The sequence below is a fragment of the Odontesthes bonariensis genome, chromosome 6 (genome assembly GCF_027942865.1).
Source record: "Odontesthes bonariensis isolate fOdoBon6 chromosome 6, fOdoBon6.hap1, whole genome shotgun sequence".
In the NCBI taxonomy this organism is placed as follows: Eukaryota; Metazoa; Chordata; class Actinopteri; order Atheriniformes; family Atherinopsidae; genus Odontesthes; species Odontesthes bonariensis.
Window position 1 is genome coordinate 6,414,390 of NC_134511.1, and position 124,226 is coordinate 6,538,615.

A 124,226-nucleotide genomic window follows, 5' to 3' on the forward strand; every position below is an offset into this window, starting at 1 on the left:
GCACCCAAACACTGTGGCTTCTGTCTTACTGTCATTTAGGTTTAGGAAGCTGAGGCTCATCCAAGTCTTGATGTCGGTTATACAGGCGAGCAGAGTTTGAACAGTTCATTTGTAAGGGGAGATAAATCTGAACATCATCAGCGTAGCAATGAAAAGACACATTATGTTTGCGGAGAATGGATCCAAGGGGCAACATGTACAATGAGAATAATAAAGGGCCTAAGATAGATAAGAACTTACACAAAGGCTTGCCTACAATAAGCTGTGCTGAGCACATCTTTAGCCTTTAGCCCAAGGTGAGGCATTCATTGAGCTTCTTGTCTTCAAATATCCCCCCAAAGATGTTCAGATTTCTCTGATGTCTCAGGAAAGAGCTTGAAGACGCTGCACATGCTCCCACACGGGTGTCTGTTGTGACGCTTTGGTTTACATGATGAGCTCATGTACTATTTTTTCATCTGAAATGAGTCATACTGCTAAAAAAAAAGGCGTGCTTACACTTTTTTGAGTAAATCTGCAAGCGTTGAGATAGAGTTCTGTCACAGGTTTTTCTTTTGTAACAGTGGAACAGCTGCTTAAGTAAATGATCTGAGCATCTAATCGAGTATATTTACTCAGTGCTGCACTACTGTAACTCAGCCAGGTCTGGAGTACTACAAAATCAAGCAGAATTCCCCCAAAATGTGACCAACTGGTCCAGTTTTACCTAAAACTGCTCAGAAATTACTCTAAATTAAAAAATATGAACAATTTAGACGACTGAAGGCCGTCTGTCTCTGCTGTGTGAAGACTTTAGCTGCCACCTAGTGGTCCAAACCAACAATACATATAATCAGTCAGGAGAAATGTGGTATTTTAAAGGCTTCGTGCTCCAGAAAAACAGTTTTGATTGCTTCTCTGACACCCTGACCTACTTTGACTCTGCTCCTCTCTGCACCGTGACCTTAACTCACCGCAGCTCATTAAACACTTCCTATAGGCTATGACTATCACCACATTTTATGCAGTAGCTCAGTAACACGACCTACTTGGTACAGCCTTCATTCATCAGTGTTTACTCCCTGTTCAGACCACACAGCAGCTGTTATGTGATGCAGACAGTAAGTCAGTCACTGCTGCCAGCTGAGTCACAACACAGTTCGACACCAATAAAGTCAGTCAGTGTGCAAAAACAACTCCGAAGGAGGTTTTTTTTCTTTCTATCTCACACAATCAGCTCGCTACTCAAACCTCAGCCGGAAATCTGCTTCAGTGATCAAATGTACATTCAATCAGCTGCTTTACTTGTATATATATGATTTATTTGTATTATATTTGAGGGTTATTTTCATGCTATGAGTTTTTTCTGCCTCAAATAATGTAAATGCTACTAAGAATCTAAGAATATCAGAGTCAGATTTAAAAAAAAGAAGAAGAATAAAGGTCAGTAGAGCTGCAGGAACTAAAAGAAAAATGCCGGTAAACACTAAAAAAACTCAAACCTGAGCCGGAAATCTGCTTCAGTGATCAAATGTACATTCAATCAGCTGCTTTACTTGTATATATATGATTTATTTGTATTATATTTGAGGGTTATTTTCATGCTATGAGTTTTTTCTGCCTCAAATAATGTGAATGCTACTAAGAATCTAAGAATATCAGAGTCAGATTTTTAAAAAAGAAGATGAATAAAGGTCAGTAGAGCTGCAGGAACTAAAAGAAAATGCCGGTAAACACTAAAAAAACTCAAACCTCAGCCGGAAATCTGCTTCAGTGATCAAATGTACATTCAATCAGCTGCTTTACTTGTATATATATGATTTATTTGCATTATATTTGAGGGTTATTGAGTTTTTTCTGCGCTGCTCTGTCTTTCGTGACATCTTTTATACTTAAAAAAACTTTTTTGTTTGGCCCATAACTCAAAGTCGGGGTCCACTGCGTCTGCAGAACTCAGATTTATAAGGAGGAAGCTCCACAGCTCGTGGGTCACGACTTCAAACGCTCCGTCACCTTTAGTTTCCGGCCTTCGGGCCAAAAAGTCCTGATCCGAGGAGTCCTTCTGGAGACGGGGGGCTGTAAAAGTTTACATGAAGAAGGTCGTGCACCAGCCACCATATGATGCAGAGAAAGCCCCTCTGTGCTAAAAACCTGAAAAATCCTCTTTTTACATGAAAATCTGACAGATTTTTTTATGAATCGTGTTACAAATCTTTTCTGCCAGGAAACAGTGAAAAAGAAAAGATTTCGATGATGTTGACAGCTCTGTGACATCTTCTTCTGGTTTATTTCCCCATAAATCTGCAGTCCATTCCTTTAACAGCTGGTAAACACGTTGTCTCCCTTCATTAAATCTTTTGGTTTTGTATTTTCTTATAAAATCAGTGTTTTTAATGCAGTTTCCTTTAAAAAAAAAAGCTCATTATTTAAGAAAATCAGTAGCTTTAATTACCTTAAAAACCAACAGATTCAAACTTTTATCTTTAGAAAGTACACCTTAACATTTGCCAGTTTGAGATAAAGTCCTGAGTTTTTTTACAGTCCCATCAGAGAAATGGTTTCTCAACAGGTTTTACTTCTGTGTTATTTACAGATCAGATTGTTTTGGATCAAACACGTCTTTATGCTTCAGTTTTAAGGTCACGAGGACTCCTGTTTGGGAGCAGTTTGTCTTAAAGCTGAGCTCCACCCAGTGAGTTATTCAACTGAAAGAGGAAGTCAAATTCCTCTTGTGTGTAGTTTCAGATCATAATTCTTTTGAACTGGTTTATAAGTGGCTTGTTTTTTTCCCCTTCTCTTCTGTGAATGATATATTGAGCCGTGCATATCGCACACGTGCACAAGCCGATGCTGATGTCAGACAGTAAGAACTGAGCATACCAAATGTCACACAACTTCTGGAAGTTTTTGTGAGAAAACGTTGACTCAGAAGCATAGAATCAGACTTACTGAAACAAAACTTTCTGCCTGCGTATCTGTCTGCAGACCAGTTATGGTCGAATGTAAGATGACCAGAAAACCTGCTGAAAAACTATCAGAATAACAGCTGTTTCAGGCCTGCACCAAACCAGGTACAACATCCATATAATATGGAAATTACTTGCGTTATTATTATTATTAGGGCAGGGCAACGATTAACATTTTCAATCTAATTAATCACATGATTTCCCTGATTAATCACGATTAATCGCATTTGTACGCAGAATCCAAAAATGAATTAAAAAGTAGTGTACAGCTTTTAGCATTTAGTTTTATTTTAAATGTTCTGCCATATGAATGAAAGTGCCATAACATTTGTTGTGCAAACACACTTTTAACATCAGCATCTTTCTGTAGTTTTTATGTAGAAGCCTCGCTCCACTGTCTGTTTCCTTGAATGACTTGCTGCTATCAGTTGTGTGTTTTGCCTTTAAGTGATATTTTAGACTGGAACTACTACGCTGAGAAGACAATTCAACTTGGCAGTGTTTACAGATGACTTTGGTTCTGTCGACTCCGCCGTCTGGAAAAACTTTAAAATGAAAATGGCCGAGTAAAAGTTCCGTACCCTTCTCCATGTTTGGTGGATCCGCCGATTACTTTCTTTTCCTGTTCCACAGCAGACAGCAACAGACTTTTACAAAATAAAAGCCTGTGAGCAACAGACTTTTACAATAATAAAATAGATAATAAAACCTGCGCTAATGTGCAATAAAATATTTGTCTTCGTTAAATAATTAACGAGTTAACGTGATAATAACAAGTTAACTCGCCCAGCCCGAATTATTATCATCGATGAATTCCATCCATCCATGTCCCACCTGCTTCATCAGGTTCATCCCAGCTTCAATATCCTTCAAACTAAAAACTAATGTTCCTTAATGCGCATTAATTTGCTGTAACTACTCAGAGACTCATCTAGAATAGAATTGTGTCTTATTATTTGTGCAGGAGATTAATTTTCTAAAGTTTCATTTAAAGATGAATTAAACAAAAACTCAGAGGAAGCGGATGTGAAGGCAGCTAAAGATCAGGATGAAACATTCACATATCTGTCAGAGGGAAAACTTTATGTTGTACACAAACGGTCTCTTCCTCTGAACCCAGAGCCATCAATTATACATGTGTATATATATATATATATATAAAAATATATAAATATATACATAAGTATAACTGTTTTTATCTGTTTTCAAGCTTCTCAGGGTGCATTAATTTCATTACAAAAAGAACAAAAAGGTTTAAATCACGATGTGCGTAACTCAGATCTACTTAAACAATCAGTTAACAGAACACGTTAAATAAGAAACATCTAAATAATGCACATGCATTTGTGCTTTTTATTTCTAAGATCAGACTTCTGATGTCACAGCACTGAAAAAGCGTTCAAATTTAGGTCGGTTTCAGTTTTGAACGCGTTTGCAAACTTTCTTTCTTTTGCCCTCAAAGGGAAACCTGAGACATTAACTCCTGCAGATACATTTCCAGAGTGGCGCAAGAAAGTTTTGTCACCCTGATTGCATCAACTTGAGATGAAACTGTTCTGAAACGTTAACCCCACAACACTTCCGCTGAGTCCAGAAGACAGGAAGCAGTTTCGATCTGAGCAGAGAGCATGCGGCTCATTATCACACAGCAGGACAAAGTGGAGGACGTTGTCTTTAAGTCCGTTTTACATGTGCAAACACAGCAGGATACCAGGATATTCCACCTGTGAGCCATGAACAAAAAGCTAAGTAAGTTCTGCTTATTTCTCCTTCATGTAAAACGACAGACGGACTTCATTTTTGTGTTTGTGTCACCTGAACCAAGTCATACTTTAAGCTTCAAGCTGTAGAAGAAGAAGCCTGAAAACAAAAAATGTAAGCTTTTTCATCCTTCAAACGATGAATCTGTGAGATGATAAAACAAGTTCATATGATTAGTAGTTTCTAAAATTAAACATAAACACACTGAAGGCAGATTGTTGCAAAACCCCTGAATCAAGGAATTGGAAAAACTTTAAAAGGCAGACGATGAATGAATGGATGAGCAAACGGAAATTTATAAAAATGTGAAATATCAAGAAACAGCCAAACACACCAGGAAATGCAGGAGCGAGCCAACAGAACCAAGAAACAGGGCAGTAAAGTTAAACAGAGGCTCACAATGGAGGTTTAAACTGTCAGATAGAAACAGGACAGACACTCGGGACTAGGGTTAAGCAATTTTATCCATACTGCGATATATATATTGATATTTTGTTTCCCAATAAAGTATTGATTTCTCGGCCACGAGTATCGATTTTTAATTAAAAAAAAAAAATTATTTTAAAGCAAACTTTGTTGAAAAGTCAGACGTTCCAATTAGTGAAAACACAGAACATTAATATAATACAATACAATGCCAGGGGGTCTACAAAACAGGGATAAATTAGTTCATAACAATGTTATATAAAAGCCTTGTTTCCACTATGCAGTCCGGTACGGGTCGGTTCAGAACAGTTCGCTTATTTCAGTGTTTCCACTACTATGAAAGCGTACCGGTCCCATGGTACCCGTTACCATGGTACCCGTTACCATTCTTGTAACCCTTCTGCTTGGGGTACCGAGCACACAGGACCGGTTCCAGGTTCTGCTGTCTGTTGTTGGTGAGGAGGCTGTGCAGCGGGAGCTCAATGGCGGCTGAGCCAAACCAAAAAGTTTTCCAGCTGATTGCAGCAAAAATGGCAGAGAGTGGTTTCAACCGGACCGCGAGCCGGTGTCGCATTAAACTGAAGAAGCTTGGAGGTGGTTCGAAATTATGGATGTTATTTGTTATTTGCTGTTGTTTGCTATTTACGCTTCGGCACGCACTCCGCCCACCCCTGAGGGTCCCCTTTGTACAGTGGGAACGCAAGCTGACCCCACAGCAACCCGACCCGTACCGTTCCGGACTGCATAGTGGAAACGAGGCTAAAGTGCATAGCTTTCACGTTTGTTTCTGTTTGTCTGCTAGTTGGCTGGGGCCACAAAAATAAAGCGTTTTGCTTCTCAAAACAATATGCGTTCAAAAGAGTAATACATTTGCATCACAAAATCGTTCTCCAGGAAAAAGTCAGACCTCACATCGCATGGCACTATTTTCTCTCCCTTCGTATCACTGCCTGCTGCCGCCTGCCGACAGTCGCGCCTGTTACGGTGTTTGCTGCTCGGTCTACACAGCAGGCAGTGATATGAAGGGAGAGAAAATAGGGCCAAGCAATTGTGAGGTCTGACCTTTTCCTGGAGAACGATTTTGTGATGCAAATGTATTACTCTTTTGAACGCATATTGTTTTGCGAAGAAAAACGCTTTATTTTTGTGGCCCCGGCCAACTAGCCAGACTACTTTCGTCAACACCAAAACGAGGCTGGAACTCTGCTCACAGGACGCAGCAGGGGGTAAGAAAATGTTCAAAAATGATGTTTCTAATATGGGATGTCATACAGCTTCATGTCAAAAGAGGCGAACTATCCCTTTAAAGTCCAGCATTTGGTGTTGAGCTGTAGTGGGTTGGAACTTTGAGGTATTTTAACTGAAACTTGAGCTATTATAGCTCATAAAGGCAAGGCATCTTTATTTATATAGCGCATTTCATACCACAGGCAACTCACTGTGCTTTACATAAAGACAAGGCATTTAAAAGAACAGAAAAACAAGCAATTTGAAGAGAATAAAAAAATAGAATAAAAATTATATTATATTATAATAAAAACACAGTTAAAAGTAATCAAAGAAGAGGGGAAAAAGAAAAATATAAACTCAACCATAAGCACCCCGAAAGAGAAACGTTTTTAACCTGGATGTAAAAGTGCTTACAGTTGGGGCTGATTTCAGTTCTGCTGGTAGTTTGTTCCAGTTGTGTGCAGCATAACAGCTAAAAGCTGCTTCACCGTTCATAAAGTCTTTCCCACCACTGTCACCTTTGTGTCTGATGGCTGTTTTGAGTAAATAACTTGATAACAAGTCATCTGCTCTCAGGCTTGGGTCCTGCTGAGACTTCCTGGAAAGATCCACACTTGATTTTACTCACAATCATCTGTCACTGCTGCTCACAACCCACATACAACATGCATTAGTGGTTAGCAGCCCTACAGTAATATATCATAAAATTAAATGAGTGTATTTAAAAAGCAGTTAAGCACTTGAACCACATTCTGGTACAAACCAAGCTGTGGTCTCTGATAAGTCAGAGAATAGAGGCTGATGCAAAGTGTATTTGTGTCCTCCCATAAAAGAACGTGATGCATTGACACTCGTCGCCCTACGTCCACTGCTTCTTTGTCCACTGTTCCACTCCACAAACATCCTTTTGGTTAATTGTAAACGAAGAATAGACGCGTCTTTGTGCGGCCTGAAGTGACGGCGGCTCGCCCTGAGCGCAGAGTTGACCACCGAGTTCAGCTGAGAAAAGACGGCGAGTGTCTGCAAAAGGACAAAAGCGCACTGTGTGTCTCTTCTTCTGCTGTTTGAGTCCGTAGCTGTGCAGCGATCGAAAATAAGATGCAGCTGAAGGCTGTTTTTATTAGTGTCAAAACAGTTTGTTTTGGACAGATGTTTGATGAAATATTTAAATTTTACAGAAAGAGTGAGTCTCTGGGTCACCTTTAACGACTCAAAATGAAGCACATTTCACACAATTTTGTTAAAATATGTGTTTATTTGTCTTCTGAAGAAGCAGTTGAGTGAATTTTCGTGTTTTATTTTTCAGTTTTGTGAAAGCTTTTATAAACTGAGATGAAATTATGGGACTCTGCTTCAAATTTCAAATCCTTGAAAAGATGCATAAATTAAAGCTAAAGCTAAAGCTCTTATTTTAATTCTCATCCAGCTAATTTGGCTCTATGGATGCAGCCGGAGGATTGATTGATTGCCTGATAGTGAGAGTAGTCTGAACAAGAATATGAAGGTAAAATGGGCACAAAGTTAAAACCATGGCTGTGCTCGAAACCGCATACTTCTCCTACTACTCCTACTACTCCTACTACTCCTACTAACTTTTTTAAGTTCCCGGATGTATACTAGATGCATACTAGATTAGCCGAAATGTTGGGTATTCATCATGAGGTTACTTGTCATACTCAAACTACCCAAGATGCAACGTAACGTGACGTCGCCGATCGTCATTTCCTGTCAAAACGTTTCAAGCTAGCTACAACGAGGGTAGGTTCACTTCCTGTTTTCAAAACAAAAGCACCAATTGTATCGTAATGGCTTTCCCTATGATAAAATGCAATGGGTATTTTATTTTGTGAAAATAACAGGAAGTGCGTTGCTCACTGTGGCTAGCTTTAGTAGCACCGAATTCGTGGGAACAAAATTGTAAATAGCCGGTATTTTGGCAGGTTTTCAACACGTTGGGGATCTAAACGACTACTTTCTCGCCTGAAAATGTTTCAAATGTTGCTAAAGTTATATATTTACAGAGTTTATAGCCCGAACCGAAATCAGCTTCAGGCCGACTGATTTCGGCTCGGGCAGGAGCGAAATGCATTGTGGGTAAACGCGCTGCATACTGTCTGATCGATCAGTATGGAGTATGTAGTAGGCGGTTTCGAACACAGCCCATGATCAGCATTCAGAAGATTAAAGAGCTAGCTTAAAGTGCTAGTTAAATCTGGTTGGATGGGAAGCATCCTAATTGCTATATGCAGGTATGTCCACGGATGTTGGACAGCTGGAGGACAGTTAGATATTCATCCTGAAGCCTCTCAAGCAATGTGTTGACTGTCCACATCAGTCTCAGTCAACCCCTTTGTATTCGACTGTGGTCATCCTCCCTCAGTTCGAACCAGTTTCTGAGTTCCTGCGGCTCAGAAGCACCTTTACAGCATGATGCCACCACCATCACAGCTCATAAGATAAGTGTTACTTCCTGTGAACGAACTGCGCCCAATAAACCACTATCCTGATTTTAAATACTGACTGCAACTAAGCACATGACAAGTTCTGGACACACAAACTAGACGATATATCCAAATACATTTCTTTGAAATCGATGTGAGATCAGGCTCGGTTTTTCAATGCATTCATAAAGTTTCTACGTGCTTTATTTCCTGTTGACCAGGCAGCTATTTACAAGCCTGGGTGCCAGCCGAACTTAGCCCCGCCCATCAAATTTTTGGTCGGTAAGTTCGGTCTGGCTCTGCTCAGTTGGGAAATCTCTATGCTTGACATCAAAACAGTCGACCCAATCAGATTGCCATGGCGGGCTTTATACGATGATGGACAGATGATCAACAGGGACATTATCGACTACATCACTAAAGAGCGCTTGGTTTGAATTCGTTTGAAACAAACATGGCTGCCGCTGGAGAGCTAGGGTGTGTAGATTCTGCCATCGAGTCTGTTCTACAGGATCTCCACATTGCATTCATTTTGAAAGACAAACAGAGGAACGCGATAAAGGCTTTTATCGTGCGTGCAGCTGAGTTCCTTGGACAACAAGTGTGTGTTGCTTAATCTACGTCACATACTACGTTGCTCTGATTGGTTGTAGGTCTATCCAATTGAGCGAAGAGGAATTTTTTCTCCTGGTTCGGTTGAAACACGCCCCATACTCAAATCTCTATTGAGCGGTATCAGACTCACATTCTGACTAGTATCGTGAGTATGACGTAGTCAGGCTAGCTATTTACCACCAAATCATGTATTTTTGATGAGCCCAAACCAGGAAGTTCTTCCTTCCCCAGACTAAACTAAACCAAGTGGATTTGGGGTGTACATGAAACCAAATCAAATGTCAAAATATGAAGAAAAAGATTAGTTGAGATAAAACAAGAGAATAACAAATTCCTGCTGGATTCTGTCCACTGGAAACCTTATTATATCTTATTTTCCACTGATTTGGCCCCGTTTGTTGGCTGATAAATCTAATATTTGTATTTGACCTCAGATTTGATGGTGCATGCTTCCTGAAAGTAAAAACTTTCCTAATTACTTATGACTTCACATTGTTCTCCGTGTTGAATGTTGGATGAACAATAAGGAATAGGTTAAATGCAATACAAAGTACATGGAAATCCTCTGTGATGCTATCAGAAACCCACAGAATCACCAAGCACACTGTGTAAGTGAAGTCTGAAGGTTTGTTTGTGCACGTCCACCATCTTCCTCTGACTGGCTCAGAATCTTAAGTCCATATTCAGCTGAGGAAACAAACATCCATCAGTGTTTTTGGAGCCTAATAAGTCCTCAGGGCAGAAATATAACCAAACAAAGCTGAAAGCTTGAGGGGGACGAGGACTCGACAACATTCCTAAGATGGCTCCAACATAAAGAAAATATTTCTGTTTTTTCACAACATTGAGAGAAAATTATACGTTCGCAGCTGCCGGTCCCGGTGGGGACTTAAAGGCCCCAGGGATTTAATCGTCAGGTCCAACCACGTCTTACTGAGAGTCAGATCTCTGAGCTGAATGAAGATGTGACTTTCAGCAGTGCATCAACAGATAACCGGCCAGATAAGAAGGAATTAAAACGTTTTTTATTCTGATTTTTTCACTTCTGAACCCAAGATGACAAGGCTAACACTCGGTATCTTTTTTAAATCAGTCAGTCATTTCCTCTCAGTTTGTGAGACGCGAGTGTTTCAGAACGAATGTTAGATCCTGATTATGTACGGCTGATGCACTCTCAGAAAATAAAGTACAGAATTGTACCTTTAGGGGTACGATGGCTTGTCCCTGGGGCAGTACCCTCAGAAGGTATAGTTTTGTACCCTTGTGGTTTGTACCTTACAGAGACCAATCTTGTACCTCTGGTGGCAATTTTGTACCCTTATCAAACTTTATTATATAGCCTTTTAACACAGCCGTAGCTGAAACAAAGTGCTGTACAACACAAAAAAAAACAAGGCTTAAAACACAAGAACAATGTAAAAACAACAACAATATTAAAATAATAAAAACAATAAAACAATACTAGAAACAGAGTCTCATGCTGGGTTAAAAGCCAGGGAATAAAAATGGGTCTTAAGACGGGTTTTAAAAATGGGCAGTGAAGGGGCCTGTCTAATGTGAAGCGGGAGGTCGTTCCACAGTTTCGGACCGGCAACAGAAAAGGCTCTGTCTCCTCTGAGCTTCCGCTTGGCCCTCGGTACCTCCAGGAGCAACTGATCAGCTGACCTGAGGCACCGGGCAGGGGCATAAGGGTGGAGCAGCTCAGAGAGGTAAGGCGGGGCGAGTCCATTTAAAGATTTAAAAACAAATAAAAGAATCTTAAAATGGACTCTAAAATGCACAGGCAGCCAGTGGAGGGAGGCTAAAATGGGAGTGATGTGCTCCCTCTTACGTGTTCCAGTCAGGAGGCGAGCGGCAGCGTTTTGAACCAACTGGAGACGTGTGAGGGAGGACTGGCTGACTCCAACATAAAGTGCATTGCAGTAATCCAGCCGTGATGTGATGAAGGCGTGGATTACTGTCTCAAAGTACGAGCGTGCGAGGAATGGCTTCACCTTTGCCAGCTGCCTGAGATAAAAAAAGCTGGACTTCACAACTGCACAAATTTGCCGGTCCAATTTAAAATCACTGTCCATCTTAAAACCCAAGTTTGTGACTGTTGGCTTCCTGTATTGCACCAAGGGGCCCAAGTCAACAGGAGGAGATTCACAGGAGCCACTGGGACCAAACACCATCACTTCTGTCTTCTTCTCGTTAAATTTTAAAAAGTTTAAGGACATCCAGACTTTAATGTCTTCAAGACATAACAGAAGTGGTTTCAGAGAGAAAGCATTTTTCTTCTTTAGGGGCACATAGATCTGGCTGTCATCAGCATAGCAATGGAAAGAGATACCATGCTTTCTCAGGATGGAACCCAGGGGCAGCAAGTACAGAGAAAAAAGCAGGGGCCCTAAAATTGAACCCTGCGGAACCCCATATGACAGCGGAGCAGAGCGGGACTCTGAAGCACCAAGGCTCACGCACATGGTTCTGTCTGTCAGGTAGGACTTGAACCAGTCCAGGGCGATACCAGAGATGCCCACTAGGTGCTGCAACCAAAGCACCAAAATGTTGTGGTCCACCGTATCGAAGGCCGCAGTTAAGTCCAGGAGGATAAGAGTCACATAGTCTCCAGAGTCATTCGCCAGGAGGATATCATTAAAAACTCTTAATAAAGCTGACTCTGTGCAATGCAGTGTTTTAAAACCGGACTGGAAGACCTCTTGGACATCATGCTCATCCAGGAATGATTTCAGTTGAGTATAAACAACTTTTTCCAAAATCTTTGAAATAAAAGGAAGCTTGGAGATGGGTCTAAAATTGTCAAGCACACCAGGATCAAGGCTGGGTTTCTTAAGCAGGGGTTGCACCACAGCATGTTTAAAACTTTGGGGGACAACACCAGAAGACAGACTGCTGTTAATAATGTCCAGAACCGACTGCCCGATACTAGGGAAGACCTCTTTAAAAAAGTGAGGCGGGACAGTGTCACAGGGAGAACCTGATGGCTTAATCTGGCCAACCACATCCTCTAAGGCCTTCAGAGACACAGGCTCAAACAAGTCAAACACAGCCGAGCAAGGAGCAGGGTCAGAGGGGTCAGATGCAGGAGTGGAGATGAGAGACCTTGCAATAGTAACCTTATCCATAAAAAAGTGCAGGAAGCTAGTGCACATTTCAGGGGATACCTCTGTGCACCCAGGCTGGGGGGGGTTAAGAACAGATTCAATTGTTTCAAATAGTACACGGGGGTTGTGACGATTAGAGTCGATAAGGTCAGAAAGGTATTCCCTTCTGGCCTCTTTTACAGTGCTCTGGTAGCAGCGCCAACAGTCCTTTAGGATTTGGTGGGAAATCTGCAGCTTGTCCTTCTTCCACCTGCGTTCAGCTTTTCGGCACTCCTGTCTAGCTGCGCGACTTATCCCATTAAACCAGGGCTCAGATTTAGCTTTGGGCTGCACAGTCTTAAATGGCGCCACAGAGTCCAGTATGGTCCGACAGTAGGAGTGAAACCGAGAACTGAGCTCCTCCGTATTTGCAGATATACTGAAGTAGCCTAACACAGACTGTCTATTGTACCCCAGCATGTAGAAAAAAGGTACATATAGGTACCTTTTACCACTTGAGTACATATATGTACCTTTTGGACCATCAAAAAGGTACATATATGTACACATATATGTACCTTTTACATTTATTTTTGTACATATATGTACCTTTTACCACTTGAGTACATAAATGTACCTTTTGGACCCTCAAAAAGGTACATATAGGTACCTTTAGGTCCAATAATTAACCCTAGGGGGTACATTAGTATAGATTGTACCTCAGGGGACAAAAAAGGACTCGTACTGTACCCCTATTTCTGAGAGTGTGTAATATAGATATAATAAAGTCTTATTTTGAATTTGATGAGTGATATACTGTGTTCTGACCCTCTGTGTTTTAGCAGAAACAGTAAAACACAGAATTTCGTGCTCAGGAAGTTTGAGAAATGGCCGAAACATCTCAATAACACTGCAGAGTCAGTGACTGATCAAAAGTTTTACCATCCTCATTCAAGTTAAGACGCTGTTTGAATTGTAAATAAAAAAATTCGATGAATTCGATGGCAGCAACACGTCTCAAAAGGTTGTGACAGGGACAAAAGTCTGGAAAGGGAACTGAAAAGAAACAGCTGGAGGAACATGTTGATACTAAATAGGTTTATAAGCAACAGGTCAGTTAGATGAGTGGGTGTAAAAGGAGGACCTAAGAGAAGCAGAGTCTCTGAGAGGACTAAAGAGGAGAGGGACCATTCGTGCATCAACCTGCACATCTGGAAAGGCTCCATCAATGCTGAAAGGCTTTTAGAGCAACATCTGCTCCCATATAGACGACGTATTTTTGTTTTTTATATATATGTTCAATTGTGAACGACATATTGGTTTATTGGATTAGCAAATCATTGCATTAATTTTTTTATTAAGTTATTGAGTTAATCGGCATTGAATAATTTAGTCAGGCTGCTGTTCAGAATGTTTATATTTGGCACTTCATGTTTATTCTCCAAAACAACTGTTACAAGGGCGAGTTAAAAGCTAGCTAGCCTTATATGCCTGGTTCCATAGCTCCAGAAGTCAGACCTCAGAGCTGGGAATGACTATAAATCAATAAGTGACAGTGCCTCACGTTGGAAAACCAGTAGGATTTGCTCATTTTGTGCTTAAAGACCAGGCTAGCTCTTATTAGCAATGCAAGCTAATAGCAACATTAGCTTCCATTGTACACACAGTATTTTGTGCGTACAATGCAAGCTAATAGCAACATTAGCTTCCATTGTACGCACAGTATTTTGTGCGCACAAGCACCAAAGCAATATGTTGACTAACAGAGGTAGGACATCAATATATGAGCAACTGATTTAGTTGGAAACAAACTGCCAGAAGTCGTAATAAACAGCATTTTTATTTATGAGTGGGAGAGCCACATTGGATTATGAGTTCAGGGCAGGTTTGGTTCCTCTAACTGTCTGACTCAGAAATTCTACTTTGGTGGTATTTCAGATGACACTTTGCAGCTGGGAAATTCTGACTATTATGTTTGAATCAGATGTGTTAATACTTTTATGTCTACACAAATTCTCAACACCCACCGCTGCCACTTCACCTAATTCTATATCATTCAATGCAAATTGCTGTCTGCTTACATCGGTGTACACAGCCATGCTGAAGTTATTATTTGGGAACCATGAATATCTTGTATTTTCATTCCCCAGCAGACTGTTAAGGTTCAACTCGTACATCACAACAAATAAGCGCAGACACACGGGAATTACTTGAAATAGAAAAACTTAACAAAAAATGTTGAGCGACCAAAAGAAGCTATTAAACATAATTAAACTAAAAGAAAACAGAGGAATGAAACAGGACGCGGGATGGCCTGGGTGGCAGAAGGAGTCGGGGCTCCCAGAAAAAGGTGGCTCTCATATAACTGGCTAACTGCCTCCAGTTTCCATCGCCACACACCACCTATGGACATGCAACACAAACACACATACCACAGGAACCCAAGGAGAAAGCCTGGGGCCATCACAAGATCCACTCATTGATTGGCTGAATATCAGTAAAGAATTTAAAGGGATAGTTCGCCTCTTTTGACATGAAGTTGTATGACATCCCATATTAGCAATATCATTTATGAACATTTTCTTACCCCCTGCTGCGTCCTGTGAGCCGAGTTCCAGCCTCGTTTTGGTGTTGATGAAAGTAGTCCCGGCTAGTTGGCTGGGGCTTAAAAAATAAAGCATTTTGCTTCTTAAAAGAATATGCGTTCAAAAGAGTAATACATTTGCATCACAAAATCATTCTCCAGGAAAAAGTCAGACCTCACAATCGCTTGGCTCTATTTTCTCTCCCTTCGTATCACTGCGTGCTGCCGCCTGCCGACAGCCGCACCTGTTACGGTGTTTGCTGCTCGGTCTGCACTTCGGTCTGCACGGTCTACACAGCAGGCAGTGATCCGAAGGGAGAGAAAATAGCGCCAAGCAATTGTGAGGTCTGACTTTTTCTGGAGAACGATTTTGTGATGCAAATGTATTACTCTTTTGAACGCATATTGTTTTGAGAAGCAAAATGCTTTATTTTTGTGGCCCCAGCCAACTAGCCGGACTACTTTCATCAACACCAAAACGAGGCTGGAACTCTGCTCACAGGAAGCAGCAGGGGGTAAGAAAATATTCATAAATGATATTGCTAATATGGGATGTCATACAGCTTCATGTCAAAAGAGGCGAACTATTCCTTTAAGATAGGCCACAAAAAAAAAAGGAACAGGAATTAATTTGCTTCATGTTTAGCAGCAACTCTGTAAATACAGATTAATTGTTGAAAAAGAGCCTTAATATATGCTGCTTCCTCCTCTGCAGGTTTTAAATGGTTCGGGAGCCTCACTAATCTCTCCTCCCGCCGCTCGTCAGAGAAGTCCAAAGACAAAGCAGCTCCAGAGCGTGATGGGAGTCAAAGCGGCCTCTGTGGAGCCGGAGCGGCGCCGGTGCAGGACCAGTCAGTATACGACATGGAGCCCTGCCTCCGCAGCTACGCCTGCTCCAAGGACATGTACACGCATGTTGGCACCGTGCCCCGCAGTGAGAGGCAGAAGAAGAGCTGCAGGGGGCCGACGGAGAAGAAGAAGAAGAAGGCGGAGGAGGAGGTGGAGGGGGTGGGTCAGAACAAGTGGAAGGTGGGGGAACATGTCAGAGACTCTCCCCTGCTCGCAGCCATGTCCAGCCTCAGTTTGACCAGCATGGAGTCGCCTCAGCCGGCTTCGGCCCGGCCGCTGCCCGCCACGCCGACCCCCGGCCGAGCCTCACCTTTGACCTCAGCACCTGACGGCTGCCTGAAAAAGCTGCCGGATGACCCTGTGACCCGCCGTGAGGCGTCAGGGAGCAGCAAGGCTCCAGAAACTGACAGAAAACCTCTAATCGTGGCGGTTTCAAAGCAGGATGTGTATGTGCCGATGGACCCGATATCTGATGCGGCTCGCAGCCACATCGACCCCCAAATCAAGAGGCAGCGAGGCGTCACATGTGCACAGGAAAACAACCAAACTGGGACCAGCTCACAGGAAGTGGGGAGTCCTGAAAGGTGAGAGAGATTATTTATTACACGTTCAGAGGCTTTTTATAGATCCGTGCAATGAGACGTTTGATACGCAGAAACATCAATAATCCTTAGTGTATTTTTTACTGTATTTGTCATCACTTTGCTTTACTAAAGACTAATTTAAGGGGTCTTCAGGAATAGTTCTCCAGGCTTCTTGAAGGACATCCCAAAGCTCTTCTTTGGATGTGGGCTGCCTTTTGTTGCGTTCTCTGCCAACATGATCCCACACTGCTTCAGTAATGTTGAGCTCCGGGCTCTGGGGAGGATTCATCCCTCCATCAGACCTGCTGCCACTGATTTTCAACCCACTTCTTGAGTCCTTTGGCACAGCTCAGCCTTTTCTCCCTGTTTCCCTTCCTTAAGAACGGCTTCCTGACAGCCACCCTTCCATGGAGCCCATTTCTGATGAGGCTTGGGCCAACAGCAGATGGATCAGCTGAAGGTCCAGAGGCATCTCTCAGCTCCTGTGTCAGGTCTTTGCTGGATGTTTTCCTCTTTCTTAAGGACATCACTTTCAGATCCTGTTCATCTGCTGGAGATAGTTCTTTAGGCCTGACACTTCTTCTTTTGTCCTCCACTTGTCCAGTTTCCTCAAATGTTTTAAGGACACACTGCACACCATGCTGAGATATGCCAAGTTTTCAGCTAACAGCTCTTTGGGAATCACCTTGTTGCTGCAGAAATCCTGTTTTCTGTCTGTCAAACTGTGTTATCTTTGCTGTTTTTCACACATGCAGCTAAAGAAATGGGAACAAATGATGCGCCTCTGGTAACAAAGTGCCTAAAGATCCAATTTAAAATGGCTTCTTTGCTAAATTGTTTGTTATGTGTGGACACAACACTGGTTCATCCCTTGAGTTAGGAGCCTTTTTAATGCCTGAATGGTTCACAGGTAATGTAATATTGTAGAATATTTAGAGATGTTGCTTGCATTTAAAAAAAAAAAAAAACGTCTTTGATTTTATGTGAGAAGTCATAACAATGAGAGAAAACAGTTGAAATATATAATGTAATCATATGTGTAAAAAGATTATAAATATTCTGACAGAGAATTAAAGAACAAGTCATTTACTCTAATATGAAAAAAAGTTAAAATTCAAATTTTATTCGATTATTTCATGTTAAGGTGTTGTAAATATTATAAGAAATGTTTCTTAATAAAAAAGAAACAAGAATAACTTTAATAAAATCGCTTTTATTGGAAATAAATCACTATAATCGCAGCATTTACTCAAAACACCTTCGAAAGCAGCAAATCTGAGAATAACTGAACATATCCAAGTAAATATAACATTTAAAAAAAAAGACTTATTATACTATCATAGGCTGTTGAAATGTGGGCCCAGCATTTGGTCAAATTACAGCAATAAATCCTAAAAGCTGTAAAGTAAGTGGTAGCGGACATGCGCAGTGGCTCCCAGGCTGCTCCGGCTGGGCTCCCCTCAGCAGCGGTGCGTGTGTGTCGGACTGTGCGGGAAAACATGAGCGAAGCTGGGGACGGCAGCTGCCGGTCAGTCCGCTGCGGGGAGGAAGACACGGCGGAAAGGTGAGCAAACATCAGGTTCTGGTTGAATTTTATGCGAATTAACGAGAATCAGAACCAGAGCAGAAAAGTTGGGCACGTCAGAGTCATCTGGCATCTGCGGACCGTCACACACCTCACAGACCATCCGCAGCTCTGAAGATTTCACATTTCAGCTTTCATTCATATTTGCTGCTCGCTTTTTTTTTTTTACTTCTTGAAAGCGGAAACAGACACGTGTTTTTTTTTTTAAGTAGTTTGGTGTCATAAAGCACGAAGCCGCCAATAAAACTGTGAAAACTGTGAAAACTTGTGGTGGACTTTGAGGACTTTGCGCGTTTTGCGGGACCCAGAGGAGGCGCGCAGGCTGAGTGTGGACCGGGCTGAACGTTACATAAGAAGAGGAATCTTCTTTGATAAGGTTGCAGAGCTTTCAGTCTGATCTCATCAACACCTGTCAAACATCTGGATGTTTCACACCAGCTTGTTCAGGCTTTACTGGGTCACATCTGCTCCTTAAAACTGCATTTTAAAGGAGAATGTGAAGTAAAACAATCGGATTTTTACGGTAGAAAATAGAAAACGTGATATTAGGAAAATGTTGCTGATGAAAGTATCAGAAGTAGAAGGTAATCATTACTTTAAAACCGTGTAAAGTGAGTCAAAACTGTCCAGAAATCAAATGACATCAGTCGCAATGCAGCGAAAAGTTATTTGTTTTGATTGCGAATAGAAAAAGTAAGATTTGTATTATTTATTTGCATTATTTACATTATTGCCCTTTAGTGGATACTTCTAAAATGCGCTTTAACTGCAGCATTCTAACATGTTCATAAACATTAGCTTGACATGTTGGCCATAATTAAAATTCTCTGCTGTAAACCATGGAATCTGATATGGAAACGTCTTCTTTGGTCGCACAGTTTTGCAGATACTCACACAGCATCCTCTGTAAAATCAGTGTTCTCTGGATTAAACGGTGTGAAGCAGCTCTGTTAGAATGTGAAAACAAAGGTATAAAGTCTGCTCTAAGAGATCTTATTCATCCGCTTTGTCTGGGTTGTGCTTGCTCATACATCAGCAGATTCAGCGCTTTAATTCGGACTTTGTTTGGAGTTCTTCTGCCACTATAGAAAGAATTTGATTTCCCTCCCGCTCATGGAGGACACTGTGATCTTTGGCCGGGAATGCTTTGTTTCCCTCATACAACTTCAGCTCTCAGTGGAAAAAGGCGAGATCTCCAATAGTGAGATCTTAGGTGGATCATTCATTTTTGGAAATGACAGATTTGAACTGAGCAATTTTTACTTTTATCTTTCCATAAAACACTAATCGTGCTGTTTGCATTAATTGCCTCAATAAAGACACATCCTGCAGTTAAAGTTGAGCCTGCGGACAGTCACTCCAGGAGTCTTTATAAAATCTTATAACGTAGAGCTCTTAAAGCATGTGAACAGAGCTGAGCGGGGAGAATTTCTGCTCCTGGCTCACAAAGGTGTTCCCTCCCCCCGCTCAAAGTCACACCAAAGCGCTCCGCTCAGTTCCTCTCCCCAAAAACATGTATTCAGCTCCGGTGAAATCGCTCAACTTTTAAAGAAGGAGGCATTCATGCGTGACACAATGAACGAATTTTGAAGTGTAGGCTGGGTTTTGGTAATTGTTAAAGGCACAGGTGAATTCTGGGTGGATTAGCGCATGCCCAAGACTCGCGGTGTGAGCAAAAACTCGCTCCACTGTCCGCTCCGTTCACGAGCTCTGGTTCCAGCCAATCATTTAAAGGGATAGTTCGCCTCTTTTGACATGAAGCTGCATGACATCCCATATTAGCAATATCATTTATGAACATTTTCTTACCCCCTGCTGCGTCCTGTGAGCAGAGTTCCAGCCTCGTTTTGGTGTTGACGAAAGTAGTCCCGGCTAGTTGGCTGGGGCTTAAAAAATAAAGAGTTTTGCTTCTCAAAACAATATGCGTTCAACAGAGTAATACACTTGCATCACAAAATGGTTCTCCAGGAAAATGTCAGACCTCACAATCGCTTGGCCCTATTTTCTCTCCCTTCGTATCAAAAGAGACGAACTATCCCTTTAAGAATAGATCGTTGGGGGCCTCCATCTTGGTCACAAAAGGTATTTCCTGACAACCAACAAGTGAACAGATCAGCAGGACAGCTGCTGTAAACGGGTGTGTACACCTGCACAGGTGGACCTGGGATCTTACACCTTTCTACCGACGACACATGCAACTAGTTTCTGTTATGGTGCATCATATGACAACATTAATCTTAAAAGCGACAGCGTAGAGTTAAAATAAATGGATCTGAAATAAACATGAGCTCAGAACAGCTTGTAATTATTCAGTCACGAAGAGGAATGCTTCTCATTTTCCAATCTATGCATAATTAAAATGAGTCAAAATGATTTATTCTGCCATCAAACCGTTGATAAAAACAATGAACTTCTTACTTATTATTCGGATTTGTACCATCATCAGTAACATTACGTAACAGAAACGTAGTTCAGGCGAATGTCATTAAAAAAGCTGCCTCTGACTTGTTGTATTTTATTAAAGCGATACTCCGGAGTAGATTCAACCTGGGGTCATTTGAACCGTGATATCCAGCCAAGTAGCCCACCCGCAGTTTTTTCGATATTGGCTGAACATCAGCTGAGTTACTGAGTTATCCCGAATAGCTTCGTACAAGGGTTAATGGATCCTGGTCCGTATCTCCAAAATTACCACACTAAAATCACATGCCATGACACCAAACTTCTACAGTAGTACAAATATGATCTGTACTCACAAAACGATGCATTTGGAAGTTTGAAAATAGTCCAGGAGTTTATTATTATCATCACAAGCCTGATAGCTTTTCTGCTGCTAAAGCTGCATCAACGTCACTTCTGGGAGCTGGGAGCTTCAAAATAAGATGAGGGTTGATCTACTACTGTAGACAACAAAGCAAGGCTGCTCAATTTCTCCATTGATAAAATAATTTCACAACTCTACAACATAAAAATTAATAAAAAACCATGTAGAATATAGCATATACTTTGTTGTCTACAGTAGTAGATCAAGCCTCATCTTACTTTGAAGCTCCCAGCTCCCTGAAGTGACGTGACGCAGCTTTAGCAGCAGAAAAGCTATCAGGCTTGTGTTGATAATAATAAACTCCTGGACTATTTTCAAACTTCCAAATGCATCGTTTTGTGAGTACAGACCATATTTGTACTACTGTAGAAGTTTGGTGTCATGGCATGTGATTTTAGTGTGGTAATTTTGGAGATACGGACCAGGATCCATTAACCCTTGTACGAAGCTATTCGGGATAACTCAGTAACTCGGCTGATGTTCAGCCAATATCGAAAAAACTGCGGGTGGGCTACTTGGCTGGATATCACGGTTCAAATGACCCTAGGGTGAATCTACTCCGGAGTATCACTTTAAGTTAAAGAAAGATTTTTAACGGGACAGTTGTGAAAACTAGGCGTCTTGAATATAACAGGACATATAATAACATATAATATGAATATTTTTGGGTCAACAATGTGATTTTTAAATCTATTTAGTTTGAATTAATTTAGTCTTTTTAGAAATATTAAAATGTAAAGGCATAAGATGCGTTCATTTGTCACATTCGGCCTCCTTAATTAAACAGTTAGAGGTGAAATTGGCTCAGTCAGGTTTTTGACGATGATAAATGATAAAGATGTAGTGATTAAAATGTGCTCCACCAAATCGTTGAACTGTCCATTACTGCTGTGAAAGTGAAGCTTGGAAACATTTCGTGGTTTTGCTTGAAAAACGCCTGAATTGTTAAAATAGTTGGCGATTAACTTCCTGTCCTGAATGTTGCCTCAGATGCAGCTGAAACATCACGAGGTTGAGTCCAGCTTCGCCTGCCAGAATCATAAAATCCGAGCTGATAATTTATTATCTCACTCGACTCAACTTCACTTCATTTATGTAACACCTTTTTAGCAGAAGTGCAACCCAAAGTACTTTACAGAACAAAGGAAAACACATGGTGGGACAGAAAACAAAACGTATTTAAACTATTTACAAAAAGCAGTGACCTGTAAAAGTGCAAATAGAGTCATTAAGTAAAGTAAAGAGACACGTTTTAAGCTTGAAGCAGAGAGGGCGTCTGGAAGCTGGTCCCACAGGAGAGAAGCCTGAAAACTAAAGGCTTTGCCTCCCATTCTGCTCCTGGAAATAACAAGCATGCCCGCATAATTGTGATATCCCTCCATTTTACATTGAATTAAACTGTCACAAAAACAGTTTTAATGAGGCAGGAAGCGACTGCTGGTGGCTTTACTGCAGACCTGAGCTTTAGGCCCGTCCAAACCAGTCATTCACATTTCTGCTTCGCCGTCGCACATCGTCACGTTCAGGTATTAAAAATACACAATTAGAGTTAGAAAGTGGAAAAATCCATGGCTGGGGTTTGCCGTCACGTCATGTGAACGCTTCCCTATGCAGTACAAAACAATAAGCAAAACACGGTTCTTTTCACACTTCTGCATTGTTCTCCTGTGGAAATATGCAGCTGTTAGATGTTGTGTAGTGAGGCTGGGCCGGTCTTACGAGTTAACTGTGGATTTCTGCTGATTTTAAGGTGTCATTAGAAGCATTATGATATGTAAATCAGAAAAATATTAAACATTAAAGCAACAGTGTGCAACAATCGTTGACATCTAGTGTTCAAGTTGTAGATGGCAACTAGTTAAATGCTGCCATCCACTATCAAACAGAAAAAATTGCATCCATATTAGTTTAGGATCAGATTTGTATGCATTGTCACTATGGAGAAAGGAGGTTCCCTCCTTGGCAGTTCACCAATCTTTGAGTGGGAATTGAACCTCCAACCTTGCGGTTATTGGACAACCCACTCCAACAACTGAGCCACGGCCACCATGAGCAAGTAATATTTCTTCTGTTAACAGAAGAAACCTGGCATTAGGTTGGAATACAGGCGATTGTGAGGTATGGAGGTTGTCTGCATTAAGAAGGCTAAATTACCTCCAGAGGAGAAAAGAACTTCAGTGTAACGCAGCGGTCTCAAACTGATCCGTGAAAGGGCTGCAGGTTTTTGTTCCAAACCTGCAGCAGCACAGCTGACTTGTTTCATTGAATCAGCTGAACTGTCTTCACTGAAGGTCTTAACCAGTTCAGTTGATTGAGCGCTTGTTTCTGTTTGTCTGCTGGTGTTGTCCTTCCGGGTCAAAGGTCGGACCACCAGCCCAGTCAGCGACGATTCATGTCAAATCACACTGTCTTACAAAGGATGTAAGTGTATCGAATCAAATTGAATCGTAACGAATCGTATCGAATCGTATCGTATCGTATCGTATCGTATCGTATCGTGAGATTAGTGTATCGCTACAGCCGTACTGCATCTCAACGGACTCTACTCACCCCGGTCATTTTTTGTTTTCCACCCTTCCCCCTAAGATGAGGTTCAGACCATTAAAAACAAAGCCTAACAGACTGGGACACAGCTTTTATCCTCAGGCTGTGAAAGCTATTAAACCTTCTCCCCAACCTTGACAAACCCTTCCATAAGCAGGTATTGATACATCTTGACGGTCAATCACAGCTCAAATTGCACACATCACTTTAACAGTGTACATATTCTTATTTATTTAGCGGTTAATGTTTTTAATTTATTGGGTGTTTTAATTTACTGGATAAAATAACACCCAACGCACATTTTTTATTATTATTTATTTATTTTATTAATTATTTTTTATTTATTTATTTTATTTTATTTAGATTTATTTATTTATTTTTTAACTACTGCCTAAGGGAGAGGATGCTAAACCCGTTTCACTGTTTAACACTGTTTTTAACATTGTTTTATCAGGGACAATAAAGATATTCTATTCTATTCTGTTCTATTCAACAGGACGTCGGGATGTTTGGCTGAATGAATAATAACTTTTTCAACTCGTTTCTGACCAGCAGTCCTACCCGGTGTCTATTTTAATCGCCTAAACTGAGCTCGACTGTAAGCACTGTCCCCAGAGCTCAACAGATTCAGATTTACAGCTCGGGATTTCTACACCTGATAACAGAGAGGCAGTTCTAGTCAAAGCAGAAGTGGTTATTGAGGCCAACCTGACCCTCATTTAAAAAGTCAAACACTCAGTGACTCCTTCTTTTTCCTGCTTGTAATAGCTGTCAACAGTCGCCGCTCTTTGTCTGCAGGACATGTCACAGTTGTTGGGAGTTTTTATGGGAAGATCTGAGACACAGGGTGTTTCTTTGTGTGTGTGGAAGTTGTTTCGTGGTGTAAGAGCTGCTTGCTCCAGCAGCAGGAAGCGGTGTAAAATTTGATGGTTGTTTGGGGAACGCAGCCTCGGGGTGGAGGGGATGTCTCCCTCCCAGAGAGGCTCTGAGTATCTGTGGACCACAATAACTCTTCTGAATTTCGCTGTAGTTCCCTGTCAGTGCCTCAGTGTTAAAGGTGTTCCTCATGAAACTGAGAGGAAAAGATCAGAGAGGAAGGATACTGAGTGAAACTGTCTTAAACATTGAACTTTTTAAAGAATCCTTTCTACTGTGAGGATGGGTTAGTACTCTGTGGCCTCAGTCACTCCTTTCCCATGGCTGTGTTCGAAACCGCATACTACATACTACATACTACATACTTCCATACTGCATACTCATCGATCAGACAGTATTCAGAGCGTTTACCCACAATGCATTTCGCTCTTGCCCGAGCCAAAATCAGCCGGCCTGAAACTGATTTCCCTTAAGCTCTAAACTCTGTAAACTTTAGCAACATGTCCGCTACCACTTACTTTACAGCTTTTAGGATTTATTGCTGTCATTTGACCAAATGCTGGGCCCACATTTCAACAGCCTGTCATAGTATAATAAGTCTTTTTTTATAAATGTTATATTTACTTGCATTAAAAGTAGGATATGTTCAGTAATTCTCAGATTTGCTGCTTTTGAAGGTGTTCTGAGTAAATGCTGCGATTATAGTGATTTATTTCCACTAAAAACTGGGATTTTCTTAGTTATTCTTATTTCTTTTTTATTAAGAAACATTTCTTATAATATTTACAACACCTTAACATAAAATGATCGAATAAAATTAAACTTTTTTTTCATATTGGAGTTAATGACTTGTTCTTTAATCTTTAAAGAAAAACTCTGTCAGAATATTTAGAAACTTTTTACACATTATTATATGATCACATTAAATATTTCAACTGTTTTCTCTCATTGTTATGACTTCTTACATAAAATCAAAGACATTTAAAAAAAAAAATGCTAGCAACATCTCTAAATATTCTACAATATTACATTACCTGTGAACCATTCAGGCAGGAAAAAGGCTCCTAACTCAAGGGATGAACCAGTGTTGTGTCCACACAGAACAGACAACTGAGCAAAGAAGCCATTTTAAACTGGATCTTTAGGCACTTTGTTCCCAGCAGCCTGTCACACAGACACATCATTTGTTCCCATTTCTTTAGCTGCATGTGTGAAAAACAGCAACACCAATTTAAAAGTTGGTGTTATCCACAAAACAAAGGCTATAAGACTCGTGCTTTACAGTATTTCCTCCTCCAAACACACGAAGACGATAAGGAGCCAACAGTTTTAAACCTTTAAAGTTGATCCATCTTGTACAACAATCCTCCTCACTGCAGGTATTCAATTCAATTCAATTCATTTTTATTTATATACACTGAAAAAAATAACTCATAAGATTTACTTAAAAAACCCTTTGTAAGTATTTGCACTCAGATGATTTAAGTAATATTTAATGCTGCAATATCAAGTAAATTTTACTTACCATAAAACATAACAGTTTTGAAGATATTAAGTAACGTTCACTTAATTACATCTAAGTTTTAAGTTATATTTATTTAAACAAATTAAGTAAACTCTACTTGTTTTTCATAGGCAGGAACATTATTTTACTCAAAATTTTATATATCTGTAGTATTTGCTGTTATAAAGTAATTTGGTAGATTTTAACGATACACTTTCAGAGTAAAGTTTATGTAGTATTTCTAGTTTTATGTACATACAACTATTAAACATTTAAATTGTACGAGGAAACCTAATATACAACCTACTCTTCCCCCATAATTCATGTATTACGTTAATAAAATGTTTAATTTTACTTAAGAGGCTCTAGTTCTTACTGAATCTTAAAAATACAAGGTAGAAATGATGACAGTTACTCCACAGTTTACTTCACCAAAAAGCCAAATACAACAAATGTTATCTCAAGGCACTTAAATAATAAAGTCTAATTCAAGCCAATTGGAATTCAATTCATTGTAATCATAATAATTTGTATCCATTTTGATTCAGGATGTTACATCAGTGTGAGTGAGTTATTGATCATTGATGACTGTTACAGCTCTACAGCCTCACGCTGGTTCCTGTTACTTTAACAGTGTTGTAACTTCGGTGAATTTACTTTTGTGAAAGATTGAGCCTGTTTGCTGCCTGCTTGTTGCAGCTTCTTACTGTCACAGAGTCACATGCAAATCGAATATATCTGAGAGTGATCTGCAGGTCAGTGGTCACGGCTGATCAGGCTGGAAACAGCTGATCGGTGGCTGTGTCTCCGGTGGTGAACGTATGACCAAAAAGTGGATTTTAATCTACACGTGTGGAGGATTTGCAGTGCAACGCTGTATCTTTGCTAAAGTGCAGGAGACATTGTGCACTTTTCTTGTGCTTGATCAGAATTATAGGCCCTACAGAGAGTCGTACATGCAAAGAACACTTTCTGAAGTGTTTCACAGTCAGCTGAACGAATACAGACTGGATGGCCAAAGTTTAAACTTAACACAATCTGAACTGAACTGCTGAGGCTTTCTCACGGGGATATCAGCTCAAATGCCAGAGGTGGTGTTACTGCCAGAATATTAAGGGTGCAACATCTCGCAGTTCTGAATGTTGTGTACCTGTTCTGGTGAGGGGTAAAGGGATAATTCACCTCTTTTGACATGAAGCTGTATGACATCCCATACTAGCAACATCATTTATGAACATTTTCTTACCCCCTGCTGCGTCCTGTGAGCAGAGTTCCAGCCTCGTTTTGGTGTTGATGAAAGTAGTCCGGCTAGTTGGCTGGGGCTTAAAAAATAAAGCGTTTTGCTTCTCAAAACAATATGCGCTTAAAAGAGTAATACATTTGCATCACAAAATCGTTCAACCAGAAAAAGTCAGACCTCACAATCTCTTGGCCCTATTTTCTCTCCCTTCGTATCACTGCCTGCTGTGTAGACCGAGCAGACCGAAGTGCAGACCGAGCAGTCCCCTGATTCCGAGCAGCAAACTGTCAGGTAGGGTGGGTGCGAGGAAGGATGCGGATGCAGATTCTTTCAAGGAACAAAACTTGGTTTATTTCAAAAAAAGGTTTTAACAAAAAGCGCGGCTGAGCTAGATCTCAAAAACTAAACTGTGGCAAAAATAAAACATGACTATGGCTATGAATGCAAGAACGATACTTAACTTTGGAGTGCCGATTGACAAGTGGCGAGTGGGATGACGAGTGAGGATCTGGCTAAGAGCATGGACAAACCTGGAGACTAAATACTGTGGAGGGTGATTGGTGAAGGAAGTGAAGCTGATGGCAGGGCAGGAGAAACACTGAGGGAAAAGGTGGCATAGCAAAACTAAATACGACAACCTGAACCTAAAACTTAACAAAACTAAGACATGGTAAAAATGAAAAAGAACTTAAACAGAAACTAAAAACGTGGCAAAAACCCACAGACATGACAGAAACACCATAACAGACGCGGCTGTCAGCAGGCGGCAGCACGCAGTGATACGAAGGGAGAGAAAATAGGGCCAAGCGATTGTGAGGTCTGACTTTTTCCTGGAGAACGATTTTGTGATGCAAATGTATTACTCTTTTGAACGCATATTGTTTTGAGAAGCAAAACGCTTTATTTTTTAAACCCCAGCCAACTAGCCGGACTACCTTCATCAACACTAAAACGAGGCTGGAACTCTGCTCACAGGACGCAGCAGGGGGTAAGAAAATGTTCATAAATGATATTGCTAATATGGGATGTCATACAGCTTCATGTCAAAAGAGGCGAACTATCCCTTTAAGGTTGTATGTACCATTTTTTAAGATTATTTTTATTTTCACAAAGACACGTATCTGCGGTGCTTTTTCCCCTCGTTTAGCACATCGAAGGGTTCAGCTATCACACGAGTTCAGAGACCGTCCTCATTCTGCAGGATTTTTCCAGTTTGGGGATCTTACATAGTTTGCACCTTCGGTGTTTTGTTGGCATTCATAGTAGAAAAACCCCATTTTAAGCATCTCTTTTCTGGCTTAAAACCATCCCGTCACAGAGCTTCAAATGGCGTCGTCTGCTCTCGAAGGAGCGTTCCACATTCTAATAAAAAACGAGCATTTGTTGGGTAAAGAGGAAGATAAACACGCGGTTGCAGCATGTATGCAGTTTTCACACCTTCGAAGAATGAATCACAGAAAACAGGATGTGTATCCTGTCCATCCTTTCTTAGAATATCCGAGGCTTTAGTCCAGTCTTGGAATTATCTGAATGATTAATGCTTTAATCGTTTCCACCCTGTGGGGCTTCACTGATAATCTGAAACCACAAGCTTAAAATCATCAACATGAGGTCGGTGAACGAGCCTTTTGGATGCATGGGATTTTCTCATGCAGCGTTTCACTCGTGCGCTCACATCTGTGTGTGCGTGTGTGCCGTCTGTTCTCAGAGTTTGTGTTTGGGAACAAAAGGTCACCTCCCTTGACTCATGAAAATATGCAGCGAGTTGAGGAGGGACAGAATGACAGAAAAAAGAAGTTTCACTCTGCCGATGTGCATTGTTTCACCGACGCGACGCAGTGAGAAGCTGCTGCAGTTTGGGTGTTTTTCCTCTTTATTCTGTCAGTTAGAAAAGCGGTCCTCCGAGTCCCGAAGCTTTCAGACTTGATGAGGAGCCAGCTGGTGTGATTACTGGATGGACAACAGGGAGAAAACTGTTTTTTTCCCCCTGCGTCAGGCCCTGAAAAACAGACAGTTTGCAAGATGTGAGGTTTTTTTTTCTCGGCAGCAGAAACTTTCTTCATCCCCCCCTGGAGAAGTTTGTTGTGTTGCAAGTTGTTGCTGGGTGGTGTCGAATGAACTCACTGCTTCTCTCAGAGAGTTGTGCAAGAGGACATAACCAAGAGAGAAAAAAACACGTATGGATGCTACTGCTACGGAAACACCCAAAGGGGTTGTAGTGGCAGCAGCTTGTCGGGGGAGTTCTGATTATCTGTTCCTACCAAAATACTTCCAGTTGACATTAAAGGGATAGTTCGCCTCTTTTGACATGAAGCTGTATGACATCCCATATTAGCAACATCATTTATGAACATCTTCTTACCCCCTGCTGCGTCCTGTGAGCAGAGTTCCAGCCGAGTTTTGGTGTTGATGAAAGTAGTCCGGCTAGTTGGCTGGGGCCACAAAAATAAAGCGTCTTGCTTCTCAAAACAATATGCGTTCAAGAGAGTAATACATTTGCATCACAAAATCTTTCTCCAGGAAAAAGTCAGACCTCACAATCGCTTGGTGCTATTTCTCTCTCCCTTTGTATCACTGCCTGCTGTTCAGACCAAGCAGTAAACACAGTAACAGGCGCGGCTGTCGGCAGCAGGCAGTGATATGAAGGGAGAGAAAATAGCGGCAGGCAAGCGATTGTGAGGTCTGACTTTTTCCTGGAGAACGATTTTGTGATACAAATGTATTACTCTTTTGAACGCATATTGTTCCAAACTGGGCGAGTTAACTCGTTATTATCGTGTTAAATTGTTTATTTTATTATTGTCTGTCGCTCACAGGCTTTTATTTTGTATAAGTCTCTTGCTCACAGGCTTTTATTTTGTAAAAGTCTGTTGCTGTCTGCTGTGGAACCGGAAAAGAAAGTAATCGGCGGATCCACCAAACATGGAGAAGGGTACGGAACTTTTACTCGGCCATTTTCATTTTAAAGTTCTTCCAGACGGCGGAGTCGACAGAACCAAAGTCATCTGTAAACACTGCCAAGTTGAATTGTCTTCTCAGCGTAGTAGTTCCAGTCTAAAATATCACTTAAAGGCAAAACACACAACTGATAGCAGCAAGTCATTCAAGGAAACAGACAGTGGAGCGAGGCTTCTACATAAAAACTACAGAAAGATGCTGATGTTAAAAGTGTGTTTGCACAACAAATGTTATGGCACTTTCATTCATATGGCAGCACATTTAAAATAAAACTAAATGCTAAAAGCTATACACTACTTTTGGATTCATTTTTGGATTTTGCGTACAAATGCGATTAATTGTGATTAATCAGGGAAATCATGTGATTAATTAGATTAAACATTTTCCAATCTGGAAGAACTTTAAAATGAAAATGGCCGAGCAAAAGTTCCGTACCCTTCTCCATGTTTGGTGGATCCGCCGATTACTTTCTTTTCCGGTTCCACAGCAGACAGCAACAGACTTTTACAAAATAAAAGCTTTTGAGCGACAGACTTTTACAAAATAAAAGCCTGTGAGCAACAGACTTTTACAATAATAAAATAAATAAAACAATTAAAAAATAAAAAATAAATAAAATAAAAAACTGCGTTAATGCGCGATAAAATATTTATCGCACATTAAATAATTAACGCATTAACGCGATAATAACGAGTTAACTCGCCCAGCCCTAATAAAAATCAAGGTAAATGTATGACTCCCGTGGCTTTCTCATCCTGCTCATGCTGTTTTCTGTCAGAAACATTTGCCTTTGGATAAGAACACGTTTTAAACCGCTGTGAGAGTGAAGGCGTACAGAAAAGTCAGCTGAGTATTAATTTGGGTTGAAATTCAGCTCTTCTCTGATGGTTCTTTCTGTTTTCAGGTGCGTGACAGACAGCAGCGGAGAATATGTGAAAGTAAGTTTCTTTCTTTTTTTAAATTTTCTTTAAAATCTGCAGCATTTTTATCTTCCTCTCTCATCTTATAAGTTATTTGCGGTCGCACCTTTTTCCGTGTTGTGTCTGTTTCTCGCTTCCTGTTATCGAACTCGACGCTCTTGGTTTCCTGCTGTGCCACTTCTCTGAGTAAAGTCTAAAATTAAAACAGGTGTACGTCTGCATTTGTATTATTTTATTATATATAACTTTAAATACAAAAAGGTACAAAAAGATACCACATGTAGCTTACAAAATGCCATGTCAATGTATATTAGAAGTTATTTAATTTAGCATATAGCTCATAACAATAAAAAAAATCCACAGTCAGGACTTCTTGTTGTGTTGCAAACACAAACCAGACCAGGTTGCCTTTGGGTGAAATTAGTTGCATGACATGATGCCTCAGTTCTAATTTTAGTTCAGCAAAACTAAAAATCAAATACAGTCGTGGCTAATAGCAACATATTAGCAAGAGGCTAACAGATAGCCTATAGCCTACATCTCTCATTTGCACAAATATCATCATAGTACAATATAATGTAAATTATCCATATACCCTATATATCTTATTGGTTCAGTCTGCTCAGTTAAATTTATTTTTACCTTTATTGTTAAATGTATAAATCTGTTTTTATTTAGTTTACTGATGTTTATTATTATTACTATTATTATTATTTACCCTCCTCTTCATACTGTAGATTTGTTTATAGCTGATGTTTACTCTCTATTTTTATTCTATTCTATTTGCTTGTTTTTCCTTTAATTGTCTACATATCTTTTATACTGTACGCTGCTGCAACACAATAATTTCCCAAATTGGGATGAATAAAGTATTTATCTATCTATCTATCATAGAAATCTGCATCCCTTTATCTTTTGCCCGTTTCTCCTCTTCTTCTCTTCTTCTCTTTCTAAACTGGGCACCTGATGGCTTCTTTGGTCTTTCACCATGATGATGATCCATGATGACTCCACATTATTACCTTTGCTTTTCCCATTAACACCGTCCATTCACCCGTCAATCAACCGGAGTCACGTGACGTCACGTTTTTTTTTTTACATTTTTCACATAACCCATATATATATATTACATATATATATATGGGTCTATGTTCATTTTAGGAATGAAATACAGTTTATTTGGATTGGAATGTGGCCTGGGATCACATAGAGTGCGCCCTGGGCGGTCGCCCACATTGCCCACAGCAAAAAAACCGGCCCTGTTGGCGACAGAAAAGATTCGGGGAATGCGACATGCTTTGATGCCACCTCGGTTACCGCCGGCGACCGGACTGGCCTGAGTGCAGCCAGCAGCTCTGACGAGAAAAGCGCGATTTCTTTCAGTTCACCGACTCATAATTGGAGACTTGACAAACACACTTGCCTAAATGGGACAGTCTGTAAATGAATGATAATGCTAATGAAATTAAAGCTTTTCATTAGCACCTCACAACACACACCCTCCCATTTTGTTCTGAAGTGGTCCTGGCATGACGCCCAGCTTTTGGCTCACCGTAGGACAAACCATTCTGTCAGAACAAGAAGGGGTAGAGGGGACACAACATGTCACCTAAACAGCAGTAACTGTAACTGTGTCCCAACACAAAAGCATTCCCAGCCCGTCCTCAGCACCAACCCACTGATATACAGGAGCTTCATCTTTTTTTGTTTAGTTTGTAGAAAGACACGACAGACAAAAGGCCCGCTGAGTGATGACCCCGTCTCACAATGACGTTACCAGGGCGACGAGGCCAAGACTCCAGCATGGGTCTGGTTTCTGGGCCCCTGGTGCTGCCAGCGTGGATGCCCAGTGTGGGAATGCTTCCCTCCCCTCTCGCCCACCTCTGTCCTCTTTCTGACACCCGATCACACCGAAGCAGAGCAGAGAAGTCTGCGGTTTGGTCCAGATTCTGGTGCGAACAGGAAGGTGTAAAGAAGCAGGAGGAGATGCAGCAGGCAGCTCCACTCTGCTGGGATCTGACCCGAGACGCCGGCAGGGAGCGCACGCCGGTCCTAACTCATGTCGTCTCTGTTGTGTTTGCACGTGGGGGTCGTCTCTGACCCTGTGATGTCTTTGAAGTTCTCCAAAGAGAAGTTCTGGCTGGAGCCGCCGTCGGAGAAGGCGAGGAAGCAGCTGGAGGAGGAGCTGAAGCTGAGCAGCGCCGACCCGAAGAGCCACGCCTGGTACCACGGACGGATCCCCTGGGAGGTCGGTCTCACCAACACAGTTTGAGTTGCACTGATATCAGTTTTATATCTCTTTTTTTACTTCAGCGTGAGACAAACAGAGACTTTCTAATGTCTCCTCTAGTGTACGAATGTTTTTAGCTAGAAAGTCAACCATCTGTTAAACCACAAACCAACAAAAAAAATTGGTTACTGAGCTGTTTTAGCTGGGTTTTTTTAACTGTGGGGGAAAGCAGGAAACGGGCAAAATTCCCCCGAAAGTATCGATGTAAGGCAAGGCAAGGCATCTTTATTTATACAGCGCATTTCATACCACAGGTAACTCAATGTGCTTTACATACAGACAAGGCATTTAAAAGAGCAGCATAAAAACAAGCAATTTAAAGAGAATAAAATGATAGAATAAAAATTAAAACACACAGTTAAAAGCAAACAAAGAAGGGGGAAATATATATATACATATATAAAACAATTAAGAGGATTTATAGCAAATGCAATTAATCGTGATTATTCAGGGAAATCATGTGATTAATTAGATTAAAAATGTTAATCGTTGCCCAGCCCTAATTAAAATATCTCCTCAGGTGTCAGAGAGCCTGGTGGTGAACCACGGGGATTTCCTCATCAGGGACTCTCAGTCCAGTCAGGGCGACTTTGTCCTCACCAGCCACTGGGAGCAGAAAACGCTTCACTTCCTCATCAGGAGGACGGGGGATCAGTCCTGTGAGACGTACAACCGGGTCCAGTACAGCCTGGAGGGTGAGGCCTTCGACTCCTTACCGGCTCTGGTTCACTTCTACGTGGGCAGCCGGGCGGCTCTGACCCAGTGGAGCGAGGCTCAGATCCACCGGCCGGTGAACAGGACGCTGCCGCTCAGATGCCTGGAGACGGCGTTCTGCACGGCTGTCGGCCAGGAAGGGCTGAAGATCAGCGGCGTGGGAGGAGAGGAGGGGGTCTGTCTGAAAAGGTGGGCTTTGACTCTTTACCCCAAATCTGCACAGTTTTGTTTTACTTTTCACTGGGGCTGGGCGAGTTAACTCGTTATTATCGCGTTAACTCGTCAATTATTTAACGCCGATAAATATTTTATCGCGCATTAACGCATTTTTTTAAATTAATTTTTTAAATTTTGTTTTTCTTTTTAATTATTTTTTGGGGCTTTTGTGTCTTTAATGGATAGGAAAGTTCAGAAAGACGGACCACCCCTGTTTTATTATTTATTGTATTTTGTAAAAGTCTGTCGCTCACAGGCTTTTATTTTGTAAAAGTCTGTTGCTGTCTGCTGCGGAACCGGAAAAGAAAGTAATCGGCGGATCCACCAAACATGGAGAAGGGTACGGAACTATTTTCATTTTAAAGTTCTTCCAGACGGCGGAGTCGACAGAACCAGAGTCATCTGTAAACACTGCCAAGTTGAATTGTCTTCTCAGCGTAGTAGTTCCAGTCTAAAATATCACTTAAAGGCAAAACACACAACTGATAGCAGCAAGTCATTCAAGGAAACAGACAGTGGAGCGAGGCTTCTACATAAAAACTACAGAAAGATGCTGATGTTAAAAGTGTGTTTGCACAACAAATGTTATGGCACTTTCATTCATATGGCAGCACATTTAAAATAAAACTAAATGCTAAAAGCTATACGCTACTTTTGGATTCATTTTTGGATTTTGCGTACAAATGCGATTAATCGTGATTAATCAGGGAAATAATGCAATTAATTTGATAAAAGATTTTAATCGTTGCCCAGCCCTACTTTTCACACAAAATCTCTGCAGCTGAGATGAGGAGCACAAAGTTAGCGGGAACCCGAGAGCCACAGAGGCCACGAGGCCGCCAGAACAATGTGGCTCAGTCACGTGACTTCGTGTGAATCTAAGGATGGAAATAAAAAGAGCTGCATGATAAATGTGGCATTAGACCAAAGTACCCTGAAATAAGTCGAAGTTCTTTAAAAAATAATTAAATTACTGCCTTTATTGAACGATGTGAACACATATATATTAATTGTATTAATTTAATTCATTAATAATTAATTAATATTTATTTATGCAGTGATTTGTTTATTTAATGCCAACTGAAATGGCATTTTATAGCAGTGGATATTGTCTAAAAATGACTATTTCTAGTTATGCTACTGTTGAAGTGAGATTTTATTTCTTTATTTTGTTGCTAAAGTCTAGATTTATATATTTCTTAGTTGTGAAGACACTGAAAACAGACTTAGGATCCTTTAATTAATGATCAATTTTCTAGATTAACTGTTTTAAACCATTTTAAAAAGCTTCTTTTGTTCAATTCCAAACAATTTATCTCTTATCAGATTAATTAGCAATTAATTTAAGTTAATTCATTTAAAGAAGACACATTTTAAACTGCAATTTTATTGGACTTGTTAATTGAAAACAGACTTTACTGTAACTGTGAGTTATGGCAGCATGAAAAACTCACAAAGTGAGTCGTTAGTCGTTAAAAAAGTAGAAAATAAACAGATGAGCGCACAGATGAGCGCTCTAAGATTGGGAGACACGTGTTTTAGATTTAAACATTTTTAGTATTTAGGTCACAGAAATGACTCAAATTCAACTCCAGTGTTATAGAGTTGTTTTTTTCAAGTTGCATTCAAGGACCAGAGTGTCACCTGGAATCAGACTGAAGACACTGAGGTGGGTCTGATTCGTGGGGTTATTCCTGTTTTTATGTTTTTACTTCACCTTTTCTGATGAAGTGACATTCAGTCAGCGACAGCATGTCGCAGCAGCGATGATGTCCTTCCGGTAGATGAAGAATGAAGGACGCAGCACGTCCTTTCGGTTGTTTTTCTGCAAACACCTGAAAATACTTTCACTGAAGTTGTGAATGGACTGAACTGATGATTTTAATGGAAACATACAACGAAATAACAACTTAGCATCTTTCCGCACTCGTGAAACTTTACTCTCATGTTGCTTTGTTTGAATGTTGAGCTCCTTTTCTGTTTCTCTGTGCAGCGTGATGCAAAAACCCGACTTCCTTTTTTTCTGTTCTTTTACACGTTAGACAGAAAGAAAAACAGGACATGTAAAAGCTCAACATGAGACAGTTTCCTGTGATCTGATAACCATCTGTCACCTCTCTGTCTCCATGCAGTCCTTCCTGTCTCCCCCACAAGGGGGCAGAAGTTGACAGGCGACAGGAGAGCCAGTCTCTGATGACTCCTGGAGAAACTTCCCACTCCACTCCCCACAGCCACAGTGAGTTTAACTCTTTCTCATCTACAGAAACAAATATAAGGATTTGAATTTGCCTTTAATGATGCACTGAGCGAGTCTTAAACTTGATATCCTGTTCCTCTCTGAGGCGAGGGGCTCCTCAGGTCCAGTCTCCCAGAGGTTTTTAAGCTAAAGTTAGGAAATGATAACAGACCCAGGCTGCACTCAGGCTCAGCAGATCTTATCATCTTGATAGTGTGCTGGTGTTCCCTTTAAAAATAGCTCCATAAATAAACCTCAAACGGAGGCACTTTGACCACCTTTTGTCCAAATATGCTTTTAAGTTTATTTGTTGAGCACAATTCAACAACAAGATGATTCAAAGTGCTTTACAGATACATTAAAGCAGTAGAAATAAAAAGCATGATTTAAATTTTAATAAAAAAATAAAAGAAATAAAAACAACAGATAAAATCAGGAGTTAAAATGTGATTAAGTTCTGAAACTCAAGCTTCAGATTTGGAGCTTTATTCAGCTGAAAATAGGTGTGTCTTCAGCCTGGACTTAAACACACTGAGTGTTTCAGCTGATCTGAGGCTTTCTGGGAGTTTGTTCCAGACATGTGGAGCATAGAAGCTGAATGCAGCTCCTCCATGTCTGGTTCTGACTCTGGGAACTGATAGAAGACCGGATCCAGATGAGCTGAGGGGTCTGGAAGGTTCATACTGGGTCAGGAGGTCACTGATGCATCCTGGACCATTCAGAGCTTAAGATGGCACCTGTCAAAAGCCAAACTTCTTCCTCCGCCTCTAAACGTGACTGCATGGTCTATATATATAGATAAATAAAAGTAAAGATTCGCATTTTAAAAACAGGAGTAAGGAGAGTTAAAGTAATCTGAACGACATGAAGTAATGTGAAGATTTATTATCTTTGTTATTAAAAAGAATTGAGCAACAGTCATCACATGATAATAACAAAGCTCTGATGGGGGAGGACAGATCAGATATGGGTTATATGGGTCTGAGTCAGCCTGGATCTGAGATAAAAACATCTTATTTTCACTGTAGTTTGCTTTTAAGACCCAACAAGACAAAATAAACCCTAAAAACTGAAAATGCAACTGAAAATAATCCAAAAGTTTTTGAAAATCCTTGTGAAATTCTTAAACGAATCTGTGGTAAGTTCCAGCCTGAGGGGAGAGGGAGGAAAGAGTTCCTGAGGAAATGTAACGCCCTCGGGTTGATTCCCGTGTGGAATAAAGGCCTCGTGGGCAAGAACAAACGCGTCCTCCTCTGATGCACATCGCCGCCCCAAACTGCACCGCAACCAAACTGGAAGTCTGACAGTAAAATGTAAATATATGCATTTTTGTGGTCAGCCTCTGACATGTTAGTGCTTGTGCAGTGTGTTCTGTGGAAGAAAGTGTGAACAGCCCGGTGTGTTAAGTGTAACTCCTGGGATTTCTGTGCACAATCACTTGTTATCCGAACAGGTTTCTGTTGAATTCTGCCGGTTTTCTTTCTCCCACCTGCAACCAGGCTGTGGCTATGAAAGAATTTTAATTATCCTTTCTATAACTGATTTCTTTTCAGATAGACCAGAGTTTAGCAAGTTCTTATATCCTATATTTTTGATCTGCTTTTCATTTAAAAAATAAAGCAAAAACAACCTAATTTCTCATTTCATCTTTATTTATATAGCGCATTTCATACCACAGGCGACTCAATGTGCTTTACATAAAGACAAGACATTTAAAAGAACAGCATAAAGCAGCATAAAAACAAGAAATTTAAAGAGGAAAAAAAATAGAATAAAAATTAAAACACAGTTAAAAGCAATCAAAGAAGAGGGGAAAAAGAAAAATATAAACTGGCATTAACATCGTTGTGTTGCAAACACAAACTAGACTAGGTTTTTGAATGTAATGGAAGCTGTTGCACCGATAAGAATCAAGAGCACCTTGATCAAACAGAAAACCCCATGGAGAAACACCACAACAGTCAAAAACCTGAAAAGAGAATGCAGGAAAGCTGAACGTAAATGGAGGACAACAAAGCTTCAGATTCACTATGAGCTGTACAAACAAAGCCTGCGTAGTTATAACAATGAGCTGTGCAAGGCCAGACAGCTGCATTTATCTGAAATGATTAACCCATTTAGGCCTAAAACGCCTGGAAAAGAATGCCTGTAAAACCTATGGGCGATTTCAGAAAGACCCCCTAAAACCTGAAGTTTTTCTGGAAATTCAGCAATTGTGTCAACGCCTACTAAATGATTGATTTCTCAGCCTCTGTAGCAGATAGAAACAAAATTCAAAAAGTATTGAGTAATTGAGTTTACACCTTCACGAAAATAGAAAATGTAAAAAGTAAAGTGCAGGAACAGCACTATTTTCAATAAAAAAAACAAAACAGTAATAAAATAAAATAAAATTTAATTTTATATTTAAATTATTTATTTATCTATTTATTTTATCGCCAGTAATCTCTTCGTACTGGCAGCACAAGGAGCCCATACACATTCCAATAAATGTTTTCATCTCCGGCACAGTTACGTGTGACCACCTTGCCATCTTTGCCATCTGGATTCTGAAGTACCTGCTCACTGTATCTATTCGTCTCGGAAACGAGATGCGCCCAAAGCTCCTCAGTAAAAATATGATTAAATGCCTGCAACGGTGTGGCATCTGCAGGTAAATCGACTTTCACCTCTGGTGTGCGGTTGAAACCTCTCCATCGATTACGGTGGTAATTGTCAGTCTTCCACTCACATTCAAACCCTTCAAAATCATCCTCATCGTTATCATCATCTTCAAACATATGTGCTAGCCATAAATCTCGACCAATTGGGTCAGCACAGCACGTTCATCAGCATCATCAAAGCCAAGAAACTCCTCAAAATCGCTACCGTCTGAAATGTCTTCCCACTGAAAGTCCTCCATGCTTGTTCAATATAACTTAACTTCAAAACAATGACACGAGGAACATGACGACACTCTCACATGTCTATTATAATGCATTTAATTGGCGCAGAGGTCAATAATTGGTGCAAAACAACCTTATACATGAAAAAAGACGTGTACGCTTTCCCGGCCTTAAAGGTAGAATAACGCAACAGCGCTCCCGGCTTTAAAGGTAGAAATGCGGCAACGCTTTCCCGGCCTCAATGGGTTAATAAGAATGTCAACAATTCTCGAACTCTGTTTGCTATGGTTGAAAAACTCACAAATCCTCCTAAACAGTCAAACCCAGACCTCCTCTCCACTGAGAAATGCAACGAATTTGCCAACTTTTTTAGCCAAAAAATCAAAACAATTAGACAAAACATTCATGCAACACAGACAAACAAGAAAACTAATCTGTGTCTGAAACCTAAAAATAACTCTGACGTTATGTCACAATTTAATATTGTAGATTTAAAAATCCTAGATCACTTAAATCAACCACTTGCACTCTGGACATAATACCATCCGACTTTTTAAAAACTGTTTTTACCTCAGTAGAAAGTGATCTCCTACGAATAGTTAACAGCTCACTGGCATCAGGCATTTTTCCCAAGTCACTAAAGGCAGCTGCCATTAAGCCACTCCTAAAGAAGAGAACTCTAGATGCCTCTATGATGAACAACTACAGACCTGTCTCTAACCTCTCTTTTATATCCAAGATTATTGAGAAAGTTGTATTTAACCAGCTCAACGACTTTCTGAATGAAAGTGGAAGTCTTGATAAGTTTCAATCAGGCTTCAGACGTCATCACAGCACTGAAACAGCTCTGGTCAAAGTGTTAAACGACATCAGGTTGAATACTGATTCTGGTAATGTTTCAGTCCTGGTTCTGTTGGACCTCAGCGCTGCGTTTGATACTGTAGATCACAGAATCCTGTTGCACAGGCTGGAAAACCGGGTTGGACTTTCTGGAGCGGTCCTTAACTGGTTCAGGTCCTACTTAGAAGGCCGGAGTTATTTTGTTACTATTGGCAGCTATGAATCTGAGCGAGTGGCCATGACTTGTGGAGTCCCCCAGGGGTCAATTCTTGGACCTCTTCTGTTTAACTTGTATATGCTCCCTTTGGGTCAGATATTGCAGAATTTTAACATCAATTATCACAGTTATGCAGACGATACACAACTTTATGTGTCTCTGTCACCGGACGACTGCAGCCCAGCAGACGTACTGTGTCAGTGTCTGGAGGAAGTAAACACCTGAATGAGAGAGAATTTTCTACAATTAAATGAAGACAAAACTGAGATCATTCTGTTTGGTAGCAAAGAGAAGAGGGTCAGCGTTGGTAAATATCTTGAGACTCGGGCCCTTACAATCACTGACCAAGTTGGTAACCTCGGAGTGTTGATAGACTCAGATCTGACTTTCAGCAGCCACATCAAAGCTGTCACCAAGGCAGCTTTTTACCACCTCAGAAACATCAACAGAATTAAAGGTTTCCTCTCCCAAAAAGACCAGGAGAAACTCATCCATGCATTCATCTCCAGCAGACTCCATTAGGCCTAAAAAAAAAAAAAAAAAGTTTGGTTCCTGTTGGTTGTCAGTTGATGTCATGGGTAGGTAGGGAATTTATTTAATTTTTTTATTTATTTATTTTTTCCAGTGGCAGCGAGTAATAGGTAGATTTTTTTTTTTTTTTTTTATTACAGCAGCAATGGATACTCCCAGCATGTTACACACACACACATTTTTATATGAACAAAATATGTAGTACAACCTGGACCATTGGCATTGAAGACATCTCAAGCAATATTTCATAAATAAATGTAATAGTTTAGTTAAAGTGTCACTCTGGTGTTCTGCGACTCATGGCCCTGTTGTCCAACATTACTGCCTGCTTCTACTATTCTGCCTAACACAAAACAATTGAAATATTTATTTTTATATATTATGTAGCCTATATATATTCATAAAAATGATAATGATAGTATGATATATGATATGAAACAATATCTTATTTTTTGCAAAACATTATGGGCGTGAAAACGAAACTTAGAAAATCGGCTCGGCGCATGCACAAAACCACAAAGTAGCAATTCTCGACAAGTAGGAGAAATCAACTGAACACCGGCTGCCGACACAAATGAACAAGTGCACTGCTTGACTTCTTCAAGGACATTTTCAAAAGATTTCCTACCCAATCTTACAATTTTGTTTGTCACGCTATTGCATGGACAAACAATGGAGACCACGCATATATCCATCTTTCTCCCGCAACCATATAACACGCGCTACCGACCCAGTCTGCATGCAGATCTCACGTGAAGTCGTTGTTTTCACGAGAGCATGCGCTCATCCTTGTACAGGATGAAGAGGTGCTGTACAAAAACGGAATTATAGTTTGCATAAATAAAAATGTATTTGTGTTCTTTTTTTTTTTTTTTTTTCTTCCCCAAGCTCATAAAATAATTTGGGTCGCACGTAAATTGACAGGGTCGGTCGGAAACCGGAACCAAAATAAAAAAATTTTTAGGCCTTACTGTAACGCTCTTTTAACTGGACTTCCCAAAAAGAGCATTAAACATCTGCAGCTCATCCAGAACGCTGCTGCAATACAGCAATACAGTTTATTTGGATTGGCAGCAGTTTGTGTTGTGTGGCCTGGGATCAGTCAAGTGGAAACCACCTCCTCGATGTTCCTAAAACGCATTATATCTCATGTTTACCCGCTACTCGTGCTGGTCATCCAGTCGGCACAACCAGTGAGCCTCTTCCCTGTGGGCAAAACAAGTTGGCACATCTGGATATTTGCAGTGTTCTTGTCCTAAAGTGTAGTTTTAACAGTGCTTTGGCTGCAACTAACAAGTACACGAGAAAACAAATATCCAGATAAGAACACATGCTGAGAGTCCCCCCAGGTAAACACTGGCAGGATGACGCCATGCTGAACTGAACTGCTGTTCACTGATCTTTCACCTGATTTGGCCTATTTGATCCCACTTACACTGTGTTTATGTCGAGTTTTGACCCAAAAGGACCAGAACTTTGTCAGTGCCACATGTTATGTTAATCAGAAATGTTGCTTTAACAAGGAACAACGTTAATACCGCGTATAATAAGTGTGGAATAAGTTGTTTACCTAAGGTAGTGTGATAGAGGGAGCCCCTTCAGGTGATCATCATACCCGGTATGACATCATCATACCTGTGTCATCTGAAGTATCTTAAATAATACGAAAATGAAAATATGAAACTGAATTTTTATGGTAAAATCTTTATATTTTGAATACATTGAAACAGAAGAACAGAACAACTGAATAAGTAATCCGAATGTGAGAAGCAAACAAAAACTGTACAAACAAACAGCATTGTCCCTCAAGCGTCTCATCACGAGAACAAAAGGACAACCAACAAGTAGCTGTAATTTCAGAAGCTGTTTCTCACGTGAACCCTTGTTTCAAGTAGCAAAACAGTCATTTAATATAACATGATTTATTTCATTCATTTCTCATTTTACACAGGTCCTTATTATGTACTTCATTAATGTCCTTCTTGTATACATACACTTAAAGGCGGGGTAGGGGATCTTTTTCTGGAACATTTTTTTACATATTGCTTGAAATACTCTTCACACCCCCATCGCAACCAATTAATTAAAAGTTTTGACACAAATATGAAAAGTTTTAGTGGCCTCTAGAACGTACAATCCAGGAAAAACAGTATCCAATCATTGTGAACGGACCGTTCACAATGATTGGATACTGATGCCGTCTATCAAACTGCAACCTGCTCCTCCCTCCCCCTCCTTCCCCCTGTGTGCGTACCCTGCTCCGTGAACGTCCAGAAGCTTGGCAGGAAGCTAAACTAGAGCCAGCTTGGCTAGCACCTAGCATTATTAAACGTATAGTTAGCATAAACTAAATACTAAATACTAAATACGGCAACGATCGATGCTTGCTGTCAGAACAGCGCTCGTGCACCTTCGTGCTCGTGCGTGTTCATGTACTCTAGAGGCGTGCCTTCGGGGGGAAAGTGAAGAAAAGGGTTGGGACTTTTTACCTGTGTATTTTCAAAATGCAGCTTCGCTGGACTCAAAATCCAGGATCTCCTACCCTACCTTTAAAATCAACACTAAAACAGTCATTACGATCAACAAACTTCAACAAACGATTGCATTTCCTAAATAGCTGATTTTGTAAAAGTGTATTTAAAGTGACTGAGTCTGGATATGTTGCTGTATCGACCTCTGTACGTACAGTTTACTGTGTGAGGAGCGTTTTGGATGCGATGCTACAAACAAATGATCATTCGTCAATTCCCTGGAAAAAAATCAGATATAAAATGATGAGAACTGCTCCAGTATCGTGCAGTACGATACAGGTTTATGTGCTTTGACACAGAAATGTATGGACCTTCAACAGTTCCTCTTCATTACCTGCTTAATCGATGTGCAGTTACGAGATACATTTGCCAGTTCGTTTTAAATTGAAGCTACTTCATTTAAGAGTGATTTGGCAGTGATTTATAAAACTTCAAGTTTAACTTCAACATTTATATAGAATCTAACAATAACGAGAAACAAATATTCAAAATTAGTTGTTTTTCCCATCCTATGAAATAAAACCAAAATAAGCAAAGTCATCAGTAATATGATTGAGGTTACAGGAAACTATGAGGTTCGTGGGTGCATTTAGCATTACTGACTGTTTCAGGACATCATTCTTTTTTAACTTTACTCCCATAAAAAACCTTCCGACAAAGAAATTTCACCGCTGAAATAAAAACAGTAAATATTATTAATATAATTGCCAGCAGAAACGCCATCACATCAATAGAGTGGTACTGAATCATGGACATCTTGTAAGACTCTGTCCTCAGATGCGCCGCTCCTTTGTGCCTCATGACAAACTCGATCCAGAACATGGCGCGATCCAGTGGTTTCATGGGCTGGTCTCTGTGCAGGCTGGACAGCTTCTTCATCTTCTCCTGGTAGGATGGTTCATAGAGAACCTCCTTCAACGCCTCCAGGAAGAGGTCTTTATTCACAGTTTCAAAGTTCAGGACTTTGGCCACTCCCCTTGCTTCCATCCTGAAGAAGTTGTCAGGCTGGTCGAACATGAGGGGGAGGCCAACCAGGGGGATGCCATGGTAGATGGCCTCCTGGACTCCATTGGTGCCTCCATGGGCCACAAACACTCTGGTCTTGGGGTGGCCCAGGAGATCGTTTTGGGGCAACCAGTCCAAAATTAAGGTATTGTTGCCAAGAGTGGATGGCTTCTTGCCTTTGTGCCGCCAGATCACCTTTTGAGGAAGTTGGGCAAAAGCAGCAGCAATTTCCTCTGCAAGTTCCTCAGGAAGGTGTTCCACCAGGGTTCCCAACGTCATCACGATGACACCATGTTCACCAGAACTCTGAACAAAATCCTCTAGTTCCTTAGGCAGAGGCTTGGAAGGTTTGCATTGAAATCCTGACATGTAGACAACATTTGGCATCGTAGGTCGTGGAAACTCAAAGGTGAAATCGTTTCTCATCAACCAGATGTCGGCCGCCTGAAACAGCTCCATGTAATGCACATCACTGCCGAAGTGACGATGGACAAATGGTTTGTAGCTTGGTTCTGTAACGTACAAAATTTGCATCCAAGTGAAGGCATAGTACAGGATGTTCTTAATCCGCTGGGTAAATGTCATCTTATCAGTCATTTCTGACCCTGGTATAGGGACATAGGACAGTGGGGAAGGTGCAATTGCATGATGCCCGTCACCTTGGATAGTCCATCTGACATTAAAGACAAGTGGAAGACCCAGACGGTGACCCAGCATCACACCACCACCTGTAGCAGGGTCTGTAAGAACCAAATCGTATTTGGCGTCATGAAGGCTCTGCATCAGTTTGGCATCCTCAAATATCTCTTCCACCATCTGAAGCACCATTTTGTTCATCTGGTAGAAGTTTTTTACTAGATCATATTCCAGAGACATGCGAGTCCAAAATGAAGAACCTTGGCGCCGCGTTTTTAGTATTTTCATTACATATGACCCAAAGTTTTCTCTATCAAAACCAGCAGAGGAGTTAATAGTGATGGCCTTGTAGTGAGGGGAGTCCGGCTTGATGTACCAGGAGTCTGATGGGCGCAGTACTGTGACTTCGTGGCCTCTGGCGTTAAGCTCCTCGATGATGACGTTCATGTTGATCCAGTGGCTTCCATCCACAGGAAACACCAAGACTTTCCCTCCATTTACCAAGGCTGATGAGCTCAGCAACACTGCAAGTGTGAACACAGCCAGTCGGTACATCTCTGAAAAAAATATGATAGGAGATATAAAGATGTTAGCTTTGGGTATCCATCTGCAGCCTACTGAGAAGCATAGACATGGATTAGCATTGATACAAAGCATGGATACAAGGTACCATTTGAACTTCAAATGGTTTGTATTGAGGCAAAGGAAATATTACAATTATTTATCTATTTGAATTTTTATAAATCATTAGTAAGGGGTGTATGTACTTAAACATAAAGCCTTGAAACGCAAGACAAAAGCCGTATTGAATGCAAACAACTCGAAGCAGGAATTCCCTCATTGTCGTGTAACTGGGAAACTGTTGTTGAGCAGCAGAGAATCAGGGTGGTGAATTTAATTGAATGATAATTTATTGATCCCAGAATGGAAATTATATTATAGATTTTTTTTTTTTTCGGAAAAATAATTAAATAGATCATTTAAAAAAAAAAAACAAGATTAAAAATAAATTAAAATCAGTTGTCAGATTGTTAGAAAGTTGAAGTGCAGAAGACAGGAGTGTTTTAAATATCCACTGACTGCCATGAATGCATCGAGGTGCTATGTTTTGTAGCTCGGCAGCAACTTTGCTAATAAAGTTGAATGCAGCATCAGCAGGTAAAACAGGTGAACTCTGTCAGCAGACAACATGGGTGGAAACCCACAAACAAACAGCCCAAAATCTGGGGTGAAGCAACGCTCACCAACTGTAACACGTCCAGGATCCCACCGCAGAGATGGGGACTCGAGTCGCACTTAAGTCCCACAAGCAAAGACTCGGGACTTGACTTGGACTCGAACACAAAGACTCGAGACTTGACTTGGACTCGAACACAAAGACTCGAGACTTGACTTGGACTCGAACACAAAGACTCGAGACTTGACTTGGACTCGAACGAAAATACTTTAAACTTGACTTGGACTCGAACGAAAAGACTCGAGACTTGACTTGGACTCTAACACAAAGACTCGAGACTTGACTTGGACTCGAACACAAAGACTCGAGACTTGACGGACTCAAACACAATGACTCGAGACTTGACTTGGACTCTAACACAATGACTCGAGACTTGACTTGGACTCGAACACAAAGACTCGAGACTTGACTTGGACTCGAACACAAAGACTCGAGACTTGACTTGGACTCGAACACAAAGACTCGAGACTTGACGGACTCAAACACAAAGACTCGAGACATGACTTGGACTCAAACACAATGACTCGAGACTTGACTTGGACTCGAACACAAAGACTCGAGACTTGACTTGGACTCGAACACAAAGACTCGAGACTTGACTTGGACTCGAACACAAAGACTCGAGACTTGACTTGGACTCGAACGAAAATACTTTAAACTTGACTTGGACTCGAACGAAAAGACTCGAGACTTGACTTGGACTCTAACACAAAGACTCGAGACTTGACTTGGACTCGAACACAAAGACTCGAGACTTGACGGACTCAAACACAATGACTCGAGACTTGACTTGGACTCAAACACAATGACTCGAGACTTGACTTGGACTCGAACACAAAGACTCGAGACTTGACTTGGACTCGAACACAAAGACTCGAGACTTGACTTGGACTTGAATACAAAGACTTGAGACTTGACTTGGACTCGAACACAAAGACTCAAGACTTGACTTGGACTTGGAAAAAAATTACTTGTGAACATGTCTGTCACACCGTCTACAATCCAACCTCCTGTTCTCTTGGGACTTGTTCTGCAGTCTTTGTCTGCCCGTACATTTTTTAAGGACTTGCAAAACCAATGCACCAAATGAATGCAGGATACAGGAGGCAGCCATGATAAACACATGTACGTGTAGTTAACAGCAACTGTATTTGAACAATTAGAGTCTGGAACCTGTATCCGCGGTCGTGTCTCAGTGAAACAAATAATATTGCGTTTCCAAAATTCCCCACCAAGTCCTTGTTTGTGCCGCAGGCTTATCCATTATCCATTAATCTCACATTCCCAGTGATATTTAAGGGAAGAAACGGTTTAAACTTCCTCCTCATTTGTTTCCCTTCCACTTCTGCCATACGTCCCAGATGTGTCCTCTAAAACTCGTCTCGATTTGCAGTCTTGCTCAGGGTATTACTTCGACTTTAAAAACCTCAGTCAGCTGTTGCCACCTTGGCATGGTTGTGCAACAGTTGTTAAAAACTGAAAGAAATTTCAACAGCCCAGAATATGAACCAGCCTTAAAATAATGGTCAAAAATCTGTGTTATCACGGAAATAAAGCTAGGTAGAAAATCTCAAGGAGAAGAAAATAAATGCACAAAATGTCCAGAGCTACAGTTTGCCACTAGAGTGGCACCATTTTGGATCATACTAAATAGCATAATTGTACAAACAGTGATAAATATAGAATGGAAAAAAAAACCTCCATTGTTTTTCATTCTTGAGCCTATTCACGATATTTTGCTTCTGTCGTATCTTCACCAATGAGTTTTATGGCTTAAAAGACGCAAATATAATTTTTTATTAAATCAGTTTTATTTAATTTCAGAAAGAGCAGTAATTTATGATACACCACACAAAGAAAAATTAGCAAAAGAAGAACAGGAAATGTAATAAAAACATCTCTTACTTTCATTGTTAAACTTTATACAAACATACATTGCATTTTTATCCCAGATTTTTAGACTATGCTAACGAACAGACCAAATTAAGTTTCAGTGCTGAAAAGTACGAGACTTGTGGGTGAATTTAACCAAATATGCTCATAAATCTGTCTAACAGTATATTGTCATTCTTTTTTAACTTTACTCCCATAAAAAACCTTCCGACAAAGATATTTCACTGCTAAAATAAAAACTGTAAATATTAGTAACATAATTGCCAGCAGAAACGCCATCACATCAATAGAGTGGTACTGGATCATGGACATCTTGTAAGACTCTGTCCTCAGATGCGCCGCTCCTTTGTGCCTCATGACAAACTCGATCCAGAACATGGCGCGATCCATTGGTTTCATGGGCTGGTCTCTGTGCAGGCTGGACAGCTTCTTCATCTTCTCCTGGTAGGATGGTTCATAGAGAACCTCCTTCAACGCCTCCAGAAAGATGTCTTTATTCACAGTTGCGATGTCCAGGACTTTGGCCACTCCCCTTGCTCCCATCCTGAAGAAGTTGTCAGGCTGGTCGAACAAAAGTGGAAGGCCAACCAGGGGGACGCCATGGTAGATGGCCTCCTGGATTCCATTGGTGCCTCCATGGGCCACAAACACCCTGGTCTTGGGGTGGCCCAGGAGATCGTTTTGGGGCAACCAGTCCAAAATTAAGGTATTGTTGCCAAGCGTGGATGGCTTCTTGCCTTTGTGTCGCCAGATCACCTTTTGTGGAAGTTGGGCAAAAGCAGCAGCAATTTCCTCAGTAATGTCTTCAGGAAGGTGTTCCACCACGGTTCCCAACGTCATCACGATGACGCCATGTTCACCAGAACTCTTTACAAAATCCTCTAGTTCCTTAGGCAGAGGCTTGGAAGGTTTGCATTGAAATCCTGACATGTAGACAACATTTGGCATCGTAGGCCGTGGAAACTCAAAGATGAAATCGTTTCTCATCAACCAGATATCAGCCGCCTGAAACAGCTCCATGTAATGTACATCACTGCCAAAGTAACGATGAACAAATGGTTTGTAATTTGGTTCTATGACGTAGGAAATATACACATATGTGAATAAATATGTCATGATGTTCCTAATCCGCTGGTTAAATGTCATCTTATCGGTCAGCCTTGAAACGCAAGACAAAAGCCGTATTGAATGCAAACAACTCGAAGCAGGAATTCCCTCATTGTCGTGTAACTGGGAAACTGTTGTTGAGCAGCAGAGAATCAGGGTGTTGAATTTAATTGAATGATAATTTATTGATCCCAGAATGGAAATTATATTATAGATTTTTTTTTTTTTCGGAAAAATAATTAAATAGATCATTTAAAAAAAAAAAACAAGATTAAAAATAAATTAAAATCAGTTGTCAGATTGTTAGAAAGTTGAAGTGCAGAAGACAGGAGTGTTTTAAATATCCACTGACTGCCATGAATGCATCGAGGTGCTATGTTTTGTAGCTCAGCAGCAACTTTGCTAATAAAGTTGAATGCAGCATCAGCAGGTAAAACAGGTGAACTCTGTCAGCAGACAACATGGGTGGAAACCCACAAACAAACAGCCCAAAATCTGGGGTGAAGCAACGCTCACCAACTGTAACACGTCCAGGATCCCACCGCAGAGATGGGGACTCGAGTCGCACTTAAGTCCCACAAGCAAAGACTCGGGACTTGACTTGGACTCGAACACAAAGACTCGAGACTTGACTTGGACTCGAACGAAAATACTTTAAACTTGACTTGGACTCGAACGAAAAGACTCGAGACTTGACTTGGACTCTAACACAAAGACTCGAGACTTGACTTGGACTCGAACACAAAGACTCGAGACTTGACGGACTCAAACACAATGACTCGAGACTTGACTTGGACTCTAACACAATGACTCGAGACTTGACTTGGACTCGAACACAAAGACTCGAGACTTGACTTGGACTCGAACACAAAGACTCGAGACTTGACTTGGACTCGAACACAAAGACTCGAGACTTGACTTGGACTCGAACACAAAGACTCGAGACTTGACGGACTCAAACACAAAGACTCGAGACATGACTTGGACTCAAACACAATGACTCGAGACTTGACTTGGACTCGAACACAAAGACTCGAGACTTGACTTGGACTCGAACACAAAGACTCGAGACTTGACTTGGACTCGAACACAAAGACTCGAGACTTGACTTGGACTCGAACGAAAATACTTTAAACTTGACTTGGACTCGAACGAAAAGACTCGAGACTTGACTTGGACTCGAACACAAAGACTCGAGACTTGACTTGGACTCGAACACAAAGACTCGAGACTTGACGGACTCAAACACAATGACTCGAGACTTGACTTGGACTCAAACACAATGACTCGAGACTTGACTTGGACTCGAACACAAAGACTCGAGACTTGACTTGGACTCGAACACAAAGACTCGAGACTTGACTTGGACTTGAATACAAAGACTTGAGACTTGACTTGGACTCGAACACAAAGACTCAAGACTTGACTTGGACTTGGAAAAAAATTACTTGTGAACATGTCTGTCACACCGTCTACAATCCAACCTCCTGTTCTCTTGGGACTTGTTCTGCAGTCTTTGTCTGCCCGTACATTTTTTAAGGACTTGCAAAACCAATGCACCAAATGAATGCAGGATACAGGAGGCAGCCATGATAAACACATGTACGTGTAGTTAACAGCAACTGTATTTGAACAATTAGAGTCTGGAACCTGTATCCGCGGTCGTGTCTCAGTGAAACAAATAATATTGCGTTTCCAAAATTCCCCACCAAGTCCTTGTTTGTGCCGCAGGCTTATCCATTATCCATTAATCTCACATTCCCAGTGATATTTAAGGGAAGAAACGGTTTAAACTTCCTCCTCATTTGTTTCCCTTCCACTTCTGCCATACGTCCCAGATGTGTCCTCTAAAACTCGTCTTGATTTGCAGTCTTGCTCAGGGTATTACTTCGACTTTAAAAACCTCAGTCAGCTGTTGCCACCTTGGCATGGTTGTGCAACAGTTGTTAAAAACTGAAAGAAATTTCAACAGCCCAGAATATGAACCAGCCTTAAAATAATGGTCAAAAATCTGTGTTATCACGGAAATAAAGCTAGGTAGAAAATCTCAAGGAGAAGAAAATAAATGCACAAAATGTCCAGAGCTACAGTTTGCCACTAGAGTGGCACCATTTTGGATCATACTAAATAGCATAATTGTACAAACAGTGATAAATATAGAATGGAAAAAAAAACCTCCATTGTTTTTCATTCTTGAGCCTATTCACGATATTTTGCTTCTGTCGTATCTTCACCAATGAGTTTTATGGCTTAAAAGACGCAAATATAATTTTTTATTAAATCAGTTTTATTTAATTTCAGAAAGAGCAGTAATTTATGATACACCACACAAAGAAAAATTAGCAAAAGAAGAACAGGAAATGTAATAAAAACATCTCTTACTTTCATTGTTAAACTTTATACAAACATACATTGCATTTTTATCCCAGATTTTTAGACTATGCTAACGAACAGACCAACAATTAAGTTTCAGTGCTGAAAAGTACGAGACTTGTGGGTGAATTTAACCAAATATGCTCATAAATCTGTCTAACAGTATATTGTCATTCTTTTTTAACTTTACTCCCATAAAAAACCTTCCGACAAAGATATTTCACTGCTAAAATAAAAACTGTAAATATTAGTAACATAATTGCCAGCAGAAACGCCATCACATCAATAGAGTGGTACTGGATCATGGACATCTTGTAAGACTCTGTCCTCAGATGCGCCGCTCCTTTGTGCCTCATGACAAACTCGATCCAGAACATGGCGCGATCCATTGGTTTCATGGGCTGGTCTCTGTGCAGGCTGGACAGCTTCTTCATCTTCTCCTGGTAGGATGGTTCATAGAGAACCTCCTTCAACGCCTCCAGAAAGATGTCTTTATTCACAGTTGCAATGTCCAGGACTTTGGCCACTCCCCTTGCTCCCATCCTGAAGAAGTTGTCAGGCTGGTCGAACAAAAGTGGAAGGCCAACCAGGGGGACGCCATGGTAGATGGCCTCCTGGATTCCATTGGTGCCTCCATGGGCCACAAACACCCTGGTCTTGGGGTGGCCCAGGAGATCGTTTTGGGGCAACCAGTCCAAAATTAAGGTATTGTTGCCAAGCGTGGATGGCTTCTTGCCTTTGTGTCGCCAGATCACCTTTTGTGGAAGTTGGGCAAAAGCAGCAGCAATTTCCTCAGTAATGTCTTCAGGAAGGTGTTCCACCACGGTTCCCAACGTCATCACGATGACGCCATGTTCACCAGAACTCTTTACAAAATCCTCTAGTTCCTTAGGCAGAGGCTTGGAAGGTTTGCATTGAAATCCTGACATGTAGACAACATTTGGCATCGTAGGCCGTGGAAACTCAAAGATGAAATCGTTTCTCATCAACCAGATATCAGCCGCCTGAAACAGCTCCATGTAATGTACATCACTGCCAAAGTAACGATGAACAAATGGTTTGTAATTTGGTTCTATGACGTAGGAAATATACACATATGTGAATAAATATGTCATGATGTTCCTAATCCGCTGGTTAAATGTCATCTTATCGGTCAGCTCTGACCCCGGTATAGGGACATAGGACAGTGGGGAAGGTGCAATTACTTGATGCCCGTCACCTTGGATAGTCCATCTGACATTAAAGACAAGTGGAAGACCCAGACGGTGACCCAGCAGCACACCCCCACCAATTGCTGGGTCTGTAAGAAACAAATCGTATTTGGCATCAAGAAGGCTCTGCATCAGTTTGGTATCCTCAAACATCGCCTCCACCATCCGAAGCGCATCCTTATGCACATAATAGAACAGTTTCATTATGTCAAACTCCAGAGACATTCGAGTCCAAAATGAAGCAGACTGGCGCCGTGTCATCAGCACTTCTTTTATACATGAGTTGAACTTTTCCCCATCTAACTCAGCAGAGAAATGAATAGTGATGGCCTTGTAGTGAGGGGAGTCCGGCTTGATGTACCAGGTGGCTGATGGGCGCAGTACTGTGACTTCGTGGCCTCTGGCGTGAAGTTCCTGGATGATGATATTCATGTTGACCCAGTGGCTTCCGTCCACAGGGAACACCAAGACTTTCCCTCCATTTACCAAGGCTGATGAGCTCAGCAACACTGCAAGCGTGACCCCGACCAGTTGGTACATCTCTGAAAGAAGATTCTGACAGGAGATGTACATGATAAATGAAAGGTCAACACTTGTATAGCACCGTTTCAATTTATCTAGGTTTTCATAGCACTTTACCAACTGTTTTGTTTTCAAGAAAATATTCTCACAGCACTTCATATTATACAATATTTACCCTCTTTATAAGGAACATGTTTTCTAAATAATTATAACAGCTTATTGGAAGCAAAATGGTGTTCGGTGTTTTCCGCAAGGACCCTTTGACATGTGAAGAGGATAAGGATTGAAGAATTCTTCTCTTTAGACACTCATTCCCTTTCATCCCCTGCTTCACATTTCCATCCTTTAGATTGCATCTGCAGCAGAAAGCTTCCCTCTGGGATGTGCTTGTGTTATCCACATGTTCCCTCGAACATCCCAGGTGTTCATGTGTTAAGCAGTATTCAATCAAGACCCCTAAGCAGACATTTTGAGTAGTCCAACTCCGAGTTGACAGGCTCTTGTCTTAGGTAGATGTTCCTGGGTCAAAACGTTTTGTCACATTTATTCCGGTTAGTTCTTGGGAAAATGTAGGTTTCCTTTCAAAAGTTTCCATAAAAGGAATTTATTTTGTCAAGTTCGAAGGTCAAAATTGGCGTGGAATGTCAAATGAAACATAAGGGACACCATAAATTTCAACATGGACAGTTTTGTTTAAACAACATCCAACTGCATTCTGGATTTCCACAATAGTCCCCAAGACCTTTGTGGATATTTGCAGGGAACATTGATATGAAAGAAATGTTTGAAATTAAGAGAAGGCTCATGTTAAACAGCCTGTTCGATATTATTCTTTGTTTCATAATTCAAAATATTAATTTGGGCTCAGCAAGTTTCTTTTTTCACTAAGTGTTAAGCTGGATTATAGTTGACGCGTCGCACGCGGCACATGACGTCAAAATGACGTTTCTGGCGCAGCGCGTTGTCGTGCACCAGTCGAAATTTGTAACTTGAAATGGACCAACTCGAAAACAGGCTCACGGCTTACGGTTGTGTCATGTGAAATACTTTGTGCAATTATTTGTAAATAAATGATGTCGTTAGGAATTTGCTGTTGTTTCATTCACTGGAAGCGGCGTAGAGTATTAGCGCTACATAAAACGGATCTATTATTATTATTATAATAATTGCATCCTGAAAGGTAACGATAATTCCCAAGTGTGTCCATTGAAGCACACTATTTCATAACAAACAAACAAAGAAAGGGTTACACAATACACTTAAAAGTCCTATAGCAAGGGGTGGTCCGTGGCGTAGTGGGTTGAGCAGGCGCCCCATGTACAAGAGGCTATAGTCCTCGCTGCAGTTCGGTTCGAGTCCCGCATCAGACGGCCCTTTGCTGCATGTTGTTCCCCCTCTCTCTGCCCCCTGCTGCCTGTCTCTCTCCACTGTCCTATCCAATAAAGGCATAAAAAGCCCCAAAAAATACTTAAAAAAAAAAAAAAAACTATAAAAGTACTATATCAGACTATAATGGTGAGAACACACATATTGAACTTTCAACTTCTGCAGGTTCATCAGCTATTATGCAAATAATCTTTCTCTTTCGTCGTCTTTTCGCCGGCAAGCAGCAGCATCATTGATGACGGTGCTACAGGGGGATTATTTTCTTCTATACTTTTGTCGTTGTAGAGTAGTTTGCGGTAACCTTCACGTAGCAGTGACACCTCTGTGACGGAGAAAATTGCAACTACTGGCGCATCGACTATAAACGGCCGGCACGAAACCGTGACGCAATCAACACCGCTCGCGCGAGCCATCACATCAACCATGCTAGAGCCTTTACACAATGAAAAATAACACCAGAGCATGGTCATCGATGCAAATTACTTTTATGTAGAAAATGCTGAAAACCTCCAGCCCACAGAGCAAAGGATATCTATAAAAATGTCGGTAAAGTTGATCTATTCAATATAAACACAAGAAACTTGTGCTAAAGAAAATAAAAAATAAAATAAATAAAATAAAGGACCAGACTCAGTGAATAATTCCCTACACTTCGTATTATATAGATCAATGAGCAGTGCTGACCAACATATCATTGGGGTCATCAGGTGGGAACCTCCTTTCATCAGTGTTTCGTCTAGTTGGGCCCACGACACCTCCAGGAGGCTAGACAATGACCACTGGCGTCCCAGAGTCACCCCCCTAATGCCAGCAAACACTGCCCCTCACACCACAACACACAACAACCATAATCTACCTTAGCCTCTCACCAACTGCACACCACTTACAGCGGGGTGGGGATGCAAACCCTGGTTCGGGTAGGGGAAGAAATAAAAGAGGTAAGAAAAGCAGGAATGGGATTCAAACCCTGGTTCGGGTAGGGGTAATGAAAATATAGAGGGTGCCAGAGGTGGAGGCAGGACAAGACACACTAGCAGATTCAGCAGACAAACTCACCTAAATAGTCCTATAATCACTAAAATACCAGCAAAAACAAAGCCATACAACTCACTCTCACCAACTGCACACCAGTCACAGCGGGGTGGGGATGCAAACCCTGGTTCGGGTAGGGGTAATGAAAATATAGAGGGTGCCAAAGGTGGAGGAAGGACAAGACACACTAGCAGATTCAGCAGACAAACTCACCTAAACAATCCACTTACACCCAGCTCCCTCAACAATGAGACAACAGACTTTGCAACAAATCCTCTACATCCTACTTCCACTGGACAGATTCTAACCTTCCATCCTCGCTGCTCTGCTTCTGCCCCCAACTCCACATATCTAAGCTTTTTCCTTTCATATGCTTCCTCTACTAATTCCTCCCAAGGAACAGTCAGCTCTATGAAATAGACTCTCATTCTACTCCTAGACCACAAGACTATATCAGGCCTTAGGTTTGTAGAGGCTATCTCCTGGGGAACAACAAGCTTATTTCCTAAATCTACCTGCATCTCCCAATCACAAGCATCCTCCAAGCTACCGTGCCTCCTTATCGTCTTTTTAACTTTCTCCCCCTCTTGAACAAACTGAATTGCAACTCTCTGTACCTTGGACCCTCCTAAGTTTACCTAAAATAAACTGCATCGGAAACACCAACAATCTCCACCACAAAAATAAAGGAATTTCATGTTTCTTTCAGAAGGCTGAGGCACCCGGCTCCAAGACTTACATAACCTCCAAATTGTTTAAAGCTCAAACACAGGTCCTGGATTACACAACACACTGTGGGAATTCCTGCCGTTAAATCCCAGGAAGTTTGTAAGAGCTGTTTGCACACAGTAGACGTTCCTCTCAGGTTTCACAGGCTTTGTGTTTATGTGCATGTGCAGCTCAGTAGTGATATCCTAGATGACACACCATAGAGAAGATTTAAAAGCTGCCTTTTGTGTTTGCCAACCAAAGTTCAAAAGGATTTTTTTCTTTCTTTACTCAAGGTTATTAAGAATTAGAACTGTAAGCACAAAAAATGCTTGTGTTTTTACAGTACAGACTGTTTTGTATAATATTTCTCTAAGGCTTCTCAAAAGTAACTTTACTACCATGAATTATACTATTATTATAAACATATTACAATACTTGGCTATTGAAATGCTTCTCAAATTGATTCTAATGTCAAGAACAAAGTCACATTTTAATGAAAAATATGAAATATAATATATGTACAGTGTAAAATGTTATAAAACCGTAATACATGCAGTTGTTTCCTTTGCTCCAATAGATTAGTTGAAAGAGCACGGTGTACAGTGAGGTTGTCATTACATTCGAGTGCAGCGCTGTTGAGGAAAACATCTGCAAATCACTTTCTGGCTCTGTGAGACCATAAAATCCATCTGTAACCAATCAGGGTTTAACACTCCACTCATGCATGTAAACATGAAACGCAGTACTGTACAGAAACATCAGTAAAACTTCAGTTTTAGTTTTATTTTAAGGTAAAACTACGGCTTTACCTTAAAATAAAACTTTACTTTAAGGCTTCTTCAGTTTGTATGCAAAACGGACCGCTACAGGAAATCTTTCCTGCCCAGAGCCATCAGCATCTATAATAACTCCTTGATTTAATTGAGCTACATCAACATTTAATTTCCCTCTGGGATAAATAAAGTATTTTTGAATTGAATTGAATTGAATTAAACCTTTTTAAACCTGCTCTGAGCTCTTTTATGTAATCACTCACCGGGAGCGCTCCAGTCAGCAGATCTCTCACGTTTCAACCTGAACTTGTCTCCGTCGCAGCACACGTTGGAATGACGGACTGCTATCCTGCTCTCGCATGCAGCCCAGTGGGCGTTGGCACTGAGGTAAAGGGGCTGAAGTTCAATGTGTGCGCGGTGTTGAAAAAACAAAACCCAGGGGAGAGCTCAGTGAGGATTTGTCCACATGGTGAACTCTGAGGTGAACTTTAGATGATAAGATTGATCTTTGGTTGCAGATTAATGGAGAACAAAAGGCAAAGTAATCAAAGACTATATCTAGGGAGATACCTTTTATTTGCTCTATTTAGTTTTAATCACATTTCCAACTCTTTGTTCCATCTTCAAACTTAAAGTTTTTACTCCATAGAATTGAGATATATTTGTATGGATTTTGTTTTTTTTTAAATGCCTTTAGCCCAGCAGTGGGCTTTATGTATTAAAGATTCATTTAAGATGTGATGAAAATCCCAGTATAGATAGAAGCAAAAGTTACCAACATAGCTGAACTCTGTAACTTACATTGTTATGGTGGTTTAAAAAAAAAAAGAAAAATGAGTAAAATATTTTAATTTAGATTTTAATAAAATTAAATTAGATTAAATTAAATTAAATTAAATTAAATTAAATTAAATTAAATTAAATTAAATTAAATTAAATTAAATTTAAATTTAAATTTAAATTTTTATTTGAATCATAAAAATCCCTCATCTGAAAAATGAGGCAGGCGTTGGTAGTGATTCTCAACTTTTTTTTATCCTCGTTACTCTGCAAAAAAAAAAACAGTCCACTGACTGTAGTCACACTTTGGTTGTTAAAGTAGGTGTGGAGCTCTCCGTGATAATCTGCTGGCTCTTCCCAGTATAAATCCAGCCATGTGTAGCTCTGCTACGTACATGCAGACACAGTACTTAGCAACCACTGAATGAGATGGCTAACTCGGACCTTCAATTGATCATAAATGTGATTCTCTGAGCTTGTGTGTTGCCAGATCTGCAGTAGTGCCACATTACAGCTGAACTTGAACAAAAGTAAAGCAGTTTTTTCTTGCTGTCATCATTCCTCTGAAAATGAGAGCCTACATTTTCCAGAAAAGACACAATTCCAATGATACTACATCACGGGAAGGTTATTTTAGACCTGCCTTAAGAAATCCTGTTTAGAGTTTAAACTGTTTTACAGTTTAGTAAAACACAGTTTTAATGTTTTAATCAACTACTGTCTATATACATATAACATGTTCCCATGCAAATATCTGAGTTAACTTTACTCTGACTTTAAAAGCAGTGTTCTTGCCAGTCATCGTTATATCAGTGTGTTTCTAAGTTGAAGGTCAGTGTCCAGCAGTGTTTAACCACAGAAACTGGGTATTCCACAGGTTCATGAACTTTAGAACACTGCTCATGGATACGAAAGTATGTTGTTTAATAAATCAGGTACATATATTCAGGTGAAGGATTGTGTCATAACCAGAGTTATTTAAAATGGAAACCTGCTGTATATGTTGCAGATTCAGATGAGTCTAAACAGGCCGACAGATTAGACTGAGCAGCAAAAACACCTGAAACAGCAGTTTAATCTGAATGAAGGACAACAGGATTACAGCAATATACTTGTACAATGTACGCTCTGGGCTGTAAAAGTTAATCATTCAATATACTATGTTTTAAGAGTAGCTTTGCCATAAAAAAACTGCATTGAAACCAGAGGTGGGTAGAGTAGCCAAAAATTGTACTCAAGTAAAAGTAAAAAATAGTAATCCAAATAATAATTTGAGTAAGAGTAAAACAGTGCTTGGTGAAAAAACTACTCAAGTACTGAGTAACTGTTGAGTAACGTCTGATTTATTTGTTAACACAAGCATTCAATCAGACAGACAGAAATACTAAATAATCATCTTTAGGCCAATTAGAGTTCATCCAATTGATAAAATAAATTAAAATAAATTAATTAATTACAAAATAGCTTAAATTAAAATAATCCAGGTAAATTCAAATATTTCAATAAAAAATAAAAGAGACTTAGGAAATGTTTAAAACATATATAACCCATATGTAACCTAAAAAACAAACATTCACCTATCCATGGGGGAAAAAACGAGTTTAGGAAACTTAGCGCTACATGTTTCCTCAAGTTAGATGTTGAGTTTCTGCTGAAATGTGCGTTTGTTTTGGTTGACACAGAAGACACATAATGTAGCTGCTGTTTCTCACTCTTTGTAAGGTAAACATGCTTTCAGTATGAGGCCTCGTCTGCGTCTTCATTTCCCACCGTTGGTTCTGACATTTTTCATCTGTTTCTTTGTTTGTTTGCTACGACTGCTAATGCTAAAGCTAACCCGTCCCGCCGCTGAGATTGAGTATGGTCACGTGACCAGACTGCACGGCTACGTCTGATTGGTGGAACACAGTCAGGTGGTAGAGCCTTTGGTGGAAGTCTCTCTCTCTGTCAGAATAAAACATTAAAATGAGGCGTACGCGGGGGGATAAAAATAATGAGGCGTAGAATACCAAAGAGGTAAGAAGAAAAGTAACCAGCTCATTGTAGCCTAATGTAGCGGAGTAAGAGGACAGTCTCTGCTGCACACATCTACTCAAGTAAAAGTAAAAAGTATAGAGATTTAAAACTTCCCCTAGAAGTACAATTCTTTCAAAAACTTACTCAAGTAAATGTAACTCGTTACTACCCACCTCTGATTGAAACACACATACATCCTGTCCTCAGTATTTACTGATTTGACTTTACAAAGTCAAAAAGCAGCCAATGTCCAAAACTTTGAAAGACCTTCAGATTCAATTGAATTTTTCAATTCATTTTTATTTATATAGCGCCAAACACAACAAATGTCATCTCATGACACTTAAATAATAAAGTCCAATTCAAGCCAATTGGAATTTAATTCTTTGTAATCATAATTATTTATAAAATAATCCAATTCATTCATATAGAGCCCATTCAAAAACAATTTCCCAGCTAAGGAAACCAACAGATTGCACCGAAACTTGATAGTCTGGAGAACTATTGCTCAAGGTCATGTGCAGGACATATAACAATTTCAAGGCAGTTCCAGACACAAAGTCCTGCAACACCGAATACAAGCTAAATAATTATCTAATTCGTGCTCAAATAATGAGCCACTCCTGTTTGAATAAGATTTATTCTGAACTGTGTGAAATGTTTCTGTTTCCCTGTCCACCTGCAGCCCCATCACCCAGAAGCCCTTGCAGTAGCCAGACAGCCAGTGTGACACCATCTCCGACCCTCTGCAGGCGATCTGACCCCACCCGACTCCTCCCCTCTCCCAGCAGCACCCTGCACACACAGCACCTCGACAGACCCCGACTCCACCCTCCACAGGAGCCCCCCTCCCCTGATACGGACGGGAGCTGCTACACGGAGCTGTACCCCGGCCCTCAGAGCTACGTGGAGAGGCTGCGGGTGGAGGAAGGCTCGACGGGCATCGCCCCGCTGAGAGAGGAGGATGGGAACGTGTACTTCTCACCGGTAGTGGAGACAGCCTCTCGTTTCAAACCCAGCAGGTACCAGTCACCACTGATGCCCAAAGAGAATAAACCCCTGGAGGTGGGCATCCTGCGGAGGGTGAAGGAGCTGCTGGCCGAGGTCGATCCCAGAGCGGCGGCCAAACACATCACCAAGACCGACTGCATGGTACTGCTGTTGTATCTTTAATCATTATTATTCACATTCAGATTTAGTTTAAATATTATATAGATCAGTGATACTCACTATTTGTTTCACAAGAGCCACATTGGCAGAGCAAAATCAAGGGAAGAGCCACTTTTACCACAACATACTAAAGTCCCCTTTTGCAAATATGCATTTCTACATATAAAACATCCCAAAAAAAAAGAAACAACACAGCCAATACATTTTCAATTAAGACCACATTTACCTTAATACTGGGATGAGTGGAAGCTGGCGTGCATGTCCTTGACTTTCTTCATGTTGTATTTGTAGTTTGTTGTTGTAATCATAGTGAGACATTCAGGATGAGCATGGTTTTTGCCCTTTTTTAATTAAAAACCGATCCATTGTGCCTGCATCTCGCGCTGGCTAACAGAGCCCCCTTTAGGAAACACCATTAAGCCTTAATTAATACTTAATAAAAATACTTAATACTACAAAAACGCAAACTTAAAGGGGAACTGCGGTATTTTCAACATTAAGCCTCTTTTCTGAGTCGTCTGCAATGTTTTAGAACCCCCCTCAGCGCTTTTTTGATGTTTACTGCTGTCTCCGGTATTTGCCTAATTTTGATTCTTCTCAACCTGCTTCAGAACGGCAAGTCATGCGCATGTCTAGAAAGGTCCGTAAAAGCACAATAAACGTCCGTTTTCAAAATAATCAACTCACCGGAGTGGTTACTGGTGTGCACTGGTAATCCATATCAAATTTCGTGGCGAAAAGTTGCTTCTGTCGTGTTTTATTTGACATTTTGTACTGGATGTTCGTTGATATTACTCCGCCACCGCTAAGAAAATAGTGCGAGCATGAACGAGCTGCCAAATAAAACACGACAGAAGCAACTTTTCGCCACGAAATTTGATATGGAATCAGACTTTGCGTTCTGCGCATATTAGCAACAGTTGGAATGGGTACAGCGCCACCTATCATACCGGGGTATGACACGCTTTGTGCCTCTGATCCCATTCATTCACCGCCATATATCCAAGGAGAATTACCCTCGCTCAGCTCATTCTTATTGTAATTTAGCCAATAATCCGATCCTTTCAGTGCCATGTGACCCCACTGAGTGATACATGCAGAAGGGTTCTCACAATCCAGTTCAGTAAAGCTTTTAGCCCTTAAAAATAGTTTCATCAACATATTCCCACAGATTGTTGTTGCTTAATTTCCAATAGACCAGCAGATGTGCCCAATCTGTCACACGTTCTCTCTGATACGTTTGGTTTACATGTAAAATATTACAAAATATACTCAGCCTTCATAGCTTTTGATTGACACCTCATTTGAAGCCATAGGAGCTTCATGTCGTGTCCACAGGCTACAACAGCCAGCTAATGTCTGCATGGAAATAAAGCCCACGAGTCTCCTCTGCCATGTGCAGAGCGATCCGGCTGTAAAGGAGCTCATTGAGGACTGACAAACAACAATTTATCCATTTTCAATGTGTACTTTTACTTATTCCAGCAACAGTTAGTGTGATTCTGACTGCTAAGAGTGTTAGCTTTAAAAAGAGACCCAAACTGAGCATTTACTCCATGTGGTTCTTGAGCTTTTTTCTTTTCTCAATTTGTAAACAGAAGCAACACAGACTTTAAGTCATCGGGAGACACAAAAACAGTTTAAAATGGAGGCAAATGTTTTTTTATTCAGGTTTCTGGATGTGGATTTGATGAGGCACTGTGTGTTAAATCCCCCACCAGACAGAGAGACAAACATCATTTTAGTCCAATAACTCCAACAAATATGTCGTCTCCAGGTGGCGAGAATTCTGGAGGTGACTCCGGAGGTGCAAAGGATGATGGGAGTGAGTTCTGGGATGGAGCTGCTCACGTTGCCACATGGACAGCAGTTGAGGCTGGATCTGCTGGAGAGGTAAGAGACAAATTATCGTGGAACCATGAAACTAAAGTCAGCTTTTTTTAAAGTGTTGCCCATTTAAATACATAAAAATTGTAGGGCTGGGCAACGATTAAAATATTTGATATAATTAATCACATGATTTCCCCGATTAATCACGATTAATCGCATTTGTACGCAAAATCCAAAAATGAATTCAAAAGTAGTGTATAGCCTTTAGCATTCAGTTTTATTTTAAATGTGCTGCCATATGAATGAAAGTGCCATAACATTTGTTGTGCAAACACACTTTTAACATCAGCATCTTTCTGTAGTTTTTATGTAGAAGCCTCGCTCCACTGTCTGTTTCCTTGAATGACTTGCTGCTATCAGTTGTGTGTTTTGCCTTTAAGTGATATTTTAGACTGGAACTACTACGCTGAGAAGACAATTCAACTTGGCAGTGTTTACAGATGACTTTGGTTCTGTCGACTCCGCCGTCTGGAAGAACTTTAAAATGAAAATGGCCGAGTAAAAGTTCCGTACCCTTCTCCATGTTTGGTGGATCCGCCGATTACTTTCTTTTCCGGTTCCACAGCAGACAGCAACAGACTTTTACAAAATAAAAGCCTGTGAGCAACAGACTTTTACAATAATAAAATAACTAATAAAACGGGTGGTCCGTGGCGTAGTGGGTTGAGCAGGCGCCCCATGTACAAGAGGCTATAGTCCTGCAGCTGGCCCCGGTTCGAGTCCCACATCAGACAGCCCTGTGCTGCATGTTGTTCCCCTTCTCTCTGCTTCCTGTCTCTCTAAACTTTCCTATCCATTAAAGGCACAAAAGACCTCAAAAAGATGCATTAATGCGCAATATAATATTTATCCAAGTTAAATAATCAATGAGTTAACGCAATAATAATGAGTTAACTCACCCAGCCCTAAAATATTGTTTTCTGCACTATCCTTCAAAATGGTTTTGTCCCATAATGGCCCTCATGTGGTTTTAATCCACTTATAATAATGATTTTCATTTTTCCTCGGTTGTTCTGACGTTCCCCCTGTTGACTAAATGCTGATATGTGTCCTGATACGACTCCTCTTTCCTCTGATGATGTTCCCGCAGGTTTCAGACCATGGCGATCATGCTGGCCGTGGACGTGTTGGGCTGCACGGGGACCAACGAGGAGCGGGCTGCTCTGCTTCATAAAATCATCCAAATAGCTGCCGAGCTCAAGAGCACCATGGGCAACATGTTCGGCTTCGCTGCCGTCATGAGAGCTTTGGAGCTGCCGCAGGTAAACATTAAGCTTTTGGCTGTCTTTACTAACAGGCAGGAGACAGGTGAGAGGTCCTCTGGCTGAGATCTGAACAGTGTCGCAATAAATTATGGAGAATCAAGCTGTTAGCCATAAAACCTGCAGCGTAACCCTTTGCACACTGTGAATAAAGATTAATGAACACTGTTGTGTGGTGACTGTACTGTAAAAATGACCTAATTATATTTAACTGATGCTGGAAAGATACAAGGAATGCTGTTTCAATGATTCTATGTTTGGTGGGTTTCTGTTGAAGCTGGAGGTGTGACACAGCGAATTAGATGAAAATATAAAAGGCTTTTTCTCTGAAAGGCACTTTACTAGTGAGTCATTTCGAGGTTTAAAGTCCTTCACAGTACATATTGTCATGTGTGTCATTGTTTTATGTCTGTGTTTATTCTCATTTCACGGCTTTTTGATTGTAATTTTAATTTGACCCGTGTTTATTGTCTGTCTGTACATGTGTCCATCAACATTTTTTTATTTTTCATTTTTAATATGCATTAGATTAGAAAAGCTTGACCAAAAAAAATTGCTAAATTTAAAAGTAAACAAAAAAACTGCCAGTTTCACAGAGGTTTTAAGGCACCCCAAGGTGGTGTTTGCCTGTTTTAAAGGATGATTGATGGACACGGAAGGGGAAGATTGCAGACATTTAACTTAGGTTACTGACCTTATTACACATTTTTGTTGACTTCTTGTCTGCCAGAACTCACAAGCATGAAAAAAGAATCACAAAACATTTCAAAACATCTTTAGAAAATCTTTCCATGTTATTCAGCCCAGACAATCTTCTGCAAACTGCTTTGACAGGATTGTGGTTGTTATTTGTCTCACGTGGCACGAAGTGAAAACCCTTGGTTTGTGTATGTTGGATGGTGTGGGGGAGAGGAAGAGAGAGGTTAAAAGAGATGAGTATAAAGTTATTAAAATCAATTTTTACTTTTGAAGAAGTGGTGTGGGGAAGGTGGACTTAAACCTGATTTATGGTCGTCCGGGAAAGGCTACGGAAACCCACCCAGAGACGCTTGCAGAGGCCAAAATTCCTATCTATCTGTCGAGGCGACGGAGACCGCAAGTGTTGTGATTGGTCGGCTAACAACATCATTTCCGGAATCACTTTTCCAGTTTAGCTCCTTACTCTCAGAACAACAACAACGCCATTTTTTAAAGAGTTTACTGTGTGCCGGTCAACATTTGGTCAAAATTATTTGCATTTGGTTCAAGTCCTGCTCCGAGCGGCCCTGCGCTGCATGTCTTCCCCATCTCTCTGCCCCCTGCTTCTTGTCTCTCTCCAACTGTCCTATCATTAAAGAAATGCATAAAAAGCCCCCCCCCCCCCCCCCCCCCCCCCCCCCCCCCCAACAAAGGTTATTTAAATATCAACTAGAAAATTTCTGAAGAAATTTTGATGGGTGCCAATCTACTGCTAGCCTGGGTGCCAGCCGAACTTAGCCCCGCCCATAAAGGTTTTGGTCGGGAAGTTCGGTCTGGCTCTGCTCAGTTGGGAAATCATTATGCCCGACCAAGAATCGGTCGACCCAATCAGATTGCCAGGGCGGGCTTTATACGATGATGGACAGATGATCAACAGGGACATTATCGACTACGTCACTAAAGAGCGCTTGGTTTGACTTCGTTTGAAACAAACATGGCTGCCGCTGGAGAGCTAGGGTGTGTAGATTCTGCCATCGAGTCTGTTCTACAGGATCTCCACATTGCATTCATTTTGAAAGACGAATAGAGGAACGCAATAAAGGCTTTTATCGATAGAAAATATGTTTTTGCCGTCCTTCCTACAACAAGTGTGTGTCACTTAATCTACGTCACATACTACGTTGCTCTGATTGGTTGTAGGTCTATCCAATTGAGCGAAGAGGCATTTTTTCTCCTGGTTCGGTTGAAACACTCCCCATACCCAAAACTCTATTGAGCAGTATCAGACTCACATTCTGACTAGAATCGTGAGTATGACGTAGTCAGGCTAATCTACTGCCGCCCTATCAACAAACCCTTTAGTTCAGTTAAAGTTGAGAGTCTCCTGTCACATATAAACATTGAATGAGGTCTCAGTGATGTCGTACGGCTGAGTTATGAGGCCTCTAAAATAGGGCAGTTTTTGGCATTTTTGGCTCGTTAAGTACTTTTCAATCGATTTTCCCATTGAATTCTGGGCCTCTGCGAGTCCCAAAATGGAGAAGACAGGTCTGCTGAAGAAAGTTATGTCATTTTTATAACGGTCCTGTTTAAAATACAGCTTTTATGGCATTTTCAAAACACCCTCATTTAGTGCTTTTGAATGCATTCTCCCATTGAAAATTTTCCCACAAGAGTGCAAAAATACCTACATTTTGGTGAACAACCAATCAACCACTTTCACGATAGACGTCGCAAGATTGGGTCGTTTAACGTAGCGACGCCTACTGATCGGGAGGTGAACTGCCTTGTGTATCCGACAGCCTGACGGAGAACTTCGAAAGGTTTAATAGCCTCTGCGTGACCACGGAGTCGGATTGACGGATAGCGATGGAGTAGCATACCGAGGCCTTTAGGTTTAGGGCTCTGGTCCTGTGACCTCAGGTTTAGGGCAGGGGAAGAGAAAAGAGAAAAGGGGCTGTTGCTTTATGCCAATAACGAATCAACACGAACATGGAAAAGCATTTTTATTGGTGGTGTCCTTCCATCTTTCAGGTGTCCCGCCTTGAGCAGACTTGGACGGCGTTGCGGCAGCGGCACACCGAGGGCGCCATTCTCTATGAGAAAACTCTGCGGCCGTTTATGAAGAGCCTGAATGAAGGAAGAGGTAGAGGTGCTCCTACACTGAAAAATACAAAAACTACTTTTTTTGGTGCTCAGACAGCCTTCAGTTGACAAGAAAAAGTAACAACAAACCTCTGTTCATGTGTTTGTCCTTCAGAAAGTTGTCCACTGTCCAACACCACCTTCCCCCACGTCCTCCCTCTTTTAACTCTGCTGGAGAAGAGCATGGCGGTGGGCGAGGGGACAGAGCCGTGGGAGACGGTGGAGGTCGGGGTGGACGTGGTCATGTTCCACCTGGGGGCGGCGAGGACCATCGCTCAGCTGGGGGGCATCTACCGCTCCAACGCTGAGAGCAAGCTCCAAGGTAAAAGAATCAGAGGAGTAATAGCTGATGAGTATTTATTAGGGCTGGGCGAGTTAACTCGTTATTATCGCGTTAACGCATTAATTATTTAACACCGATAAATATTTTATCGCGCATTAACACGTTTTTTTTATTTTTTATTAAAAAAACAAACATTTTGGGGGGCTTTTGTCCCTTTAAGTTCAGAGAGACAGGAAGCAGGGGGTAGAGAGAGGGGGAACGACACGCAGCACAGGGCCGTCCGATGCTGGACTCGAACCGGGGCCAGAAAGAAAAGAAAGTAATCGGCGGATTCACCAAACATGGAGAAGGGTACGGAACTTTTACTCGGCCATTTTCATTTTAAAGTTCTTCCAGACGGCGGAGTCGACAGAACCAAAGTCATCTGTAAACTCTGCCAAGTTGAATTGTCTTCTCAGCGTAGTAGTTCCAGTCTAAAATATCACTTAAAGGCAAAACACACAACTGATAGCAGCAAGTCATTCAAGGAAACAGACAGTGGAGCGAGGCTTCTACATAAAAACTACAGAAAGATGCTGATGTTAAAAGTGTGTTTGCACAACAAATGTTATGGGACTTTCATTTATATGGCAGCACATTTAAAATAAAGCTAAATGCTAAAAGCTATAAACTACTTTTGGATTCATTTTTGGATTTTGCGTACAAATGCGATTAATCGAGATTAATCAGGGAAATCATGTGATTAATTAGATTAACATTTTAATCGTTGCCCAGCCCTAGTATTAATATACAGGCGCTTAAACCATTCTTTAACATGGACACCTGGCAACAGGGTGGACATGGAGGTCCTCACTTATCCCTCTCTGCTGCAGACACTGATGATAAGATGCAATGTTACAGGTTTCCAGGAGCAGGCTGAGGTCCAGGAGCTCTTTCTGACAGACTTCCAGATGAGGCTGTTGTGGGGGAGCAGGGGTGCTGAGGAGGGCCAGGCTCTGAGATACTCCAAGTTTGACCAGGTGTTGACTGCCTTGTCGAACAGGTTGGAGCCACCCGTCAGGCGACACTGACTCCAGACCTTTGTTTGTCCAGCATGAGCTCGTCCCTACACGAACCTGTCACCTGCTGGACACTGAGAAGCTCCACCAAACTGTTCCTGGTTTTGATGTTTTATAGAAAAAAGACACCGGAATGATTATCGTTCACAGCGACCGAAGTCATTTAACGTCTGCTTAAATGTAACAGATTGGGACACATAAAGTGGGAAACTAATTTATGGAGCATGGTTCATTTTTCATACCAATATATCTTCTGTGCCTTTAAAGGGATAGTTCGCCTCTTTTGACATGAAGCTGTATGACATACCATATTAGTAATATCATTTATGAACATGTTCTTACCCCCTGCTGCGTCCTGTGAGCAGAGTTCCAGCTTCGTTTTGGTGTTGATGAAAGTAGTCCGGCTAGTTTGCTGGGGTTTAAAAAATAAAGCGTTTTGTTTCTCAAAATAATATGCGTTCAAAAGAGTAATACATTTGCATCACAAAATCGTTCTCCAGGAAAAAGTCAGACCTCACAATCGCTTGGCCCTATTTTCTCTCCCTTCGTATCACTTCCTGCTGTGCAGACCGTGCAGACCGAGCAGCAAACACCGTAACAGGTGCAGCTGTCGGCAGGTGGCTGCACGCATTGATATGAAAGTAGAGAGAAAATAGCGCCAAGCGATTGTGAGGTCTGAATTTTTCCTGGAGAACCATTTTGTGATTCAAATGTATTACTCTGTTGAACGCATATTGTTTTGAGAAGCAAAACGCTTTATTTTTTAAACCCCAGCCAACTAGCCGGACTACTTTCATCAACACCAAAACGAGGCTGGAACTCGGCTCACAGGACGCAGCAGGGGGTAAGAAGATGTTCATAAATGATATTGCTAATATGGGATGTCATACAGCTTCATGTCAAAAGAGGCAAACTATCCCTTTAAAGCAAAGTCTGATAGGCCTAAAGCTGAGGGAAGTGTGTCTTAGAGTCTGAAATGCTCAAAAGGATCAGGACAACTTGTAGGAAAAACCACTAAACGGAGGACAATTTGAAGTCACCACTTAAATCAGGTCTCTTTACCAATTTATTTTGCCAAAATGTTTTATTTAATATGTAGATTTTCTGCCTGACGAGGCCTATATGCAGGAAACCATGTGATCTTAACAGTATAAAAATGTGGCACTGTGCCAGGTTCTGTTGTGATTATAGATTATAGAAAGTATTCACTGAAAATAATGACTGAGGTGAACGTATGAATGGTTTTTATTCGCCTGAAGGCTGGACCTTCCCTAAATGTGCAACTGCAAGTCATATTGTACAGCCCGGTAACAGAATAACAATGTTCTATTATCTTTTTATTTTATTTTTTGAGTTGAATATTTAATGTGATTTAGGATGTGCTGTATTCACTGTTGAGGTCAGGTTATTTATTATCATTATGTGAATTAGGTTGAGGTGAGTGAACTGACCCTAACTGCATGACTACAGCACCGGTACAGAGCATTTCTGTCATCTTACACAATATTAATGTCTTATATTTATCCGCATAGTCTACTATAACTATAAATAAACTTGTTTGCTTGACTAGGTGGCCAGTTCATTGAAATAAACTGCCTGTTACTTGCCTTTTGCTCTGTCTTTGACCATCACCACATCCAACAGAACAGCTGTTTTCATAAGGTCATGTGAAATTTGGTGCATTTTGACCCAAATGATGTGATTGTACACTGGAGCCACAGTCTCTTCAAACTTAAAATAGTTGTTAGAATTGTTCTCCTGCAAATTTACAAAATGTTAGGGGGGGGGGGTGTTTTTAAACCCGATTTTTCCTCTAAGTTCTTCTAAAAAGATTGAAATATCATCACACCAAGACTCACTGATAGATCATTTCCCACGTGAACAGCACCCTCTGCTGTACAAATGACATTTTCTGGGATAATTATCTGGGATGTGCTATTTCTGTTCAAATAGTCGATTTACTTGAGATGTTGAGCGACGTGCAAACCGTAAATGTTTTTACTTTATTACATTTCTATTCTGTTGAATTAATCTTTAAAAAAAAAAAATGTCACAAATATAATCAAAAAGAAAAATAGTTTAGTGTCTGAAGTCAGCACACTTGAATTTAAAGGATGAATCATATGATTTATTTAACTTTAGGTATGTAAAGTTAAATTGGATACAAAAAAAAACATGATCACATCAATACATAAATCCTCAAATTAGTGCCCACTTTCTTCATGTTGATTAAAAATGCTATAGAAAGGTTGCAAGCACAATGAACTTGCCCATATGTTATACTTGTTATTACAGGGTAGATTTTGTCACAAATTGTCATGGAGGATCCAAATACAGATGGTCGCAGGAGATCAGCATTTGTAAAACAAACAATCTTCAGTAAAGAAACTAAAGGTGCTCCACACGCGAGCAGATAGTCCATAAACAAAGAGAAAGCAAGACAGACTGAAAAAAAATCAAAACAAAGCAAAAAGAAAAACAAGGTCAACATAAAGAGAAAGAAACAAGAACACAAGGTATCTCAAAATGTAAACCCACAAACCCAAACAAAGTTTGAGTCCCCTTTTTTCAAGTAACAAAACAGAAATTTAATATGCTACCATTCTAATTATGTATGTTATTTATGTCCTTCCAGTATACATACACTAAAAATCAACACTGAAAAAAGTGATTACAATCAACAATAATGACAGAAAATGTTCAAAATCAAGCTTTTCACCATTTCTTTTTTAAAAATCCTGCTAAATAAAAAACAAAAATAAGAAAACTCAACACTCAATACAATTGAGGTCACTGGAGAGTATGAGGTCATTGGGTGCATTTAGCATTACTGACTGTTTCAGGACATCATCATTCTTTTTTAACTTTGCTTCCATAAAAAACCTTCCGACAAAGATATTTCACAGCTGAAATAAAAACAGTAAATATTATTAATATAATTGCCAGCAGAAACGCCATCACATCAATAGAGTGGTACTGGATCATGGACATCTTGTAAGACTCTGTCCTCAGATGCGCCGCTCCTTTGTGTCTCATGACAAACTCGATCCAGAACATGGCGCGATCCATTGGTTTCATGGGCTGGTCTCTGTGCAGGCTGGACAGCTTCTTCATCTTCTCCTGGTAGGATGGTTCATAGAGAACCTCCTTCAACGCCTCCAGAAAGATGTCTTTATTCACAGTTGCAAAGTTCAGGACTTTGGCCACTCCCCTTGCTCCCATCCTGAAGAAGTTGTCAGGCTGGTCGAACATGAGGGGGACGCCAACCAGGGGGACGCCATGGTAGATGGCCTCCTGGATTCCATTGGTGCCTCCATGGGCCACAAACACTCTGGTCTTGGGGTGGCCCAGGAGATCGTTTTGGGGCAACCAGTCCAAAATTAAGGTATTGTTGCTAAGAGTGGATGGCTTCTTGCCTTTGTGTCGCCAGATCACCTTTTGAGGAAGTTGGGCAAAAGCAGCAGCAATTTCCTCTGCAAGTTCCTCAGGAAGGTGTTCCACCAGGGTTCCCAACGTCATCACGATGACGCCATGTTCACCAGAACTCTGAACAAAATCCTCTAGTTCCTTAGGCAGAGGCTTGGAGGGTTTGCATTGAAATCCTGACATGTAGACAACATTTGGCATCGTAGGTCGTGGAAACTCAAAGATGAAATCGTTTCTCATCAACCAGATATCAGCCGCCTGAAACAGCTCCATGTAATGCACATCACTGCCGAAGTGACGATTGACAAATGGTTGATAGATTGGTTCAATGGCATACCAAACGTGCACAGATTTGAAGAAATAGAACATAGTGTTCTTAATCCGCTGAATAAATGTCATCTTATCGGTCAGCTCTGACCCTGGCGCAGGGACATAGGACTGTGGGGAAGGTGCAATTGCTCGATGTCCTTCACCCTCAACAGACCATCTGACATTAAAGACAAGTGGAAGACCCAGACGGTAACCCAGCAGCACACCCCCACCTAGAGCAGGGTCTGTAAGAACCAAATCTTATTTGGCATCATGAAGTCTCTGCATCAATTTGGTATTCTTAAACATCTCCTCCACCATCTGAACCACCTGCATATGCATCTGATTAAGGGTTTTTAACGTATGATACACCGTAGACATACGAGTCCAAAATGAAAAACCTTGGCGCCGTCTGTTTAGTGTCTCAATTATAAATGACCCAAAGTTTTTGTGATCAAATCCAGCAGGGGCGTTAATAGTCGTGGTCTTGTAGTGAGGGGAGTCTTGCTTGATGTACCAAGAGTCTGATGGGCGCAGTACTGTGACTTCATGGCCTCTGGCGTGAAGCTCCTCAATGATGACGTTCATGTTGATCCAGTGGCTTCCATCCACAGGAAACACCAAGACTTTCCCTCCATTTACCAAGGCTGATGAGCTCAGCAACACTGCAAGTATGACCACGACCAGTCGGTGCATCTCTGAAAAAAGTTCTGACAGGAGATATAAAGATGTTAGATGTTAGATGTGAGATGTGTCTGTCAACAAGGGAGCTACGTTTAAAAGCATCCACTGACATACAAGCATCTGAACCTGACTGAGGGAGATAGACATGGACCAGCACGGATACATTCAGGCAGCATGGATACAGAGTACCACTTGAACTTTAGAAAGGTTTCTATTGAGGCATAGGAAATACTACAATTATTTAAGTATTCAAATTTATTTTCTAAAAATCATAATTAGGTGATACCTGTACTTGAACATAGAGCTTTGAAACCCAAGACAAAAGTTCTACTAAATGTAAACAGCTTTTGTAAACCTTGTGGGATTAGGAGGCAGGAATTCCCTCGTCGTATATTTAGGAAGCCGTTGTTAAGTAGCAGAGATTCTGGTTTTAAATTTAATTGAATGATACTTTCCTTGTCCCAGAGGAGAAATTAAATGACCATTAATATTGAAAGTTCAAGTGCAGCAGAGAGGAGTGTTTGAAATCTCCAGTGTTTGCCATGAATGCATTGGTGTGCTGTGTTTGTAGCTTGGCAGAAACTTAGCTAACACAGATGATTACTCTTAGCGGACAACATGATGTCAGGACAGCTGATTCGCTGCCCATCTTTGGCCGCAGGCTGAAAACCCATCTCTTCAGGAAACACTACCCAGATCCGCCCTCTTAGGACATCACCTGTTTCGTCCCAGCTTCCTTACGCACTTATTTGTTTTCTAAATTGTCTTTTTTCCCATTTGTCTAGGTACCTAACTTATTGCACTTACTCTAGCACTAGTTATGCTCTTAGCTGTTTGGTTTTGGAAGGAAATGCACAAGTGATTTCTTGTGACCTGAAGTTCTTTTGCCTACCGATGTTGAACACACTTATTGTAAGTCGCTTTGGATAAAAGCGTTTGCAAAATGACCGTAATGTAATGTAACATTGACGAAAACCCACATCCAACAGCCCAATATCTGGGGTGTAGCAACGCTCATCAACTATAACTTGTCCAGGATGACACTATCTGCTTGCAACAAACAATGCAATCCAAACTCCTATTCCCTTTCTACTCTGTTTGCAGTCTTTGTCTGCCCATAAATATTTGTTCAAAGAAATATTAGAGTCTGGAATCTGTACCTCCAGACAAATAATATTACATTTCCTAAATTCCCCACCAAGACCGTATCTGTCCTCCAAGCTTGTCGATTGTATCTGCCAATGATCTCACATCCCCAGTGATGATTAAGGGAAGATATGGTTTAAACTTCCTCCTTCTTGCTCTCCCTTCCACTTCTGCCATACGTCCTAGATGTCTCCTCTTCAACTCATTTCAATTTTAAATGTGTTATTCAGGGCATTATAAAAAAGCTCAGTCAGCTGTTGCTGCCTTGGCATTGTTGTGCATAATAATACTTGTAAAAAAGTACAATAGTTAACATTCCAGCAGCCCACAATCTAAATCAGCCTTGAAAAATGTCTTAAAAATCAGTGTTTTCACAGAAAAAAAACTGAGTAGAAAATCTAAAAAACATGAATAAAGGCACAATATGCCTAGAGCTACTGCAACAGTTTGCCACTAGAGTCCCACCACTTTAAAATGAATTAAATAGCATAGTTGTACAAACAGTGATGATAAATACCTCAAGTTCTTGACATTTCTGCAAAGTAAATATAGAATGAAAAAATGCTCCACTTTTATTAATTTTTGAGGTGTATAAGATGTTAAAGATGTTTAATGTCTGGTGCTTCTTAACCCATTCCTGTTATGGCTTAAAAGAAGCTAAAAATCAGTTTTTCATGAAATCAATTTTATTTCATTTAAAGAATTGCAGTATTTTATGACAAAAAAAGTATTCAACTCAGAGAAAATGATTTTTTCAGTCAATGTCAAACTTTTTACAAAAATATGTTGAGATTTCTTTTTTATTCAGATTTTAAGATCCTGACAGATAAACTAAACAGAAATAATTTTATAATTTCTTTTTTTTCTGAGGCTTGTGGGTGACTTTAACCACACATGCTTGTGTATTTGTATCTTCGGGCATATCATCATCATTCTTTTTTAACTTTGCTTCCATAAAATATCCTGCGACAAAGATATTTCACACCAAAAATAAAAACTGTAAATATTATTAATATAATTGCCAGCAGAAACGCCATCACATCAATAGAGTGGTACTGGATCATGGACATCTTGTAAGACTCTGTCCTCAGATGCGCCGCTCCTTTGTGCCTCATGACAAACTCGATCCAGAACATGGCGCGATCCATTGGTTTCATGGGCTGGTCTCTGTGCAGGCTGGACAGTTTCTTCATCTTCTCCTGGTAGGATGGTTCATAGAGAACCTCCTTCAACGCCTCCAGAAAGATGTCTCTATTCACAGTTGCAATGTCCAGGACTTTGGCCACTCCCCTTGCTTCCATCCTGAAGAAGTTGTCAGGCTGGTCGAACAAAAGTGGAAGGCCAACCAGGGGGACGCCATGGTAGATGGCCTCCTGGACTCCATTGGTGCCTCCATGGGCCACAAACACTCTGGTCTTGGGGTGGCCCAGGAGATCATTTTGGGGCAACCAGTCCAAAATTAAGGTATTGTTGCTAAGAGTGGATGGCTTCTTGCCTTTGTGTCGCCAGATCACCTTTTGAGGAAGTTGGGCAAAAGCAGCAGCAATTTCCTCTGCAAGTTCCTCAGGAAGGTGTTCCACCAGGGTTCCCAACGTCATCACGATGACGCCATGTTCACCAGAACTCTGAACAAAATCCTCTAGTTCCTTAGGCAGAGGCTTGGAAGGTTTGCATTGAAATCCTGACATGTAGACAACATTTGGCATCGTAGGTCGTGGAAACTCAAAGGTGAAATCGTTTCTCATCAACCAGATATCAGCCGCCTGAAACAGCTCCATGTAATGCACATCACTGCCATAGTGACGACTGACAAATGGTTGGTAATTTGGTTCTACGACGTACCTAATTTGCACCCAAGTGAAGATATAGTACATGATGTTCCTAATCCGCTGGTTAAATGTCATCTTATCTGTCATTTCTGACCAGGGCATAGGGACATAGGACAGTGGGGAAGGTGCAATTGCTTGATGCCCGTCACCTTGGATAGTCCATCTGGCATTAAAGACAAGTGGAAGACCCAAACGGTGACCCAGCAGCACACCCCCACCAACTCCAGGATCTGTGAGAAACAAATCATATTTGGCATCATGAAGGCTCTGCATCAGTTCGGCATCCTCAAGCATCTCCTCCACCATCTGAACTGCCTGCCAATGCATCTGATAGAACAGTTTCATTATATCAAACTCCAGAGACATGCGAGTCCAAAATGAAGCACCCTGGCGCCGTGTCATCACCCTTCTTTTTATATGTGACCTAAGCTGTTCCTTATCAAAACCAGCAGAGGGAGGAATAGTGATGGCCTTGTAGTGAGGAGAGTCTGGCTTGATGTACCAGGTGTCTGATGGGCGCAGTACTGTGACTTCGTGGCCTCTGGCGTGAAGCTCCTCGACCATGACATTCATGTTGACCCAGTGGCTTCCGTCTAAAGGAAACACCAAGACTTTCCCTCCATTTACCAAGGCTGATGAGCTCAGCAACACTGCCAGTGTGACCAGGGCCGGTCGGTGCATCTCTGAAAGAGATTCTGACAGGAGACGTACATGGTAAATTAAAATGGTTCAAATTTTGTCTCTTTTAAATTAATTTAGGTTTTAGAAAGTACTTTACAATCTGTTTTATATTCAACAACACACTCTTACAGCACTTCATGTTATAGCTGGATTAATAACAGCATCCGTCACTGTAGCTGTGTAAGTCACTGGTTGAGCTGGTTGATGGAACGAATTATAAATGGTGGTTTGGAGAACACACATAATTCGCCAGCTTGGATTTCTGAACCACGAGCCTGCAAAGATTATTTTATGTACCAGAAAACTAATACCTTGTTATCAGATGTCAAGGCCATCTGTCTCCAAAAGTCTTTACATTTAGAGTCCGACTCATTCGCAAAACCAGCATGAGTATGAAAGTGTGAGCTAGAGATAAATACAGACTATGATTTTTTTGTCATAAAAACAACAGCTGAGCAATGTTTGAACCTGGTAACCTGGATTCATCGTGCAGTCCTCAGCCATAAGCCAGCAAAGGCGCTCTGATGTAGTGATGTGCGATTCATGTGCGGTTCTAAGAATGGTCCTCCTCGAATTCCGTTCTAATAACTGCCCTGTGTTAAACTGTTTCATTTTGCATTCGCACATGAGTCGGGACCTTGATAGGGACTAGGGTTGCCAACTCCCTGAAAAATAAATAAGGGACACCTCATAAGAAGGGCCGGCCGACCCGATTGGCTTCCCCCTTCCTGGCCTGGTGAATTTTTTAGCCCCTTTTTTTGCGTGAAACGATTTTTTAACTATTTAACTCGAACCTGAATTGAATTAGATGCATATTTTTTGAGTGACATGAACACATGGAAAACAAATTATTATTCAGGAATTCACTTTAATACAAAATAACAAAATTAACTGAATAAAATAAGTATATTTCTTAAAGGAGAAGTCAATTTTTTTTCAAAACCTGGACCTTATTTCTGGCATAAAATACGTTCATCTACTCACCGATAACAGTTTGGTGAAAGTCGACGTCCTTCGGAAGATATTTAGATCACTGGAGATCTGCGTATATCCATATAACAGGAGAGAACAGGGCAGAGACAATACAGCCTCTAAATAAGGCATTATCTGTCTTTATTTCACCAATACTTTAAGACCAATGAATGAATGAACGCGTACTATTGCACTGTTAGCTCAGAGCTGCCGTGTTGTTGTTATTTTGTAGCAGAGTGGTGCAAAAAGTCTACATTAAGTGGTTTCAGAGAGTTACATGGTTCTATAAAAGCATTCATAAAACAATACAGCATGTACTGATATTAGAAAACGTACTTTCGAATATTTTTAAAAGTAAGTTCTTCAGTATTTTAACTTGAGTAAAATTTTGAACTTGTAGTTGAGTAAGATTTGACCATGAGTATCAATACTTTAACTCAAGTACTGGAGTTGAGTACTTTGTCCACCACTGCTTAAAGCAGTGTCTGCTTACTGTCACCCATGCATGCTGCCTTGTTGTCTTCCGCTATCTTCTCAGCGAGCAACAGTACCTCCTCGACCAATGAGCTGACAGCGTATTCTCGGGTGTGAATATGCTTTCAGCTCATTGGTCACAGAGCAGGACAGGGCCTGGGAACAAGTTTACCGTACATTTTCATATAAAGCCCCGTTATTCGTTTCCATTGGCATGATACTGACTATTTTTAGACTCTCACAGTAATACGGGACAAAGTGCGTCCCTTTTCAGCTCAATACGGGACAGGTGCTTTTGTTTCTAAATACAGGACGATTCCGTTTTTCAAGGGACGGTTGGCAACCCTAAAGGCGGTAGCATGGTTGCCGCGTCTGTCACGGCGGTGTCGCACCGTGACGTCAAAATGACGTTTCAGGCCTGGCGCTTCCCTTGAAAAGACGGCGCAGCGCGTTGTCGTGCACCAGTCGATTTTTGTAACTTGGCGGCGCCGAGCACAACGAACCGGATGGACCGATGTGAGACCAGGCTCAGTGAGGAGGTGCGTTTGTACAGGCAGCTGTACGAAACTGCAGTGAAACAGCACAGGGAGCACGTAAACTCCCCAAACTGGTGCACAGAGATGGGCAGAACTTTGGGGAAAGAGGGAGAGTTCTGTAAGAATGTGTGGAAGCAGCTACGGGACAGATACGTGCAGGCAAAGAAGAGGGCAGAGACTCTGTTGATGCCGGGGGCTTCAAACCTTCACCCCTTTTAACTGAATTAAAAAATTTAAATGATCCGAAAACTGCAGCAGTATCATTAATTACAGTATTCTTGCTCTTGACAGCGGCATTGTTTTCTTCTCCACTTTCGTGGTTGTAGAGTAGAGGTAACCTTCACGTAGCAGCGCCACCTCTGTGACGGAGAAAATTGCAACTACTGGCGCGCAACGACTTGCGCCACTATATAGGGTCCTATGGCGGGCACGAACTCGTGACGTCATCAACACCGCTCGCGCAAGGAGACGCGGCAACCATGCTAGAGCCTTAATAGGGACTGATGCGACGCAACCGTCTGCGACAGCGACGTGTTACTTTAATAATAATAATAATAATAATAATTTTATTTATAAAGCACATTTTCATACATAGAATGCAGCTCAAAGTGCTCTAACAATAAAAGAATTAAAAAAAACAAAATTAAAAGCAACAAAGAATAGAGCACAGTGACACAAGAAATAAGGTTAAAAAAAGGTAATGAAAATTAAAATCAAACTTATTAAAATAAATATTTAAAAACCAATACAGAGATTAAACAAATTTCACACAAATTGACTAAAATCAACGGGGAACAGAAAAAAAGAGTGTTGATAAACGAATGACGGCAGCTAAGGGAATGCAAGTGTAAAAAGATGTGTTTTGAGCTGTTTCTTAAAAGTGTCCACAGAGGGGGCTGTTCTAATATGCAAGGGGAGGGAATTCCATTTTTTGGGTGCGTAAAACTCAAATGCGGCTTCACCAATCTTTTTTGGTGGGGGAGGTGGAATTTTCAGGAGTTTGGAGTCAGCTGACCTGAGGGAACGGGTAGGGGTGTAAAAGGACAGTATGTCAGAGATGTATGGAGGGGCGAGACCGTTTAGGGCCTTGAATACTGTTAAAAGAACTTTAAAATCGATTCTGTAAGGTATAGGCAGCCAATGTAAGGCTGCCAGGACAGGGGTAATATGCTCTCTCTTCCTGGTCTTTGTAAGCAATCGTGCCGCACTATTCTGTAAGAGTTGTAGCTTATCAAGTATTTTTTTTGGGAGACCAGTGAAGAGTGCATTACAGTAATCGATTCTGCTGGTCACAAAGGCGTGCAAAAGTTTTTCAGCATCTTGAATGGAGACATATACACGCACCTTGGCAATGTTTCTAAGATGGAAATAGGCAGATCTGATAATGTTGTTAATATGGGGACGGAAGCTCAGGTCGGGGTCAAAGATCACGCCAAGGCTGGTAACAGTGTCTTTAGTGTGCACTTTTAAGTCACCAAGGCAATGGTGAAGTGCTTGGCGTTTATCCGGGGGGCCGATCAGTAAAACTTCTGTTTTTTCCTCGTTTAGCTTTAAGAAGTTACTATTCATCCACTTGGTGATGGCGCAGAGGCAGGTGGATATAGCAGAGATGGTGGTGGAATGGTTTGGCTCGATGGCGATATATAATTGGGTGTCGTCCGCGTAACTGTGGAAATCAATGTTGTGCTCCCTGATGACACTGCCCAGGGGTAGCATGTATAGGGAGAAGAGGAGAGGGCCCAGGCAGCTTCCCTGAGCAACACCAAAGGGCACATCGTATTTGCTGGACACATGATCTCCGATGCTGACTAAAAAAGTTCTGTCTGTGATGTACGATTTGAACCAGTTTAAGGCATGGCCGGACAGTCCCACCCATGATTCAAGGCGGTGTAAAAGTAGACTATGGTCTAATGTGTCGAATGCGGCACTAAGGTCCAGGAGAATCAGGGCTGACACCTTGTTTGCAGCAGTGTTGCGTCTGAGGTCACTGGTTATTTTGGTCAGAGCTGTTTCAGTGCTGTGGTTTGCTCTGAACCCAGATTGGAATTTTTCCAGAATGTCATTTTCGGAAAGGAATGCGTTTAATTGTTTAAAAACTGCTTTTTCTAGGATTTTGCTGAGGAAGTGAAGGTTGGAGATGGGTCTGTAATTGTTGAGGATGCTTTGGTCCAGGTTTGCTTTTTTCAAGAGTGGTTTGACTATAGCTGTTTTGAACGAGTTGGGAAAAATGCCAGTGAGAATGGAACTGTTAATAATATCAAGTATGTATGGTGAGAGACAGCTAAAAATGTTTTTCAGGAAAAAAGTGGGAATAGGGTCGAGGCTGCAGGTTGACTGTTTGCTGTCCTTGATTAATTTATAGAGATCGTCCTCGGTGATCGGGCTAAAATATGGGAGGCTGGGCGGCTTTCGGAGAGGGTCTGGTGAGATGTCGTTGGGGACAGAGTCCCCAATCCCTTCCCGGATGTCGACTATCTTCTTAATAAAAAATGCTGCAAATTCCTCGCATTTTTCAGTTGACGCTGTGGTGAGGAGATCGTTTGTTGGAGTGGGTTTTAGGAGGTGGTCAATGGTGGAAAATAGAACTCTGGCGTTATTTTTATTGTCCGTTATGATTCGGGAAAAATAAGCTTTTCTTTCCAGGCGCACAGCATTGTTATAGATGGAGATCTTTTCTCTGAGGGATACTCTGTGAACTTCTAACTTGGTTTTCCTCCAGAGTCGTTCAGTAGCTCTGCATTGTCTCTTTAAAGCTCGAAGTGAATCATTTATCCATGGTGAAATTTTAGCTCTAGTCCTCGTTTTTGTTTTAATTGGTGCTACTTCGTCTATAAAATTCCTTAAAATTGTGTTAAAACTATCGACCATACTTTAGCGCCACATTCAAAACAAAACAAAACAAAACAAAACAAAACAAAACAAAACAAAACAAAACAAAACAAAACAAAACAAAACAAAACAAAACAAAACAAAACAAAACAAAACAAAACAAAACCCACGAAAAGTAAGGAGAGAAGAAAACAACACCACCAAGTGTTCCTATAGAAACCAGAACAGACCCAGCCTCGGAGAAGGAGCTAAAATGGTTCCAGGAACTGAGGGCCGTGGTCCCTAGTTCCTGTATGTCCGAATGAGGGAAAAAACGGCCCCGTTCCTGAAAAGGTTATAGGAAATGCAGAAGGTTCCTACAGTGGGAATGCGGCTATGAAGAGGAGAACCAGACAATAACAACCAGGGACTGCTGAGCAGCTGGAATCTGGGATTCAGCAGGAATGGAATACAGTGTTGTTGGTTCGAGAAGACACTGAAAATATTCTCTTTGTACTTGTGTCTGCCAAATCCAGGTTCCAAACAAATGACAGATTTCAGCTTTTGTTGCATTAAAAAAAAAAATGTTCTCACATTTTCAGGAAATTGAGCTGATTTATTGGATAAATAAGAATTCTGATTAAATGTGAAACAAGACGTTGCAGAGCAGTATCACTGCTTCGACTTCACATCCATCCAAGATCATGCTGATAATGAGCTTTAAAAACATTTAACCATGCTGCTTTAAAAACATTTAATTTAAAAAAAGTTTTAAAGACATTAAGTTTTGTCACGTTTGTTCCGGTTAGGTCATGGGAAAATGTAGGTTTCCATTCAAAGTTTTCCATAAAAGGAATTTATTTTTCAAGGTTGAAGGTCAAAATTGGCGTGGAATGTCAAATGAAACATAAAGGACACCATAAACGGTTTAGTTTAAACAACATTCTGGATTCACAATATTCCCCAAGACCTTTGTGGATATTTGCAGGGAACATGGATATGAAAGAAATGTTTGGAATTTAGAGAAGGCTCATGTTGTTGCAAAGGATAGTGGAGTCATTTACCTGTTATACAGCCTGTTTGATATTAATCATTGTTTCATAATACAAAATATGAATTTGGGCTCAGCTAGTTTCTTTTTTCTCTAAGAATGGTCAGTGTTAGACAATGAAAAAGAACACCAGAGCAAATGGTCATCGATGCAAATTACTTTTATGAACAAAATACTAAAAACCTCCAGCCCACAGAGCAAAGGATATCTCTTTGTGTTTATGTGCATGTGCAGCTCAGTAGGTGTCACACCATAGAGAAATCATGCTATATACCCTCAACATGAGTCTAATGTAAAGAAAAAAGGGCACGTTTTAATGAAAAATATGATATTTACACAGTGTGAAATGTCATAAAACTACAACACTTGGGGTTCTTTTCTTAGGTCCAGTTAACAAAACTGTAAAATTTGTCAGAGATTTATATCAAATCATTTCAACTACCTGTAATTAGTAAAACTGCACATTCCTTCTGTATAGAAAAAGTTTGACTCTAAAGGCATTAAAAACATTTTTTTTTATGGCTGGGTGAGTTAACTCGTTATTATTGTGTTAACTTGTTATTTATTATTTTTGGGGCTTTTGTGCCTTTAATGGATAGGAAAGTTCAGAGAGACAGGAAGCAGGGGCAGAGAGAGGGGGAACGACACGCAGCACAGGGGCGTCCAATGCGGGACTTGAACCGAGGCCAGCTGCAGCGAGGACTATAGCCTCTGTACATGGGGCGCCTGCTCAACCCACTACGCCACAAACCACCCGTTTTATTATTTATTTTATTATTGTAAACAGGGTGGCCGCGGATCCTTAAAAAGTCTTAAAAAGTCGTAAATCAATTTTCCTGAAAATAAGACCTTAAAAAGTATTAAATTTTCTTAAATTCAGATTGCATGGGTCTTAAATATTTGTGTGTTTTTCTTTTTGCTCTAAAGGAACAGTATTTTTAAAAAATATATATTTACTTGATTTTATAAGCATTTGTTCATTGGACTTAAATGTTGTAAAATATTGTAATAAATTTAATTCAGGACAGTGATGACACTTTTGTGATCTTTTCTCATGACACACATTTAGCCGATGTTCTTAAACTCAACCGTCATTTTACCGTTTTACTGTCAGTGTGTTTACTTGGACGTTTGGTCTTAAATTTCATTTAGAAGTGGTATTAAAAGGTCTTAAAAAGTCTTAAATTTAACTTGTTTATACCTGTATACACCCTGGTAATAGTCTGTTTTTCACAGGCTTTTATTTTGTAAAAGTCTGCTGCTGTCTGCTGTGGAACCGGAAAAGAAAGTAATCGGCGGATCCACCAAACATGGAGAAGGGTACGGAACTTTTACTCGGCCATTTTCATTTTAAAGTTCTTCCAGACGGCGGAGTCGACAGAACCAAAGTCATCTGTAAACACTGCCAAGTTGAATTGTCTTCTCAGCGTAGTAGTTCCAGTCTAAAATATCACTTAAAGGCAAAACACACAACTGATAGCAGCAAGTCATTCAAGGAAACAGACAGTGGAGCGAGGCTTCTACATAAAAACTACAGAAAGATGCTGATGTTAAAAGTGTGTTTGCACAACAAATGTTATGGCACTTTCATTCATATGGCAGCACATTTAAAATAAAACTAAATGCTAAAAGCTATACACTACTTTTGGATTCATTTTTGGATTTTGCGTACAAATGCAATTAATCGCGATTAATCAGGGAAATCATGTGATTAATTAGATTAAACATTTTAATCGTTGCCCAGGCCTAATAATTTTTCAAGAGAGACCATAACATCTATCTATAACCAGTCAGGGTTGAAGCCTCCATTCATTCATGAACATGTGAAAAACTGCACAGAAACATCAGTAAAACTTCAGTTTTAGTTTTATTTTAACGTAAAACTTCTCTTTAAACCTTTTTATCCACTAAAACTCTTTCACTGCTCTAAGCTCTTTCATCTATTTACTCACCGGGAGGCTCGCTCCAGTCAGCAGATCTCTCACGTTTCAGCCTGAACTTGCCTCCGTCGCAGCACACGTGTGAATGACGGACCGCTATCCTGCTCTGACATTAAGCCCAGCCGGCGTCAGCACTAAGGTAAAGGTGCTGGAGTTTAGTGTGTGCAAGGTGTTCAAACAGGGAGAGCTCAGCGGGGATTTGCTCACGCGGTGAACTCTGACTTTATAAGATAAGCTTGATCTTTTCACCATTAAAACATTTCACATTGTTTTTACCCTGTAGAACTGCTATATATTTGTATGGATTTTGTTCTAAATTCAGCAACTCTATTTTTCCTGTAGTTCTTTCAGCTGTTGGCTTAATGGATGCACGAACCGTATTTAGATGAAAGAAGCATTTAAGATGTGACAAACACCTCAGTAGAGATAGAAGCAAAAAGGGAACAATAAAATGAAGTAAAACTGACAATAAACTGAAAAAAATAGAAATAAAGACGATAAATTTGAACAAAAGTCGGATTAATCTGTTCAAATCTTTGACGTCTGAGTAAAGCTGAAAGAAATCTGCAACAGTGGGAAAATTTGATATAAACAACTCCCAAATGCACAGTGCAGATATTATATAGGAAGTATTCAGGGCCGTGCAGAGACCTTTGGAGGGGCAGGTGCTCAAAGTAAAAAGGGGGCACATGGAGCACGAATTTGAAACACTCCTTTTGTTTTTGCTTTAAAGTCCACTCCTTACGAGGCATCTCTGCAGAATGAAATATGATTGATAAACTATAATCTAATGCACATAAAACACACACACACACAGTGACATTTCATACTTTTTTCAAGACATATACTGTATAGCTACGAATTTGCTCCATGGTGCTGATTCATAATCTTCCCTTTATTATTCATAGTGCTGATAATAAAGTAAAAAATAATTAAATGATATAAAAATCATGTATTTAAATGTATTTGTGCTTGACTATCCACTTTGCGCAAGACAGCAAGGTTATAAAAGTTATATTTATGCATATTATATGTAATTTGTGCGTATACAAACGTTATAAACAAGTACAGATTTGTTTAAATGAGAGGTTGAGAAAATCACAATTCAAATTCTTCTTATTATTGTCATTGTTGTTGTATTCATACTAATAAATTATGTGAATAAGCATGTAGGCTACATTGCATAGTTTTAGTTAAATAACCTATGCCTCATTGCCTCTAGAAACATACGTGTAGGAAAAACACTGCAACTCACTTGACGGTAAAACTATTCTGGAGGTATTAGATATAGATAACATTGTTATGGTGGTTTATGCCCAGCTGAGGACCAAGTGAACCAATTGGCGAAGCAACAGAGGAGGGATTCAGTCCTGTATCTGTGGTATCTGTGTTTCCGGTTAAAGTTTGTAAAACTACCAGGTGAAAAATGAGGCAGGTGTTGGTAGTGATTCTCAACTTTTTATCCTCATTACTCTGCAAAAAAAACAGTCCACTGACTGTAGTCACACTTTGGTTCTTACGGTAGGTCTCCGTGATAATCTGCTGGCTCTTCCCAGAATAAATCTAAACCGTGTAGCTCTGCTACCAACCTGAAGATACGGTCCTTAGCAACCACTGAATTGATTTGGCTTTCAATTGACAATTCAATGTGATTCTGAGCCGGTGTGTTGACACATCTGAAGTAGTGCCACATTACAACTGAACTTGAGCAAAACTAAAGAGTTTTTTTCTTGCTGTCATCATTTCTCTGTATTTTGTGCATCCAAGTTAATTCATTTTCACGATAAAGGCAGAAAAGTCAGCTAGCTTGTTGCTAGCCTGAGGCTAATGCATTGTAGTAGGCCTATTTACAGTGTTCCTGTGTTGGGCTGGGGTCCACTTTTAAACTCAATCCCACTACATCGTGGGAAAGTTATTTTAGACAAACCTTAGAAACAGAAAAGGGATTAAAAACTCAGTAAAACACATATAACATGTTCCCATGCAAATATCTGAGTTAACTTTACTCTGACTTTAAAAGCAGTGTTCTTGACAGTCATTGTTATATAAGTGTGAATCTAAGTTGAAGGTCAGTGTCCAGCAGTGTTTAACCACAGAAACTGGGTGTTTCACAGGTTGATGAACTTTATAGCACTGCTCATGGATATGAAAGTATGTTAATACTTAAGTATTAAATGGAAACCTGCTGTATATGTGGCAGATTCAGATGAGTCTAAACAGACCGACAGATTACACTGAGCAGCAAAAACACCTGAAACAGCAGTTTAATCTGAACGTGAGAACATGAGTTTAGGACAGAGAATATACATTTATAGCAATGTTACAGGATGTGCTGTAAAAGTTAATCATTCATGTAAAATATTCTATGTTCTAAGAGTGCCACTAAAAACTTAAGTAACTTTACGATGACCCTTCACATCGTCTGTTTTTAGTGGCTGCAGGTTCAGTCCACTTCTTGTGTCCTTTGGCACAGCTCAGCCTTTTCTCCCTGTTTCCCTTCCTTAAGAACGGCTTCTTGACAGCCACCCTTCCATGGAGCCCATTTCTGATGAGGCTTGGGCCAACAGCAGATGGATCAGCTGAAGGTCCAGATGCATCTCTCAGCTCCTGTGTCAGGTCTTTGCTGGATGTTTTCCTCTTTATTAAGGACATCACTTTCAGATCCTGTTCATCTGCTGTAGATAGTTCTTTAGGCCTGACACTTCTTCTTCTGTCCTCCACTTGTCCAGTTTCTTCAAATGTTTTAAGGACACACTGCACACCATGCTGAGATATGCCAAGTTTTCAGCTAACAGCTCTTTGGGAATCAGCTTGTTGCTGCAGAAATCCTGTTTTCTGTCTGTCAGACTGTGTTATCTTTGCTGTTTTTCATAGATGCAACTAAAGAAATGGGAACAAATGATGCGCCTCTGGTAACAAAGTGCCTAAAGATCCATTTTAAAATGGCTTCTTTGCTAAGTTGTCTGTTATGTGTGAACACAACACTGGTTCATCCCTTGAGTTAGGAGCCTTTTTTTTATGATTTTTACTCTGTTTATTTTATTTTTTTTTTGTCTTTTTAATGATACATATGTCAATATTAAGTCACTTAACAAGCCCCCCCAAAAAAGCCACATTCCTCTGAAAATGGTCAGGTAGAAAGAACTGAACTGAAAATGGGTAAAAAAAAACTTAAAAGGACCTTCAAAATAACAGTGTTCTTTTATCATGTTTTTATTTAGGTCTTAGGTGAATATTTAATGCGACTCAGTTTGTGCTGAAGTCATTGATGGGGTCAGTTAATTTATTATTTTTATATGAATAAGGTTGAGGTGAGTGAACTGACCCTAACTGAACAACTAAGCACAGGTACAGGTCATTTCTGTCATCTTACACAGTATTTATGTGTTGTATTTTTCCGTATAGTCTACTATAACGATACATAAACATGTTTTTGTTTGACTTGGAGGCCAGTTCATTGAACTAAACTGCCTGTTACTTGCCTGATGTTACTACTTTGTTGTCTACTACTGTAGACAACAAAGTATATATTCTACATGAATTTTTATGTTGTAGAGTTGTGAATTTATTTTATCAATGGAGAAATTGAGCAGCCTTGCTTTGTTGTCTACAGTAGTAGATCAACACCTCATCTTACTTTGAAGCTCCCAGATCAAGGAAGTGACGTCGACGCAGCTTTAGCAGCAGAGAAGCTATCAGGCTTGTGTTGATAATAATAAACTCCTGGACTATTTTCAAACTTCCAAATGCATCGTTTTGTGAGTACAGACCATATTTGTACTACTGTAGAAGTTTGGTGTCATGGCATGTGATTTTAGTGTGGTAATTTTGGAGATACTGCCACGGTCCGTTAGCGCTTGTACGAAGCTATTCGGGATAACTCAGTAACTCGGCTGATGTTCAGCCAATATCGGAAAAACTTCGGGTGGGCTACTTGGCTGGATGTCACGGTTCAAATGACCCCAGGTTGAATCTACTCTGAACCACTTTCTAAGGCTGCATCGAACGGAAACGTTGTGTCCGCCGTCATGTTGGATTAACTCTACAAGCTTTGGTGTAGCGCATAGACGTCGTCATCGTCTTGCTGCCCCCCCGTTCTGTGATTGGTTCCCAAACTCAGGCAAAAATAAGGGCGGTGGTTTCCAGGCTGACTTTGCAGTGAGAATGAAATCGCACGCAAAGCAGCATGGGAATTCCCAGGCTGGCGTTTTGGAGTAGTCTCTTCAAAGTAAAAAAATACCTTTGACGTTCTCTCTTTTCTTTACACCTAAATCCAACAATAATGTAATTTATTTATTTTTTCAGGTAATCTCATTGAGATACAGAGTCTGACCTGTTTCAAATATAGAATTTCACAATTTGGTTGCAAATCTTAATTTAGATTAAAAGTTTGGAAGATGCATAATTCGCATGTATTACTTTTACTTCTTTGAAATAAAATTTAAAGTATATTCTTTACGTTTATGTAGTTTTACTGACTTATTTTGAAAACATATCTTTAATATTACAGATATAGTTTCTGAACTGAAGTTTCTTTGCGGCTACTTTAGCTGTAAAGGAACGTTTTATCGCTACACTTTTCTGGACTGTGATCTTCCAACGTGTCCTACTCCAGATGCTTTCTGGGCTATGTAGTTCTCTCTGTTCCAGTTTTCGTTAGCTTCATACGTTACCCCGGAAGTAAAAAAAACTACAACCTCCCGGTCAGTCTAAGAGAAGGTGCGATCGGTTTTTTTCGGTCGGCCAGCAGGCAGCCAAAATGTTGGCCATCCTGTCTGTGCTGTTTGTATTAGCTTGCAGTCCTGTCTGTTGTGTTTTTCAGAGACTTTTCTGCACAATATCAGACAGTTGTGAATGTGACTTTAAGCCGAATATTAGAGGTAAGAAGATGTGCTTGAGGCTAGTTTAGAGTCGAAGTAGGTTGATGCTAATTGTTAGCTTCCGGCTAACTGGGTACAGCTTAAAGTGTAGCTAGTTCACTCAACCGTAGTTCAAATATAGGCCATATAAATGTACTTTTATTTTCAGGATATTGTAGCTAAGTACTATTTCAGTCTGTGATGCCCTTGAAGAGCTAATGAATACTGTTACAGCAGATAATTCCTGCTTTCTGAGTTGTTATGCTAGCTCCAAAACAAGCAGTCATGCATCCGTTCGATATGACAAGTCAGATGTTGGAACAGATGTATTATATATTGATTTTAATGGGGACTTTTTCTGCATTTACAGTCCAGTTTTGCTACTGTAACACATGTTATTTTCGGTCATATTAGCAGTTATCCTTTTGTTCCATATTCGGAACTTAAAACTATGCTAATTGACAAAACAGACGTAGTGAAAATAGTGAAACTAGACACTTAAATGTATTAGATCTGAGACTTGTACAGTTTATTGAGGAAGGTTTTATGAATTTTTGGTTACTAAAGGGCAGCCGAATTATCTAATGGAACACCAAGACGTATAAAAGATTAAAATCAGGTGTTTTATAATAACAAAACAGAAGTTACTGTATTTTTTATTTAACTTGAGCTGAATTTGACTGAAATAACTGGACTTTTAATTATTTGGGGTTGCGCTGTCTTTATGTGCTTCCTGTGTCCCTGGAGCACTCGGAAGACGGACGACATGTGAGATGCCACGTTAACACAACAGCTGTCACTGTCTTTGTGTCCTGAACGAGCAGATTTGGAGTGGGACCTCTACAAGAATGTCTTCGGCCAGCATCTGGCTCAGGACATCGTGTCGGAGGAGGTGGCCAAGTTCCTCCTTGATAAAAGCCCCGATCAGCCGCTGGTGCTGTCTTTCCACGGCTCCTCTGGGACAGGAAAGACGCTGGTCAGCTCCATCCTGGGAAACCACCTGTACGGCTCAGCCATGAGCAGCCCATACGTCCACCAGTTTGTCCCCACCCTTCACTTCCCTCAACCTAAGCGGGTCAATCGGTACAAGGTGAGTTCGGGTCGCAGTCTTGATTACGCATTTGTAGATGCATCTATGATTGAAATAATCCTCAGTTTGGAGATGTTATAAAGTTGCTGCCAGGACTAAATTGCCCTCCTTTGGTTAACAGAAGGAGTTGAAGAACTGGGTGCAGGGAAACCTGACGGAGTGCGCTCGCTCCGTCTTCATTTTTGATGAGATGGAGAAGATGCCTCCAGGCCTCATCGACGTGCTGGAGCCCTTCCTGGGTCCCTCCCACGTTGTGTTTCGTACCAACTACCGAAAGGCCATCTATGTCTTCGTCAGGTACGAAACACTCACTGAAATGAAACTCTTAATCTCTACGAAGCCCTTGAGTTGTTATCTTCACTCTGAGAGATGCTGCTTTCCTGAAGCTTACAAACTTTAAAGGAGGTTTTCAACAAGTTGGCACCATTTTCTGAGGTCTTATTTAAATGTATGAGACGTGTTTTGGACAAACTTCATCACAGCAGCTGTTTTCTTACCCTAATGAGAGAAAACGCTCCTCAGACAGGTGACAGAAAAAGAAAAAAAGCTACAGAACCAAACAGAAACTGCGGGAACATTCAGGGGAACGCAGCCCATGCTGGGTCCAACCTAGTAATTATCATTAATGTTTGTTTTTTGCCCCCATTTGCCAACTTTTTTCTGTTAAAATGTCCCCTAATCCTCACTGTGCCCTCTCAGCTCAGGCAGAAACGCTGAAATGAACCATTTTCAGTGTTTAGTATTGTTTTAATGAAGTGCTTTTATCTGCAAAACGTTAGTATTGCGTCTTGCTTTTACTTTGATGACAAAAGTTGAGGGAAAAGAAATGTTAAAATGGCCTAAATGCAGCTGTGTGTCCAGTTTTTATAGGCACCCTGACACTGATATTTCATTCTTTACAGACATTAGCTGAAAAGTTTAATTTACACACACAATCTGAATAATTTGACTGCATAACAAATGCATAAATAAACATTTCTTTTGTTAATTTTCAGGAAAATGATGCAGCTGATGCACAAAAACACGAAATTGCTATAATACATTAAGATAAATACCTTCAAAAAACAAAATGCAAACACATTTTATCAATTTTAACTCAGCCTAACATCTTTTTACAAAATGAAATGTGCCGTAGAAATGCTGAATTCCTTGGAAATTAAATACAGCAAAACAGATAAACGCTCAAAACAAAGATGGCTACTTGCTCAACTGGAGTGAGAGCTCTTCAGCTAGCTGCTAAAATAACTGCAGCTACAGTTTGAGCTAATAATTTTCCCCCGTTGCTAACTAAAAGCATCGATTTGACTTTATTATCATGTTCTGTTCGTAACTCTACTTAAATGTGTAAGATTGTGGCTAAATTAGTTCAAAGTGGGGGAAAGGGACATTGTTTAAGGTAGTTAGCTTAGAGTCATAATAAAGGGGAATTCTGCTTCTTACTTGGGACAATATAACGCTCAGCGTTTGTTTCCCAGCGACGCTACAAGGAACACATCAGTATCAGGAAGTGTTTGGTGGGCACTAATTGTTGTCTTGTGCATCTTCTGTGCAGCACTACAGGCAAGGAGGTGATAAACAAGGTGGCTCTGCAGAACCGGCAGGCCGGGAAGGAAAGGGAGGAGATTAAGTTGGCCGACCTGGAGGAAGACATCGAGCAGGCGGTTTACAACAACAACACGAGTAAGAGGCTTTAACAGTTCTTCAGAGGAACCCTCTCTGATAAATATGTTCTAATTTAAAATCTAGGGCTGGGCAAGTTAAATATTTATTTTTTTAATTTATTATTGTAAAAGTCTGTTGCTCACAGGCTTTTATTTTGTAAAAGTCTGTTGCTGTCTGCTGTGGAACAGGAAAAGAAAGTAATCGGCGGATCCACCAAACATGGAGAAGGGTACGGAACTTTTACTCGGCCATTTTCATTTTAAAGTTCTTCCAGACGAAAAATTTTTAATCTAATTAATCCCGATTAATCGCATTTGTACGCAAAATCCAAAAATGAATCCAAAAGTAGTGTATAGCTTTTAGCATTTAGCTTTATTTTAAATGTGCTGCCATATGAATGAAAGTGCCATAACATTTGTTGTGCAAACACACTTTTAACATCAGCACCTTTCTGTAGTTTTTATGTAGAAGCCTCGCTCCACTGTCTGTTTCCTTGAATGACTTGCTGCTATCAGTTGTGTGTTTTGCCTTTAAGTGATATTTTAGACTGGAACTACTACGCTGAGAAGACAATTCAACTTGGCAGTATTTACAGATGACTTTGGTTCTGTCGACTCCGCCGTCTGGAAGAACTTTAAGATGAAAATGGCCGAGTAAAAGTTCCGTACCCTTCTCCATGTTTGGTGGATCCGCCGATTACTTTCTTTTCCTGTTCCACAGCAGACAGCAACAGACTTTTACAAAATAAAAGCCTGTGAGCAACAGACTTTTACAATAATAAAATTTAATAAAAAACAAACAAAAAAACACTTTGCGAAATGCGCGATAAAATATTTATCAGCGTTAGATAATAACGAGTTAACTCGCCCAGCCCTAATAATAATTCTTATTTTCTTCTCATGTAAATGACACGCAGCACATTTTCGTTACCATTTAAATCAAACCTCAAAGGTTTCAGCAGGTTTTTGACCACGCTGGCTCAGAAAGCGCCCGGCGAAGTAAACTGACGTGAGTTTTCTCCTCTCCAGGCGGCTTCTTCCACTCCACCATCATCCGGCAGAAACTCATCACCCGCTTCGTGCCCTTCCTGCCGCTGAGCCGCTGCCACGTGGAGCGCTGCGCGCGCTCGCAGCTCTGCCAGCGCGGCAGCTGCAGCCGCAGCGACGTGGTGGAGGCGGTCGGGGCGGACGTGATCTACAGTCCCGTCCAGGGACAGTACTTCTCCACCACCGGCTGTAAAGCCGTCTCCGCCAAAATCTCCTTCTTCCTTTGAGCCGAGGCAGACGGCTGCTGAGCTGTGTTGTTTTTTTAGGACCAAAGGGAATCTGTTTGGTTTTTATTTTTGTTTTCTGAAGACTTCCTGGAGAGCTGCGCAGGTAACGTGGGGGAATGACAGTCGGGAATCGAACCTGCTGCTCGCCCCGAGGGGAACCCGGTCTGAGGAGAATCCGATTAAACGGGGAGTTCGTCTTTAATCAGCATCTCAGGAGTCGATTATAGCTCCTGCATTTGGAATCGAGGAGATTCGAAGCGATTAGTGTGTGAAGCAGGACTCGTGCTACATGCTACCTCAGACCCAAGTCTAGTTTCCATTCAACTCAACTTTATTTATAAAGCCCTTTTAAAGCAGCCGTGGCTGAAACAAAGTGCTGAACATGAGTAACAACACATTAAGAGCCTTAGGTTTCAGCTTTGAAAGGCTGCAACTCGTTCTGGTTTATTTTTAGCTCCATTATTTATCAGGTCTTTAATTTATTTTTTTGTTTTTTTGTACAAACCTTCCTTTTATATTCAGGCTTGCTGGAGGCTTCCCGGCTGGTTTCCACTGCAGATTTTTACCTGGAGCAGACGGAGGGTTTTGTGCCTTTTGCTCGTCACTCAGCCAGATGATGAGCTCAGACTCTTTGCTTAGTTTCAGAGTGTTTCCTAAAAGAGAATGTTTCTTTGTTAGAATGTTTCAAAGAAATGATGGATGCCTGAATGTTTTAAACAGGCGGCTGAACGGATCCTTCACGCAGTGTTTAAACCTCTTGGAGTCGTGGATGAAATGATGATGGAACATTTGGCCGCCTCTGAAGAGGACTGGATAATCAACACATGTAATTATTCAGTAAATGAATGAGCTAATTAACATGAATTATGATATAAACTATTAGTTTATATAGAAATTAAACTACCAATTGAGGTTATTCATTGAGAGTGCCAAAAGAGGAGGAGCAGTGGATGAATTTAACTTCGCTGCCTTTCAGGGACACATCCCCACTTCTGCCACCAGGTGGCAGCAAAGAGTTGATTTCTCCCACAGTGGAAGAGGTGATGCTGAGTTCACCTGCAGCTCGGGCAGTTTTTAACTGGCTCCTGATCAAGATGAACGGATTATTTTTGCTTCTTTGACCCGGACTGTACTCATCATCAGTGTTGAGTTAAAAAAAAAAAAAAAAACACTCCAAGTGCACTTTATGGTGTTCAAAACGGGGACCTGATGTTTCCACTGTGTCAGTGTGCATCTAAATACTTGTTTACATGTAATTGCTGATGTAAAACATACATTTTTATTGTTTTAATGAAGTGCTTTTATCTGCAAAACATTAGTATTGCTTCTTGCTTTTATTTTGATGACAAAAGTTGAATTGAAATGGCCTAAATGCAGCTGTGTCCAGTTTGAGGCCTCACGTCATAACCGGTGCCAGTGGTCTGCTTTTTATAGGCACCCTGACACTGATATTTCATTATTTTCAGACATATTAGCTGAAAAGTTTAATTTAATCTGAATAAACGTGCTACATACAAAATGCGTAAATAAACATTTCTTTTGTAAATTTTCAGGAAAATGATGCTGCTGATGCACAAAAATATGAAATGGCTATAATACATAAAGATAAATGACTTCAAAAAACAAAATGCAAACACATTTAATCAATTTTAAGTCAGTTTAACCTCTGTTTACAAAATTAAATGTACCGTAGAAAAGCTTAATTCCTTGGAAATTGAATACAGCAAAACAAAGATGGCTACTTGCTCAACTGGAGTGAGAGCTCTTCAGCTAGCTGCTAAAATAACTGCAGCTAAGTTTTAGCTAATAATTTTCCCCCGTTGCTAATTAAAAGCATCGATTTGACTTTTTATTATCATGTTCTGTTTGTAATTCTACTTAAATGTGTAAGATTGTGGCTAAATCAGTTCAAAGTGGGGGAAAAAGGACATTGTTTAAGGTAGTTAGCTTAGAGATTTAGCATTTGATTCAGCTGAATTTCATGTAATTTGGTGCTTAAGCTTTTAATTATCATTATATTTCAGTTGAATTACATTTTTAACTGATTACACACAATAACACCTGCTTCCTACACTCATGTTTTCCAAATTTGGTCCTTAACGCACACAGTCCTGCATGTTTTCCATGCGTCCTCCTCACTCTAACACATATAAATGGGTCAGCTCTTCATGCTCTGCAGAAGGCTAATGAAGACTCTTTCATTTGAATCAGGTAAACATGGAAAATATCCATCATATCCGTCTGCTTTGAGGAGCAAACACTTTCCTACTCACAGCAATCTGAGATTTTACACTCTAAAGTAAACTATCTAGTCTCTCTATTTGTTTGGCTGTTTACTTAAAAACAGATTTTCTGAAAAGCTTGTTAGAATAATGCAGCATAAAGACCAACAACATGTGGAAACCCGGCTGTGTCCAGAGGTAACACAGATCTGTATGATACTTTACACTTTACCTATTTAAACATTAGGCTGGGCAACGATTAAAATGTTTAATCTAATTAATCACATGATTTCCCTGATTAATCACGATTAATCGCATTTGTAGGCAAAAAATCCAAAAATGAATCCAAAAGTAGTGTATAGCTTTTAGCATTTAGCTTTATTTTAAATGTGCTGCCATACGAATGAAAGTGCCATAACATTTGTTGTGCAAACACACTTTTAACATCAGCATCTTTCTGTAGTTTTTATGTAGAAGCCTCGCTCTACTGTCTGTTTCCTTGAATGACTTGCTGGTATTCAATTCAATTCAATTTATTTTTATTTATATAGCGCCAAATACAACAAATATCATCTCAAGGCATTTAAATAATAAAGTCGAATTCAAGCCAATTGGAATTCAATTCATTGTAATCATAATAATTTATTAAATAATCAAATTATTCAGTTGTGTGTTTTGCCTTTAAGTGATATTTTAGACTGGAACTACTACGGTGAGAAGACAATTCAACTTGGCTGTAAATGCAGGAGTTTTTTTATTATTATTTATTTTGAAATACGTGCTTTTATGTTGAAACCGGAAGTAAAACAGGAAGTAGCGCTGGTTAGCTCCGTGAGCTTCACACAGACCGAGGAGCACCTGTTGCGGTGATGTTACCTGCTAGTTTATCTTTATTTTATTCCTCCATGCTTCGTGGTGTTTGCTGTAACTGTGTGAATGTGATGCAGAGGAGAAGTGGAAGTTAAAGAATCCTAGTTCTGACCGTGAGGAATGACTCTGCCGTTGGTTGAGAAGCAGCTAAAGTGGCCAGTATTACTTTGATTATTTATTGGTACCAGCGACAATGCTAAGAATGCTATTTCTTTCATGATTACAACAACTAATGTTGTCTTTTACTTTGTTTACTTGAACATTTAGTTCTTGATGTGATGTTAATAAACGCCACATCAACACCGTAGAACTAAATGTTGTTTTTTTTTTGTTTTTTTTTAACAATTATATACATAACAAAACTGTTTAGCCAGGGGAAGAAAAAATAATAATTATATATATATATATATATATATATATATATATATATATATATATATATATATACGTATAGACACATCATGCATATAAAATGCATCACTATAGAGAAAAACATTATTTAAATAAAACTTTTTCCAAAATAAAGTTTGTTTTTAAAGCCTTAGGCATTTCTAAACCATTGATGTCGGTGCTGTATTGATATAGTTCTTTAAAAAAAAAGTGTTAAATTTGGTTTGCTGTCAGTCCATTTCCTTTTGTGGATATGAAATGTACCTAAAAATATTGGCAGTGTTTACAGATGACTTTGGTTCTGTCGACTCCGCCGTCTGGAAGAACTTTAAAATGAAAATGGCCGAGTAAAAGTTCCGTACCCTTCTCCATGTTTGGTGGATCCGCCGATTACTTTCTTTTCCGGTTCCGCAGCAGACAGCAACAGACTTTTACAAAATAAAAGCCTGTGAGCAACAGACTTTCACAATAATAAAACCTGCATTAATGCGCAATAAAATATTTATCGGCGTTAAATAATCAACAAGTTAACGCGATAATAACGAGTTAACTCGCCCAGCCCTATTAAAAATAGAAAAATTATACAGCCCACTGTTATAATTCTGCCTCTATAAGACCCTCTTTCTACTTCTATCTTCCTCTTTTTGCAAAAATCTCCTCCAAACAGGGGATTATGTGACATACTCTCTGTTTAGTAACTACCTAAACATGAAAACATTTATTTTCTCATGTGTCTATGCATGAAATCTGAGCGATAGCTTTTAATTTAAATTATTTTATTTGTTTCTCTTTATAGATAGATAGATAAGTACTTTATTCATCCCAATTTGGGAAATTGTTGTGTTGCAGCACCATACAGTAAAAGATATGTAAACAATTAAAGTAAGAACAAGCAAATAGAATAGAATAAAATAAAATATATATAAAATAAAATAAAAATAGTGAATAAACATTAGCTATATATAAACATTAGCTATATAATAAACATTAGCTATATACTTTATATTCTTTTATGTATTTTTAATGCTTCTTACACTCCCTGCTGTAATGCGTTTATTTTATGTAAAGCACTTTGAATTGTTTTGTACATGAAATGCGCTATTTGATTTGATTTGATTTGATTTAAAATTTGCTCCATCTGAATATCATCGGGGCAAAATAAAAAAAAAAAAAGACCTAAGATATTTGCCGTGGCTTTACTGCTGAACACAGAGTGGTTGTCAGCATGAAATCTCAGGCTCCAGTCTTCTGAAACTTAGTTTTCTTCAGAAAGGCCCAGAAGCCGCTGCTTTGCCACCTGCTGGAGGGAACAGACCCACCTGCAAACGTCTCCCAACCTCCCCTCCTTTGTAGAACAAACATGCTGCTGCGTCAGCTTCTATATATGCCACATTTCACCGCGACCCTCCTTTGATGACTTCATCAGCCCGGCCCTCCGTCCCACCGTGTGAGGAGGAGAAGCGGGTTCAAAGGTCAGCGTGGAGGAGCCCTCTTCGCCACAGCTGCTGTTGCCGTGCGTCGCCATATCCTTTTTTTTTTTTTTTTTTTTTTTTTTTGTTTTTTGGACAATGAAACATGCAAACATAAAATACGCCGCGATGACCGCCCCGCACGCACCTCCGGTGACCTCTGAGCCCGTTTTCACACGCTCTGGACCGGCCTCTGTTTTCCTGTTTTTAGAGAAACGTGGGGAACAATAGAACTTTCTTTTTACCTCTTTTTTTCCCTCCTTCGTCTCCTTGTTTACTTTCTTATCTCTGAATCTGAATCCTGGAACAAAAAGTTACTTTTTCCACCACCAGTTTACCTCTGGACGCCGTCCCAGCCGTCACTCCTTCCTGCCCTCCATCAGAGGTGCTGGCTGTGGGTGTGGAGGGTAACAATGGGACGCTGCTCCTCCCCCCCCCTCCCAGGCTACCTCCACATCTGTGAGTGCCCCTCTGTCTCCTCATTCTTCTTCCTAACCGCTCCATTGTTGGCGCCCTTTCACTTGTAAATGTGGCCAGCGATACTTCTGATGGGTCTTTTATGCAGGCGGCCGGGGTCAGCAGAGAGGTAGGGGCCGGGGGGGAGGATGGTGGGCCGGGGGGGGGGGTGAGCTGTTTCAGGGGTCTTCTGCTGTTTTTTTTTTTCTAGCAGACCAGAGTGTGAGAGGACAATTGTGACAAAGAGTTAAATCCTTTTTTGTGTGTGCAGTCATTTGGGACGGACCCGGCTCCGGCTCCACATTCCAGCAGCCGGCCATCCTCCAGCAGGGTGGAGGCGCCGGGACGGGCGGAGTGAAAGCTCAACTCCCACCGTGGACATACCCCCAGAACAAGCACACGCTAAATGTTTGCAGAGGCCTTTAGCGTAGCAGCACGCAACAGATCTGCATCTGTTGATGCTCACCCTGTTTGTTAAAAAAAACCAACTCATTTTTCACCTGTTTTCAGTAGGGCTGGGCAACGATTAAAATGTTTAATCTAATTAATCACATGATTTCCCTGATTAATCACGATTAATCGCATTTGTACGCAAAATCCAAAAATGAATCCAAAAGTAGTGTATAGCTTTTAGCATTTAGTTTTATTTTAAATGTGCTGCCATATGAATGAAAGTGCCATAACATTTGTTGTTATGACATTTGTCATTATTATCGCGTTAACTCGATAATAACGAGTTAACTCGCCCAGCCCTAATTAGATTAAAAGTACAGTAGATTTTAAACTAAACTTTTAAACTAGTAAATAAGGTTCCACTGATTCTTCAACACAAAATAGACAAATTTGTTTTATGAGTGATGAAAAACTATCAAAGGTATTCAGTACTCTGCAAAAGTCTTGAGACACTTTTCATTTATTCATATATCTATAAGAAAATATTCTCAAAAAAAAAGAAGCTCTTTGGATGCTTTTTCCAATGCGATCTCATCGTGTTATTTCAGGGAGGCTAATAAAGAAAAAGCCACTAAAGTGAAAGATGTCCCAGGCCTCACCTCTCACTTTCTTGTCCTCATATTTACAATATTTATATGAATTCTCCATGAATTGCTTTTTTTCTTCTTAATAAAGGACGATCGAGTGTTTCCTGAGCTAAAGGAGAGTATAAAGGAGGCACTAAAGCTCCCTGATTCCACAGCTCTAATCACAGCAGCTCCCAGATAGTTCCAGGTCATTTCATTCTGTTAGGAAGGTTTGAACGTCTTCCTATTTCAGATCATTTTGAGCGTCCTTTCTGTGTATAAACAGTTGTTCTGCTGCTGCTGTTCCTCTTGCGTTTTGTCTTGAATTCCTGGCTGTAACTGCGCTGCTTACGTTAAAGAGGTGCAGTTTAGTGTGTTTTTTTCTGAATCTAATGGCTGTAGCTGTATTATTTGCACATTAGAGGTTGTGAACAGTATTTGATATTGGTACAGATATTGCACATGTAGTTTTTTTACTGGCAGTTCTCTCAGGAAAGAGGCCTTAACTTCATGTTTGGATCGGCAGCGCAGTGTTCTGTTGAAAACTAGGGCTGGGCGAGTTAATTCGTTATAACTCGCCGATTATTTAACGCAGACAAATATTTTATCGCACATAAACGCATTTTTTTAAATTTAATTTAGTTTTTTTAAATTATTTTTTGGGACTTTTGTGCCTTTTAATGGATAGGAAAGTTCAGAGAGACAGGAAGCAGGGGGCAGAGAGAGGGGGAACAACATGCAGCACAGGGCCATCTGATGCAGGACTCAAACCGGGGCCAGCTGCAGCGAGGACCTCTTGTACACACTGGGAAAAATGCCCCTCCAAAAATAAGTAAAAAAATAACAAATACAAGACGTTTTTGCTTGAAATAAGCAAATAAATCTGCCAATGGAACTAGTGAAAATCGGCTTGTCAAGATTTCTTGAAATAAGATGTGATATTTAGGACTTTTGAGATAAAAGTGATCTTGAAATTAGCTTAAAAACCTCTTAAAATGTAAAAAAAAAGCTTGTTTCATATGATATGACTCAAAACAATTTGTTTTCAAGACTTTTTCACTTAAGATATTCCAGATGTATTGTCTTCAAACAAGTCCCTATATCTGGCTGAAATAGTACTTGTTAGGCAGTTGTGTCTTATATGAAGTGTAATGAGATATTTTGACTAGAAATGAGACAAATATACTTGGTAAGATTTTTTCCAGTGCATGGGGCGCCTGCTCAACCCACTACGCCACGGACCCCCCCTGTTTTATTATTTATTTTATTTTGTAAAAGTCTGTTGCTCACAGGCTTTTATTTTGTAAAAGTCTGCTGCTGTCTGCTGCGGAACCGGAAAAGAAAGAAATCTGCGGATCCACCAAACATGGAGAAGGGTACGGAACTTTTACTCGGCCATTTTCATTTTAAAGTTCTTCCAGACGGCGGAGTCGACAGAACCAAAGTCATCTGTAAACACTGCCAAGTTGAATTGTCTTCTCAGCGTAGTAGTTCCAGTCTAAAATATCACTTAAAGGCAAAACACACAACTGATAGCAGCAAGTCATTCAAGGAAACAGACAGTGGAGCGAGGCTTCTACATAAAAACTACAGAAAGATGCTGATGTTAAAAGTGTGTTTGCACAACAAATGTTATGGCACTTTCATTCATATGGTAGCACATTTAAAATAAAACTAAATGCTAAAAGCTATACACTACTTTAGGATTCATTTTTGGATTTTGCGTACAAATGCGATTAATCGTGATTAATTAGATTAAACATTTTAATTGTTGCCCAGCCCTAAATCTAATATCTGCTTCTGTCGGGATTTTGTTTAAGACCCAAATGTGATAAGAGGCAAAACTAAACAGAATGCATAAAATAAATCAGAGGAAACACTTTAAAACAAAATGGGATATTATTTAGTGATGTGAGTGTGATGTTCAGTCATGGTCCGGCTCGTGCTTTGTGGGATAATCTGATATTTTAGCCTCTGTCCTGACCTCACACACGGTGGAGCGGGGGTCTCGGAGGTAATCGAGTCTCCGGGACAACAGGTGAACAAAGGGGATGCAGGGGGAGTGAGAGGCTGGAGGGATGTAGAGTTTGGGGACTGATGGGAGATGAGATTATGGTTGGTTTGGGGGGCGGGGGGTCGTGTTGACCTTGGCCTCAGTGCGATGGTCAGATGCGGTGCGAAGGCCACCGGCGGTGAAGGCGGGGGAGGAGGAGGATAAAGGCTGCGACGCCTCTCGTTCTCTTCAAACCTGGAGTGATTAATGACCGAACACACTCACACAGTCACAGAGCAGCCAGCTGACCCCGGAGAGGCCGCTGCTCAAACATCGGGCCTCGGGTCTTTGACGTGGTCATTTTCCCAACACTTCTGATTGATGAGCCATTCCTTTCCCACCACAAATTATGGTAATAACGCTTGAAAGCCACGAGAAGCTGCAACCGTGCAGCTGCTCTCCGAGTGCAGCGAACACGAAGCGTTTCAAACTCGCTGTTTACTCTGAGAGTTAGGAGCAGATGTCTTCCTTTTCCCTTCGTTTACCCTGCAGGAATGACTTCTCAGACAGTGTAAAAGTCTCAAATAGCATTCAGTTACCTCCTTTAACAGGGGAAAATGTCCTGGAATGAGTCCATTTAATGCCCAATTCTCTGGCATTTTAAAGTAATTTAAACCTGCAAACGTTTGCAGCTCAACTGAAGTCAGTGACTTGAGTCAAATTGTGTCCTCTTGTGATACTTGGACTGTTTCCATTGAAATTTTTAGGACAGGACACCGTACAGCAGCTACCATAACAAGACATAACATGCCGTAACGTCATGACGTAAGTACTCTGACAATAACAATAAATAGGCAATATGGATACTGCAAAATATACATTTTACGCTAATTACTAGAGCTATACTGAACATATAATACACATAATAGCCTATGCTAATCTAAGACCTAGGCTGTGTTCGAAACCGCATACTTCTCCTACTACTCATACTAACTTGTTGAGTTAGTATGCGAGTTTGAGTAAGCGAGAAGTTCCCGGATGCATACTAGATTCTCCGAAATGTTGGGCATGCATCATGAGGTTACTACTCATACTCAAACTACCCAAGATGCAACGTAACGTGACATTGCCGATCGTCATTTCCTGTCAAAACGGCAGTTTCAAGCTAGCTACAACGAGGGTAGGTTCACTTCCTGTTTTCAAAACAAAACAAAAGCACCAATTGTATCGTAATGGCTTTCCCTATGATAAAAGGCAACGGGTATTTTATTTTGTGAAAATAACCGGAAGTGCGTTGCTCACTGCGGCTAGCTTTAGTAGCGCCGAATTCGTGGGAACAAAATTGTAAACAGCCGGTATTTTGTCAGATTTTCAACACGTTGGGGATCTAAACGACTACTTCCTCGCCTGAAAATGTTTCAAATGTTGCTAAAGTTTACAGAGTTTAGAGCTTAAGTGAAATCAGCTTCAGGCCGGCTGATTTCGGCTCGGGCAGGAGCGAAATGCATTGTGGGTAAACGCTCTGTATACTGTCTGATCGATCAGTATGAAGTATGCAGTTTGCAGGTATGTAGTATGCGGTTTCGAACACAGCCCTATACTAACCTAGAACATAAGGTAAAATAAAAAAAATACAATATTGTGCAATATTGCATGTTGCAGTGCAAACAGCAGTGGAGGTAGGCATGTGTGAAAGTGATGAGAGTGCATTATAGTCCATTTAGAAGTCTGATGGCCTTAGGATAGAAACTGTTCTGCATTCTGCGGGTGCGAGACCGGATGCTTCTGTACCGCCTACCAGAAGGCAGCGTGGTGAACAGTCTGGAGGATGGGTGATGGCAGTCTTTTAGGATTCTGCCAGCTCTACGAAGACATCTTGTGTGGTAGATGTCCTGAAGGGTTGGGAGTTACAACACTACACTGCGTAGGGCCTTACGGTCCGTGGCTGTGCAGCTCCCGAACCACACTGAGATGCTACCAGTCAGGATGCTTTCTATAGTGTACCTATCAAAGGTGGTGAGGAACTTGAAGCAGCTGACCTTTTCTACTTCAGATCCGTTGATGTGACGGGAATTCAGTCTGTTTTCAGCTTGAACCCCAAAAATTGAAATCTGAGAATCTAAAAATTTTACGGCAAAATTAGGAAAGAATCAAACTGGAGCCGTGCAACATTTCTGTTGAGTCTTATGTAGACCCAAAGACTTTGTGGTCATTGCACAGAAGTACAACAAAATGAAGGTGCATCTCCAAACTGTGCTTTCCCATACATGAAAATAACAAACAACGTAAACATGTAGAGTATTGCACTTTGGTGGCATTACAGTATGACCACCAAGATCACATCACCCCAGTTCTCAAGTCTTTACACTGGCTCCCGGTCAGATACAGAATTAGGGCTGGACGAGTTAACTCGTTATTATCTCGTTAACTTGTTAATTATTTGACGACGATAATTATTTTATGGCGCATTAACGCAGGTTTTATTATTGTAAAAGTCTGTTGAATGCATCACATTCACACAGTTACAGCAAACACCACAAAGCATGGAGTAATAAAATAAAGATAAACTAACAGGTAACATCACGCTACAGGTGCTCCTCGGTCTCTGTGTGAAGCTCACGGAGCTAACCAGCGCTACTTCCTGTTTTACTTGTTTCAACATAAAAGCACGTATTTCAAAATAAATGTTAAAAAAACTCCTGCATTTACAGCCAAGTTGAATTGTCTTCTCAGCGTAGTAGTTCCAGTCTAAAATATCACTTAAAGGCAAAACACACAACTGATAGCAGCAAGTCATTCAAGGAAACAGACAGTGGAGCGAGGCTTCTACATAAAAACTACAGAAAGATGCTGATGTTAAAAGTGTGTTTGCACAACAAATGTTATGGCACTTTCATTCATATGGCAGCACATTTAAAATAAAACTAAATGCTAAAAGCTATACACTACTTTTGGATTCCTTTTTGGATTTTGCGTACAAATGTGATTAATCGTGATTAATCAGGGAAATCATGCGATTAATTAGATTAAAAATTTTAATCATTGCCCAGCCCTAATGTTTATGTTTAAGCATTTAGCAGATGCTTTTATCCAAAGCGACTAATATCCCAGATGTTCCCACAGAAAGTCATTCCTGAAGGAGAGCGGTCTCCATTCCCCTCTCGTGGATGTCCACTGCAGTTGTTGTTGTTTTCTACTTGTTTTCTGTCAGGACAACTGCTGCTTCTACTGAATTAAGCAGAAAAGAAACACTGGTGATGTAGCTAAAATAACCGTCCTCTGGTGGCACATTTTCCTTGTTGTTCAATGTGATTCGATTTGGTAGAAAGTTTCTTGTAGACTCCCCCCGAAGGCTGTTTAGTTGTTTATTTTCTCAACTGCTACTAACGTCTGTTCCTTATTTATCTGAATAAGCTCTGCACAAACCAGACACTGTCATGCAAATTTTTCAGAAACGAGATCTCTGGTTGTTTAGGCAGGGCAGGCCTTTATAAGCTGAAAATAAAGCCCCACTGAGTCTGATTCTGTGTGTTTCACTCAGGTTAGCGGCAGGTGTCGTAAAGCGACCCGGGGGAACCCTAAAAACAGCTTTTGCCTCCTTTAAAGATGTCAGAAACACGTTCATGTTCAGTTATTCTGCTAAAGTAACTGAACCTGATCCAGAAGCCTGCAGCTGCAGGGCTGCAATGCTTTGATGTGAATCCAAAAAGTGGAATTTTTGGACTTTGCAGCCTTGACAAACGCTGTATTCCTGGCCTTTCGTGTCTGTTTGAGGACAAAATCCATCAAAAGTCCTGAAACTGATGATAAATATTCCCACAGCAAGCGTCTCACTGAGGCCGCCATGTCGTTTAAAATGAGCGAAAACACTTTTTGGCGTGAAGAGGGTCGACTTCTGCAAGCAAATGGTTCATTACACTGGATTTCTGCAGCCTGACGCGTCGCTTTTATTTATTTCACACGTTCAGACGAAATGCTGGATTCAGCTGCTGTTGTTTGCTGTATCATGTAATCCATGGGCGTCGCACCCGTGGGGGATGGAGGTGTTTCGAGACCCCCACTTTTACAGCAAGATGATTTCACCTTTTTGAATTTTCAATGACCAAATAAAGTTTTAACAAATCATAAAATGGGTTTTAAAGACTCTGTGCCCTCTTTAGAATAATTCCATCCAGATTTGAGCAGTGTAACTATTGTGGTTTCCATACAGGTTCTAGTTTAGGGCGATCAAAATGCAAAAAAACCCGCAGTGAAATGGCCCTTTATGCCCATCCATTTAATTCGCGAATCGGATGCCAACTTCAGCGTCGTGTCTCTGGGCTTGATGTGGCGCTTATGTAACACCCCCACATTTAAAATCACTGCTCCACCCCTGATGTAACCTTTCATCCAGACTTTCTTTTCGGGCTGCTTTTTTGAGGTTTCTGACGCCACATTGTGTTGAATCTGTTCTGAATCTTAACTCGGGTTGTGTTGGATCCAGTTGTGTTGATCTTGTCGTGGAATGGGCTCATAACAACCGGACTGGATCTTTTGAGTCGTCTGCTCTTTAACCTCGGTTAAAATAACCACCAGATGAAAACTTTGATGACGTTAAATCAGGGAATCGGTGACAGACGACTGGGATTTCTCTAATTGTGAGCCAATAAAAGGTCAGAAGATACGTTTAATCAGTGTTTAGCACAACCGAGGCGACGGGATTTTATCCGTAGCCGACCACGGACGACGTCTCTGCTCCTCGTCACAGGAACTGTCGACCATCACAAACTTCCTGCTAAAAAAAAAGAAGCCCAACATGTCCTCCTGTGGCCGGCCGGTGAGCGTCACCTAAAATAAACAAAGCAGGCGATTGGCTGTGAGGAAACGGTGATGTCAGAGCGCCCCTGCAGCTGTGCGTCTGCAGCTGGGGATGAACAGTGGCGCAGTGTGTGTGTATGGAGGGGGTGGGTGGCGGTGATGGCGGCTCGGTCACAGACGGGTGAAGACGTCCCGGGCGTCTCTGGCTGCTGACGAAAGGGGAGGAGCTTAAATAATGTATCCTGAGTCGTAAAGAAGCCGTTTTTGTTAGATCTGGCGTCTTTAAGGCCGAACATGGCGGCCGGGAGGTGTCAGGAGGTGACGGGTCACTGATGAGGATGCTGTTTGTGGGGTAACAGGGTGGGGGTGGCGAGCGCTCATCATATGGACACCGCGGTCCTAATCACCCCCCGACCAAAAAGCATTAACCCCACTCGGCCTCGCTAACAGTTTGTTCGTGCTGCAGACTGCGCTGATGCACATTTCCAGCTCTCCTGCCTGCATCCGAGCCGCTTGTGAGATGTTCGTGCTGCCCAAACGTGCGTCTGTGTGTGCGTTGGAGTGTGTTGGAGTGTGTTCTGGGAAGGGACGAGGGGAGGGAGGGATGCTGGGAAGGAGGTCGTGATGTGACGTCACCCCCGTGATGCTCCTCCGCCCACATCCGGTCCCCTCCCCTCATCCCCATCCTCTCTGCGGCTGTGTGTGAGTCTCAGTGATGGCACAGCCCGGGTCACGTGACCGTGGTGGGAAAGCAGCGAGGGAGGAAGCGAGTGACCCGGAGCAGAAAGCAGCAAGATGGGAGCCGCGTGACGCCGTTCGGCAGAGGCCCGAAACCGGAAGAGAGAGCGGCTTTTCAAACGTTTTTCCTGCTGCGTCAACGTCTCCAAAATCGCATTATCCTCAAGTCAGTTCCTCCAAAACGCACACGAGAAAGGGAATCTGTGCGTTTGTTTAGAGACAATTCAATTCAATTTTATTTATATAGCGCCAAATACAACAAATGTCATCTGAAGGCACTTAGATAATAAAGTCCAATTCATGCCAATTGGAATTCAATTAATTGTAATCATGATTATTTATAAAATAATCCAATTCATTCATATAGAGCCAATTCAAAAACAGTTTCCCAGCTAAGGAAACCAACAGATTGGTTAAACGCTCACGGTTAGGCTGCCTTAAGCTCCGTGTGAGCATCTGTGATGCTTTTAAAAGCCAATTCTGCTACTCAGGATGCGATTTTTAAGCATTTAAGAGAAAATTAAAAGTACAGCAGACGGCCCAGAGTCACTCATTTGATGTTTTTAGTGAAATCTACAGCCCTCAGCCATCAGTCCACACCTCATCAGCGCATGACGGCGAGGTTAAACGGCTCTAATGATCTCACTAATCATTACACCTCTCTGCTAATTGTTTCCTCAAGATATCTTTGTCATCAATATCACTGTCGATACTGATCAATTCCTCACTGAGGGGCAGGAACTTGGTGCCAGAGCGGGAAAAGAACGCAGCCTCCTCAGCGGTTCTGCTGAGGAGGCTGAGATGGGAAATTTCACATTTCACAGGGGTTTGGTTCTGTTCCTAAATCCTGTTCAGTCAGACTCAGAGTTTTTAGGTGCAATATGATGAAAAACGCTGTTTTTAAGCTTTTAAATCTTAAGTTTACTGACTGTTGTTCAGTTAAAAACCAGAGAGACGGGATGCCAACAGTCCTATCTGCTCCTTCAGGGACTTTTCTCACATTTTTCGTGATATTATTTGTCAAAAGTCAACAGAATTAAAGGCACATTTGACACAAATTCTATGTTATAGGAATTAATCCTTGTTGTGAGCTTTTTAAAACCCTTTTCTTTACAGATTTTGGTGAGAATTCTACAATTTGACTCCTTTTTTTGGACTTTTTGTAGCAACTGAAACGTTACAAAGTAAAATCTTCTCAGTTAATTCTGTGATCAGATGATCTCAGACTTCAGTTTGTCTGTGAAAACTTCAACTTTATTTTATTTTGGATGAATTCCTGCAGCTGCTGGCACATAATTTGTTTCTATTTGTTAATATTTGACCAAAACTAAGATACCTAAAGTGTTTTTGTTTGTTTTCCCCTCTTCTTGGGTGGTGCTGCGTGGACCACGTGGGCGCGCACGAGCACACCTCAGAGTTTTTTTAATCCTCAGGTCCTCAGGCAACACGCTGAGAGCGGATTACAGCAGCAAATTAGCCTGACGAGGCCCGACTAATCCGAGCCGCGGTGTGAAAATCAAACGGACCCCGTCCCAAACCCAAAGGAGGCCAAAGTCAAACGGAGCGTTTGGTTTGCGCGGCGCTGACGCCCTTTTCGCGGATTCCTGTGGTGTCACAGCCTTCACGTGCTGGAAGGAAATTCAACTGACAGTCTGTGGCCATTTTTCCCAAAAAACAAATCAAACAGTTTCACTTTAAACTGCTTGTAAGAAAAAAAAATACTTTTGATCCATTCGTTCAGTACCAACAAAATTCAATTTTTAGTTTTTTTTTTTTTTAAAAAAAGCAAAACTATTTTTTTCTTCAAAAAAAGACAAATTATTAAAATCTGAAAAAATGTATCTGAAATAAACCAAACGAACGCAGAATTTTATGAAACTGAAACTCTGAAAACACCAAAGAAACTAAACATGAGGCCTGTTGGAGCTCAGGATTTCCTCTCCCCCCCCCCCCCCCCCCCCCCCCCCCCCCCTGCACTCATTCCGTTTCTTTCTACAATTTTAAAGCTAACAACTCATCTTTTAGCCCCGACATATTTAATGTAAATAATAATCATGCAGGATGCATGGCGGGAAAAAAACACGAGCAAAAATAAATCAGAAAACACAAATAACAGAAAAAACATTTGAAAAAAAATTCAATTCAGATTCTCCCAACAGTCATTAATTCTTTATTATTCATTAACAGTAGAATCAGTACAAACGAATTCTGCCTTTATTGGCTTGTAATGGCGTCTTTTCTCAAAAGGATAAAGGGCTTGGAAAAGGTCACGGTTTGTTAAACAAAATTAAAATGATACATTCCTGAAGAATTATGCAAATTATAATCCCCAAAACGCCAACAAAAGGCGGCAACAAAAGCTCACCAGCGGAGCGACAATAAACCTTCCCTGCGAGCTGTTTTTTAGCAGTTAAAGTGAGAAGAAAGAGGGAAGCTGCGGAGCTGCATGGGCCTGTCTGCGAAATATTAGTTTCACTCCAACAACTTGGGGGGAAAAAAAACGTCCCAGCTTGTGAAACACTTCATTATCGCTGTTTATATCTTGTTTGGCCTCCTCCTGCAGGCCTGTGATCTGATCAAAGATAGAAACAAATAAAAAGGGGGCTTTTATTTTCTGCTTTAGGGGCCAAAATAAGAAGAATTTTATCTTTAAAAAAAAAAGAGTTGGAGTCGAATGAAGGCCCTGTTGGACCCAAACTCAAAGAAACGGGCAACAGATGATCATGTAAGGGGGGGAAAAAGAGCAAAAACACCAAATACAACAAACAGAATGAGAGGTGCTGGTCCTGGTGAGGACATCAGGAGGGCAGGAGCGTCCAGCAACAGATGTCCAGGCACAATTCTCGGTTTGGGTTTGAAATTTCACAAGAATTGCGTTTGGACAATCAGCAGCGAGAGCTCAGAAAACACCAAAGAAAGCATCCTCCAACCAGAAAAAGAAAAGAAAAATCACCCAAGCTTCGACTTTCTGGTGAAACAAGAATTCAGAAAAAGGATTAAAAGGTATTCACAAGTGAGTCTTCCTCCTGCAGGACGCGCGTGCAGCTCAGTGAGGTCAGCACGCACACACACCATCCAATTACAGCCGCTAATTAGCCACTCTCCAATTTATCTGAAATAATCCAAAAAGCAGCTGTCGGGGGGGAGAAAAACATCGCCACCTATTCTTAAATATCTCACACAATCAACCAGTCACCTGTGGGTGGAGGATGGACGGAGGACCACCGGGATCCGGAGCCCCCCAAAACTCCTTTCCGCCATCTCTGCACCTGTTACGACGCATCTCTCTCCTTCATCCCTCCATCCTTCCTTCCCTTTTTGTAGCCCCCTCCTCCTCCTCCTCCCCCCGAAAAAAAGAGGATGCAAAATATGATTTAAAAAAAAAAAAAAAAAAGATTCGACTATACCCTCTACCGCTCCTTCCAGCTGCGCCTTTTCTCACCACAAACCTGCAAAAAAAAAAAAAAAACTACAAAAATGTCCTGCAGGTCTGCGTGATGCACCTGCGCCTCCGCGTGTAGTTCCAGGACAGAAAAGTGGAAGCAGGGGGCTACTCCAGCGAAAAAAAAAGAGGCTGATGGTGGAAGCCAGGAGGCGGGCAGCGAGGCTGGCTGCTCCCGCGGCTGGACGCGGTGCGAGCGGCGGGCTGCAGCCGCCGCCGCCGCCGCTGGCGCGTCACTCCTCCTCCTGTCGCTCCTGCCCGCCTCCTCCTTCTTCTCCTCCACCGGCCGAACTGCTGGGCTTTTTCTGGGGCTCCTCCAACAATAAGCGCCGGTGCGTCCGTGTCACCAAGAGCGAGCTCGAGAGTGGGGCCGCTCCGCTCTTGGTACTGAGATTTGAATAAACACATACACACGCACCGCGGGGGTGATGATAAATGCCCATTGTGCCCGGAGGAGGAGGAGGAGGAGGAGGAGAAGAAGAAGAAGTAATGAATCTGCACCGAGAGAGAGAGAGAGAGCAGCTGCCAATGAAGGGCCGAAGCTCTTAAAGAAACAACGCGCTCATTTTTCCTTTTCTGATCACAACTGAAACACTGTCACCACCCCTGCACAAAAAGTCCACTGTAACACGCGCACGCGCGCGCGCACGCAGCTCTGTGGAGGACAGTTGGAGCTCAGGGAGACTTCCCTCACTGATGATGATGTGATGCTGAGAAAACAACAACAACAATAAACAACAGGGTTCACATATAGTTACAAGAAAGGCAAATTCCATGAAAAACAGCCACTGTTCTGACATCAAACTGCTCTTAAAAGGACATGAAATAAACATTTAGACTACTTTTGTTCTTACTGTTTAAGGTTTCAATAAGTTCAGGTCAAAAATCATCTGATATGACAGACTGTTGGTGCCACAAAGTAACATCAAGTTAAGATAAAAAAGGTCTTTCATTTATGATAATTAAGAATAATACTGACTTTATTGCTAAAAGAAATCTTGAAATATCAAAGAATAAAAATGTAAATACATCTAATATGAAATCCTTTGACAATATAAACAAAACAATAAAGAATAATAAGATAAAACACGAGTTTAGATATGATTAAATCATCAGAGTAAGACATGATATAAGTTAAGATTCAAACTTAACAGCTAATAATAAGAGTAATGGTGATAGTTTCGATCACAGTGAGAGAAAAAAAATGGTCAAAGACACCAAATATCTACCTTTTTCTTTAAAATGTGAAATTAAAAAAAAAACAGAAGTGTGAGAAGTTTTGTTTGAGGGTAAACTGCTTTTCTAAAGTCCCGTTCAGCCCTCATTTTGTTAAATTTTGCTTTAAGGACTCAGACTTTCTTAGAATCTTTTCTTCATCAACAGTTCTCCAGGCTTTCTGAAGGTCTTTCAAAGTTTTTCTTTGGACATTTTCTGCTTTTTCACTCATTTTCAGTCCAGTATTTCTTTGTTTGAGCCCCTTAACTCTGACCTATGAATGATTCAGGCAGAAAAAAAGGCTCCTAACTCAAGGGATGAACCACATAACAAACAACTTAGCAACGAAGCCGTTTTAAACTGGATCTTTTGGCACTCTTTAATCCCATTAAACCACATGTATCTGTGTGAATGATGCAGTGTCCTTGCTGTATATCCTGGTGAGGCGCATCAGTCCAATGACTGATGATTCCTCCACATAGGAACTGGCATCCTGAGCCGTTCTTTGCAGGGATCCAGCTGAGGGGCGTCGGGCCTGAGCAGAACGGCGGGGGGACAGAGCATCTCCTCGGTAGATGCCACACATGATGAGAACTTGCCCTCCACAGTCACATTAGCTACCTCACTGAGGCTCTTTGTGTCCTGCTGATGTTGTAGAGTTCCAAGCATTCCAGCATTCAGTCTTATGCCATTGAGTCGAAAGCTTTTCTGCCCTCAGAACTGAAGATCAGCGGCTGTATTCGCAGACAGGAACATGAACTCAGGACCTTGAAATCCAGCCAATCCAGCAATCCTTGCTTAGATTAATAAATTCTACATCTCATGAGGTCTGCTCGGGGACCAGGACAAAATGGACTAAACCGGAGAATGCATATATATATATATATATGAGGGCTGAGCAACGATTAAAATTTTTAATCTAATTAATCACATGATTTCCCTGATTAATCACGATTAATCGCATTTGTACGCAAAATCTAAAAAATGAATCCAAAAGTAGTGTATAGCTTTTAGCATTTAGTTTTATTTTAAATGTGCTGCCATATGAATGAAAGTGCCATAACATTTGTTGTGCAAACACACTTTTAACATCAGCATCTTTCTGTAGTTTTTATGTAGAAGCCTCGCTCCACTGTCTGTTTCCTTGAATGACTTGCTGCTATCAGTTGTGTGTTTTGCCTTTAAGTGATATTTTAGACTGGAACTACTACGCTGAGAAGACAATTCAACTTGGCAGAGTTTACAGATGACTTTGGTTCTGTCGACTCCGCCGTCTGGAAGAACTTTAAAATGAAAATGGCCGAGTAAAAGTTCCGTACCCTTCTCCATGTTTGGTGGATCCGCCGATTATTTTCTTTTCCGGTTCCACAACAGACAGCAACAGACTTTTACAAAATAAAAGCCTGTGAGCAACAGACTTTTACAATAATAAAATAAATAATAAAACCTGCATTAATGCGCAATAAAATATTTATCGGCGTTAAATAATAACGAGTCAACTCGCCCAGCCCTAATATATATATGAAACCTATTAGAAAAAAAACCAGAAACCAAACTTCTTCAGTCAAATGAACACAAGTTTGGAGGAATTCTGAACAAGTTTGGAGGAATTCTGTTCAAATGAACGGATTTAATTTGTGTGCTTTTCTTTCCATCTCTGAGTAAACTGTACATGCATGTATGAGAACCTGCTGCACTGAAAATGACTATAAGAGACCCGCAGTTCATGATCTTTGGGGATCTAAGGACCACCGACTGTCATTCTCTGCAGGTTCTGGCCTGTCGGATCCATTCAGACACACTTGTTAATATTTGTAAATATAAATTATCTAAATCCAGAGGCAGAATAGTGCGATGCACAAAAATATTACAAACTTCTGTATTGCTGTACAGAAGTTAATCAGTCTAGCATTTTTTTTTCTGCTATTTAAAATTTTTCAGATTTTTTTTTACTTCGGCTCAATTCTTTCGAGTTGAGCTCTATAAATGTCACACTCCATCATGCTTTTATACCAGTTAAAAACCCTAAACTAGATTTAATTCAAGATGGGAAGCATATGCAAATAAGTATTTGATTTATTAAACGAATAATCCAATGGGAACGTAGAGAGATGATGCTTTAAACAGTTTAAACTTGAACTACAGTTACCAATATACACTGTGACAAAGATTGTTTTACCTCAGATGAGGAGGACCGATCCTTTGTGAGTGAGTATGAAGTCTGAAAGGTCACTTTTATCATTCCTCTCACTGAGAGTTTAGGTGAATTCCCTGTAATGACCACAAAGGGATGGAATTTGGCTCTTTTACCAGCTGCAACATTCCAAAAAAATCCCATAAACACTGTTAGAGATGGTTACCTGATTTATTACCTTTTGAAGGCGTCAACAGACTCTATTGAATGCAGAGAGAGCGGAAGATGGTTCCGAAGCCTGGGAGCAACAGCCTGGGAGGGTCGGTCTCCTCTGGTCCGGCACCATCAGTAGGTTCTGATCCACAGACCTCAGGTCCCCAGCTGGGGTGTAAGGCTGGATCAGGTCACTGATGTAAGCTGGAGCCTGACCATGCAATGCTCTGAAAGTTAAAACCAACATTTTAAAATTGATTCGAGAGGAAACTGGCAGCCAATGAAGAGCTTTAAGAACAGGGGTTAAGTGAGTCCTCCTGTTAGAGCGGGTCAGAGTTCTGCTCTAACTGCACGCTTTGTGGCATGGTGTGGGAACAATCATCTCATCTTGAATGTTAACAAAACAAAGGAGATGATTGTAGATTTCAGGAGAAACAGGGTCAGATCAAACCCTGTTTCCATCATGGGAGAAGAAGTGGAGGTGGTTGAGGAATATAAATACCTTGGTGTTCATGTGGACAACAGACTGGACTGGAGACACAACAGTGAAGCCATCTACAAGAAAGGACAGAGCAGACTGTACTTCTTGAGGAAGCTAAGGTCCTTCAAGGTTTGCAACAAGATGTTGCAGATCTTCTACAAGTCTGTTGTTGAGAGCGTCATTTCCTCTTGCGTCATCTGTTGGGGCAGCAGCATCAGAACCAGGGACCTAAAAAGACTCAACAACCTGATAAGGAAGGCTGGTTCTGTTCTGGGGACGACTGTGGAACCTCTGGAGACAATAATGCAAAGAAGGATTTTGCATAAAATCAAGAGAATTATGGACAACCCTGAACATCCTCTCCATGAGACTGTTATCGGAAAACAGAGTCTCTTCAGTCAAAGGCTTCTTCAGTTTGGATGCAAAACGGACCGCTACAGGAAATCTTTCCTGCCCACAGCCATCAGCATCTATAATAACTCTTTGATTTAATTGAGTTACATCAACATTTAATATCCCTCTGGGATAAATAAAGTATTTTTGAATTTGAATTGAATTGAGACGGCTCCTTCTTGTTTAGACTATTACAATAGTCTAAACGTGAAGACACAAATGCATGAATGATCAGCCCCAAATCATTTTGTGACACCATTTTCCTGAGTTTGGAGATTTTCCTCAGTTGAAAAAAGCAGTTTTTGGTCAGCTGTTTGATGACAAAATATCCAAGTTTCTTAGGCTCGGTTTAACAGACTGGCCCAAGTCACCCAAGTACTGGTTAATCCCTGGAATGGAGTCATCAGGGGCAATAACCAGTGTTTCTATTTTGTCCACATTAAGCTGCAAGGATGTTATCATTTAGCCATCGTTTTATCTCCACCAAACAATGAACTAAGGAACTTAGCCTCTGGAGCTCAGTTGGCTTGAAAGAGCAGTAAAGCTGGATATCATCAGCAAATATGTGGTACGAAACATCGGAAAATCTCTGGATGATTTTTCCCAAAGGGATCAAATACAGCAAAAATAATACAGGACCCAAGACAGAACCTTGAGGGACTCCACACAACAGACATTCTGACTCAGAACTTATTTGGTTAGCTGTGACACTAAAACTACGCCCAGAAAGGTATGACGAGAACCAATGTAGAACTGAACCTCATTTAGCCATCGTTTTATCTCCACCAAACAATAAACTAAGGAGTTTAGCCTCTGGAGCTCAGTTGGCTTGAAAGAGCAGTAAAGCTGGTAAGAGCTGTTTTCACAGCTCCGACAGTTTGTTGTGGGATTTTAGGGATTTCTTGTACAATGTGCACCACCACAGTGTCTGAACAATCCTCCCACATCTCCGTTTATATGATTAGGATTTTATTGTGCCTCTCCCCACTTTTTGATGCGAATCGCTGCGGTTCTGTGTTTCCATGGCGATCGGTGTAGTGTACCACAGGCTTTAATCACAGTAACAGGAGAAAGTTAAAGCAGCTGTCTCCATTTGCATCTACTGTTTTTCACAGTTACACTTTGTGAACTGCGTCAGCTTAAAGCCGAATGTAAACAGTGAGACAACAGGTTGGAGGATAAATCACCCAACGGGCTCCTTCCCCTCTCATCAGACGTCAGCGGCTTCCCTCCGTCCTGCTCTGCTCTGGACGTTGAGTTAACATTTCCGTTGCTGGGAACATCTCTGCACGTTGGATGCTCATTTGCCTCTTAAAGGGCCCCGCTGCTGCCTTTTCACGGCCCTGAAAGAATAATTTAGTACCAGAGGCCCGAGATCACTGGAGATTATGGCTATGAAAGGGGAAGAGGACGCGTTATTAATGCTTGCTCATCGGAAAGAAGAATGAGAAAGGGATCCCCAGTGGGCGCAGATTCACTGTAACACATGGCTCTGCCATGGGAAACCGGGACAGATTCAGTCCATTCTGAAGCTGACAGAGAGAAAAAACAGCAGCCCCAGGAAATACAGAACCTGTACTGACACTGAGGGACACTTCCATGCACTTTATGCAGCATTACATCAGTGCAAGACGAAATAAAACACATTCAAATCAGAATATTCAGAGGGATGATGGACGATTCTTCTGATCAAATATAGTCGTCATAAGTCACAAAAGGTACAAACATCCTTTTAATTCAATCAAAAGGCTTATTTTCAGGCATATTGAGAGCTATAGAGTAACACAAAGAGAAAAAAAAAAGTACATCCTCTTAAATTCTAAGGTTTTTCAGCACCAAATGAAAAAAATCATCTTGAAATAAGGTAAATATAACACATGTTACACTGTGTCATTATTTATTAGAGAAAAGCTGAGATGAAATGCAGAAGCAGTATGTGATAAACTAAGTGAACCCCTGATCCAGCAGCCGGTAGTAGCAGAGTGTGATAAACTAAGTGAACCCCTGATCCAGCAGCCTGTAGCAGCAGAGTGTGATAAACTAAGTGAACCCCTGATCCAGCAGCTGGTAGCAGCAGAGTGTGATAAACTAAGTGAACCCCTGATCCAGCAGCTGGTAGCAGCAGTGTGATAAACTAAGTGAACCCCTGATCCAGCAGCTGGTAGCAGCAGAGTGTGATAAACTAAGTGAACCCCTGATCCAGCAGCTGGTAGCAGCAGAGTGTGATAAACTAAGTGAACCCCTGATCCAGCAGCTTGTAGCAGCAGAGTGTGATAAACTAAGTGAACCCCTGATCCAGCAGCTGGTAGCAGCAGAGTGTGATAAACTAAGTGAACCCCTGATCCAGCAGCTGGTAGCAGCAGAGTGTGATAAACTAAGTGAACCCCCTGATCCAGCAGCTTGAAGCAGCAGTGTGATAAACTAAGTGAACCCCTGATCCAGCAGCTTGTACCAGCAGAGTGTGATAAACTAAGTGAACCCCTGATCCAGCAGCTGGTAGCAGCAGAGTGTGATAAACTAAGTGAACCCCTGACCCAGCAGCTTGTAGCAGCAGAGTGTGATAAACTAAGTGAACCCCTGATCCAGCAGCTTGTAGCAGCAGAGTGTGATAAACTAAGTGAACCCCTGATCCAGCAGCTGGTAGCAGCAGAGTGTGATAAACTAAGTGAACCCCTGATCCAGCAGCTTGTAGCAGCAGAGTGTGATAAACTAAGTGAACCCCCTGATCCAGCAGCTTGTAGCAGCAGAGTGTGATAAACTAAGTGAACCCCCTGATCCAGCAGCTTGTAGCAGCAGCAGAGTGTGATAAACTAAGTGAACCCCCTGATCCAGCAGCTTGTAGCAGCAGAGTGTGATAAACTAAGTGAACCCCCTGATCCAGCAGCTTGTAGCAGCAGAGTGTGATAAACTAAGTGAACCCCTGATTCAGCAGCTGGTAGCAGCGGTGTGATAAACTAAGTGAACCCCTGATCCAGCAGCTGGTAGCAGCAGAGTGTGATAAACTAAGTGAACCCCTGATCCAGCAGCTTGTAGCAGCAGAGTGTGATAAACTAAGTGAACCCCTGATCCAGCAGCTGGTAGCAGCGGTGTGATAAACTAAGTGAACCCCTGATCCAGCAGCTGGTAGCAGCAGAGTGTGATAAACTAAGTGAACCCCTGATCCAGCAGCTGGTAGCAGCAGAGTGTGATAAACTAAGTGAACCCCTGATCCAGCAGCTTGTAGCAGCAGAGTGTGATAAACTAAGTGAACCCCTGATCCAGCAGCCGGTAGTAGCAGAGTGTGATAAACTAAGTGAACCCCTGATCCAGCAGCTGGTAGCAGCGGTGTGATAAACTAAGTGAACCCCTGATCCAGCAGCTGGTAGCAGCGGTGTGATAAACTAAGTGAACCCCCTGATCCAGCAGCCGGTAGTAGCAGAGTGTGATAAACTAAGTGAACCCCTGATCCAGCAGCCGGTAGTAGCAGAGTGTGATAAACTAAGTGAACCCCTGATCCAGCAGCTGGTAGCAGCAGTGTGATAAACTAAGTGAACCCCCTGATCCAGCAGCTTGTAGCAGCAGAGTGTGATAAACTAAGTGAACCCCCTGATCCAGCAGCTTGAAGCAGCAGTGTGATAAACTAAGTGAACCCCCTGATCCAGCAGCTTGTAGCAGCAGAGTGTGATAAACTAAGTGAACCCCCTGATCCAGCAGCTGGTAGCAGCAGAGTGTGATAAACTAAGTGAACCCCTGATCCAGCAGCTCGTAGCAGCAGAGTGTGATAAACTAAGTGAACCCCTGACCCAGCAGCTCGCAGCAGCAGAGTGTGATAAACTAAGTGAACCCCTGATCCAGCAGCTCGTAGCAGCAGAGTGTGATAAACTAAGTGAACCCCTGATCCAGCAGCTGGTAGCAGCAGAGTGTGATAAACTAAGTGAACCCCCTGATCCAGCAGATTGTAGCAGCAGAGTGTGATAAACTAAGTGAACCCCTGATCCAGCAGCTTGTAGCAGCAGAGTGTGATAAACTAAGTGAACCCCCTGATCCAGCAGCTTGTAGCAGCAGAGTGTGATAAACTAAGTGAACCCCCATATCCAGCAGCTTGTAGCAGCAGAGTGTGATAAACTAAGTGAACCCCTGATCCAGCAGCTTGTAGCAGCAGAGTGTGATAAACTAAGTGAACCCCTGATCCAGCAGCTTGTAGCAGCAGTGTGTGATAAACTAAGTGAACCCCTGATCCAGCAGCTGGTAGCAGCAGAGTGTGATAAACTAAGTGAACCCCTGATCCAGCAGCTGGTAGCAGCAGAGTGTGATAAACTAAGTGAACCCCTGATCCAGCAGCTTGTAGCAGCAGAGTGTGATAAACTAAGTGAACCCCTGATCCAGCAGCTTGTAGCAGCAGAGTGTGATAAACTAAGTGAACCCCTGATCCAGCAGCTTGTAGCAGCAGAGTGTGATAAACTAAGTGAACCCCTGATCCAGCAGCTTGTAGCAGCAGAGTGTGATAAACTAAGTGAACCCCTGATCCAGCAGCTGGTAGCAGCAGAGTGTGATAAACTAAGTGAACCCCTGATCCAGCAGCTTGTAGCAGCAGAGTGTGATAAACTAAGTGAACCCCTGATCCAGCAGCTTGTAGCAGCAGAGTGTGATAAACTAAGTGAACCCCTGATCCAGCAGCTTGTAGCAGCAGAGTGTGATAAACTAAGTGAACCCCTGATCCAGCAGCTGGTAGCAGCAGAGTGTGATAAACTAAGTGAACCCCTGATCCAGCAGCTTGTAGCAGCAGAGTGTGATAAACTAAGTGAACCCCTGATCCAGCAGCTTGTTTCCTGTGGGACGTTATCAGTCTCTCTCCTGGCTCTGGAGGAATCTCGGTTTCCTCCAAACGTGCTGCTGTGCATTCTGAGCAAACATCTCCACTTTGCTCTGGTCTGTCCAAAGGACGTTGTTCCAGAAGTCTTGTGGTTTGTGCAGACGCAGCTTTGGAAACCTAAGCTCTCTTTTAGGCTGTTAGGCTGTTTCAGTAAATTAGAGCTGCTCTCCTGCTTCACAGTCCCACATGCCATCATCAAACATACCCGTCTAATCTGGGTGGTTTATTTAAACTGGAAAATTCCTACATTACCTCGTCTGCTGTCATAATTATGGTGCCTGTTGTACTCTAGTTGCTTGCTTTTTTCCCACCTCAACATTCACCTGTAGGTTCCAGACACAGAAATTCACTCATCACTCCAATGTCATTTTGAGAAAACATCACAAAAAGTGATGGGATCCCAGATGTCAAAGGCCAAATTCATCCTGCAATATGTATTTATAAGCATTTTAAACACAGGTTGTCTGCCTGGACTACCCTTATTAATAATGCGTTGTATTGGCTTCTATTTGTTGTGGACATTTTCATATCAAACCTTTACCTTCGTCTTACCATCTTCACTCGGAACACACCCATCTTTAAACATCTTTAAAATCTCTCCACAAACATTTAACCTCCTGCCAGGATATCAAAACTGAAAGTTCCTCTGAATATTTCTAGCCTCGGGGAAATTTTTCAAGAAACAAGAAAGCAGCTCCATATCATGGTTGTGTTTTCACGGTAATGATGTAACGTACCAGCAAGATTTGGTAAATTACTCTGCAGGTTTGTGTCAGAATCACGTCTGCAAGCGAGAACATTTATATTTCTGTTGTACATTTCATAAACAGATGCTACAAAGTGTTTAAACCAAAAATAAAAGCACTAGGGCTGGGCGAGTTAACTCATTATTATCGCGTTAACTTGTTAATTATTTAACGCCGATAAATATTTTATCGCGCATTAACGCAGGTTTTATTATTTATTACATTATTGTAAAAGTCTGTTGCTCACAGGCTTTTATTTTGTAAAAGTCTGCTGCTGTCTGCTGTGGAACCGGAAAAGAAAGTAATCGGCGGATCCACCAAACATGGAGAAGGGTACGGAACTTTTACTCGGCCATTTTCATTTTAAAGTTCTTCCAGACGGCGGAGTCGACAGAACCAAAGTCATCTGTAAACACTGCCAAGTTGAATTGTCTTCTCAGCGTAGTAGTTCCAGTCTAAAATATCACTTAAAGGCAAAACACACAACTGATAGCAGCAAGTCATTCAAGGAAACAGACAGTGGAGCGAGGCTTCTACATAAAAACTACAGAAAGATGCTGATGTTAAAAGTGTGTTTGCACAACAAATGTTATGGCACTTTCATTCATATGGCAGCACATTTAAAATAAAACTAAATGCTAAAAGCTATACACTACTTTTGGATTCATTTTTGGATTTTGCGTACAAATGCGATTAATCGTGATTAATCAGGGAAATCATGTGATTAATTAGATTAAACATTTTAATCGTTGCCCAGCCCTAAAAAGCACATAAAAACAAAACAACAGACATAAAAACCAATTAACCTGATACAAACATGCCATGATGAGATAAATGAACCACATTTTAAACAGCTTTTTTAAAGTCAGCTACAGTGTGCACAGATCTTAAGTCCAGTGGCAGAGCTCCAACGTTTACGAGCAACAAGCTCAAATGTTTCTTTTATTTAGAAGGGTTCTGTAGGGGTTCTGTTCAGAGATGCACTTTTGGGAGAAGTACAGGGGAATTACAATAATCAAAGAGGGGTGAAAGTGAAGCAAAGCCAATCATTTCCACAGCCGCAAAGCATGCAACCGTCCTAATTTCATAGCTGATAAAAACAGGAGTTAACTAAACTATTTTCATGCTCATGTAGCCTCAAGCCTACATCTACATCTACATTACTAAAGTAGTTTTCACTGAAAAGAGACACATCTAAACTCCCTGTTACTTCCAGGCCAACACCATCCGCAGAAACGAGCACCTCCGCCTGGACTTTGTGCATCTCAGAAGGACAGATGTCTTAGAAACTCTGTTATTGTTAAACGAAACTCATGGCTGAATATCATCTGCATTACAATGGTAGGACACGCTTTTAAAAGTATTCATTATATGAGCCACAGCAAGCGAGTAGAAAGGGCAAACCCTACTGGCACCAGAACAGAACCTTGGGGAACACCTGAGGGCAAAGGTTCAGATGATGATGCAAAATTACAAACAGCGACTGAGAAACACCTCCCAGAAAGATACAAAACTCCTCGAAGACAATGCAGTCAGTTTTTTCTGAGACCTTTGACATGGAAAGTAACTTAGAGTCTGAGGAGCCCCAGTGAAAAGGAGGAAGTGTGCTTCAGCTGCAGTGGCAACATTTGGCAGTGTGGAACATTCCCACATGATTGTGCGGAGGTGTAGTCGTTTTTATTTGTGCTTCAGAAGCTAACTGCTACGAAACAGTCAGAAAGTAACGTTTTATTTCTTTGATGCACCGCTTAGCTCTCAGGATCACGGCTCTCTCTCTCTTCATTCACTCTCTGCTCAAACGCCACTGCTTTATCTCCTCAAACTAATTAAAACGGGCATGAATGGCCGAGTCTGAATGTTGTGTTGAGAAACTGTTTTAACTACTCCAGCGGTCCACTTTAACAGATTTTTACGAGCCACAGTGGGGATTAAAGACGAGATGAATGCGATAGAAAAGTTACTCCACCCCTCAGATGTGATCAGCGCTGCAAGCCCCACCTCGAAGTAACAGATAGACTCGAAAAGTGTCTCCCAACCGGCATCATTTTCAGGGGTAAAAATCTCCAGAATATTTCCTGCTGTAGACATTTAGGGGAATGAAATCCAACAAGTGTCTGCGGGTGAAATGCAGCAAACCCCACTTTTGTGATAAAAACATGGCGGTGGCACAATGCCTCAGTTTGCATTTAAGATCATGGGAAATGTATTATTAGGGACCGAGCAGTGAAAATGCAAGGACCCTATTGTATCTGTAAGGTTTCTTCTTCTTCTTCTTTCTTTCTTTCTTATTCTTTGCAAAAGGTGCTCGAAAACTCTTGAAATTTTGCGAGCACCACCTGCCAGTCGACGACATGAAAAAATCTGAACTTTATATTTTTGGGAGTCGCTCATTGACTCTGTAGCGCCCCCTACGATGCTTAAAAATGGTCCCCGCATTGGGGTTAGTTTTGCGTGGGACGACAAAATTCGGTACACTCATTCATCATGCCCAGACGCACAAAAAAGTCTCTTGCCGCCATGGTCCCACATCCACAGGAAGGCGGCCATTTTGGATGGAAGGTGAGTTTTCGTGCCATTTTTGACCGATTCCATGCCTTGCATATGATCGAACTCGTCCTACAGATTTAATGCTACAGACTTCAAACTTGTTCAGGTTACTCTTAAGACATGGAGGGAAAAAAAGGTGGAGAAACTTTTTCAAACTCTGAACGGTGTGGGCATGGCCAGGCGGTGAAAATCTTGTGATGGCGTTTGTGATTTGAAAGCCTTATTATCATCGCAAAGTCATGAAACTTGGCACACACGTCCACCCTGACAACCTTGTACGTATGTAAAGGCTATCGTGTGTGGGCGGAACAAAATGGCTCAGTGGCGCCCCCTAGAAATTTTCAAAAACCCCTCTGCATTGCTACCCAGATCCGCCCTCTTAGGACATCACCTGTTTCGTCCTAGCTCCTTACGCACTTATTTGTTTCCTAAATTGTCTTCCCATTTGTCTAGATACCTGACTTATCACACTTACTCTAGCACTAGTTATGCTCTTAGCCGTTTGGTTTTGGAAAGAAATGCTCTTATGATTTCTTGTGACCTGAAGTTCTTTTGCCTACCGATGTGGAACACACTTATTGTGAGTCGCTTTGGATAAAAGCGTCTGCAAAATGACCGTAATGTAATGTAATGCATTGGGGTTATTATGTGCTCGTACGTACGCAGAGGGTATCGTGCGTGTTGGCAGAGCTGCCCCCAACGTGCGCACATCTCGGCCCCGCTCAAGGCTGCTTGCAGCTTTCTAGTTTTTTTTTTGTTCTTCTGCTTGAAATGTCCAAACAGCTGTTCCATGCCGGTGGAGACTGGCTGTGAACCAGAGTTACACCAACCATGGAGTCATGATCCATCCAATGGATGTTTGGATATTTCAAACTGCCATAGCGTGAGAATATTGATTATTATAATGAA

General features: G+C 41.1%; 2 protein-coding genes, 1 long non-coding RNA gene and 5 pseudogenes across 3 annotated transcripts; 2 read left to right on the plus strand and 6 right to left on the minus strand.

The window, feature by feature from the left end:
• Positions 1-4,591: 4,591 nt before the first annotated feature.
• Positions 4,592-68,927, plus strand: sh2d3cb (SH2 domain containing 3Cb). The gene is made up of 12 exons (XM_075467180.1): positions 4,592-4,694; positions 15,804-16,521; positions 30,957-30,990; positions 33,092-33,220; positions 33,783-34,165; positions 36,325-36,428; positions 60,800-61,266; positions 63,062-63,177; positions 64,265-64,436; positions 67,149-67,260; positions 67,375-67,581; positions 68,443-68,927. The coding sequence occupies exons 1-12, from the start codon at positions 4,679-4,681 to the stop codon at positions 68,610-68,612; spliced, it is 2,628 nt and encodes an 875-aa protein (XP_075323295.1). The 5' UTR covers positions 4,592-4,678; the 3' UTR covers positions 68,613-68,927.
• Positions 42,596-57,647, minus strand: LOC142381884 (UDP-glucuronosyltransferase 2B31 pseudogene; annotated as a pseudogene).
• LOC142381885 (UDP-glucuronosyltransferase 2A2 pseudogene) lies at positions 48,310-49,343 on the minus strand (annotated as a pseudogene).
• On the minus strand, positions 51,546-57,668 carry LOC142381883 (UDP-glucuronosyltransferase 2B31 pseudogene; annotated as a pseudogene).
• Positions 68,928-71,418: 2,491 nt separating the features above from the next.
• Positions 71,419-72,938, minus strand: LOC142381886 (UDP-glucuronosyltransferase 2A2 pseudogene; annotated as a pseudogene).
• A 2,156-nt stretch (positions 72,939-75,094) lies between these two features.
• LOC142381887 (UDP-glucuronosyltransferase 2B31 pseudogene) lies at positions 75,095-76,582 on the minus strand (annotated as a pseudogene).
• Positions 76,583-89,174: 12,592 nt separating this feature from the next.
• tor2a (torsin family 2, member A) lies at positions 89,175-94,859 on the plus strand. The gene is made up of 5 exons (XM_075468906.1): positions 89,175-89,336; positions 90,140-90,405; positions 90,527-90,702; positions 91,958-92,085; positions 93,096-94,859. Exons 1-5 carry the CDS (start codon positions 89,216-89,218, stop codon positions 93,338-93,340), a joined length of 936 nt encoding a protein of 311 aa, XP_075325021.1. The 5' UTR covers positions 89,175-89,215; the 3' UTR covers positions 93,341-94,859.
• A 14,589-nt stretch (positions 94,860-109,448) lies between these two features.
• Positions 109,449-110,629, minus strand: LOC142382791 (uncharacterized). Its single transcript, XR_012769954.1, has 2 exons — positions 110,491-110,629; positions 109,449-109,866 (listed from the first exon to the last, which is right to left on the minus strand). It is a non-coding gene; the product is annotated as an uncharacterized LOC142382791 (long non-coding RNA).
• Positions 110,630-124,226: the final 13,597 nt, after the last annotated feature.

What these genes read in the sequence shown, in the direction of transcription:
- sh2d3cb (XM_075467180.1), top strand. An exon ending in AGGCTGGATCTGCTGGAGAG is followed by an intron (nt 63,178 to 64,264) that starts GTAAGAGACAAA and finishes ATGTTCCCGCAG; the next exon opens with GTTTCAGACCATGGCGATCA. An exon ending in GAGCTTTGGAGCTGCCGCAG is followed by an intron (nt 64,437 to 67,148) that starts GTAAACATTAAG and finishes TCCATCTTTCAG; the next exon opens with GTGTCCCGCCTTGAGCAGAC.
- tor2a (XM_075468906.1), top strand. Translation starts at nt 89,216, where the DNA reads ATGTTGGCCATCCTGTCTGTGCTGTTTGTATTAGCTTGCAGTCCTGTC. An exon ending in CTTTAAGCCGAATATTAGAG is followed by an intron (nt 89,337 to 90,139) that starts GTAAGAAGATGT and finishes CTGAACGAGCAG; the next exon opens with ATTTGGAGTGGGACCTCTAC. An exon ending in AGCGGGTCAATCGGTACAAG is followed by an intron (nt 90,406 to 90,526) that starts GTGAGTTCGGGT and finishes TTTGGTTAACAG; the next exon opens with AAGGAGTTGAAGAACTGGGT.